General features: G+C 37.5%; 1 protein-coding gene and 2 pseudogenes across 1 annotated transcript; 1 reads left to right on the top strand and 2 right to left on the bottom strand.

Annotated features, from left to right (window-relative positions):
* Positions 1-1,931: 1,931 nt before the first annotated feature.
* Positions 1,932-75,588, bottom strand: LOC101426431 (paraspeckle component 1). The gene is given in 10 exon segments (XM_004446710.4): positions 1,932-4,540; positions 6,577-6,746; positions 10,081-10,138; positions 30,167-30,272; positions 36,874-36,958; positions 49,509-49,705; positions 53,436-53,531; positions 66,050-66,351; positions 75,075-75,305; positions 75,307-75,588. Coding segments are annotated over 10 exon segments (1,572 nt in total). The 5' UTR covers positions 75,448-75,588; the 3' UTR covers positions 1,932-4,354.
* On the top strand, positions 58,339-62,729 carry LOC139436567 (probable ATP-dependent RNA helicase DDX41 pseudogene; annotated as a pseudogene).
* A 37,873-nt stretch (positions 75,589-113,461) lies between the features above and the next one.
* LOC101430683 (CYFIP-related Rac1 interactor B-like) lies at positions 113,462-115,094 on the bottom strand (annotated as a pseudogene).
* Between the last annotated feature and the right edge of the window lie 6,802 nt (positions 115,095-121,896).

The raw sequence follows: 121,896 nt of genomic DNA, 5'->3' as shown, positions 1-121,896 counted from the left end.
ACATGGTCCAGCCTGCATTACAATCAATGCAATGCCAGTTTAAATCATTTCTTATTGCCTCAACTGACATTTTAAAACACCAAGAAAATAAATGAGAAAAAAATCCATGCATTCATGTACTTCTATTTAATTCTCATTTTAAAGTCCTAACATAAAATCTGGGTAATTATATCCTATGAGACAGAACAGAAACTTTATTAATATCCATTAAGTAGAATACCATCCCTTTTAAAATTCATGGCTTTAAACCAGAAAGCCAAATTGAGAAAAAATAATGCTAGTTCTGGATGATTTTTCTAAAGCATGATCAACTAAATATGTTATCTGCTGCACTGGAGGGGAGGTTGGTGGCGATAACGGTGACTTGAAAAACAATTGCGTGTATATACACACACTCATATATACACACACACACACACACACAACTCACATTCTGGCCTCTGTTAATTTAATAAATGTAGTCTCTACCTGAAAACCAATAGTTTTATTGTTGCAAAGAAAAATAAAATATAAAGAACACACTGTTAATTTTACCATGAAAACGAAAATAGAATCATAAAATAATAACCAGAGAGTTATTTATAATAAAAACATGGTTTAGAAAAAAAGCCAAGAGATCAACACTCCCAAGATATCCCCAACATATCCCAGAGTTCTCTGGTAGGGCCTTTACTGGTAGGGTGTATGTTCTTAATCATTAATATTATTATTCAGTTTTTAAACCTGGAAAAACGACAGTAATACAATATACTAAAATTGTTTCTAATATTTAAAAATTCCCTACTGGGTACTGCTGGAAAGCAATTAGTAGTTTTGCCAAAAATGAATCCAGTCTCAATTTATTTTATCATATGATCTGCTTCAGATGAAATAAGCTTATATTTTACTACATATCTTTTATATTTGATATTAGGAAACTGTTAATATTCTTCGGTATGAAACTGACATTAGAACGTTATTTTTAGGAGTTGTATGTTTTAATATAAAGGGATGAAGTAACATTAAACTGGCTATATACTTTGTAATTCTGTGTCCTCCACCCCATAAAAAGAAGTCCGAGTCTATAAACATCTAACTAGAAAGTAAACACAGGAAAACATTAACAACTTAAATCTAGGAGATAGGAATATGGGAGTTCACTTACTCTTTCAGCACTCACAGAAAATTTTGTAAGTAAGCAGTCTACCTTTCTAAATCACTGCTATCCTCTTAGATTTCAGAAGAAAATTTTATTATTAGATATTGTAACAGAAGAAAATAAATGCCACCCTAGTTCCCTGGAAGCTTTATTTTAGCAAAATGATCTGTCTCATTTATTTTTAACTAATCTCACCTGATACTAGATTTCAAACCTTTTGAATGGTTTTACGAACCAATCATTTGATAACACTGTTGCACAAAACTTATTTCCATTCAATCAATGTTTATGCCACTTTTCTTATCTGGAATCTGGGTGATAACCGCCATTTAGTAATTACTATCATTCACATTGATATTTAAGACTTTACATATCATTATTAACTTTACATATAAATACTAAGTTACTGAAATGTTCCACAATTATCTTTCTAAATAAAACATATAGTTTCAGTTACAATGTCTGAGAAACAAGAGCAAATATTGCCGTCACTGTTAATTCCCAGTTCTATATCAATTATATATTTAGCAATTACAGCTAAAATAGTTTTTTCCCTAATATTGGTATTTTAGGGTTAAAACAAATATTTACTCTTTTCCACTAAATAGTAAGTCCTGACTTAGCTAGGAAATATAATAAACTTGAGGAATAACAAAAATATTGAGCTTTATAAAACACAAATGGACCGAAAGTTCTTTAAAAACTGTATCTGTCAAGAAAACCAATGCATTTATTTCCCAAATAAATAAATCAGCAGAAAATTCTGACAAAATACACTGCTAGAATAAAACAATTAAGAAAATGGGTGCTTCTTTATTTATGGAGAATAATTACAAATGATATATGAAAACTACTGCACTTAAATTTGCCATTTCAAATGAACAAAAAGAAACATAATACTGTAGTATTATATTAAAATGTTTTATGTTAGATTTTGAGGGTAAGAATAATGGTAGCATATATGACAACTCAGTTATTTAGAAAATCTAATATTGAATTCCTTCTTTATTTATGCAAATGACATTCAAAAATCTACCTTGGTATACTAATTCACCTCACCCCCCAAAAAGGAATATCAACGGAACCATCCACAGTTTTTTTTTAATACAAAAACAAAAAATTGAATAACTATGAGTTCACAGATCTTCCACTTGACTGTCACCCAGAAGCTGACTGTCCCAGGATAAACTTGGTAAGTACAGGAACAAGGATTTTCTTGATGCAGGGAAAATGCTGTGCAGAACTCTATTTCTTGGAGTCAGAGTTGAGCCCGGACACTTAGGATGTTCAGGAGATTAAGACAACTCTTTGTGCACTGGCTTTGAAATGTTCTTGAATGAATCATATAGAATTTCACAAACGAACCAAAAGTAGCTTGGTATTAACATCAAAAAAATCAAATTTCTGGCAAAATTATTTCAGCTTTGATGTGAAATACTAAAATTTATTATTATATAAAAGAGAAGATAGGAAAGAGATATACATGCAATAGATACCACTTAAAAATAATGTTAAATCCCTCACATCCCAATTATAGTACCATAAATTAAACCCCATATTCAGCCCCTTTATATTCATGGAAAATGTGATGAAAATATCTTTGACAATATTTTACAATCTCCAAAAACGGTTTTCAAATAAATGCTAAGAACAAAAGCCATGAACATTGCAAATTTTAGAAAATAAGTTCATCCACACTAGTGCATAAAAAACAATACATGAAACAGTACACAGAAAACTTAATTGACATAAAAAATTGGATCTCAATTATGTTTAAAAACCAACTCCTTTATGCAAGATTCTAAATAGCTAACCTAATACTATTTCTCCCCAAAATATGCCTTCCAGCAAAATCAGAAACCATGCAAAAATAAGAGGCACTATTTAAAATGCTGATTTCAAAGTAGCATATTATTGAGAAAAACGCCAAAAGCATCATATATTAACACCTGAAATAATATATGAGAAATAAGTATGGTATCAACAGTAACTGGTAAGCTAGATTTGTGGTATGTTATATATATGACTTCTTAAAATTAATTTTAAATAAACATAGCTAACATACAATTTTAAAATGGAGTTTATAACTTTGTTTTTGGAATAAAAATTACAAAATGACAAGAGATTAGTTTCTCTGTAGAACTAATTTGATTGTAGAAATATCTAATGAGATTTCAACAAATCTGGCCATTTTCAAACCACTTCTTTGCTTTTTAAAATCACCACTGTAGCCCCTGGAAATAAACAGCACTAACCTGACCTGTCAGACACGTTTACTTATTTAACTAGAGAGACTTGTTAAAACACTGGAGAAATATTTACTACACTGCAGAGTCAAGCTATCTTTAATAGTTAATACTAAGAAATGCTCAATTTACCATGAATTATATACCAAAGCCTCACTTAACACCCAACCCAGAAGTATTGTCTGATTTTGAAAAAAATTTAAACATATACACTAAATAAGTTTCAAAGGTAAGATCTAGATATGGATACCAAATAAATCATGACAAGTAACAATAACTACACATAACTTTAAAAGCAAGAGATTTACCTTCAAACAGTTTTTTCAAGACTCAAAAGATTTATTTGGGGGAAAAAAATAATCAGCACAGGACAAAGATATCCTTAATATTCCTTCTCAGAGTATGTGAATATTCAGACACTTTATGAAATGTAGACAGGAACTGTGATTTCACAGAACATTAATGGCATATACAAATGTAAACTCCCATTACCGCCCCCCAAATGTACCACTCTATCTACTGCTTATTAACATTATTTATCTAAGTTTCTATTTTCAGTGCTATGTGCACAGAAAGAATATCATTTTCATTTTGAAATGGCTGAGATTAAAGCAACCAAAGTATTACTATTACAGTAAAGTTTAGTAAAACTATAGAGAATACCACTAATAACATTTTTAAATTATTCAAAATGATTCTTTATTGAGATTGACTACATAAATTTCACAGTACTATGGCATACTTGTATTTTTAGCTAACGTCACAAATACATTTTAACATTCACAATGATGAGCATTATCACCATTCTAATCTACAAAGCTTATGAAGAAAAATACAAAAACCAAGTTTTACAAAAGAAAGTTTTAAAGTCTACATACATTAACAATAAAACCATTTCTTCAAGGTAAAAGAAGCAAAAAGGCATACCACTGAATTTTTTTTTTCTAAATAGCCAGGAATGAAAGAATGCTTAATATCTACGACGCTTATTGGGGCCTTCAAAGTTGCTGCCTTGGCTTCCTCTGCCAAAACCACCAGGACCACCACTCACAGGACCCACACCACTCATTGGTGCTTGAGGGGTTTCAGAACCTGTTCTACTACCCATAGGTGATCCCATCTGAGTTGGTGGTCCTTGAGGAAATCTATCATTGTGCTATTATACCAGATAATAAATATGAAGTCCATTTGGAACACACCAAATATAAGTGACAAGAAAAATTGGCAAAATCCCAAGTGGTGGTGTCATGAAGTTCAGCAGAAAGTCCAGCAGAATCAGGATCACACATAGAAGGAAGAAAGGAGCAATTTAATTAGTTACTACACTTAAAAAAAAAAAAAAAAAGAAAAATTACAAAAGCATCTGAAGAATTACAAACGGCTAATGCATTGCCCCAATTTCAGGAAAAAAAGAACTGAATTTAATGACGTAAGCAAATGCCACCTAAATCTAATCAGCATAACACTGTTCTGGCCTCTTAGGGGTAAAATAACTTACTTTGCATAAAATAACTTACTGCAAGAAAAGTAAATTTTTTCAGAGATATAGAACTAGAGTGCTGCATCACATTGTTTCAAAAAGTAAACACTTATTGCTTCAATTAACATTCTAAAAACTCCACAGCAATGCATTTAAGATACAAAGTACTACTATAAACAAATTATTTATAAAGTATAATATAGAAATTTTAGAGGTATTTCCCTTAAAAGAATATTGGGAAAACAATGTTTAAAAAAAAAAAGTAATAATTTATTAACAGGTATTAAACATATTCATAATTAAACATCTGCATTATATATATTTTTAAAACTTCATATTAATAACTATGCTAAAATATTCATCACAAATGTTGAATAAAACTCCCTCATATAGCAGTAAAACATCAGTGGGGAAAAAGATTAAGAGTGATATTTAAATAAAATTTATACTATTGGGGGAGAGGTAGGAAAGTGGGACACTTAGTATTACTTCTAAGTTACTAGTGATGATAATAAGCTACTCAAAAACTTAATGACAGGAATACAAGTTTTTACTAGCTTTAGACATTTTACTATAAAATAAAGCCTCCAGTGAAGGAAACTAATTGATACTTCCACTAGCTGTATTCATTGAAAGCCATCTGTTAAGAGTAGATATAGCACTGCTTTTTTTTTAATCTCCCAGTACAGACTTTAATTTTTATAAATAACTCTTAGCAAGTTCAATTTTTCCAAATTAATAGATGTGAAGTAAACTAAAAACTGACACTATATCCCCCAATTATAAGATGCACCCTGTTTTTTACCTTTAACACCTCTGAGATCAGAATGGATTTACAATTGATGGCAAGTTTAAATTGGCAGTGCTTTTCATTTCTGAGCAGTAAGGGCTCCTTAAAACTTGATATTGTAGTTACAAAACTAAACTGCCTTTACAAAATATACTCCAAAAAAAAGCGATTTCCCTTTGTAAATGTTACTTGGAACTATTAACAAAAACCAAACAAGAAAATGTGAAGCATCTTAATAGTGACATATTTTAAGGGAAATGATAAAAAGTATCAGTCTCACTACTGATATTCAAATATAATAAAAATTACAAATGAATTGTTTTTTGTTGTTGTAGAAATTTAATCCACACAAAGATATCTTCACACTCTCAAAGTAAGACAAAAATTGGCTACTTCAAATTTAGTAACAATTGTTACCAGTAATTCTGTAATAAGAATGCAGCAATGAAAGACTACAATATTAAAAACTTTAATTTTATGGTTCAACTGAATTCTGAAATAAATCATGACCATTTTTTAAAAACTTTACTGAAAACTTGTTTTCATATACTGCTCTTCCCCCACCCCACCAAGGGTAATAAGCAGTTCATACAGCAAAGTATGAAATCATAATATATTTGATCATTATATTTAATGCTGGTAAAAGAATGTTACAAATAACACTAAAATAACTGTACTTCATCAAGTATTTGCTATATAATTCATTACAAAATCTGCCAGACTACAATCCTGAGGTTTGCACAATTTAAAAATAACCTCTCATAAATCAACATATAGCCTCATAAAATTAAATTTATTCTTCACTGGATGCTGATCATTTCTACCAAAACTAATGATGCCAAATTATGTTAAGTGTGAAGTTATCTTTGGGGCAGAGTGTATATTATTGAGTATAATCAAAATAACATTTATGATACATTACCACTGCTCCATTATCTGGCATCATTGGAGTTCCCATATTTGCAGCTCCTTCTGGTCCCATGGCAGGACCAGGACCCATAGGCGGGCCAGGTAAACTTCCTCTGTTGTTCATATTCATACCCATCATTGGAGGAGGACCTTGGTTACCAGCAGGTGCTGGGCTAAACGCATCTACGCAAAACAATCTATACTTAGAGCTGTCCTATCTTAGTTTAGTAAACATAAAAAAAAGACTTAACAATACTTAATAAATCTATACTGAAAGATTATCAAAATCATTTTATTTCTTGAGTATAAAATACTCAATTAAAATCTATGTTTTGTAATAGAGCATTGCCTACACTATAGAATTTTCACCCCAAAACAAATAAACATAAAACAAAGCAACTATTCATCTATTTTAGAAAATTTTTGATACCGTTTGAAACTTTTTTAAAAACAACATTAGTGTTATTGCTATAGTCTGCTTTTCAATCCAAAGCTCCAAAATAATAGTGATTACCAGTTTAAATAATAGCAAATGATTAGCATTTTAAAAAACTACTTTGTTAGTCATGGCTAAAAATATTTATTAGCATGTAATAAGCTGGGAGAGGTGGGAGACCATTTCCTGCAGTATATATAAAAAACTGTAACTGAACTCATTTTTATATAGCTATTGAAAATCCCCCAAATTACCTGAGGTATAGTTTTTATACTTGATATAGAAAGACACACATGAAAAATGAAATGTTATCACAAAACTTTTAAAAGTTACTGCAACCAAAAACAGATAAAATATTAACACAGCAAAAATTTTTTTTGACATGACATTCTGGAAATGGGGACAATCAGATATACTTAAATCTACCAGAAGAGCATATGTATAGCTCAGTGGTTAAGCACCTGCTTTCCATGTATGAGGTCCCAATTTCAATTCCTGGTACCTCCTTTAAAAAACGTTATCTATGTGTGTCATATGAATTGCAATCAAGTTTGAGTTACAATACCATGTAAAATACCCACTTACAGGTATTTTAATTTTATTATTTTTTCTAAGAGCTCATAGTATGTTTATTATTAAAACTTCACAGCAAAGTCTGATTCCAACTTAGGGTTTTCTTCTAATAGTTTATTATGTAAGTCAATTTTCCAAAACTCAGAAACTCAGAACTCAGTTTTTCATAAAACATACCATAAAAGTTTTTCCTCACGCTTACTACTCTACACAATACCCAATGCAATACCTACATGCCAGAATCCAAGGAGCAACTGAGAAATAGTCTCCCTCCCTACCAGTCCCTATACTCTCCTCACTCCAGGAACCTACCAACATCAGGGGAAGAAATTATTTCCTTCATCCCAAATTACTCTTGCTGATAAACCTACACTTTCACACTCCAAGAACAATTCCATTCCGTAAGAGCTATGAGTAGCAATTCTGAAATAAATTTCACAACATCTCCCAGAATGAAAAATGAGAGAATGTGGAAAAGCTTATCTATGAGGAATCTTACCAATCAAATCTCTTTTAAAAAGAAACAAGTTCAAGCATGTTTTTTTCCACTGTGTTTTCAAGGGAAAAAGTTACACTAACTTGTGAGATTGGATGATAACTATACCATTTGAGTATAAATAGTTGACATATTCTTATTTTCAGTATTTAATTTTTCCAACACAGTTACAAATACAATAAAAGCAAAGATCTAAGAAAATGTTAGTATTATCTAGTCCCCTGAAAAGCAGTTTCAGAATCTGTTTCACTTGGTGTATGCAGTGGTAATAATACTGGGAAATTGACTGCATTCTATCAGTAAAATTTCACAGGATCTATCAATTTATCTACTCATCAGCAATGCAACCGGATAATGTCTAATAAACCATTATGACAAACTGAATCACTGAAAAGTACAAAGAGCAAAGAGTAGAAAATTAAACGGGGAGTTACGTAAGAGCTAAAATACAAATATGGCTCTCTGAGGACTAAAAGGTCACAAAAATTTTAAACTCTGGGGAGCAGTTGTAGCTCAAGTGGTTTAGAACCAGCTTCCCACATACAAGGTCCTGGGTTCATTCCCTGGACCTCAATAAACAAATTTTCTTGAATTCCTAAGTAAATGAAGAATCTAAAGGCATACTGTCATATTTCTTCTGATAAAGTAGCATCAAACAATGTTTTCAGGTCTCTGCACCATCAAAAATAATTCAAATTTGGTCTGATGTTAATGACAATCTAATCTAAAATCTGTAACATCCTAAAGCCGTTCTAAACTGCCTATAATCCTTAACAATCTCATTTTAATGGTACCAAAAAAAAAAAAAAAACAAGGGAATTATACTACATACCATCCCACAGAATACTTTGAGACATACATACAGGACTACTCATATATTACTATGTATAACTATGCTACATAATGCAGAACTTATATACTCATTGTTCAGTGATTGTTTCATTTATCCATGTACTAAATCCACAATTATTTCTTTATGGGTGAGGGCTATATTTTATGCAGCTTTTGCATATCAGAAATTCTCAATCATTAATATAAGAAAAGTTGACTGAAAAAAACAACAAATAGCAATTCTAAGATTATCTGATTGGTAATGACAAAGAAAACGGCATCAGATGTAGAAACAAGGGGGAAAAATGCTAATAATGGAAATATTCCCATTTCACATATTACTTGTCATAAGACTTTTCATTCGGTACTCTATATATTCTAAGAACATACTGGATCTTGTACATGGGTGTATTATGTTATGCCTATTGGACTGATATGGCAATCTTTTAAGACACCATGTACATGTGGGTTATATAAAGATTTCAACTTAATGATAGCTTCTGTGGGACAATTTAACAGAAATGAACACTGGGTGTATGTTTTTAAAAAAAAAATTTAGATCAACTGTCAAGTATGAGTCTGAAAATGCAAGAGATCTCATTTCCCTGACAAGGCACAGATATCTCCAAACAAAATATACTTAAGGAAAGAAGCTAAATCTTCAGTAAAAATTAATAAAATTAATTTCAAAGTTATACAAAAGGCTACCTTAAAATAGAAATTCATAGAACATTTTCAAAAAGTTAAAAAAAAAACCCACCAGAATTCATAAATTACCAAATATCAAGGTAAAACAAATACAATTTAAAGGCAAGGAATTTGATTGTAAAAATGTATTAAATGTATTACATCATGCAACAACTGAACTAATTTCAAGATTGTATTAAAATTTCTATCAAAACAGGTTTCTTTCTTTAAAAAAAATCATTTCTCATTAAGCCTATCAAAACACATAACTCATCTTTTCACCTTCCAATAGACAAAATGAAAATTTCCTTCCTGGGCATACGTACTTAATACGGTTGTGTTTTATTTCAATTTAATAAATGCAAGATATTTCACCTTTACAAGAGTTGGCTCCATATTTTAGTTTGTTACTATTATGTAGATACTACCAACAGCATATACAATCCTCCAAAAATTCAAGTAAGTTACAAAAGGCTTTTGCTTCAAATCCCTACCTCCCATGTTTATTGCTCCACGGGGACCCATATCACCCATTCTCATTTCCTGTTCTCTCTGTAAGTAAACATAGTTGTCACAGTCAACCTATCGATCTTATGCCTTTACAATTCCCATCTAAAATCAAAAAGAAAAGAGTAAATTGGGACATCACTTTCCATCAAAATTATTAAAAATTTCCAACATCATTTATAATAAAAAATGCTGAAAAGAAACTTCAGTCTCCCAGGCTTAATATACAAGTGCTTATTGGAACCAGTTTGGATTGTAAGATTTGTTTATCAATTTATCTGATTGCATAAAATCTCAGTATAATTTTAATTCCAATTTTAATTCCAGCAGATCCAAGTGACCTGCCTGTGTTTCAAGCAAAGCAAAATATAGTAATAATAACCACCAGGGTCAATTATTTCCCAGGTAACTGAAGTTTTAAAATACAAACGACTGTTAGCATTTTTCCATTCATATATACCCAAACATACAACACGAACTAGTTTGGGACACTAAGCTAAAAATAAAATTATAGACAATTAGCACTGACTAAAATTATTACATTCATTCTTGCTTTTTTATTCAACTATTCAAACATTATACTTCACTCAGGACCCACAGATATACCATAAAAGTTTTAACTGCACACAACCAACTACCAAAGACTCAATATAACACTGCTTTCCTTTAACTGAGCCCAGGATTCACTTCAAACCCTGAATAAAGTATTACTGTTGGAAAGTTCTCAAACAATATGGCTCTATGACACAAAAGGTGATAGAAATATTTAAAACTTTTAAAATTTCAGTACAGAAACTATTTCCTTAAAACTTTTCATTTAATAACATTAATTATATCCACTTTTCTATGATCACCTTTTCTAATTTTTGACAACTGTGTTAAATGCGACAGTTAAAAACATTCTAAATGAGATGAAAGTAATAATGTTTAAATCTAAAGAGAGCATAGACAATTTACTCTTCAAAAGCAATTATAATCTAAGTGTTCATTAAAATCTCTTTGTAATTAATAGACAATACTGATGAAAAGCACCTAAAAAGCTGAAAATAAAGCAAATTAAATTCTAAGACGGAAACAATGTCATTAAACATCAAATCAACTGGCCACCTACCCTTTTTTCCCCACCACAATATTACAAAATGAACACATGGAATACTGCTTTAAAAAGAGAAATAAACAAATGATATTAACCATCTAACCTGAAAATCTTTATGCCTTAAAAGATTATCTTAAATGAAGCAACCATACAACAAAAACTTCGCTTACATTAACATCATGAAACAAATGGTATGGTTAAGAAAATTTAAATGCCAAAATTTTCCTCAAAGCTATTTTTTAAATGATCTAAAATTTGTCTCTTCTCATAAAATTGTTGATCGTTAGTTGTTAACTATTTGTGACTTGTGAAAATCCTAGACTAAAAGTAATATTGACAATTAAGAATTACATGAATTCAACTGTAACTAAAGTACATTAACGCAAAAAAAGGGAAAACTGTGTGTGTGAGGGAGGTATCTGTACTTTTCTACTTGATTTTAATATAAACCTACAACTATTCTAATAAAGATAAGAATTTTATGAAAAAACTATTTCAAATTCACACTTATTACTATCAGCAACCCAAACCAACCCAAACTAATGTGCAATTTCCTTATCACTACTTGGAACCTATTTATAAAGCAAAGATTGTTTGAACATACCCACCGAAGTCTTCCAGATATTATTTCAGTTCTTGTTACAAAACTCATAGCACTCCAATATTGGATTTCAAGATTGTGACTTTTTGGGAACAAGTTTAATCTGTACTTTTACTTCTGGATTTAACTGCACAGTAAAATGTTAGGAATTATACAATCACTAGTACCTGACTGAAGACTTGAGCTTCCAAAAACTCTTTATATACTCTAAAAAACTAAATGGATGCCCATGATACACTCGGTTAAAGGGGGAAATCTGTTATCTCTTCATTCATATTCATTCAGTTCTACCTATGGTTTTCTGTTATTACAATGTTAAGTCTTATTATTCAAGAACTGAATTATTTTCATTTATTATTCTTAAATCTACTTTCTTGCTTAGCAGAATTTGGTGGAAAATTCAATGGGCCTACTCAAGGAGACTGTGGTTTTAAGGTGAACCAGGCAACAGACGACAATCCAATACCCCATACCTATTACTATTAAAAATTGGTTACAATTCTAATATATCTTTCCACAGATGAGATCATCAGAATGTCTTACACTTCCCTTGAGTAGGCATATTATTTACATTGAAACATTAATTCATGCTGTGCAATATTACAGTACTTTTCACTATATACACATAACTCATTTTATGTTGACATTTTCTTAAAAATATTGAACACTGTTTTTGCAAAGCTTTGTTTATAACTAAAAAGCTGTATAGTATCAGATCATTTTCTAAACTTATTTTAGAAGCAAAAACAGTTTTCAGCATCTTAGTCTTGTTTTTCAGCTGCTGTTACTTTCTCTAAGTCCACTGCTATGTACTTATAGGAAAATGCAAAAAAGGCAGAGAGTATTTTTCATTATAATTTGACATGTAAAATATCAAGAGAAATTATGATGACATTCACCACAACTGTGTGCCCACCCAAAATACAATAAACAGACAAGGTCCCCATCTCCCCTATGAATTACTTTTAATGTATTTTAAATTACTACAGAACATGAGTGACTTCACAATACACATTGTAGTAATGACTTACTCTTTCGTGAGAAATTTAAGAATTGTGGTTTAAACTGAAACAACTTACGTGTAATCAGAATCTCAAGACTGCAATGTAATAGAATGATGAAGCTATAATAAAAGCCATTTTATAATATTAATTCAGTTCATCTTCTAGCAGGGGTAAGTCAATTGCTACCACCATTTTAAAGATGATAAGACTGAGGAACAGAACTGTCAAATAACTTACTGAAAACCATACATATAGTATGTGGCTCATCTAGTCTGTAAAATTCTGCCAAAATAAAGGTCATAAAATTCCACCTTTACAAAATACATTCATAATTCAATAATTCCAACTGTCAATTGCAAAAGATGGACAAGAATTTTAATTTATCCTTACAGTGTTTATACAAACATGTACCTTTTCATCAACAGAATTATGTGCATAAATATTCCTAAAATATTGTCACTTAAGAGTGCTTAAATTAACAGGTGACAAAGAACGTAGGCAAAGCATGACCGATTTCCGGAACCATTTATGTCATTCAACTTTACAATAGCGGTTCTCAAAGTGTGGTCCACAGAACACTAAACATGAAGTCAGAACAATTTCATGTCTTAACACCAAGACATACTTAATTAAATCTAAGACCTTATTTGGCTTTCACTGAATTGATATTCACATGGATGGTACAAAAACAAAGGTGAGCAAAACTACTTGTATGTAAGGACAAATAAAGGCATTTACATCAAACTTTCACTAGAATCTATTCTTCAAACCTATACACTTCTATTTTTATAAGTTTTTTTTTGAATTTTGGGGGTGCATATATGGCTCAAGCAGCTGAGCACCCACCTCCTATATGGGAGGTCCTGGGTTCGGTTCCCAGGGCCTCCTGAAAAAAAAATTTTCTTTTTCAACTATGCATATCACTTGTGAAGAAGTAAAAATTACTAATTTCATTTACTCTGTATCTTTGGGTACGTATCCTTCAATATTTATGTAACAAAACAGGATGAATGTAAACAAAGCACTCCTGCTGCATTTCAATATAGGATGGTTATTTCAAGAACAAGGTTTACTTGAGACGCACTGGATAGGCAATGGCTACTCAGACTTGTGTATTTTATAGACATCTGATAAGATCATCAACTATGATGCTAATAAATGTGATTTCTTTTAATTTTGTATAAAACTCATCAATATTTAGAAGATCTACTTAAGTCAACGGATCAATTATATTCAACTCATAAAGACAAATTAACCTTAATCCAAAAAGTAAACCTTTAAGAAACTACTATTTGTCAAGTATCACTTATCAAAGAATATCCAAAATTATCTGAAAAGATTATGAAAATACTCCTCCCTTTATTAAGTACTTATCTTTGTGAATCTAAAATTCACCTTTAACCAGAGCATTTTGCAATAAACTGAATGCAAAAGCAAATGTGTGAAGCCCATTTCCAGAAAGCAAAGCATTAAGCAAATTACAAAACAGTAAAGCAATGCCATTAATTATATTATATTAAAATCAAATATTAAAGAACTTGCAAAAACAAAATAATGCAATTCTTCCCTTTACATTATTTTTTCTTATTTTCAAATAAGGTAAATACTTACACAAACTAAACAAAAGCTCTTTTTGGGGTTTGCAATCTTTAGTAGTGCAAAGGGATATGGAAACCAAAAATTTTGAGAACTGCTGTCAATCATTAATTCTTCATGAAAATATAAAATAGCATAAAATTTGCATTAAGGTAAATGTACTTGATCAGCTATTTCCCAAAGTATGGTGAACACCCCACTACTTACAATTGATTATGTTATGTAGAATATGTATTTTTTCCCTTAATATATAATACTTACGATATCAATCTGTGATAATGAAGATATTTTGGCTCACTTTTAAGTAACCTATTTTGAAGAAATTACATTATACTCAAAAGAGCAAAGATAAAATGCAATACAAATAATGCCTAAAGCTTGGGAGAATGTAAAACAATATATTCTGCAATCCATGCCAAGATGTGTTCATCCAACACTGTGATCAATTCAAATTCCTGAGTAAACACAGTCTTATTGGCCAAAAACAGTATTTTTCTGAAGCAAGTATACACTCACATACACTCTCAAGAAGATCTAAGAAATGTCTAGGAATTACCACCTGCTATTTAGATTCCATTTTTTAATGTAGAAAATGTTTAAAATAGTAATGTAAGAATACTTACAAATTTAAATCCATTAAAGGAATTGTAATTCGAGAAATATGCAATAGGTTCTGACAATTAACAAAACTTATCCCTTTATTATTAAATTTTTCTTTAAAAGATTTTATTACATTTAAATAAATCACATTTACCACCTGAAAATACTTTAGTTAGCAAACTACATACCTCTATCTTTTGCTTCACTAGAGAAGTTTACATAAAAAAATAAGATGACCATTAAAATAGCTAGTCATACTTTCTTGAGAAAAATTAAGTAGGCAGTGTAAGAGATACCTAAAGACATCAGCAGACAAACAATATAAGGAACAAAACTCAATTAAGTGAACTATTAAAAAAACAGGTATAAAGAAAAAACTCTCCAAAGAGATTGTTTGCCAAAAAATTAATCATTCATTTAAATGTTAAAGATACTGAAGGGTGTGAATTAGCTAAGTGATCTTTATCCAATAGAAGTAAATCATTTGTACATCAATGTTCGTAACAGTATTTTTCACAACAGCCAAAAGATAGAAGCAATTCGATTGCTCATCATCAACAGATGAATGGATAAACAAAATATGGTATATACATATAATGACATATTCAGCTATAAAAGGGAATGAAGTTTTGATACATGTTACAATATGAATGAACCCTAAAGACAACATGTTGAGTGAAAAAAATAAGTCAGACACAAAGGGAGGGATAGTCTATGATTCTATTATATGAAATAGCTATATGCAAAACTCAGTGACAGAAACTCATAGACTCAGGTTACCAGGGACAGAGGAGAGCGAGAAGAAAGCCAACTAAAGAGACAACAGGGGAGCAGATGTGGCTCAGGCCACTGGGCCCTTGCCTCTCGTGTGAGAGGTCCCAGGTTCAGTTCCCGGTGCCTCCTGGAGGTTAGCAAACAATGAGCAGACGGGAGAACCATCAGGGGTGGGGAGAGATAAATAAAGAAAAATAAATAAATAAATAAATCTTTTAAAAAGGGCAGCGGACTTGGCCCAGTGGTTAGGGCATCCGTCTACCACATGGGAGGTCTGCAGTTCAAACCCCGGGCCTCCCTGACCCGTGGGAGCTGACCCATATGCAGTGCTGATGTGCGCAAGGAGTGCCCCCCCCCACGTAGGGGAGCCCCACATGCAAGGAGGGCCACCCAGGGCAAAAGAAAGTGCAGCCTGCCCAGGAATGGTGCCGCACACACGGAGAGCTGACACAAGATGACGCAGCAAAAAGAAATACAAATTCCCGTGCCGCTGACAACAACAGAAGCGGACAAAGAAGATGCAGCAAATAGACACAGAGAACAGACAACTGGGGTGGGGAGGGAAGGGAAAACAAATATATAAATCTTAAAAAAAATAAATAGAGAGACAACAATTAAATGCAATATATAACCCTGAACTGGATCTAATAATTGAACAAAAAAACACAAACATTATTGGAACATATGAAAAAACTGAAATATAAACTATAAGCTTTAATTAATGTTGAATTTCTTGAACTTTTTAATTATACTTAAGGTGATTATATAAGTGAATATATTTGCTGTTAGGAAATATACATGGAAATATCTTCACTGTTAGCAAACAAACATGGAAGTATGGATCATGATGTATGAAAACCCACTCTCAGAAGTTTAGGATATTGGTAAGTAGACATACAGATGGGTTGAGGGATAGAAGGATATGGCAATGTGGCAAAATGTCAAAATTGTTCAATCTGGGAATTGGAGAGAGTAGTATGTTGTGATTTGCTGTACAAGTTTTATATATTTTTGCAACTGTCCTGTAAAAGTCTGAAACTTTCAAAATTTAAAACTAGGGAAAAAATAATTTTAAATTAAAAAGAAAAAAAGGTAAGTTTCCAATGATACAATTCAAATAACAGCAGATAAAAATTTCAAACATAACCAATAAAGAAAAAGCTTGGACCTAACATTTTTAATTTGGGCAATTAAAAACAGTATCCAACATTTTATCACTCCTTACTACATAGAGAGAACACTTGAGACAAACTCTTATATAATCTGGCATTCATTATTCTCAATCTGAATATATACATTCTAAAATATCTGTACTCATAAAATACTAGGAAAATGTTTCCATTTTATACTTGTTGATAAAGAACTTTAAAATGTTTCATTTTGAATAAACAATCACAACTTAATTTACACTATAGTTTGTAGACATGAAATAATAAACATTACTTATTGACAAATCAGAAATAAAATCTTCAATACAAGTATGGGACTTAATATTAGCTGTGTTTATTAACCAAAGAGATGTATTCAACTGGATTCACTAATGATGTATTTTTTCTATATATATATAAAATATAAAATTTTATTATAATTGACAATACAAAGATAATTTATTGTATATTGCAAATAGGCTCAGATTTCTACAAATTACTGACATGTTGTTTATTAAGATTTATAGTTGGTTTTCTGAATAAAAGTCTTTTAAGTCTGTGGCTAAGTTTATTCCTAAATATTTGATTCAGAGTCTAGTGTAAATGGGATTTTTCCCTGACTTCCTCCTCAAAGTGCACATCAGTAGTCTACAGAAATGCTATTGATTTTTGTGTATTAATCTTGTATTCCACCACTCTGCTGAACTCCTCTATTAGTTCTAGTAGCTCTGTAGATTTTCAGGGTTTTCTAGATATAGAATCATGTCATCAGCAAATAGTCAAAAAGTTCTACCTATTCCTTTCCTATTTGGATGCATTTTATTTTTCTTTCTCTCCTTACTGCTCTAGCTAGAACATCTAGCACAATACTGCATTAAGTGGTGATAGTGGGCATCCACATCTTGTTCTCAATCTCAGAAAGCAAGCTTTGTCTTCTTCTTTGTGTACAATGTGAGTTGTGGGTTTTTCATATATGCACTTTAACATGTTGATAAAAGTTTCCTTCTATTCCTATCTTTTGGAGTTTTCATCAAAAAAGGATGTTGGGTTTTGTCAAACGTCTTTTCCACAAACGATAAAGATGACCATGTGATTTTCCTTCATCAAATAGTAATGTCATGTATTACACAGATTGAACCACCCCCTTGCATAACCACAGGAAAAACCCACCTGATCATGATGTATAATTCTTTTAATGTGCTGTTGGATTAGCTTAGCAAGTAATTCATGGATTATAGTTAACAGCAATATCGTAATATTTCTGAAGCAATGGCAAAGCAGATATATCAATTCCAAGGGACAAAAATAGGTGGGTCGGAGATTTTTCCTTTTGGAGCAGTGAAAACGTTATAAAATTGACTGAGGTAATGACAGCACAACTTTGTGATGAACTGAGAACCACTGAGTGTACACTTTGAATAGATTGTACAACACAAGGGAATGTATAACATAATGAATCCAGTAGGGGAAGATGGACTATGGTTAACAGAACAAATACAAAAACTTTCACTAACGAACTGTAACAAAGTATCTAATATTAACACAGGGTTTCATTAATCAGGGGGTTGGGGGAAAAAATACACCAAAGATAAGATATTGGCTATAATTAATATTAATGTTTTGACAATGCAATGCAAGGTATTGGTGGTAGACTAACGTGAGGAAGCCCTGTATGATGATATGCATGTTTGCTTTATAAGAGTCAACTTATACTATACACTTATAGTTTATGGATGTTCATGTATGAATGATAAACTTCAATAAAAAGGTTAAAAAAAAAGATTTGTAACACCACAAAGAGATTCATTTCACAACTTTTAGAATGGCCACTATTAAGGTCAGAAAACCACAGGTGTTGGAGAGTATATGGAGAAACAGGAACTTATTCACGGTTGGTGGTAATGCAAAATGGCTCAGCCACTGCTGAGGACTGTTTGGCAGTTCCTAAAGAAGTTGAATATAGACTTGCCATGTTATATGGCAATAAGACTACTAGGTATCTATCCTGAAGAACTGAGAGAAGTGACATGGACAGACATCCTCACACCGATGTTCATAGTGGCATTATTCACAACTGCCAAAAGAGTAAATGACCCAGGTGTCAATCAACCAATTAATGGATAACAAAATGGTGATATATATACACAACAGAATATTATGCAGATGTAAGAACAAATGAAGTCATGAAGCATATGACAAAATGGATGAGCCTGGAGGACACTGAGTGAAGCAAGCCAGACACAAAAGGACAAATGCTCTTTGAATACAATATTATGAACTAAATACACTGTATCAACCCATGAAGTTAATAATTACAGGTCACCAGAAAATAGAAGCAAAGTACAGAATGGAAAGCTGAGGGTTAATCTGTGCAGAATTGGTAAAAAAGTTGTTTTACATCTTTGAAAATGATTGGAAGTATGAAAGCACATCAGTGTTTGATTTAGCAGTTATTATGTGGGTATGACAGTGAATAAAAGGGAAGTCTAAGAACATGTACATTACCAAAAGGAAAGCTAAAAAATGTTTAACATGGAACTGTATAACATAGTGAAACTTCATGCAAAATACAAATATGGGTGATATTCCATATATAAAACTGTTGTACAAAACAAATACAATCTAGAGTGATGGAAACAATAGAATAGTAGATATGTATGGCAGAAGTATAGGATACTGAGAGTTGATGAGTGTTTTTTGTTTTCTATTATTACTGAAATAATGAAAATACTCTAATAATGACTGAAGTGATGAATGTACGACTATGTGATTATTCCAAATATCAACGATTACACAATTTGGATAGATTTGTGCTTCACTAATATGTATTAATAAAACTGATGGAGTGGATGTGGCTCAAGCAGTTGAGTGCCCACCTCCCGCATGGGAGGTCCTGGGTTCAGTTCCTATTGCCTCCTGAAAAAACAAAAACAAACGATAAAACCAACTCAGGGAAATCAATGTGGCTCAGCGGTTGTGTGCCGACTTCCCACACAAGAGGTCCCGGGCTCAATCACCGGACTCCCCGGACTTCAAAAAAAGGGAAAGAAAAACAAAGAAGAAAAAAATTGTTATTAAAGAAAGTTTTTAAAAAAGCTAATGAGAGTATGCCTCAGTAAAGCTTTATTATTATTTTTTAATAAAAAGATTTGCAGTTGGGAAGCTGGCCGATCTAAGTTTCAACTGTACGTTCTTCTTCTCTTACTGAAATGTAAAACTTTTAACAGGGGCAACATCAACTGCTGTAAAGTAAAATGCTAAAATTGAAGGGCTTTCCCTAACATTCCTTGAGGAAAACACAAAATGTACTTTTAATATCTGATTGAGGTAACAGAGTAATTCACTTGTCAAAATCAACTTAATATGGGACAAAATTAACAGCTGCTTTTTAATGCATAGGGTGGTTTTCTAAAAGTGGAATCACATATGCATGAAGAGACAGAACCAGGGATTTAAAACATACTAACTTGCTAACAAAGTAAGAAAGTAAAAATTGTATTATGAATATTTATACCTGAGGGCATTTTCAAAATCATTCTCAATTGCCATGGCCAATTTTCTCAGTAGTGGTATTTTAAAAAACTAATATTCATTAGGAAGATTTAATTTTTCTATCAATTTAGTTATTTTATCCAGAGTACCTAGTGATACTAGGTATGAGACAAACATCATACCATTAAGAGTATTTTACTAAAGTTCACCTAATACTGATGGCTAGTTTAAAATTCTTTATCCATAACTTCTTATCCAGTACATTTTTTCACCAAAGGCAAAATTACCATCATTGACTGGCCTGGTAAAGAAAGAAAGAGTAAGAGGAAACAAAATAACAAACATGAGAAGCAAGTCCAGTTGGTCCCATCATCAGAAGAAAGCAGTTGAAGAATCTTCACATATGGTCGATTATGTGCAGAATTAAGCATAGATTTTATAGAATAGAACATTCTTTTCTGTTTGTGATATTAGGGATTAAACAAATTATCTTAATAGTTTACCAGAAGCTTCAAATTTTAATGAACTAAACAATTTTCTAAGTAATGAACACAAGTAACATTTAGTATATAGTAACTTTTCAAATAAGCAGTATCTAAAATAAATTCAAAACTTATTTAAAATTTTCAGTGTAAGATAAACTAGTTTTAAAAGTGTATCAACTGTTTAAAAGCAGGATTTAGAAAAGGAGATATAAAATACAAAACAAAGAAGTTACCCTGTGAAAAGCTGGGTCAAATTACAATCAGAAAAGCCAGGATTTGAGACACGGTATACAACATAGTGCAGGTTATTGATAAGACAAAGATACCCACCCATATACTTTCAGTTTTTAAAATATTTTTTAAAGCCTTTGGAAAAACCGCAATTACAACATTTATTAACAGTGTAATTTAAAAAGCATTTCATCAAAAGAGTATGCTTACAAAACAGAGTTCCTCCCTACTACCACTAGTAAATACTAGATATAGATACTGACTCACATTTTTCTAGTTTAATTTGGTAAGAAATTCTGACTTTTCAGGTGATACTATAGAGACCCATGCCCCGATATGAAGTAATGAAGAATCTATACTGACTTTTCAAAAAATTCTTTTTACAATACTACCATGAACAACTATTGTAAGGTGGCTGTAAATACAAAGTGTAAGTTAAAAACTTCTGAGACTTCCTTGGATCATTAGGTTCAAAATATTCAGTGAATTTAACAAAATCCATATTAATCATATTACAAATAATATATATATTTTTTAAACATTTTTACCTTAGTTGACCCACTTCTATCACCAATTTCTCCTTCCCCAAACCCTCAAAATATAAAAACACTTAAAGTCTTACCATTCTGAACCAGAAAATACTGGAAGAACGTAATCACTTTAAACACAAGTACATCAAAAATGATAAACCAATCAGTTAAAAATAAAATATACCCAAAATAACGTTTCCCAATACTGTTGAGACTACTCAATGATGCTCTTGACACTCCCCAGTAGAGAATTATCGTCTAAACATTCACACTTTTTAGCTATAGTCTGTATAGGTAACTGTACCTAAAATACTCTAGTCATTAAAGACAAGACTGTGGGTTTTATTTCACCTCTGTATCATCTGTATGGTCCTCAGTATGTTCTAAACACAGAAAACAGTGAACAAAATTTCCCTAATAATTCCTGTAATTCTAAACACATTGAAGGGATATTGAAGAGGAATCTACATACTGAAAACTCAGTTGTGCTGAAAACCAAGCACAAAAAATTTTTGGTTACCCATTTTTAAAAACTTACTCCTCACTATGTGATTCTATTAACAAGTCTGTGTTCATAAGTTGCACCTCCAAGTCTACCTTTTTCAAAATTATCTTATGTCCAGTATCTGAGATATTACTGTCCAATAAAATCCCAAGGTATGGGTACACATAAGGAACCTTGAAAACCATGATTGGGCTGCACTGGAATATGAAAAATAAATCAAATAATTTACTCTCAGCTTGCACATAAGTACAATATGACAAATATAGTGACTGTCAGTAACTAGCAAGTACTATGGAAGTAAAGATCAATTTTATAAAATTCTTGACCTCAAAAACTTCAGAGGTCAATTATGGGAGAAACGAATAAAAATAATTGGAACGCAGTAGGGTAAGTAATTTAAAAAAATAAAAATTATACTTTAAATGATAGAGGATCATGACTGGAGTGAAGAGTGAGAGGTAGTAATATATGAGCTGAATCTGCATAGATATTCCTCAGGAGGAAAAAAGGAGAGGTGAGAATCGTTTTGGATTATTGATACCTCTGAAACCAATGAAAGGTCAAACTAAACAATACATCAGTTACTTAATATGGTACAGACATAATTAAGTATATTAAGATTTTGTCTGTTAAAAGTGTGTGTGGAGTATAAGACCCAGTAATCACTTCCTAGTGGACGTATTCAGAAAAGACTTTTAAGAAACTGCTACTTAAGAGTCATGATATATAATTAAGAGATCAAATATCCTTGCTTGCAGGAAACAGTCCCAGTTTGTACAATAACATTTAAGATTTCTATACATATGATTAGTTATTATTACAAGTGTTAAACAATCTCTTTGAGAAATGATCAAAGAATTCAATAGCTCGTTAAAACACACACCTTCAACCTTAAATACCTCAAATAGTCAAAATTCCAAAGATTATTTTCAAGAATATGTGTAAATACTACATACTTGTATTTCACTTGAACACAAAAATCTAAAGTCAAGTTCCAATTATGTACCACCTGCAGTATTCAAAAATAGTCCTTGGTTATTGTACACAATCAAATTGTTTTAGGGAATAAAAACATATAAACAACCAAAAATTGGTCATAATTAGAGGAATGTTTGTGACACCACTGCAATATTACCATCATTGTCCATTTTTATTTCCACTATCATGTCCAAACCACTGGAACTGGGGACTAGGCAAAAAAGAGGTCACAACTAAACCTAACACCATATACCACAGCAAATAATACTTCAGTTTTTTCCATGAGATGATTAAGCAGCTATAAAAACTCCCTTTCAAAGTCTGTCCTTTCTTTGGATGCTTCAGGTGTTTATTTAGACTTCCCCAAACAATCTTCTACTGCACCAGAATAAAATCAACTCACTATACCTGAATATTTTGTGAAAAAAGAAGAATGATGGCTATGTGGAAACCACCAAATGGCAACTAACCCTTCAAAAAATAACATGCTATTTCAGAAAATTTTTTTTAACAATTTAAAAATATCGTTGTTTTTGCACAGTTCTGTTAAATGGTGTTTGTTTTTAAAAATTCAGTTCATCCTAAGAAAATATATAAGGCACTGGAATGAAAACGTCACATTATGTTATACTGTTATTACATTATTATAGAGAATAATAGCTTTAGAAATATATTAAAGACGTTGTATTCTCACTTGTGGTTCAAACAAAATTTTGTGGCTCAAAGTAGATTTTAACATTAAAATAAAAATTTCAAAAATTAAAAAAAAAAAGGAATGATGGCCATGTGGAAATCACAAAATGGCAACTAACCCCTCAAAAAAATAACAAGCCATTTCATAAAATAAAATTATACCCACTTTATACAAAGTAAAAACAGATGGGTTCATTCTGCCAGCACTAATTAGGTAAATTTTACTATCGGCTAGAGTTTCTGTTTTGAATTTTGTAAATGGCACACCAGATGAAGCTAGGTTATAATTAAATTGAGTAAATTGAATAAACAATGATTATAAAGCAAGCAGGCAAAGAGACTGACATAAAAAAGAGATTGGTTAAATTCAGCAAATTTGGCAATACTTATCAAGAGGAAGTAATATCTGAAAGAAAAATGCCACTATTGACAAAAATGAAAAAGATACGATATATAAACTCCTGGGTATCCACTGTGGGGCAGTGATGCTTTTATCAGTTCTTCCCATAATATTTGCTCTGATTTATAACCATGACTACCAATGAACGATCTGGACACTAATTTGGATTCCTCAGGAACCTTGGTCCTAGGATATGAAGTGCTCTGCTCAGTGAGCCTTCTAAAAACACTGGAAAAGAACATACAAATTAATAACTTTGCAATATAATTGACAAATTCTTAACTAAATGAATTTAGTTAATATGAGTAAGCCATTTTTAGTAGATTCCTAACTTTCAGATTGGCTCTGGATCAGGGGTCGGCAAACTTCTGTAAAGGGCCAGATAGAAAATATTTTAGGCTTTGCAGGTCATGTGTACTTAATATAAGTCTCATTCAGCTGAGTCACAACTATTCAACTCAACTGCTATAGTACAAAAGCAACCATAAACAATACATTAACAAATTAGTGCCCTATGTTCCAGTAACACTAATACAAAAAAACAGGCAGTGAGTAGATATGGCCTGGCCTGCGACAGTCTGTCCTGTCAACCCCTGGTCCAAATGAAACAATTTTAATTTTGAGACTAAAGTTTTAAGTCATCATTTAAAAAAATTCTCCCTTTTCATTTGTAGTCTGAAAGCCCAGTTCAAGATTGCCACAACATAATTCCATCGAATACTACTCACACAGAATATTAGCTAATATTTACAAAACATCCTATATGAATTTTGACTTCCATTCTGCACAACACTTGGCCCTCTCTCCACTAAAGTCCACAGGCCCCATAAAAAATTTAACTACCATTCTTTTCACATTTCAAGGTATTACAACCAGTGTTTTTCAAGTTTTGCTAAAGAACAGAATTAATAACCTGTGGAGCTTTTAAAAAATGCAGATCCCATGTGCAAGAGCATCGTTCTGTGAGCTAGAGCAGATGTATGTCACTACTGCAAAGTGGTGGGAAATGTGAAGATGCATGGGAAAAATACAACTGGTATGACCTATGGACTGTGGTTAACAGCAATGCTGTAATGTTCTTGCATCAATGCCAAGGATGTACTATGTTGATAATGGGGGGGTATGGAAAAAGTGTGCCAAATGTACACAATGGACCATAGTTGGTGGTAATATAGTCTGATGATATCAAACCATAATCTGTAACAAATGTCCCACCATAGGTTGGTGTTTTGGTAAAGGGGTATTTTATGGAAATTCTACACATGTGCATGACTATTTCCTAAGCTCACAACTTCTGTAATAAAAATATATTTGGAGAAAAAAAAACTGGCAGTAAACAAAAACAAACAAAAAAGCAAACCCCATGGACCCTACTGAATCAAAAACTTTGGTGGATGACATCCCAAGACATTTTTCTTTTATAAGCTCCACAGATAAGCTGTACATTAAAAACTACTGGACCTAACAAAAAAATATGAACAATGGACATTTTGTGACCAAATTTAATAGGATCACAAAACAAATGAATCAATTTGTAAGATTTAAGACATAGGAATCCACATATTTTAAAAGCTCTTGCTGCATTACCTTTAATGCTTTTGGTTCACTATTACACATTCTCTATTAGTTATACAGACAGACAAAGGAATATGATTGCGTCAGACTGCTGACTAAGCAAGTTTATTATGAACCTATGGTCATATACATTAATTGTCAAAATGTACATTAATTTTCAAGTTTATTATGAACCTATGTTCAAATATTGAGAGCTATTCTAACCCATTCAAGTGTGACTAAAAATTCTTCAACAGCAAATCATGTATATATTTAGTTTAATGCAGAATATTTAAAACACAACTAGTTCACAAACTATTTTACACTTACTGTTTATGTATGTTTATGTGTGAGTGACATACTTCAATAAATAAAAAAAACAGAACTAAAGTGCTTTTATTTCTTTACCAAAAAGAAAGTATTAACATTTACTATAACAGAAAAAGAAACGTCTTAGATTGTTTAATTAAGCAGTCTCCAATCAAAAGTGACTCAATTCTCCTGAACAAAATATTTCATAACTACATAGTAAACTATGAAAGCTAAAATAAAAGTTACTTGTGTATTTTTCTGACATTAACTTCTCAGGATAGAAAAGTTTACTCAAAGAAATGGCATCAAAAAATTATCTTGATTAAAATGTTTTACTCAACCCCGAAATGTTTCCGCAAATAAAGACTGGTACACTGCCATATTCAACTGTTTAAACTACTTAATCTACAATAAATGGAGCAACCTAATAAAAAAGTCAAAAGACAATCTCATAAAGTTCCCACTGTTTTTAGAATACGCTCTTATATTGTGTCCAAAAGCAGAAACTTTCGACCTAATAAATATAACCTAGAAAATGGTCAAATAAACTCCACACAATGGTAAAAGCAAACCAAAATACAATTTAGACACAGTATAAAAATGTACACATTGTAAAGCCAGTCAAAAGTATAATATTCTTTAGGAATGAAATATGCTTACTCTGTAATAACAGCAGCCTTTATTAAAGAGAAAACTTCCTCTAAATAGAAATAAAGAATGAAATTTTAAAAATAACAATTAATGAAGTGCTCACTTAATGCCCCTGAAACTCTTAAAAAATGTATTCATTTGTATGTCATAAAATTATGATCACGTTGAAAGTTAACAAGCATGTCTTCTCTCATAATATTAAAAAAGTTTCCTGTACAAGACAAAATATTTAATAAGTATTTTACTCTTCAAAAACCATACTCTTATTTCCATTGGAGTATTTCTATATTACAAATATTTGAAAGAAATGAAAAATAGCATCTTAAAACTACTTTAAGTCTTGAATTATTACTTGGACAAGCTGAACACTTACCGTTTGGTTCCTCCCTTTAAACTGAACAGTGAAAAAAGAGAAAGCGCATAAGAGGGCCTAATTTCAAAGCTTTTAAAGACAAAAACAAACATTGAAATTATTTAACAACTTTTCTCAAATTTAAATTTCAAAGTGAATGAAAAACTGATGTAACAATTGCCTCAATATTTGTTAGAAATCTGCAGAGCTTTCATTAATATTTCACTTAGCACTTGATTAGTTTATATTAAATTTTAAGAAGCCAGGAACAAGATAAAACTGACACTAAAATGATGAAAAACTTGTACCTATTCAAATTTCTAATCTTTAAAAAAATCTAAATATTTAATTCCATTGTTTTGAGCCATCATAGCTCATTTACATTCCATTTAAATATGATGCCATTCAGAAAATTAAAAGTGTAACAAGTTTGTGCCCTATCTAACATAAATACCAGCTTAAAAACAAAATCTTCATTACTTTAGTCCAGGGTTCACCAAACTTTTTCTGTAAAGATCCAGAGAGTAAATTTTTTAGATTTTGTGGGTCATAAATGGTCTCTAATTTTTCCCCCCACCAACCCTTTGAAAATGTGAACGCCATTCTTAGCTGTGGCAAGGCTATACAAACACAGGGCTGTGGAACCTTGAATATAGTTTGCAGAGCCTTGCTCTAGTCAAATTAATCTACTAAAAGAAGGTTCAAAGGCAGCAGGTGTAGCTCAGTGTTTTGAGCACCCGTATCCCATGTATGAGGTCATGGGCTCAATCCCCAGAGCCTCCTTAAAAAGAAAGCTTCAAATATGCAACACATACTTTAAGTAACACCTTGAAAACTAATTATTTGATATTTAAATATATATTCACCTAATCCTTTTTAAGAGCAAAATCTTGGGTAATAATAAATGACCTACTTTTTAAATGACAAACGCAGCACAAATCTTTCTAAATATCTAATTCATCTCTTCTCAGAGTTCATTGGATTTTGGTAAAAATTTTCCACCATTAAAATAAATTTTCAACACAAATGTTTTTAAATTAAGAAGTTGGGGTAATTCAATTTTGCAATTGTAGTAATGTTTCCACAGATGAATTTTTAGAATGGAATAATCTTAAGACTATATAACCCTAATTATACCTATATCGAATGCCACTCAACATATAGAAACAAGAGCATAAGTTCTTAAAATACTGTGACTTTTTCAGAGTTCTGTGGGGACAACGCAATCAAGCTGAACAGGAGAATGTATTTTACTTAATCATTTCCTGATAGTCCCCAAAATGATCATTAATGTACATGACATGTTACAAATATGACAAATTCACACCAAGAATGTAAAGTTTATGCCAGAAAACTATACAAAGAGAGCTAATTCCACTTATTTTAATATAAGGAAATACTTTAGAAGAAGAAATTTTCAGACATACTAAACTAGGTAGAATTTGTTAATCCTCAATGGAAAGAAAATTTCACTAAAAATATATCACATGTGGTTAAAGATATAAACACTATCTTTTTTAAAATACAGAGCTGAATTTTTAATTTCTGCCTTCTTCTGTAACATCAGAAAAGTATCCTCATGTTGATAATTCCAATAGAAATTTATGTTCAAACATAACAACCAAAAATTTAAGAATACAGTTTAAGATGTATCACCAAGCAAATGCTGTGCATCCTAAGAGGAAAAGAGAATAGTAAAATGATGCTGGAAATTACTCAAAAAAAATTTACAATGCTTAAAAATATTTACAAAACCAATGTGGTCACAATTTAAGTCAATTTTTTAAAAAGTCAATTAGGCCTCTAAGTGAATTACTGAATTTAAATGCCATATAATTTTCATACAAAGGATTATTTAATAGAAGCTAAGAGAAAATTTTACTGTTACCATGCAAGCCATGATTTTACTGTGTATGTGTGTATCCTTTTTAATTTAAAAAAAAAAAAAAGTTTTAAAACTTTTTATGGACAGCAGACCTGGTGCACTGAGATGAGAATTAATATTTGTTGCCTCAAGAAAATGGGAGGAAATTACTTAAAAATCTTGGCTTTTAAAACAGCTACAGAAAAAAATACTAGTAAATATTATTTAAAATAATGAATTATTAGGTTGGCATTCTCCCAAGGTGAGAATTGTAGATTTTAACATATTTGAAGTATTCTTATTAGAGCTCCCTGCCAAAACAAAACCCCCAACCCAAATCAGATCAAGTCTTTAAGGCCTAAAAATTCAGGGAAAAGAGAATGTTATATATCACCAGAGAGATGAAATCAGCAAAATCCAAAATGTGAAATACTCTATACAGGGCTCTGTTTCTTTAAAAAAAGAAAGAAAGAGAGGGAGGGAGGGAGGGAAGGAAGGAAGGAAGGAGAAAGGGAAGAAAAGTTATTAGGGAAAAAAAAAGAAGGAAAGAGAACCTAGGCTAAAAGGGTCAGATATATCAGTTAATTTGAAGGAAAACAGTTGTTAAAGTATGAAAATATAAGCAAATTTGGGCTTTGACTAGTTAGTATTAAAGAACTGACAATTTTCGAGCTATGATAAAGGTAATTTAAGAGTCCTCATCATTTAGCAATACGAAAATGAAAGTACATGATTTCAAGGACTCAAAACAATTCAGGAGAGGAAGCAGATATACATAGAGATGAAAAAGATCAGCCATGTGTTGATAATTCTTTTGGTTTGGGTAATGAGCATATACTATCATACTTCTGAAAATGTCTAGGTCCTTCTAAGTAAAAACTTTTTAATACCAGTTAAACAGTTAAAGTCATCAAAGTAAAGATGATGTATTTATCAAGTCTTTTCATCTAATAATGTAGACACACAAATGCAAAAAATAAGGGAAACTATAATATCCATTTCATAAATCATAAATATTATCTCAAGTAACTAATTTTAACCTACTGCCTAGAAAGGTTAACCTACTGGTTTAACATATACAAACATGAGAAATTCAGAAAGATCAAAAAATATACCACTACACAAAACAAGATCTAAAGAATTCTGAGTATAGACCATCCACTGAGAAAGATGAAAGACCATTTTAATTAAGAAGTATTTTACTTACATTTTCCATATAATTTGGCTTAAAGCCCTCTTGCTGTCGCCTAAGTTCTTCCTGTTCTCTGTGTCTTATCATTTCTTCTTCACGACGGCGATGTTCTTCTTCATGTCTGAAAGATTTTTAAATAAAAATGTCTACATTGTAAAACGTGTATCTCAGATATTTTGCTGTATTTCAATTAAAACAAAATAATTTACACAAATCAAATTATGCCAAATCAGTTAATAATGATTGGCCATAGCTAACTAGGTTTTTACCTGCATTCTACTAATTCGGTCCAAGATTTTAATAAATCAAATAAACCAAAGAAATAAAGTAATTTAACTAAGGATGAACTAAAAAAGTTACACAGTTGAGTGTTTATAACCAAGAGACAAAGAGACCAAAATCTCTTAATATTTAACATATACTATAAAGAAATGAAAAGACTGGGATCTTTCACTGGTATAGCATAATTCCTAATGGTACTAAAACCCATCCCAAGGAAGCCATTGCAAAAAACCACACTGCCAACAAAAAACTCCTATTAGACCCGTGTAGAGCTGGCCATGCGCAGTGCTGATGCGCGCAAGGAGTGCCCTGCCACGCAAGGGTGTCCCCCGCGTGGGGGAGCCCCACGTGCAAGGAGTGCGCCCGTAAGGAGAGCCGCCCAGCGCGAAAGAAAGTGCAGCCTGCCCAGGAATGGCGCCGCCCACTCTTCCCTTGCCGCTGACGACAACAGAAGCGGACAAAGAAACAAGACGCAGCAAAAAGACACAGAAAACAGACAACCGGGGTAGGGGAGGGGAATTAAATAAATAAATAAATCTTTAAAAAAAAAAAAAAAAAAAAAAAACTCCTATTAGGTGCAGAAGGCAGCCTTAACATCTTCCTACACCATTTAATTAATGGAGGAAATCCCCTGGAACAGGTGTCAGCCCATAACCTGTTTTTGTAACTTAAATTTTAGACAACAATCACTTGCTTCTTGTCTAGTCTATATTCCTCCCAGAGGAGATGAAACAAAGACCACATGGTCTACAAAGCCTAAAATTTGTATGACCTAGCCCTTTTCCAGAAGTCTGCTGACCCCTGTCCTAGAAGTATATTTGAGTATGGAAAAATCAAAATAAATTGAGTAAAAAAATATTATACCAGATGACTATTAAATGAGTAATAATGTTTTTTATATGACTAATATACCTAAACTATAAAATTATATTGACCTAATGAGATCACATTACAGTGGCATTTAAATCACTACAAGCTCAAATATATATGCCCTCTACCCCCCTCCCAAAAAAGCCAAAGTAATTTAAATAAGTGAAGGCAACAAAAAGCTACATCCTCCAAACATACAAACATGAAGTTAAAACCTGGCTGTTACTATCTTGTTGGACCACATGTAAGTGAATAATGAGACAATGTTCCAAAGAGATTTTCAAGTAAGATCTTAACTATTTTGAGATTCCCCACCCCCAAATCCCCAAAATACATCTATACTGTGTTCTTTAAAAATAAAAACAAAAAAAAATTTCATGTAGGCTGGCTAATACATTTCCCAACAGTAACACATTTATCAATTTTACTGTTCAAAAAACACTTTCACACTCATACATTACTGAAAATGTATATAGATACAGGTGAAAAAATTGCATTTAAAAACTCTAGGGCCTCATGTTTTGAAATTCAGTTTTTTCTATTTAAAGAAGGGTCAATTCTTATATCCCCCAATGGAATCTGAGGCAACAGCCCTTGAAGAGGTTAGTATTTCTGTAGTAAAATAAACATTCATACTAAGTGTAAAAAACATAGGCTTTACATGAGCACAACATGAGTTCTGGTTAAGGCTCTGTCATTAGATAGGCTCAGGTCACATCTTGCCACTAAATGACACATGACTAAATTTGGTTTTAAAAGCATTCTGGTTTACATTTCACAAAGTATTATGGGTATATACAACCATGGTGGGATCTACTTTATAACACAAAATATTTTAAACATGAAAACCCTTCCCAGTAAACTAAACAGAAATACCTGCACAAATGTGAAAAATTTTTATGTACACACACAGAGACACATGGCAGCAACATCTGTAAAAGCAAACACTGAAGACAACTAACCATTTATAAATAGGGGATAATTATGGTTCAAGGGTGCCAAGGAACAAAATATAACTGTTAAAAAAAGACACAGGTTTCATTTATTGATATGAAAGAATACACACCCGTCAGAAAAAAAGGCAAGTCAAAGAATAGTATTCCTATCTGCTTTTAAAAAGCATTTCACAATTTTTAAAAAGCATCTGTATGAGCATAGGACTTTATCATTTCAGGGTTTTTAATAACATGTCCTATTATCACAATGTCTTAAGTAAATAAAAGCCAAATAAAGTATCTTTAAAAATAAACTTTATGATGTGTACCAGCCAGCAGATTTACAAGTCAGAAGAGAAAAAAAGTAGCAAAAAAAAAAAAGGGGGGGGGGGCAATTAAACATTCACTGTCTTTTTCTCTCGTTCCTGTCAACAATCCCAGAATATGCATTTTATTTTGAACTTGTGATTATACAACAATGACAATTCCACAACTTAAATTTACATACAACATACAGGAACATTCCTTCTATTCCACAAGCTGCTTTAATGACCATCACGCTTATATTTATATTTAAAGTCTCTTCAGATCAAGGTTTACTTCCCAGGTTATATTCATAAATGGAACTAATAAAAGTATGACAAATTAATATCCTTTTAATATTTAGTGAAAATTTTAATTTTATAATTCGTTTTAATTAATATAAAGAATTATTTTAAATTTAATTAATATAAAGAATTGTTTTCAGATTTCAAACATTTCTGTAGGAAAGAGTGAATTACAGGCTCTATGCACTGAGTCCATGAGGTCAATGGATAAAAATACTCTGTTGATTCTGTTAAGCACCACCTCCCATACTTATCACAGGGTCCACTGCATAAAGTCTTTATAAAGAATCAGTGGCAGTTACAACTTGAACCAGGTCATCTTTTAGTATTTCTTTCAAACCTCCTTAGAAGACCTAAAGAATTAAATGACCCAGGAAAAACTGTTCAGGTATTTTTATTGTTAATATCTCATTTATCTAAATTTAAATGGAATCTGATGCCCTTACACAGTAAAATTACATAATGAAAAATCATGTAATGAAAAATTACCACGTACAGAGAATACTCATTACATAAGGAAAACAATATTGAAGACATGAAAAGATTAAATAAACCATTAAAAATCCCATAAACAATCCATTCTACTATATCGTTTTAATAATCTGGACATTCTAAACTAATGTGTACCTCCAACCTATATTACTTTAAGTTCCACAATGGGAGAGCCTGTGTTTTTTGTTTCCTCCACTTTATCTCTAACACCTACAGTACGGTTGTGTTGTGCTTTTCTAAACTTCATTTTGAACTCATTTTAGACTTAACAGAAGTTGCAAAATTAGTACAGTTGGTTCCCGAATACCCCTAGTAAAATTATAAAAACCAGGAATTAAAACTAATACAATACTATTAACTAAACTACAGATCTTACTTGAAATTTCACCAGTTTTCTCCACTAATGTCTTTATCCTGTTCCATGATCCTATCCAGAATCCCACATTACATCTTACTGTTATTTCTCCATAGACTCCTCCACTTCAGAACAGTTCAGACATTCCTTTTTGTTATCTTTCATGAGCTTGACACTTTTGAAGAGAACTAATTATTTTTTTACACATTCTTCAATTTATGTTTGATGTTTTCATCCTGACAGGAATGAAGTTACACTTTTACCAGAATACTAAAGAAGTGATGTTATGCCTTTTCAGTGCGTCTTATCAAAGGGTTCCTGATACCAACATCTTACTATGAGTGTATAATATTAATATTAGCCTTAATCACTTAGATAAGGTGGTAGGTATTTCCTAGGTTTCTCCACTTTAAATTCTACAGTGTAAAGTCAAATACTATCATTTATATTTTGTTGCTGAAAATCTTCCATTTCTGGCCACTGGAGCTTCTACTAGGGTGACTATTGATCATGGCTACTGGGGTGCCACTAATATTTCTAGGCCATGTCTCAATGGATAGGACTATGCAAAATATGCTATACTAATCCATAAATATGCACACATGGATATTTCTGCATCTATCTATCTGTGTATATTAAGTACCATTGAACTCACTTGACTTTGATAGCTCTGGTACCAACACAAGGGCACAGGATTCGCTGAAATTTTAGCCTTTTCCCTTTCCATCTTTCTCCAACAAAGAAAGCCTGAATCTCATTACTATAATATATTTTACAGGTCTGTTTGCATAAGGAAGTATATACACAAAGAAGTTTCAGAATTGCTAACCTATACCACTGTGAGAAACAAATTTAATATCAAAATTACAGAATGTACACACAATTCTTGCCTTAGTGTATCCAATTAATATACTGTTACCCAGTTATTTAAATTACTTATTTCTTTCCTCTTCTCCTTTCATTCAGTGCGCTGTTATTCATCTGTAATATACTTAGGGTCATCCCTAAAAGTCTTTGTATCCCATTTTAAGATACAACCTTCCCCTCCACCTACTTGGTTTTAATTATTAATATTCAGGTATTTTTAAAATATGTGAAGTGTAGAATATCATTTTTTAAAGCCTGTCAAGTCTTTAAGAGGATTCAGATAAGGTTTTAGGTTTGGGAGGGAAAGTTTCCTTAACTTTGTAGAAATGGAACACTTGGACATGCTTATATAAGGAAAGAAGTAAAAGTTAAAAAAAAAAAATCCCTGAAGCAAGCAGTTAAGTGGGGAGTTGTGTACACAATGGTTCTTAAACTTTAGGGTAAATAAGAATCACCTGAAGGGCTTATTAAAACACAATCTGGAAAAAAACAAAAACAACAACAAAAACAACAACAACAAAAAATAACAGGCAAAAAGAAACAAAAACAGAAAAACACTATATGGGGAAGTGGATATGGCTCAAGTAGTTGGGCACCTGCATTCCACAACAGAGGTCCCATGTTTGGTTCCTGGTGCCCCCTAAAGAAGATGAGCAAGACAGCGCGCTGACAAAATGAAGAGACACACAAGGAAACACAACTAGCAGGAGCAGAGGTGGCTCAAGTGATTGGGTGGCTCCCTCCTACATGGGAGGTCCTGGGCTTGGTTCCTGGTGCTTCCTAAATAAGATGAGCAGAGAGCAGGTAGCAAGGGCAAACAGTGAGGAGAGGGGGGAAGAAAGAAAGAAAAGAAATCTTAAAAAAAACAAAAACAAACCCAACAATATGGCCTAGTCTCATCACCAGTCAACAGATCAGGGTGGAACCCATTTCCTTGCACATTTAAAAACTAACAACATCCCACATAAGAATGCCAATGTTGCTAGTCCAAGGACCACATGGGATACAAAAACTTAAGAGTAATTTCATAATAAATATGTATAAACATACATATATAACAATATGCAAAGACAAACTCGGAAAAATAGATCAAAATATTGAATACCACCTATCTCCATCCAGACTGCTGGAGACACTTCAAACTCATTCACCGTTTATTTTCTTCTTTATACTTTTACTTTCCCATGAATACCTTACTTTTTACCATGAGCACTTTACTACTTTTACAACACTTTGAAAAACAAAATTTCTAGGCTTATTACTTCATCTATCATAGTTTTATTCATAACATTTTCCTAATTATTATACTTTTTGAAACTTTAAAGAGTAATATTATACCTCACAACTAAGGCATAAGGAAAGCTGTTAATTTTTTGTTTATACAAGGCGGATTATCCACTTTCTCAAAATTTCTTACCCTACTAAATTATTTTCAGTTGACAATCACTATTGTCTACGATGTACCAAGATTTTAAATCCCCACGCCAGTTTTAACATGGATTCCATTCCCAGAAATCTTTTCGAACAAATCACCAGGAACACAAAGTTGCATAAAACATTCATAGTAGGGAAGCGAATTTGGCTCAAATGATAGGGTGTCTGCCTACCACATGGGAGGTCCAGGGTTCAAACCCAAGGCCTCCTGACCCTTATGGTGAGCTGGGCCACGCACAGTGCTGATGAGCGCAAGGAGTTCCATGTCACACAGGGGTGTCCCCCACGTAGGGGAACCCCACACGCAAGGAGTGCGCCCCGCAAGGAGAGCTGCCCTGCATGAAAAAAGTGCAGCCTGCCCAGGAGTGGTGCCACACACAGAGAGCTGATGCAGCAAATGATGCAACAAAAAAAGATTCCTGGTGCTGCTGACAAGAATACAAAGCAGACATAGAACACACAGTGAACGACACAGAGAACAGACAACGGGGGGGGGGGGGGCAGGGAGATTAAAAATTAAACCTTTAAAAAACAAAACAAAGCACATTCATAGTAACATTATAGTCGTGTAAAATAAAATCTAAGGACAATTCAAACACATTGACCTATAAGAAAATGAACTAGAAAACTAGAGCATATTCTTACAATGAATTAAATGAAATAATATCTAAATTCCTTATGTACCTTCAAAATTTACGCAAAGTCCCTTTAACCAGCTAAAAATCCTTAAGAATAATAAAGAATTTTGATCCTGTGTGATAAAAAATAGGCAATTATTTTTATTTTCCAACTTGTTCATAGTGGGCAGCAAGGAGTTTTATTAATTACACACAATAAAAAATACGTATGTACATTAATGTTACAATGATGTTCTTTTACCTCAGTTGTATCTGCTTGCGCTTTTGCAGCTCTTGATTTCTGAGTTCTTCCAGGCGTCTGAGCTCTTCTTGACGCCTCATCAGATCTACAAAATATTGATTGCACATTAATGTTTTCAGTTCCCCTTTCTGTATTTTTGTATCAACAAGCATAGAGATACTCTTGTTGGTAATATTAACCATTTAATAATAAAAGACTGAATTACTATCCTTTTGTTTCTTCACGTATATAAAATGAAAAAATTCATCTATGTTAAGGAGTTAACCGGTAATAATTATTTTAGCATAGGGTCTGACACATATTAAAAACAATGTATAATATATAATATCAAACCATTATCATTTAAATTCTGTTAAACAAACTACAGTATTTTTCTGCAGCATAAATGCAAATTCCAAAAAGATTCTTTGGGAAAGACCAGGAGAGGGTACCTAAGAACCAGACCAGATAATCGTACGAATGATGAAACAGGACACCTACATATAAAGCCAAAGAACATGCCTCCTGCCATAAGAAAGATAGTAAGGAGAGAAGAGAGATGGGAGGAAAGGGTAAATAATGATGTGAGCAAGACCATTTTAAACAAGAAAAGCACTCCCACTACCACAAATTCCTGCCTTATCTAAAAAAGGGGTTCCACAGGAAACCAAAATAATGAAATATACATTTGTTTTTTGCGTATCTGAGAAGTACTATATAAACTTCCCTACTGCTATGTAAATCCTGGTCTGTACTATCTAACAAAAATGAGTGCACACATGTATAGGATAAAAAATACTAAAATATTAAAATACTTTGGATGGCACAGTTATTGGTTGTTTTCATTTTCCTTTTCTCACATTATCATGTTATCTGAAATTTCTAAAATGATTGTGTATTGTCTCAATTTAACCTCGTAGTAATGTCACTTACAGGTGACAAATACTAACAGAAATAATTACCATTCTTTGTGTCAACATTTTGGATACCTCATTACAAATAGCTCTAATAGCTCTCTGAAGCATCATGATCCTATATAGTAAATAGTAACCCTGCCATTATTGTACAAATTGAAACAGAATAATAGTTGAAATGTAAGATTTCAAATTTTACATGTATTTTAACACAATAAAAAATGTTTAAAAGAAAAAAACATTAAATTACATGTAAGAATCAAAGAAAAAACAATTCAGATAAATTATGAATTTGAAACAATCATTAAATGGCTTAAATGTGATACATGGCCAAATCCCTCCTAATTCCAAAGCTCTTCAAACTGCCCATATCCCAAACCTAGTAGAGACTCATTTGGGAAATTTATATTATTAAAAAATACAGATTTTGGGACTCTGACAAGAAAAGTTTGTTTCAGTTATGTGGAACAAAAAGTCTCAGGTTATTTCTGATAATCCACCAGTAAAGAAAATCTTTTAGTATCTTAAAAAAATAAAATGAACATCATGACTAAGGTGATTTTGAATCTTCCTGCTATCACTTCTCAACCTTGACTGCTCATTAGAAGTACTAGAGTACCTTTTAACATCAGACCAATTGAATCACAAGAATTTCTCAGAATGTGGAACAAGTATCAATACTTTTCTGAAGCTCCCTGCAGCCAATGGAGGCAATCAAGCAACTATCATGTAATTATTTTAGACCTATTCAATGAAAACTGACAAACCTTTAAGTACACTGACAAAGAAAAAGAGAATACACAAATTATTAAAATGAGAAAAAGGAGGGACATTACTACCAACATAACAGACTAAAAAGGATAAGAGAATATGAACTGTAAGCCAACAAAATACATAACCTAGATGAGACGGACAAATTCCCAGAAGCACACAAACCACCTAAACTGACTCAAGAATAGACCATCTTAGGAAGCGGATTTGGCTCAATGGATAGAGCATCCACCTACCACATGGGAGGTCCAGGGTTCAAATCCAAGGCCTCCTACCCATGTGATGAGCTGGCCCTGCACAGTGCTGATGCACTCACTCAAGGAGTACCCTGCCACATAGGGGTGTCCCCCACCTAGAGGAGCCCCACACGCAAGGAATGCACCCCATAAGGAGAGTGGCCAGCGTGAAAAAAGTGCAGCCTGCGCAGGAGTGGCACCACATACATGGAGAGCTGATGCAGCAAGATGACACAACAAAAAGAGACACAGATTTCTGGTGCCACTGACAAGAATATAAGTGGACACAGAAGAACACACAGCAAAAGGACGCAGATAGCAGACATCTGGGTGGGGGGAGGGGGAGAGGGAGGAAGGGGAGAGAAATAAATAATCTTAAAAAATAAAAATAAAAAAAGAACAGATCATCTCAACAGACCAATAATAAGAGACAGATGAATAATCAAAATCCTCCAACAATGAAAAACCCCAGACCAGGTGGCTTTACTGATAAAATTCTACTCAATATCCAAAAAAATTAATATCAATCCTGCTCAAACTCTTAAAAAATACTGAAGAGGGAACACTCCCTTACTCATTATTAGGCCAGCAGCTCCATAATACTGAAGCTAAAGACATCACAAAAAAACGATAGACCAATTAATTACCCTCATGAATACAGATGCAAAACTCTTCAACAAAATACTAGCAAACCAATCTGAAAGCACATTAGAAGAATTATGCACTATGATCAAGGGGGATTTACCCCTCTTATGCAAGGTGGATCAACCATATGAAAATCAATTAGTATGTAATGCAACACATACTGTTCAAAGAAGGACAAAAGGCACACAATCATCTTAATTGATGCAGAAATGGCATTTGACCAGATCCACTATGTCTTCCTGATATAAACTCTTAAGAAAATTCAGAACAGAAGCAAACATCCTTAACACAATAAAGAGCATATATGAAAAACCCACAGCTAAGATCACACTCAAGGATGAAGACTGAAAGCTTTCCCCTTAAGATCAAAAACATGACAAAGTGCCCAATGTCACCATGTCACCACTGCTATTCTGCACTATACTGGAAGTTCTTGACAGAATTAGACTAGAAAAATAAAGGGCATCAAAATATGAAAAGAAATAAAACTCTATTTGCAGATGGTATGATCCCATACATAGAAAATTTGAAACTCCATAACAAAGCTACTAGAAATAAACACATACAGCAAAGTCACAGGACACAAGATAACACAAATTTCAACTGTTTTGAGACACTAAGAATGAACAATCAGAAAAGGAAATCAAGGGGGAAAGAGTTCGTTTAATGTATCAACTAAAACAATTAAACACCTAGAAATAAAATTTAACTGAAGATGTAAAGGATTTGTATGTGAAAACCCACAAAATATTGCTGAAAGAAATTAAGGAAGACCTAAAAAGAAAGACATTCCATATTCATGGAGTAGAAGACTCAATTCTTAACATATCAACTCTACACAAAGCAATATATAGAATCAATGCAATTCCAATCAAAATTCCAACAGACTTCTTTGCATAAATGGAAAAGTCAATCATCAAATTCATACCGAAGGGTAAAGGGTAAGCAGTTCCATATAGCCAAAACCACACTGAAGAAGAAACCTAGAGAACTCACTTCCTGATTTTAGAACTTATTACAAGGCTATAGTATTCTGAATAGCATGGTACTGACACAAGGTCAGACAGTTAAACAAATGGAGTATATCTTAAGTTCAGAAATAAACCCTCCAAGCCTGGGCCAACTGGTATTTGATAAGAGCGCCAAGTGCACTCACTGAGGGAAAGAATAATCTCTTCAACAAATGGTGCTGGGGAAACTCAAATAAAAGAGGGACCCTCTGAGTCACACCACATACAGAAACTAAATCCAAATGGATCTACAACCTAAACATAAGAACTAAAACTATAAAACTCCTAGAAGAAAACAGGGTATCATCTTCAGGGCTGTATATAAAGCAAAGGTGTCTTAGACTACACCAAAAGCATGACCAACAAAAGGAAAAATAGATGAGACCTAACCAAAACGTAAAGCTTTGATACATCAAAACACTATCAAGAAAGTGAGGGAGCAGATGTAGTTCAAGTGGTTGAGCACCTGTTTCCCATGTACAAGGTCCCGGGTTGGATCCCCAGTACCTCCTAAAAACAGAACAAAACACCAAAAACAGGAAAACAACACAAAACCCTCTCACTGGGGAGAGGATGTAGCTCAGTGGTTAAGTGCCTATTTCCCATGTTCATTCCTCAGTACCTCCTTAAAAAAAAAAAAAAAAAAAGTAAAAAGACAAGCTGTGGAAGAGGAGAAAATATTTGGAAACCAACATCTGTTAAGGATTTAATATTCAAAATATATAAAGAAATTTTATGATGCAACAATGAAAAGACAAAAAAATCAACTTAAAGATGTGGAAAAGACTCAATATACATTTCTCCAAAGAAGATATACAAATGGTCTGAAAACATATAAAGAGACAGATGCTCAATGTCATTAGGGAAATGCAAATCAAAACCATCTCACACCCACAAGAAAAGCTCCTATTAAAAACACACAAATAATAAGTGTTAGAAAAGATACACAGAAATAGGTACTATCATCCATTGTAGGTGGGATATAAAATGGTGCAGCCAGTGTGGCAATTACTCAAAGTACAGAAATACCATATGGCCCAGCAATCCCATTTTCAGCTATATACCCAAAAGAATTGTAAGCAGGAACTCAAACAAATATCTGCATACTGATATTCAAAAGCAGTATTCGCAACTGTCGTAAGATGGAAGCAACCCAAGTGTTCATCAACAGATGGATGCATAAACAAAATATGGGTACATACATACAATGGAATATTACACAGCCATGAAAAGGAAGTAAATTCTGATACACGCAACAACATGGATGAGCACTGAAGACATTGTACTGAATGTAATAAGCTAGACACAAAAGGATAAAGATAGCATGACCTCAATAACATGAAATAAGCAGAACATGCAGAACCAGCCAGAAACTAGAATACAGGTTACCAGGGCAGCTGGAGGAGAGGAACGGGCAATTAATGTTTAATTGGTTTGGAGTTACTGAGTGATGAAAACTTTTGCCAATGAATGATGAGAACGAAAGCACAGCTTTGTGAATGTAATTAATATGAGTAAGCTATATACATAAAAAGTCAAAAAGGGGCAACTTCAGGTTGTGTAAGTTTTTCCACATGTATCCCCCCGAAAAAAACAAAACAAAAACAAAAAAACCACCACCCACAACTATACAACACAAAGGATAAACCCTAATGTAAGCCGTGGGATAAAGTTAATAGTTAATTAAAATATTATCTTGTCAATTGTTAATAAAAGTACCAACTTACAGAAAATATAAATAATTGGAAAAACTGTGCATGTGATGGGTATACGGGAACTCTACTTTCTACAACATTTTTCTGTAAACTTACAATGGCTTTTTTAAAAAAAGGAAATAAAAACTAACCCTTAATGAGTGTAACAGGAGTTGGATAAGAAAACTTAAAAAACACTGAAAGAAGTATGACTAAAACAATTCTTATAAGGTACTGCTGTGTCCAGTAAGAATAAACATCTATAGAAATTCGCTTAAATGCACAAATATTCATTTCAACACTGACTTTAAAAACAAGGGAAAAAGAAAAACTACGTATCAATCAGAGGATCGGCCAAATAATTTTAGCCATTTTACAGAATAACGAAGCCATTTTTAAAAAATGAAGATCTTTATGTACACATTAGAATGGGGAAAAAAGTACAAAATATACAGCTTTTTTTGTTATAAATATACACCTATATGTACATCTACTGACAAATGCAAGACTTTTTTACATGAAAAGGTACAAAAAGAACCTTTTAAAATACAGAATAGTGATTCCTACAAGACAGTAGAAGGTGGAAATAGAATGACACTTTTCCTGAACAGTTGTTTTTTTAAATCTACCTGACATATCAATTAGAGAACTTCTGTAGTTCTGCAGAACCAGACAACTGAGATTACCAGACTCCCTTCCCAACCTGCATATGCCCTTAGAAATAATGCTACTTAAATAACAAACTGATTAACAAAGTGGAGAAAGTTGTAAATGTAAAACAAAAAATGAAATTATACAAAGTATGAAATGAGTGTACCACCTGCAGACTTTTACTGAAATACACACAAGATACATTTCCCAAGTAAACTTAAGAGTAGAAGGCACTGATCAAATATCATTTCCTATTATAAACCAAAATACTGTACAATGGATTGTAAATGAACACAAAAAATAAGTAGCAAAATAAAAGCTCTTTGGAAATAACTAACTTTGCAAAATAACTGCTTCAAAAGTCATAATGGAGGATTGTGGAAAAACGGTAACAAACTAACAGGCAGAGCTGAATGGTATCCCCAAAACTATGGAAAAAGAGTCAAAAGCGGTCTGAGGAAACTGCTTTGGGGGTCAGCAGGTGAGGACAGTGCTACACAACTCCTAGGAGAGTAAGGGACAGAGACAAAGAAATCGAAAAGACAAACATGAGTTACAAGTCCCTGTGGCAGTCAAGAAGGGCTCCTCCCTGCCATCTCCAAGCTATTAAGCTGTCTCACTGTAATCAACTGAGAGGGGTACAGACATCTTCCTCCCTGTCAGCTGTTTCAAGGGAAAAGGGAGGGGAATAGATTCAACACAGGAACACAACAAGCCCAGACTGAAACACCTCCATGAAAAGACTAGCGCCACATGCTTGCCGGTGTGGAAATTGCATAGACAAAAAGTGCTCACACTCTCTGTATCCAACCCCTGGGAGAAAATATGAATCTCATGAAGAGTTCCTGACCTGATTTTGTAAACCTAAACTGGGCAATTTTAAAGGCTGAGAATAAACTGAATCAAATGTCAAAGAAGAGCTGTGGAGAGGAAAAAAAATAGGTGAGAGAGAGAAATTAGCCATCAGAGTAAATACACCAACATATTTAGATGCCTAGACATCAGCAAAAAATTACAAACCACCCTAGGAAAGAAAAGGATATGGCCCAGATAGAAGAACAAACCTAATATCTTAAAAGAGATACAGGATTTAATACAATTAATCAGTGATAATTACACAACGCTCCTAAATCACTTCAAAGAATTTAAAGAAAATATGACCAAAGAAATGAAAGATACTTAGAAGACAACGGGAAAACATAAAGAACAATGTGAAAGCCTACAAAGAATATTAACAGATCTTAAGAGAATGAAAGACAAGATGGATGAGATTAAAAATACATTAGAGGGAAGCGAATTTGGCTCAACTGACAGGGTGTCTGCCTGCCACATGGGAGGTCCAGGGTTCAAACCCAGGGCCTCCTGACCCTTATGGTGAGCTGGCCCACACGTAGTGTTGATGCGCTTGAAGAGTGTCATACTACACACAGGGGTGTCCCCTGCGTAGGGGAGCCCCACGCGCAAGGAATGCGTCCCGTAACGAGAGCCACCCCTCGCAAAAAAAGTGCAGCTTGCCCGGGAGTGGCGCTGCACACACAGAGAGCTGATATAGCAAGATGACGCAACAAAGAGAAACAGATTTCCTGTGCCGCTGACAAGAATACAAGTGGACACAGAAGAACACACAGTGAATGAACATAGAGAACAGACAACTGGGGGGGGGGGGGGAGAGAAAGAAAGAAAAAAGAAAATCTTAAAAAAACAAAACAAAAAAAAAACGGAAATACATTAGAGGGGGAAGCAGCTGTGGATCAATCAGTTCGGCTCCCGTCGACCATATGGGACATCCTAGGGTTCACGTCCCAGGGCCTCCTTGTGAAGACAAGCTGGCCTGTGCATCGCAGAGAGCTGACACAGCAAGATGACGCAACAAAGGGAAACAAGCAAACATAGAAAGAAAAAAAGAAAAGAAAAGAAAAAAAAACACGCAGCGAATGGACACAGAAAAGCGACAAAGGGGGAATTAAATAAATAAATAGATCTTTAAAAAAATACATTAGAGGGAAGCAGACATGGCTCAGCTGATAGAGCATCCACCTACCACATGGAGGGTCCAGGTTCAATACTCAGGGCCTCCTGACCCATGTGGTAAGCTGGCCCATGCGCAGTGCTGTTGTGTGCAAGGGAGTGCTACACCCCGTGTAGGCGTGCCCTACCTGCAAAGAGTACGGCCTGCAAGGAGAGCCGCCCCTGGTGAAAAAAGCGCAGCCCGCCCAGGAGTGGTGACACACACACCAAGAGCTGACACAGCAAGATGACACAATAAAAAGGAGATACAGTTTCCCGGTGCCACCTGTTAATGCAAGTGGACGTAGAAGAACACTCAGTGAACGGACATGGAGAACAGACAGTTGGGGGGGAAGGGGAGAGAAATGAATAAAATAAATCTTAAAGAAAAAAAATTACATTAGAGGGAAGCGGTTGGTTATGGCTCAAGTGATTAGGTCTCCACCTACCATTCGGGAGGACCCAGGTTCGAATTGAATGACAACGCAAAAATGCACAAACGTTGGCATTGCTGGTGTCCCAGAAGGGAAAGAGAATGGAAAAGGGGCAGAAAGAATATCTGAGGAAATAATGACTGAGAACCTCCCAACCCTTATGAAGGACATAAATATCAGTCCAAGAAGGACAACACATCCCAAACAGAATAAATCTGAATAGACCTACCCCGAGAAAACTACTATTCAGAATGACAAATACCAGAGATAGAGAGAGGATTCTGAAAGCAGCAAGAGAAAAGCAAAGCATCACATTCAAGGGAAGCTTGGTAAGATTAAGTGTGGACCTCTAATCAGAAACCAAGGAGGAGAGAAAAAGTGGTATGATGTATTTAAGGTACTGAAAGAGAAAAACCACCAGTCAAGAATTCTGTATCCGGCAAAGCCGTCCTTCAAATATGAGGCTGAGTTCAAAGTCTTCACAAACAAAAACTGACAGAACATTACCAAAACACCAGCTTTGCAAGAGATACTCAAGGGGGTGCTGCGGCCTGAAAGGAAAAAATAAGGGTGAGAGATTTGGAGAAGAGTTTATCAAAGCCCAATGAAGAAAAATGTATAGCATGAATTATTTGAATCTGTCTTTTTAAATTACCATTTAAATTATATCAGGGACATTTATTCTGGAGCAGGCAAAACTCTTGTTTGCAAGTTAAGTATTTCAGATGAAATATATAAACCTAAATGGTAGCCTTATTGTCTGGTATTTGGACTATGCTTTGATAAGTCATGGTTTATACTTAAAAGATTAGAATTCTGAGCATGTTTTTTTTCAAAAGGAAACTCTATTTTTCCCTCCCCCCTTCATCCCCCCGCCCCCCCCCACTGCTGTTTTTTGCTGTGTGATCTTCTGTATTTCTCTTTTTTTGGTCTTCTCTTCTCGTTTTTCTCCTCCAGGATTCACTGGAATTCGATTCTGAGGACCTCTGATGTGGAGAGAGGCTCCCTGTCACTTGTGCCACCTCAGTTTCTGGTTATGCCTCTCCTTCACTCTCCCCTTCGTCTCTCTTTGGTTGCATCATCATCTTGCTGCGTGACTTCACTTGAGTGGGCACTGGCTTGTCATGCAGGCATGCTTTTTTTGTTTTTTAACAACAGGCCCCAGGGATGGAACCTGGGTCTTAAGCCATATCCACTTCCCCTGAGCAGGTTTTTGATGTATAAATTTAATTTAACCCAAATATATGGATGGATACATTTGAAAAACAACTTGAAAAGCAAATTCTTGGAAGAGAAAATAACTTGGGTGAAGCGGATGAGGCTCAAGTAACTGGGCTCCCGCCTTCTATACAGGAGGCCCCAAGTTCGATTCCTAGGGCCTCCCGGTGAACTCACGGCAAGCTGGCCCGCACCACGGAGAGCTGGTGCAGCAAGATGATGCAACAAAGGGAGACAGAGGAGACGCAAGAGACCAGGGAGCTGAGGTGGCTTAAGCAACTGAGTATCTCTCTCCCATGTCGGAGGTCCCGGGATTGGATCCCAGTGCCTCCTAAAGAGAAGACGAGAAAAGCAAATGGACACAGAGGTCAGACAGCAGGGGGAGGGGAGGAGAATACATTAAAATAAATTAAAGGAATTGTTCAGTATTAACCTGCTGACTCATTAACTTTTGTTTTTTGATAAAGGAAATAAGTGATTGCTTTGTCTCCTAGAAATATACTGCTGCTACTATTCACTCTGTTTTCTTGCTTCAGTAGAGTAAGTTTGTCACAAGGCTTAAATGTTTTTAATATCCATTTTGATTCAAAGTTGTGATTTTGTTATACGTGGACTCTTTGAAACTTCAGCCAAAAATGCATGCAAAAGTGAACATTCTGAAATTTCTCTTAATTCTGACTTATGCTTAAGTTTTTGGCTTTAAACAAGTTATAACAATGGTAGTTGCCTCCTTCAGTATTTGTTAGATGTGTGAGGTACTGACAAAGGTCACAATGATGGTTTTATTTTTCAGATTATAACTGTAGTAGATCAGTCCTTCCCACAGTGAATTATTTTTTTAAATGAGCATTTTTTCCCAATGTGTGGATTTCATAGATACATCACAATAAAGTATACAGCTACATTTTAAAAATAAGGGATAATGGGAAGCAGATGTGGTTCAAGCAACTGGGCTCCCGTCTACCACATAGGAAGTACAGGATTTGACATCGAGGGCCTCCTGATGAAGACAAGGTGGCCCATGTGGCGAGCTGGCCCATGCAGAGTGCTCCCCCACATAGAAGTGCTGCTCCGCACAGGCAGGCTGGCCCACATGGAGAGCTGACCTAGCAAGATGACGCAACAAAAAAATAAACAGAGGAGCGACAATAGGAGACCCAACAGACCAGGGAGCTGAGGTGATACTAAGAAAATGACTGCCTCTTTCCTACTCCAGAATGTCCCAGGATCGGTTTCTGGAGCTGCCTAATGAGAATATAAGCAGACACAGAAAAACACACAGAGAATGGACACAGAGAGCAGACAATGGAGAGAGAGGGAAGCAATAAATAAATAAATCTTAAAAGAAAAAAATAGGGATGATGTGGGAGAGGGAGGAGTACAAGGGAATCCCTCATACTTTCAATACAACTTTCCTGTCATCTAAAATCTCCTTAAAGTTTATTTAAAAAAAAAAAAAAGATTATTTCAGAGGGAGCGGATGTGGCTGAAGCGACTGAGCACTTGTTTCCCACACAGGAGGTCCCAGATTCAATCCCCCAGTGCTTCCTAAACACAAAAAAAGCAAACAACAGGCAAACAAATAAAAATAACCAACTCAAGGGAGGTGATATGGCTCAGTGGTTGAGCGATGGCTTTCCATATACGAGGTCCTGGGTTCAGTGCCCAGTACCTCAAAAAAAAAAAAAAAAAAGGTTATTACAAAAACCCAGATAAGCATGTGGTGCCTTGTCCTCCACTGGCAGCCAAGGGACTGTAGATAAGCATTTGCTACAATGTACAAATTTCTCACACACACACACACACATACACGGAACAAAACAAAAAGCAATCACATGCTTACTTTAGAAATACAACACTAACATGGATAGGTGAGAAGATAAGTGACAGAGAATTTAAGAACAAACAAGGTTGGGGAGAGATTAAAACAAAGACAGGAAAACGGACTTGGCCCAGTGGTTAGGGCGTCCATCTACCACATGGGAGGTCCGCAGTTCAAACCCTGGGCCTCCTTGACCCGTGTGGAGCTGGCCCATGCGCAGTGCTGATGCGTGCAAGGAGTGCAGCGCCACTCAGGGGTGTCCCCCGCGTACGGGAGTCCCATGCGCAAGGAGTGCGCCCCGTAAGGAGAGCCACCCAGCGTGAAAGAAAGTGCAGCCTGCCCAGGAATGGCACCGCCCACACTTCCCGTGCCGCTGACGACAACAGAAGCGGACAAAGAAACAAGACACAGCAAACAGACACAGAGAACAGACAACGGGGGGGGATTAAAATAAATAAATAAATAAATCTTTAAAAAACAAAACAAAACAAAGATAAATGGGCATTCAAAAGAAACCTAGAGCGATGAAAAGAGAAGTGCAGTTCTGAGATTTATGCAGCTCATCTTTGTGCTAAGTATATGATCAGTAGAAATGAGAAAATTATCACCAGCTACGATTTCTCAAAGAAATTCAATTAGCTCTCCTCAAGTGGTTAAAATTTTCTTGCAAATTATTAAGAACTGACTCCTCCTAAAGCCCCACATATTCACTTGTACACGAATGTTTTTCAACTCTGCCAAAGACTGTTCATCTGTAATCTTTCATAAGGAGTAAATAATCCTTATTCTTCTTTCCACCAAACCAAAATCTTGATTTGTGACTTTATGCCATATCTCCCTACCAAGAATTACCCATTGTGCTTTTCTAATTTTATAATGTTGGTAACATATGCAACATAATATTTCCATTTTAACCACTTTCAAGTACGCAATTCAGCGGTGTTCATTACATTTGTGCTTCTCTTTCTGCTAGCAGCATCATGTATTTGCTACTGGCCAAAATTACCAACCTTGAACTGTCTCCAACAATACTAAATATAGATAAAAAAGTTATTTCTAAATGACCAATTTTTGGATTTTATTAAAGGAATCCCACTACAAAAAGGGGTGTTTTTGTTTCTAACATGTTGAATTTCAGGTCTGTATCTGACTCCTAAATGGCAAGTCAAATAGGAATATATACCCATGGCTCACACAAATGAACCTAAGGAAATAAAAAAATCATACCACATAAATATGAAAACCAATTTTTACCTTGCCTCATTAGCATTAATTGGTGTTCATGCCTAGCTGCTTCCATTTCTGCCTCTAGTTTCTCTTTGGCTTCTCTGATGTTTCTATCAACCTGCTCACGCTGCTGCTTTTCCATTTCATCAAGAGCTTTCCATCGAGATGCATACTCAAACTCAAATGTCCCAGGTTGAGCAAAACGTGGAGGCTGTTCTCTTTCCCTAAAGTTACATTTAAAAACATAAAGAAATATATGTTTAAATCATTAAAAAAAAAAACAGTAACAACAAATGACAGACCATTTATTGAGCACTTATAATGTTGAAGGCACAGTATCAGTCAAGGTTTTGTTTTTTTTGTTTTTTTTGTTTTTTTTTTGCAGTACTGGGACAGAGGACTGAACCCCGGACCTCGTATACGGGAAGCTGGTGCTCAACCACTAAGCCACATTGGCTACATTACTAAAGTAATGCTCTAATTATTACTTCCAATAAGGGCTTCCTGATTTTCTGTAAAATGACAACTTTTCATAAGACATGAATCAAATGTGTCTTAAGTCAACTGTCTTGAATAAATTTTCCCCCTAAAGATGGTAATAAAAGCAGCTAGCATTTATTGTCATGTGCAGTTTAATCTGCTAGGCAAAAAAATTAAGGACTAAAAATGGACATGAATTTCAAAAATATTCTTCAGTTAATATTGACAACCATAGCTTTACTTAAAAAGTACTTACAAGGACAAAATCCCCATCACATCAGTAAAAGTATAGATGCTTTGCAGTTTTAACTTTTTATTTTGGACTAGGAAGAGAATGGCTATGGGTGGGATAAATCTGGGAGATCAGGGGACAGGTTGTCACAGGAGAGAGGTAGTAACAATAAATAGCTTCAAAGATCTATGAAGGTTCCCTAGGGGTGTCTGAAAGGCTGGGCTTGAGAGATCAACATGCCTTTGGCTAGAGATTTACTACATCTGTCTGTCCTTGGAAGAGGAAAAGAAAAAAAACATAAAAAGAAAAGGCTAATTCAAAGTCCAAATTCTTATTTTATGGGTGTAAAATGTGCAGGTTGCTACAAGATTACTACAGTTTTCAGCCATACTCAGACAATGGTTCTTTGTGTAGGCTGCTCCACAGTGTTGTACCAGCCTACTGGAGGAAAGGCCAGACTCCCAACTTCCTGAGTTTGTTTTACATGCAGAATGCCTTTATCAATTCAGTTACTCAAGTAAACCTATCAAGTTAATCAAACTATGTTTGGAAACAGCAGTGATCCCCTATTTTGGTGTCAGTTTTTCAAAAAATGTTTGATTATGAGCAAAAAAATCCCCACAACAACAACAAAAGATCTATAGAGGTATATGACAAAAATCAAAGTTAGCCAGGATCTAGGTATTCCATACTTTGGAAACAGTTTTGGATTTTTCTTTTGAAACCACTGTAGCCTGGGGAGAAGAAACAAGCAAGGGAATCTAGCAACCACTAATTTTTCTGGAAAGACTGTTTATTAGTTAACAGTTTATAAATCAAAGATCAGCTATGATAAATATGAAAATTCTCGTTTTCTCCCAAGGGAACCACCCTTGTAACACTATTGGTTTTGGGAGGTGGATCTGAATTTTAATCTCTGCTCTTAGGCTTTGTGAACACCCCCTTGTAGCATAATTCTTTAGTAGTACAATTGGGAATACACCTAGATCTTTTAAAGTTTCCTAGGATAATTAAGTCATATAAAACAAACATTATCTGTAAATTTCACTTCTTGTAATATTACCCTTCTAATTTTAGTTCTCTTATTTGTAAGTCCAAAAAGTTTCTATCAGGCTATGAACAGAAAAGATAAATACATTAAGTCTTTGAAAAATGATACTAAATTAAAATGGTCATAAATTACAACTGATTGTACCACCAATGCTTCTTTCCTGACATACTTTCTTCTCCTTTCCAGGACACATTCTCCTGGTGGTCCCCCCCAAACTCACATATCTCTATATTGCAGTTTTCCAGCGGTCCCATCCTTTGACTATTTACATTTTGATAACTCCAGCCCAGACAGCTCCAATCCAAATCCAACTACCTGACACTTTCACTTGGATATGAAATAGACATCTCAAGCTTAAAAGTCAAAAGTGAGTTCCTAATCTTCCTCCCCCAAATCCATTCCTCCTACGGGATTTTCCAAATCAGTCATTAGCCATTTCCATAATCCTAGTTGCTTAGGGCCAAAAACCTTGTCCTCCTTTTTATTCTCTCAACATCCTCATATTAATCAGCAAACTTCAGACTCTATTTTCAAACCATGCCCAGAATCTGACCACTTCTCTCTGCCTCCACGGTGATTATTCCATGTCCCTTGACAATCTACTCTTGAAACAACAGAATGATCCTGTTAAAATTTAAGAGCAAGTCACTATTTTCCCCATTTACCTGTTCTGCTCCAGCCACACTGTCCTCTTTAGTGTATCTGGAACATGCCAGGTATATTTCTCACACCAAGGCAATAAGTTACTATATACTTCCCGCTGAGAGCACTGTACTCCACTCCACCCCACCCCACCACCAACTTCTGATACCTACCTGACTATAGTTTACTTCTCTCAAAGTTTCAGTACTCAAATTTTTATATTCAAATACCTTACCTTCTTAGGGAGGCCCTTCCTAACCACCTATATAAAGCAGCCATACATCACCTATTCTTCCCCAGTACTCATTTGTCTATGTCTTACTTGTCTCGTATTTGTTTTACTTATTTTATTATTTATTCTCCTCCACCTCCAACCAGCATGAAATTTTGGCTTATTTTTATTCACTGATGTATTTCCAGTGCCAGGCATTTGTAAGCACTCATATCTGTTATGAAAATCAATTTCAAGGAAAAACATTCAACTGCAATCTAAGACTGCGAATTGAAATAATAAGCATAAAATACCATTGTGAACATAGATAAATCCTAAAATCTTAATACCCATTTTTTTCTCTAATGAAGAAAAACAAATACTTTTATACAAGTACCAAGAATAATAAACTGGTACCATCTTTCTTTCTGGAGCAAATATTAACAATCTGCCAACAAATATTAATTTTTTTTAAAGGGGGTACCAGGGATTGAACTCAGGATCTTGTACATGGGAAGCAGGTGCTAAGATACACCCACTCCCCTTATCAACTTTAAATATGCACATCCTTTGATATCATATCCTAGTATAGTTTTACAGTACATCTTACTGCTTAAAGTGGATTTAATTTTTTGATTCCCATGTTTATTGTATGTCTCCACCACCAGAAACGTTAAGTACCATGAGAGCAGAAACATTTCAAAGCTGCACTGCAAGTACCTACCAACAGTGCCTGGCACAAAAGCACTCCAATATTTCTTGAATTCATGATTGAAAACACATGTTACAACACCTTTATTATTTTATTATTATAAACAAGTGATTAAAAGAAAACAACATGCATCCATACAATTTATGTAAGAATATTCCTTTCATATGAAGTGAAAGAAGCAATGGTAAAGATTATACAGCATTTTAAAAACTGGTTATTTTTCTTTTTTATCCTTAAGAGTTCTTACCATGTGCCAGGTTACTGTGGATATTTAACCAGAACTCCCCGCCCTCACCTCCTGTAAGTTTCCTCTTAACTCATAATGTACCTAAAGCATACTAAATTAAAACGTTTCCATTACTCCTAGATTTCACTGCTTTTCTAACAAACATTACTGACAGTCTCCTCTACCCACCCAGACCTGCCCCAGTTATAAAATCAGAGACTATTCTAAATAAAATATTTTACCCATATAAAGACAACTAGCATTCCACAGAATAGGCGACTCTATCCACCACATTCTATGACTAAACAGAACATCCTATAATCCAACAATTCTTGATAACAAATGTGATATAATCCCTTGACAGCACACATATAAAATACCTTTATTAATAAAACCTTACTTGTGATATTGTTGAGTTTTCTGCATTAGTTTCTCTGGCAAGCCATCTTCATCATCAAACTGCTCCATGGGTTCCACAATGACTGGACGAGGGGTCCTGGATGGGTATAAAAGCATTAATAAAAATTAATGAAGTACCTAGAATTAACTCCTTCTGGATTTTTAAAAAATAATTCCAAGATATACCCAGAAAAATATCTGAGTTATCACATATATTCATAAAGTCAGTCAACAAATATTTACGGAACCAGGCACAGGTAGATACAAAGATGAATAACAGAACGCTTGTTTTTAGTGAGAAGTCTCAACATGACAGAAAAGCAAATTGACAATTAGCAACCAGCATTAACATTTACAACATATAATAAAAAAGAATACCTAATTCATGTTGTATAGTGGCCCTCATCATTCCCATGTTCATCTGCCTCAAAAACCCTCATCTCTGCCCATGTGTCTACCTGCCTCACTCAGAAGTCTTTCTACAAAAATGTTACACTCTACAAGACCTAAAAGATGTCAGCTACGCACAAGGGGTAGGGAGCCAGAAGAAAACAGGAGATCCAAGGAGTAAGTTGGAAGGTAGGGAGAGACAAGAAGAATGGCTGAAATACATGGCCAGAAACCCATCTTCTTTACAATTTCCTAAGTGCAATGGGGGTGGGGGAGTGCGGAAGGGAGGTGGGGGATAGAGCAGTGATATACTGATATTAAAGAAGGAATAAAAACTTTTTATATTAACTTCAGAACAGAACTGCTTCAGAGAGGAAAAAAGTCTATCAACTTGAGACAGTAAAACATAGAGAGGTGAAGGGGCTTTTTGGATTCCAAAACTTCCTTTTACACACAAAGATCCTGAGATTAATAGTCTTTAGATATTAAACTATAGGGAAAGCAAAGATATAAAGTTATTTTAAAAATTACTCCTGTTATTGGAAAGAGATTTAGAAAAGAAGAATTAGAAGTAGGTGTGGTGTATCTTGAGCCAAAGGAAAGAGAGACAGAATCATCAGATAAACTGAGTGGGAACCCAACAGAAAGAAAGGGGACTGGGCCTCAATTTCCAGGGCAAGACCTGAAACCTCATAGCTAACAAGTAACAACAGACTGTAATGAAGAAAAAGTAATTGTAACCCACTAATGTATGAGAAAGCATCTGAGATTCCCTTAGCTTGACAACCCAACAGACATAGTATTTCAAATGCAAATTTGTCCACCGCCAAAACAAAGATGATGCAGTGTATGAACCATTCACCCACTGGAAACCAAGACAGGATTACAATCAGAATAATAACAGCACTAGATAAGAAAAACTATAGCTGACCAAAGATCAGCAAAGAGAAAAAAAGCACATCCCTCTCAGTTCCAGAAGCACCTCATCCTCCAGTCCGAGAAAAATCAGAAAAGGAGGCTTTCAAAGAAGGAAAATGTGCTAAGCAGATCATCTGTCACTCAGAACATGATAGAATTACATGGACTCAGTGAGATTAATTTTTTGAAACCAAAGGAAATGGCGAACAAAGTTAGAGAGGGCTAAAATGACATTATATGGGTCACTAGACAGTTTTGTACATTTGTCAAGGAGCAATGCTGGAATGGTACAGCCTTCTGAGAAGAAACTTAACTCATATATACAAATTTATACTATTTGTCACCTTGTTTGTGCAATTCTGATTCAAAAGAGACACTTTAAGCAAAGATAGTCACAACCATGTTTATCACATAATAGAACACAAAAAGACTCAGGTGTGTGGTGCACAAGGGTTATCTTAAGGGACTATGTCTTGTCCTATCTTGTTTACTGGGACATACATTAAAAAGTATTTATGGATTTATAGCTACCACTCTCTGCAGATGCTCCCTTTGTCCATTTTCTCCCTTGTTTATTTCACTTTCATCATTAGGTGCTAACAACAACTTTTAAAACCTATCAAATTCTGTCAGCTCTGTGTAATTAAATTTACTTTTTATAAATGTAGATAAATATTATACAGAGAAAAAGACTGAAAGGAAACAAATCTTAAGTGTTCAACCATAATGTTAAATGAAATAGCAGATCTGTAGGATTTTTGTTGTTTTCCCCCCACTTCCAAATAAGCCATTAGCTCCATTGCAAAAATGGTAAACGTTCCACTGCAGAAAAAAATTAAAATATAGTAAGTTTTACAGAAGAAAGGAAATCCTATTACTTGGAGAGGACCTCTAATTATATTTCCATGAATACCTCTTCTGACTTTCTTTTCTGCCAGGTATGCATAATTTTATATAGGATGAATCATCTACATGAGCTTTCCCATTCTTTCCTCCATCAGTTTATTAACGCGATATTTGTGTTGTAACAGAGCATATCCAGTTTCATATCCTTCTTTTGACTTGCCAAATCAAAATTTTATATAAAGAAGGCCTTAGAGCAGTTATTACACAGTATCTGCCCAGCCATAAACAAAATTGAGTCATATTTTTAGCTTTTTAGTTTGTATTAAGTTACGCACATACTATAAAATACACTTTTAAACAATGCAAACCAGTGATTTTTAGTATATTCACAAAGTTGTGCAACCAGTACAGCTAGCTAACATCACCCGCAAAGAAACCCCATATCCATTAGCAGTCACTACTCCCCAGCCCCTGGCAACCACTAATCTATATATTTCTATGGTATAGCCTTTCTTTAAAAAAATAAAAATTACCATTTGTGCCGCATTTTCCAATATCATGACATTTTTTGGAAAATAATGACTACATACTAACCTATTTTAAGTATACTTAGTTTGATCAATTCTCTAATAAATTTTTTAATTTATTTCTCTCCCCTTCCCCACCTCCCCCCCCCCCCCCCCCCGCATTGTCTGCTCTCTGTGTCCATTTGCTGTGTGTTCTTCTGTGTCTGCTTATATTCTTGTCAGCAGCACCGGGAATCTGTGTCTCTCTTTGTTGTGTCATCTTGCTGCGTCAGTTCTCGGTGTGTGCGGCCCCTCTCCTGGGCAGGCTGCAATTTTTTTCGCACTGGGAGGCTCTCCTTATGGGGCACACTCTTTGCACGTGGGACTCTCCTACACAGGGGACATCCCTGGGTGGTACCGCACTTCTGTGCCCATGAGCACTGTGCGTGGGCCAGCTTCACCACACAGGTCGGGAGGCCCCAGGTTTGAACCCTGGACCTCCCATATGGTAGGCAGGCGCTCATCCATTGAGCCAAATCTGCTTTCCTATTCTCTAATAAATTTAGATTTGTCTAGTATTTTGGTTTTTTTAAAATAAAGTGACAAAAATAAAGTAATACATCAAATCTGAGTTAAATTACTTACCTGTAATCTTTAAATACTACATAATATCACTAAACATTATATTAAGTAATCAAAGGACCTTTAAGTTTTTATACCTAATGCCTAAATAAATGCCTCCTAAAACAGAATGACCAATTTCTACAGCAACTAAGAGTACATAAAAATACTCGTGGCATCACTTTGACTAGGTATTTTTAAATCTTTCAAAAAGTGTCAGTTTATCTTTAGCCATTTAAGCTTTTACCAAGAAAATTCTATAGTAACTTTTCTCCATAAAAATCTATATCTGGGAAACAAAGAGTGAACAAACATTAATGTACTATAGTATTTATAATGTTTATCACATGGTTATCTATTACAGCAAAAAAGGAAAATAATCTAAAAATCTACCAACAGTGGAACAGTTAAATCTAGATAATAATAATAAAGTACTATAGATGTAAAATGCTGCAGTCACTATGGAAAGCAATATGGCAGGCAGTTCCTCAAAAAGTTAAACATAGAACACACAAAAGTTAAACACAGAGCACACAAAAAGTTAAACACAGAGCACACAATCCACCTATTCCTTTCCTAATTATACACCCAAAGAGACTGAAGCCAGGAACACAAAACAGATACTTGGTACACTAACATTCAACATTATCTACAAAAAGGCAAAGGTAGACACAACCCAAGTGTTCATCAACAGATGAATAAACAAAATGTACACACAATGGGAGTATTACTCCACCACAAGAAAGAATGAAATTCTTAGACATGCTACAACACAAGCCTTGAAACCACGGTGAATAAAATAAGCAAGACAAAAAAGGACAAACACTATGAATTTCACTTAAATGAACTATCTAGAAATAGCAAATTCATAATACAGAAAGATCAGAGGATAGAGGGAGAAATGAAGTTGTTGCTGGGTAGGTGTATTTATTTGTAAGAGAAAAAATTGAAATACTGTGCAGAATTTTTAATGATATGAGAAAAAACGCATGACTATGTTTAACAGTGTGTACATAAGAATGTCTTAAACAGAACAAATGTACATTAATGTTACAAGATGTTAATTTAAGGATGATATATGGGCAAAAAGACAACCAAAGCAAACTACAGACAATGGTGTACAGTATTACATTAATATTTCATCAATGGTAAAAAAAAAAAAGGGGGGGGAGTATGCTAAGTGAAAGAAACTAGACAGCAAGTACTACATACTGTTTGACTCCATCCATATAAAAGGTAAATACAAATAAACTATAGAGACAGAAATAGATTAGCAGAGGAAGAACAGAGACTGAGAGGTAACTATTAAGGGATAGGGTTTGTTTTTTATCTTTTGGAGTAATGAAAATTCTCTAATATTGATTGAAGTAATGAATGCACAACTGTGACTATACCAAATGTCAATGATTGTACACTTTAGATGGAAAGTATGATTTATGAATAATTTCAATAAAAATTGATTTAAAGAAGCAAGAAGGAAAACTTTAAAAAAGGAAGCAGGTATGGCTCAAGTAACTGGGCTTCCACCTACCACATGGGAGGTCCTAGGGAGTTCAGTTCCTGGTGCCTCCTGGAGAAGGCGAGCTGTTGTGACGGGCAGGCAGGGTGAGCTGATGCAACAAGATGACGCAAGAAAGAGGAAAGACAATGAGACACAAAACAAATCAGGGAGGTGAGGTGGCTCAGGTGACTGAGTGCCTCTCTTCCACATAGGAGGTCCCAGGTTTGGTTCCAAGTGCCTCCTAAAGAGAAGATGAGCAGACACAGAGAGCACACAGCAAATGGACAGAGAGAGCAGACAGTGACCTCAAACATTGAGGTGGGGGGAGAATAAATAAAATAAGTCTTAAAAAAAAAACTTTATAAAAAGAGAATGTTACTAGGGAAAAATTCTTGGCTTTCTCAAAAATCATTAAATCCCAAATTAGTAAAATAAGTAGTGATGTAAAAAGACAGCTAAAATACGTAATAACAGTAAAACACCTCTAAAGCCTAAGAGGAAAGAAATCCAAATTGAAGGCCACTTTGCAAAACAACATCTTTGAACTATTACAGACTTTAAAAAGGAAATTAAATCACATGAAAACTAAATTCAACACGATTCTTTTTTATTTTCTTTTTGCTGTATTTTTTTCTTTTGTTTTTTTATTTGGTTATTTTTTTAAACACGTGATTCTTGAACACTAAATTAAAGAAGGGAAAAAGCATTAGGCAATGGGAGAAATTTAAATGTGGACTGTATTTAGGTAACAGTATTGAATAAATGTTAAATTTCCTCAGTGTGATGACTATATTATGTTTAGATAAGACAATGTTTTTAGGAAATACATATTAAGTTTCATATTTAGGGATCAAATATGCAGCTGACTCTCAAATGGCTTAACAAAAATATATACATGCATATAGATGAAAAAAACTGGGCAAAAAGCTAACAATTAGAGGACACAGGTAGAAGATATACAGGTGTTCTATGTATTATATTCACAACTTTCCAGTAGGTACGCACTTTTCCCAAAGAGGATATTTTTTCCAAAATGCCCTTCAACAGATGACTGGATAAACAAACTGTGACACATCCATACAATGTAGGAATAGTATTCAACGATAAAAAGAAATGAGCTGCCAATGATACAGGGAAACCTTAAAATGCATATTGTGGGAAGCGGAAGTGGCTCAAGCAATTGGGCTCCCATCTACCATATAGGAGTCCAGGGCTGGACACCCAGGGCCTCGTGGTGAAGGTGAGCTGGCCCACGCAAAGAGATGACGCAGCAAGATGATGCAACAAAAAGAGACACAGAGAAGAGACAATAAGAGATGCAGCAGACCAGGGAGCTGAGGTGGCGCAAGAGAATGACTGCCTCTCTCCCACTCTGGAAAGTTCCAGGATCGGTTCCAGGAACCGCCTAATGAGAATACAAGCAGACAGAGAAGAACACACCGCAAAGAGACACAGCGAACAGACAATGGAGGGAGGGGGGAGAAATAAATAAATAAATCTATTTTTAAAAGCCCTGAAATTAATGAATAAAGAAAATGTGGTATACGCAGGATATAACTGTAAAAAGGAATATATACTATAACATGGGTGAACCTTGAGGACATTATGTTGAGTGAAATAAATGAGGCACAAAAGGACAAATACTGTATGATCTCACTTATATAAAACAATTAGAATGTGCAAATTCATAGTCAGAAACTTTAATACAGATTACAGGTGCCCATTAATCCTTAATTTGGTAGTGTTTCTGCTTGGGGTAATGGAAGTTTTGATAACGGATGGTGTCGATGACAGCACAACACACTGAGTGTAATTAATACCACAGAATGCACACCTGAAAGTGGTTAAAAATGGGAAATTTTAAGTTGCAAATATGTTACCATAATAATTTTTAAAGTCAGAACTGTAAAAATACAGAGTTAGCCTTAATGTAAATCATGGGCTTAGTTAATAGTATAACTGTAATAATACTGGTTCTTTAATTATAAGAAAGGTACTACACTAATGCTAATGTTACTAATAAGGAACACTGTGGGAATGATGGGAACTCGGTATTTTCTCTATTTTTCTATAAAAAAGGAAAATTATAACTTTACAATACAAAGAACAAACCCTGATGTAAACCAAGCACTTTAGTTACTAATAATGTATCAATATTGATTAATCAATTGTAATAAGTATATCACACAAATGCAAAATTTTAACAGGAATTGTGTGGGAGGTAACTCTCCACTCTGCAAATTTTCCAGAAACCTAAAACTGCTCTAAAAAACCATTATTATAGACATTATATTTCAAAATTAACTTCATGTTTACTCTTTTTTTTAAAAAAAAGATTTATATATTTTTCCCCCTTCCCCTCCTCCCACCCTGTTGTTTTTGCTGTCTGTGTTGTCTTCTCATTTTTTCCTCCTCTAAGATTCACTGGGATTTGATCCTGGAGACCTCTGATGGGGAGAGAGGTTCCCCGTCAATTGCCCCACCTTAGTTCCTGGTTTCTGATGCACTCACTTTGCCTCTCTTTTTTTGATGCATCATCATCTTGCTGTGGGACACTGGCTCCCCATTGGGGCACTGGCTCCCCACATGGGCATGATTTCTCGTCTTCCTTTTCACCAGGAGGCCCTAGGGAGCAAACCCAGGTCCTCCCATATGGTAGGTGGAAGCTCTATCACTTGAGTCACATCCACTTCCCTACTCTCTTTAATCAATGACCATTAGGGAAATACATAATCAGTCTAAAATGAGCAATAAAACCAATCTGAAATAAAACCAGCTTGTATAACGGCCAAGAGGCTAACAGTTTTCATGAGTAAAGTCCACTGTAAGCCATATACTCACACTTGATAGAAATATAAAAGCTTCATGATCTGTATTAAAGTACACCATTTACATTAACATCAAGGGCAAATTTTCTTCTGCATGAAATTGAAACAAGACATTTTTCTGCTTCTAGGGAAGCAACTCCACAGGATACCAGCAGAAAAAATGTAAGAATTTAACTGGCATCAAAGAGAAGCAATTAAAGGAAGAAAAGATTCTGGAGAGTATGGCTGAGGGTTGAGCCTTTAATTCCGAGAGAGAAGGCCTAGAGTAAGACACCCCCCCCCCATCCAAACCAGTTGTATTCCCTCTTTGTGCCCTGAATAGGCCTAAGGAGTGGCACAAGCGTGTCAGAAAAAAGTACCATATCCTGGTGGAGAGAGATGGTACCCCACCAACCATCAAATGCTTCAAGGAAATGAAATTCCTGCAGCTCCTGGGCCTGAAGAAGAAAGACATCCATCACCCGAAGCCCACTCAGATCCAAGGCATCCCTACCATTCTTCATGGTAGCATGATAGGCATCGATTACACTGGTTGAGGCAAGACACTGGTGTTCATCTTGCCTGTCATCGTGTTCTGCCTGGAGCAAGGGAACAGGTTACCCTTCCCCAAAGGTGAGGGACTCTATGCACCATCATCTGCCCCTCAAGGGACCTGGCCTGACAAACCCATGACACCCTGGAGTATTACTGCCACCTGCTGCAAAAGGTAGTTTGCTACTGCTGTGCTGTGCAGTCTGCATGGGGACATGTCTATCAAAGAGCATATGGAGACCACCCAATACGGTGTGCACACGATGGTGGCCACCCCTGGGTGCCTCAAAGATTGCTGCAGAATATGGTCAGCCTGGAAGTCTGCTGCTCCCTGGCCCTGGATATGGGCCAACTGCAAGAGTGACATGGGCTTCAAGGGCCAGCAGCAGACTTGGCTCTTCATTGCCATATGCCAAAGAAGATTCAGAACTGTCAGGAGCACCCTGGTAAAGCCCGTTACCATCAATATAGGACACACCAGGGCCACCAGCGTGGACATCATCCAGGACGTGGAATACGTAATTCAAGAGGCCAAGATGGTGTATCTGCTCAAGTACCTACAGAAGACACTCCTGTCCATGCTCATCTTTGCACAGAAGAAGGCAGATGTGGACAGCATCCATGAGTACCTGTTGCTCAAGGAGGTAGAAGCTATGGCCATCCATGGGGGCACAGACCAGGATGAACGGACAAAGGCAACTGAGGCATTCCAAGATGGCAAGAAGGATGTCCTTATGGCCATAGATGTGGACCCCAAGGACATCCAAGGGCCTGGACTCCCCTGCCATTCAGCATGTCATCAATTACAATCTGCATGAGGAGATCAAGAACTACATGCACCATATCAACCTCATGGGGTGCTCAGGGAACACAGGCATAGCCACCACCTTCATCATCAAGGCCTGTGATGAGCTGGTACTGATGGACTTCAAGGCCTGCTGCTGGAGGCCAAGCAGAAGGTGCCACCCATGGTGCAGGTGCTGCACTGAGGGGATGAGTCCATGCTGGACATTGGAGGCAAACATGGCTGTGCCTTCTGTAGGGGGGCTGGGCCATATATCACCAACTGCCCCAAACTAGAGGCTATGCAGACCAAGGAGGTTAGCACCACCGGCCACAAGGACTACCTGACCCACAGTTCCAAGGACTTTTGAGAGGCTCTCCTCCCTGAGCTATCTCAGGTCCTGGGGCTCTGACCACCTTCTCTGTCTCCAGACACACACACCACCTCCCTGGACAAGAAGCCAGCATCTTCGGCTGAGCTGCCCTGGGCTAGGCCAAACTTGGTCTGGCTGCCTGCTCCCTCTGCCCCCAGAATCACAAATTCATTCCCTTTCCTACACCTGCCAGCAAGACACAAGCCTCTGTAGTTCAATAAAGAAATAAAAAAGTAAAAACACTCTAGCACAGGCTGACATTCCCTACAATGAAGGCAGAGGACCTTGATCAGGACTTTACAACTTGCAACTGTGTGTTGTGCTCAGTGGAATTCTAAGCCAGCTGTCTTCACTTCTCCCCAAGAGGCCTCAGTACCTGGGGCTTCAGCCACCTCCTCTCTTGCTCTCCACCACCCACCCAGAGCCCTAGGACAAGAAGCCAGGATCTTTGGTGTACTGTTCTGGTCCGAGCCAGGCTAGGCCTGGCTGCCTGCTCCCTCTGCCAAATAATTACTATTTTTCTTCACCTTCACCCCAGCTGCCAGTAAAGCACAAGCCTATGTATCTCAAAAAATAAATAAATCATAAAAAGTAGAAATAAAAAGAATTTATTGGAATGAGCCCAGCATTATGCACACTCAATTCCTGTGTAGCTCCAGAGTGTGAACATTTCCAAGGCTCTAGGTATGAGTCTAATTCTCCCCGACCCCATTTTTTTTGCCTTTTATTTAAAAATAGTACTCAATTATTACTTATATATGCTTTTATATACTTTGTTAATTTATACATTTACGTACTGTCCAAGGCTGTTTACCTGAAAGCATATATGGTATTTGGAATTTTATAGCAATTTGAAGTTGTGTTGAAGAGAAACTCGATTACACAATCTGCTTTAATTCAGAATCTAAACCCCTAAGATAAAAATACTATTCCTGAAATCACTTGTATTAGTAATGTAGCTATCTTAGTGTCATTCAGTCAACTAATACCTGACTGCCTGGTATGTACAAGGTCTGTATCTGGAACTAGGATACAAGGATCAACAAAACAGATACAGTCCCTCATGTCTTACAAAAATATGTAAACAATCATTTTAAGAGCTAGAAACAAAAATCAGGATGCTGTCATAGAGGAAAACAGAGGAAAGATTGCTTTAGACATGCGAGTCAGGGAAATCTTCTCCATGATCTAACTTTTCAGTTGAGACCAATGATGCAGAACAGAGACAAGAGCATCCTGACTTCAATGAGGTTAACAAGTAACAAGGTTCCTGAGCAAGCATAGTCTACCAACAGAATAAACCATTCCACATGTAGCACAATATAAAAAGGGACTTGACATCAGACTAAGCTCCAATATTTATCAGCTAGGCAACCTGAGGCAAATTACTTAAGATCTCTGGGCCCATTTTTCTCATCTGAGGTAATGACCCAACAAACCATGATTAGAAAATATCTAACAGACAAATGTTCACTATCTTATCCACTCCCTCAAAACTGTTTTTAAATTAGAATATTACAAGAATACTACTATTAGAATATCTATAAGAAATGGTTGCATAGTTACCAAATAGTAACCCAGTTATAATTTTTTTAAAAATACCAAAGTTCAAGGCTTGCAATGGAACATTGTAATAATCACATGCTTTGCCCATTGCTTTTGTTCCTTCAGTCACTAAATAAATTACAGGTTTACTGAATAACCAGGAATTACCAGAATACAAGTAATAACATACTTTTGAACAAGTCACAGTCCCTGTCCTCATGAAGACTGCTGCAAAAAGGAACAAAATGCTAATAAACACAAATGGATGAAATCTCATAAACATTATGCTAGCAAAATAAACCAGATGCAAGAGTACATACTACGTGACTTCATTTTTATGAAATACTAGAAGACAAAACTAATCTACAGTGACAGAAAGCAGATCAAAAGTTGCCTAAGGCAGGGGTAAGGATTAGGAAATAGCTGAAAAAGGGCACAAGGGAACTCATGTGGGATGGAAATGACTGGTGGTGTTTACCTGAGTACATACATCTGTCAAATCTCATGGAGGGGCAGCGGACTTGGCCCAGTGGTTAGGGCGTCCGCTTACCACATGGGAGGTCAGCGGTTCATACCCCGGGACTCCTTGACCCGTGTGGAGCTGGCCCACGCGCAGTGCTGATGCGCACAAGGAGTGTCGTGCCACGCAGGGGTGTCCCCCGCTTAGGGGAGCCCCAGTGCACCCCGTAAGGAAAGCTGCCCAGCACGAAAGAAAGTGCAGCCTGCCCAGGAATGGTGCCACACACACAGAGAGCTGACACAACAAGATGACGCAACAAAAAGAAATGCAGATTCCAGTGCCGCTGACAACAACAGAAGCGAACAAACACGACAACGTAGCAAATAGAGAACAGACAACCAGGTGGGGGGAGGGAAGCAGAGAGAAATAAATAAATCTTTGAAAAAAAACATGGAGCACTAACTTTCAAATGGGATGCATTGTAACATGTAAATTACCTCAATAAGGTAGATTAAAATTTCTTAAAGGACTACTAAATGTAAAATTTTGTTTTGCTTGGAGCAGGTGTTCAGAATGTCAAATGAAAACCATAATATATTAAAACATTCTTGAGATTCAACTATAAACCAAATAAACTGAAATTCTACCAAATATGACTCCTGACTCCTAGCAGTATACAAAATTCCCTTATTTATGGGAAACAGAAGTGGCTCAACCAGCTGGGCTCCCATCTACCATATAGGAGGTCCAGGGTTCGATGCCCAGGGCCTCCTGGCGAAGGGAAGCTGGCCCACACAGAGTGCCGGCCCATGTTGGAATGCTGCCCCATGGAGGAGTGCCCCCTCCCAAATGTGGGAATGTCACCCAGCACAGGAAAGCTGCCCTGCTCAGGAGTGCCAGCCAATGCTGAGAGCTGGCGCAGCAAGGTAACGCAACAAGAGACAGAGGAGAGAATGTAAGAAGATGCATTAGAAGGTGGAGTCGGGGTGGTGCGAGAGAGTAATCGCCTCTCTCCCACTCTGGAAGGTCCCAGGATTGATTCCCAGAGCCGCCTAATGAGAATACGAGGAGACACAGAAGGACACAAAGCGAATGGACAGAGTGCAAGCAACTGGGGGAACGGGGACCGGGCAAGGAGGGAGAAATAAATCAATCTTTAAAGAACAAAAAATCCCTTACTTATATTTACTGCCTTATCAAACAACTACTTACCATAGGCCAAGAACCAGAGGAGTTGCAAGGAAAGAATTCCAGAACAGAGAAAAGCCCATATCCAACTTGATACAGAAGAATGACAAGAAGAATGACTTACGTTGTTAGCAAGAACGCCCCATCACCACATCTTTCCAGGGCCTTTCGTGCAGGAGGTTTTGCTGCAAATTCTACAAAACCTTTTCCTGTAGCTCTACCACGATCGTCCACAACCACAACGGCTTTCTCTACTGGACCAAACTGGGAAAAAGCTTGCTCTAGAAGCTCATTGGAAACAACTGGAGAAAGGTTCTTGACAGTTAAAGCTGCTCCATGTGTAGCAAAGCGAATCCGGAGAGGTCTACTCTTCAAAATGGTGCCATCAAGTTCTGCTTTTGCAATTTCAGCCAATGTTCTGGATTCCTTTTTAGGAGGGAAAAAAAAATCATTTTTTAAAGTTGATAGTAACACAAGAAATTTATAATACTAGCTTGTATCTAGGAAGAACTAGGTAGCTTTACAAAATGACTAGTAAGATCACTTAGAGTCTTCTAAATTTAGGTATCACATAAATTGTTATTAAAAGAAAAATTAATTTCAAACATTTTAAAAAAGAAGTCCCAAGTCCAATGCCCTGTTAAAAGTTATCACTTAAGATTTACTACTTAGTAAAAAATTGCCAGGTATTAAATACTCAGAGCATTAGCTTCATTAAATTATGTACAGAAAATTTTTTTAATTTTTTTTTAAAAGATTTATCTTTTATTTATTCCCACCCCACCCCGTTGTCTCCTCTCTGTGTCTATTTGCAGTGTGTTCTTCTGTGACTGCTTCTATCCTTATCAGCGGCACTAGGAATCTGTGTTTCTTTTTGTTGCATCATCTTGTTGTGTCAGCTCTCCATGTGTGAGGAGCCATTCTTGGGCAGGCTACACTTTCTTTTGCATTGGGCACTTCTCCTTATGGGGCACACTCCTTGCACATGGGGCTTCCCTACATGGGACACCCCTGTGTGGCAGGGCACTCACTGCACACATCAGCACTGCACAAGGCCCAGATCCACACGGGTCAAGGAGGCCCAGGATTTGAACCGCGGACCTCCCATGTGGTAGGCGGATGCCCCACCCACTGGGCCAAGTCTGCTTCCCCAGAAAATTTTTAAATCTCTTTTATTAAGAGATAATTAGTTTTAGTGCCAGTTACTAGAAATTATTGAAAACTATTTTTTATATCCTTCATCATTTTCATATTTATATCTCAACAAAACCTTCACACTCCAATTGACAGATAAATCCCTGCTCCTTTTTTATTTACAAAATTTCCTTTTCTCTTTTATTTCACCTGTAAAAACTGATGTTAAGTCATGTTAACCACTTCTCCTTAAGTAGTCAAAGTTGGTGTGGACTATAGAGATCTAAAACAATAGATAACCAACCAGTAATCTTAACAGCGGTATATCCTTTATCCTTGTTTTGCAGGAACTCTCCAGGAAAAATTGAAAGTGGCTTTATATGTGGATGTAAGAAAAGTACAAAAATACTGTCTTATGAGAAAATGTCTTAAGGTCAAAACAGCTTTTTATTCAATCATTAAAATGCTGATGGTGGCCTAAAGTTACTGTACTTATACATTAGCCTAACTTCAGAACTATTTTTCTAAATAAGAAGGAAGCTAACCTTTTTTGGGACATTCAAAATGACCACCTCATTTATTATCCTTAATCCAATTAGTAGTAGTAGTTAATAGCAGACATTTATGAATATCTAACAAAAGATAGGCACTTTATAACTAATACCTCATTTAACCCAACAACTCTTGAGAAGCAGATTTTAGGAATGGAGACTTAAATGAAAATACTGTCAAGCAGAATTGGAAAAGAGAAACGACAAAAACCTCACAGGGTTATCAAAGTATTCTATATCTTGATAGAGGTTTCAGCTAAACAGACATATGCATTTATAAAAACACTCCACATGATACATTTAAATCTGTGCACATGGGTCTTCTGTCCCTTCTATTTGGGCCTATAGTTGGTGCTGGATTTGGTAGGGAGACGTTCAAGAGACTTGACTCTTTGGGCTGTCCATGTGCCAAGTGGGCCCTGAGTCTCAGCAGAGTTGCAACACCTACTCTCCAGATCATTGGACTTACGGAGGACAACTAGCATGGAGATGAGAGAGGAACTGAGAGAGTCTACAAATACAAGCAAGAGAGTCCCAATCCATCGGCTGTATGGGACTGAAGCCCCCTCTCCATTAGAGGTGGAGTGGGATCACCATCCCAAAATCCTCAGGATTCGGGAATAAAATACAGACTAGAGTGGTATTCTACTATAGACTTATTGTGATTCTAACAATGGAAGAACTTCTATCATTGATGTGGAGGCAGTGGCCACCAGAAATTCTGTGGGCAGGGAGAGGGGAAACAGGTGTAATAACGAGGGGCATTTTCTAGACTTGGGAATTGTCCTGAATGATACTGCAATGACAGATACAGGCCATTATATATCTTGCCATAAACTACAGAACTGTGTGGGAGAGAGTATAAACTACAATGTAAACTATTATCCATTTATTGGCAATGCTCCAAAACGTGTTCATCAATTTCAAGAATGTACCACAGTAATGAAAGATAGTGTTAATGTGAGTAAAGGTGGGCGGTGTGGGGAGAGGGGCATATGGGAATCCCTTATACTTTTTATGTAACATTTATGTAATCTAAGTATTTTTTTAAAAAATTTTAAAAATTTGTGCATTTCACTGAATATAAATTTCAGATGTCCTAAAAAAAATAAAAATACTGGGTTTAAATGATAGACATGTTTGACTGTTCCAGAGTCAGGGACAGTTGGATGGAAAGACAGATAAAAAGGTATGTGAAAAAGTAAATACAACATTTAACTTTAGTATATAAGTGGTTGGTACTAAGAAATTTGAAATTTTTCATCATAAAATTTGGAAGGGGTAGAAGGAGCCTAGTGAGAACTCTAAGAAAACAAGGTGTGTTTCAAGGTTCTCAAGGGCACTTGCTGTACATATTTGGATATATTTACAATGTCACATTCCTTTTTTTTCCCCGAAGGAAGAAATCCCAATTTTTATGTTAAATCATCTCATTTCTTATTGTTGACTATCAATTCATTTTTGAATGCTGTTTGGGCTCAATAAAATGTTTATGGTAGGAAAAGAAGAAGCTGTCAGGAATTTTCAATACAATGCTTCTATTTTCAAAATGTTTCTAAATCAGGATTTCTCAAGTTTTGTCTCTACTGACATTATGGGCCAGAAAACTGTTTGGAGGGACTGTACTGTGCATTTTAAAATGTTTAGCATTATCCCTGGTCACTATCCACTAAATGACAGCAAAACCATTCCCCAATTTTGACAACCAAAAATGTCTCCTAACACTACCGAATGTCCCCAGAAGGACAAAAGAATATGTTTCAAAGCACATGAACTTTTCCCTTACTGTTTGCTAGTAAGTAGTTTAAAAATCCTGACTTCAAGGATACTAAATAAAAAAGTTCAAGAAAACTCACTGATGTAAACTGGAAATAGTTTTCAAATCTATCAAAGTTAAATAGCGTGCATTACGTCCATACTGTGAAATACACCATGGTCATTGAAAAAGTATCTAATTAAAAAACTCTATGTAAAAAAGTATCTAATGACAGGAAAAGATGTTAAAAGACATATGAAAAATCAAATAACCCTACAATGTGTACAGTAGGGTTTGATATTTGTGAAAAAATTACACAAACTTTAAGAGTGATCATGTTTAGGCTCATGAAAAATACTGGGAGGGAAGCAGATTTGGCTCAAAGGATAGAGCATCCGCCTACCACATGGGGGTCCAGGGTTGACCCTTGTGGTGAGCTGACCCATGAACAGTGCTGATGCGTGCGCAAGGAATGCCCTGCCATGCAGGGGTGGGTCCCCGCATAGGGGAGCCCCATGCACAAGGAGTGCACCCCGTAAAGAGAGCTGCCCAGCGCGAAAGAAAGTGCAGCCTGCCCAGGAATGGTGCCACACACACGGGAGAGCTGAGACAACAAGATGACGCAAGCAAAAGAAGCACAGATTCCCGTGCCACTGACAACAACAGAAGTGGACAAAAGAAGACCCAGCAAATAGACACAGAGAACAGACAACGGGGGGGGGGGGGGGGGGGGGTAAATAAATAAATAAATCTTTTTTTTTTTTTTTAAAAGAACACTTTCTGGGAAGCAGACTTGGCCCTGTGGTTAGGGCATTCGTCTACCACATGGGAGGTCCATAGTTCAAACCCGGGGCCTCCTTGACCCGTGTGGAGCTGGCCCACGTGCAGCACTGATATGCACAAGATGTGCCATGCCACGCAGGGGTGCCCCCCCACAGAGGGGAGCCCCACGTGCAAGGAGTGCGCCCCATAAGGAGAGCTGCCCAGTGCGAAAGAAAGTGCAGCCTGCCCAGGAATGTCACTGCACACACGGAGAGTTGACGCAGCAAGATGCCGCAACAAAAAGAAACACAAATTCCCATGCCGCTGACAACAACAGAAGTGGACAAAAACCAAGAACATGCAGCAAATGGACAGAGAGAACAGACAACTGGGAAGGAGCGGGGGAGGTAGAAGGGGAGAGAAATAATAAAAAATTAAAAAAAAAAAAAAACACTTTCTTGGGAAGCAGATATGGCTCAAGTGACTGAGCTCCCGCCTACCACAAGGGAGGTCCCAGGTTCGGTTCCCAGTGTCTCCTAAAGACAAACAAGACAATAAGCTGACACGAGATGACGCAACTAGAGACACAAGGAGGAAAACATAAGACTCAACAAAGCAGAGTGCAGAGGGAGCTCAAGTAATCAAACATCTCCCTCCCACATGGGAGGTCCTAGGTTCAGTTCCTGGTGCCTCCTAAAAAAAGGAAGATGAGCACACAACAACAACAAAAAACAGCACACGGAAAACAATGAGAGGGTGGGGAGAAATAGATCTTTAAAAAAAAAAAAGAAAACACTTTCTTGAAATAAAAGTTGATTTCAAATAATATACTGGCCTTTCCACTAAGGACATTCTGCAATATCTTCTATATTATTTCAACTTTTTATAAGAAGAATGTATCATTTCATAATTAAAAAGTGTGTGTGGGGAGAAACAGCTGTGGCTCAATCAGTTCATCTCCCATCTACCATATGGAGGCCCTGGGTTTGTGTCCTTGTGAAGGCAGGCTCACCTGCATGCTGCAGCTGGCCCACAGGTACCACGGACAGCCAACTCAGCAAGGTGACACAACCAAAAAGGGAGACAAGCAAAAAAAAAAAAGCACAGAAGAGCGTGCAGCGAATGGACAGAGAGAGCAGACAGCAAGCAAGCTGCAAAGGGGAGAAAGGAAATAAATACAGACACAGAAGTATGCACAGCAAATAGACACAGAGAACAGACAGCATCCAAAAAGTCACGAGGGGGAAACGGACTTGGCCCAGTGGTTAGGGCGTCCGTCTACCACATGGGAGGTCCGCGGTTCAAACCCCGGGCCTCCTTGACCCGTGTGGAGCTGGCCCATGCGCAGTGCTGATGCGCGCAAGGAGTGCCCTGCCACGCAGGGGTGCCCCCCGCGTAGGGGAGCCCCACGCGCAAGGAGTGCACCCCGCAAGGAGAGCCGTCCAGCGCGAAAGAAAGTGCAGCCTGCCCAGGAATGGCGCCGCCCACACTTCCCCGTGCCGCTGACGACAACAGAAGCGGACAAAGAAACAAGACGCAGCAAATAGACACAGAGAACAGACAAAGGGGGGGGGGGATTTAATAAATAAATAAATCTTTAAAAAAAAAAAAAAAGTAGAGATTTGCGTCCCCAAAGACTAAATACAAGTAAATTCTTAAACTGATTTCTCAAGAACAGTGTTTCTCAAACTTTGGCAAGCATCAGAACATTATGATGGTTAATGCCAAAGACTGCTGGGCCCCACCTCCAGAATTTCTGATTCAGTAGATCTCGGTAGGGACCCTATAACTTGCATTTCTAACAAATTTCCAGTTAACTGATGAGATAAGACAATTATTGATATGATACAGTGTCAGCATTGCTATCATGTATGATACAGAAAAGAATTTAAGTGGTCATCTGGTTTAGAGAAGTTGCTGGATGGAGACCACACATTATTAATCCACAAAATATTTCCAAAATACAGTCTGTTTAATCCCTAATGTACCAAGGTTTGGCCTTATTGACTAGGACCTTGGTGGAACACCACCTAATTATTTCCCAACCCAAATACATACTAGCAATGCTGACCCTCTACCATTTTAATAATGTCTCACCTCATCAAGAAACTGGCAAACCAGAGCTATTAGTCTAAGAAAATTTACTTGCACTATTTTGATTACTGAACAAGTAATCTGCATTACTTTGATTACTGAACAAGAAAAAGTATTTCTAGAATACAAACCAAATGAAATTACACCACTTTCTATTCTAAAACCACTACACTATCATTTCACACCAGTCAGTACACCAATACTTAATTCATATTGAGTATAAATACATGTTTTTTAAATTTAAAAAAATACATATTAGCTCAGAAATATTTCAAGCCTTCAAGTCTACCTGTTTCTCACAGAATTCACATTAAATTGTTAAACTTAATCCATACTTAAATTCTGTAAATTAAATCCTAATTTTAACAAACTTCCAACATTCCCATGCAAAAATTAAAGGTGACAGGTTTGGAGCAGCACTCCTCACCTCTCAGTTCATAATCTTATTTTTTTTTTAAAGGGGGGGGTAGGAAAAGCAATAATCAAAACAAGTTCCCTTATATGTAGTTGTTCATATAGTGGTGTGCTGTCCAATACAGTAGCCACTAGCTACTATTTAAATTAAATGAGGGAAATGGATATGGCTCAACAACCTGGGTTCCGGACTACCATACCAGGAGATCCAGGGTTTGATGCCCAGAGCCTCCTGGTGAGGGCAAGCTGGCCCACGAGGGAAAGGGCCGCCCTGCGCTGGAGTGCTAGCCAGCTGGGCGCAGCAAGATGACCCAACAAGAGACACAAGAGAGAAAGTAAGACGTAGCAGAACAGGGAGTTGAGGTGGCGCAAGAGAGTAATCGCCTTTTTCCCACTCCAGAAGGCCCCAGGATCAGTTCCCGAGTCACCCTAATGAGAATAATGGGAATACAGACACAAAAGAACACACAGCAAATGGACACAGAGAGCAGACAACGTGGGGAAGCAGGAGGAAAAAATAATAAATCTTTTTAAAAATAAATTAATTAAATGAAATTTAAAATTCAGTTCCTCAGCCACACTAGCCACATTTCAAGGACTCAACAGTCACATATGGCTAGTAGCACAGATATATAACATTTCCTCATTGCAGAAAGCTCTAATGGTCAGAGCTGATACACTAAAGGAAGAAGAGAAGAACTGTTAGTACAACAGTTCTTGAAGACAAGAAGGAAAAGATTTTGCCATATCAAAAGGTTTGTTGTGTTTATTTCAAAATGTAAGGCTTCTAAACAAATAAGGAAATGCTGCTCCATCATTCTTCCACCTCTAGAATGCCAACTTCAAAAAAGGTCAAAATGATGTAAGAGGCTAAGAGAGATGAAAATGTTACATAACACCCTTTTGGAAATTTCTAACAAAAGTATTCTACAGTAATACTTTACTGTAGAAACCTACCTTTCCTTTATAACTTTTCCATGTATTCTGAAAATGACTAAAAGATAAGTAAATGTATTGATAATTTTATTTTCAAAGTGCACCAATTACTTAACTTGAACTTAAAGGAAATTCCATGGTCTCATAACAACAATTGAAAGCGAGATGTTCAAAGGTTCTCCCTAAAAATTACCATGTTATTCAACGACAGTCAACTTCCTCTAAACATTAAAATTCTACATTGTCCACTCAAGGATGCTCGAAAATCCCATTTAAAGTCCAAGTTCCAATAAGAAGTTTCCACAAACTACAATAAAAATCAGATTTGAATGCAACAATGGGGGAAAAAATAACACGTACTAATGTCCCCCTTTAATAAAAGATATTTTGTTGGGGGAAAAAATTTCATCTATATGAATTACAATAATGCTATTTATCTGACACTACAAAGCACACAAGAAAACTTAAGTAACTATTTTGTCCAAGTAAGCGTAAACCCTCATTGTTGAAAAAAAAAATAAGTAAAATGAGGTACGAGTTTTGAACAAAACGTTTCAAGTTTTAAATTAAGAGAGAGAAAAAAAAAAAGGGAGAGAAAATATAGTACGCTAATACCAGAATGTTTGTGTCCCAGTAAGCGTAAACCCTCATTGTTGAAATAAAAAAATAAAGTAAAATGAGGTACGAGCTTTGATAACAAAACGTTTCAAGTTTTAAATTAAAGAGAGAGAAAAAAAAAAAAAAGGGGAGAGAAAATACAGTACGCTAATACCAGAATGTTCAAGTATAATATATAGTAGTATATATTCCATCCTCCCCGACCCCAATGTGGAAGCCTCCAACGCCGGGCGTTGGACAGACATTTAGATAAATAATTCAACACCATTCCATATCGCAAACTGAACAGTGCTGAACAGGGTTACTGTAATAAAGTTTAGGCAATTAGGTAGATTAAGGTAAACAGCGGACGCTTTGAGATGAGAAAGAGTGATTTACCATTAAAAATGCAGACAGGCCTGGAAGGAAACCAAAATGACTTGGATCATTTAAATGCCAGCTGGTCCTCATGCCCAGTGAAATTTCTGGTAAGACAAACTTCCTTTCCCCAAGCCATATACAACTTTCTTCCCTCGAAGAATTCTCGCCGCCAACCACTGCCCTCTCCCCATCCCTCGACCCCCTTGGAGACCCCGGAGCAACGGAAAACGTCAGGACCTAAGACCATTTGGGTAGGGTTAAACATCTGGCGCGTGAAGCAGGCCGCAGACTACAAAGCAAAACCCCGGAAAATGCAAACGTTGGCGACAACCGGGGAGCGTGGTGTGCAGGGCAGTAAGACAAAAAAAGAGTCCCGCGGTTCCAAACAGGCCACGGAACGGAGGAGTTCGCAGGGGTGGCAAAGCCGGGAGGCAGCGCGGGCTGTTGCCTGGAGGCCTCCCTCCCGGCCCGTCGGCGTGACCTTTTGTTTCCTCCCGGGCCGGCTCTCGGCGGCCCAGACTCACCAGGCGGATGAAGCCGAAGCCGCGGTCGCGGTTAATGAAGACCTCGCTGGGCTCACCGTAGCGCTCGAAAAGCCGCTTGAAGTCCTCCTCGGTTATGTCCGTGGGCAAGTTACCCACGAAGAGGCGGCAGCGCTGCGTGTACGTCTTCTCGCCCGGCTTGAGGAAGCTCTTGATGTCGATGGTGAAGCCCGCGTCCTCCTCCGGGTGATCCTCCGCTGGCGCAGCGGGGGGGCGGCGCCTGCTCCCCGGCCATGGCCAGAGCCAAGGCCGCCGCGGCCGCCGGGTCGCTCTCGCCGGCTGCCGACTCGAGCGCGCGCAGGCGGGCGGGGTTTTTCTCGATGCGCACTTGCTTCAAGTTTCCTCTTAACATCATCGTAAGGCGCCCGCTTCAATGCGGATGGTCTATATCTATATAGGATAGCTATATATCTGTTGGAAATGCAATAAGGAACGAGAAAGTCAGGAAGGCGAGGAGGCCTCACGACGCTCTTCTTCCTCAGGTTCCAACCGCGGCAGCCGCACACCCAAAATGGCGCTGCCGGAGCTGCAGTTAGTTGAAAATACGCCGAGCTCAAGCCCCGCCCCTGCGCAGACGCTGACGCTAGGACGAAGGCGCCTGCGCATTTTGGGAGCCAATGGCCCATTGGTTAGTACGGGCGTGCGCGTAATATGGCAAGCGTTACTTTCATCTGTAGGCTTACTGGTGGGTTAAGAGAAATCCAGTTCCCCATTCTCCTAAAATATTAGGGAATTGTTGGTTGAGCAAAAATTATGATGGGTGCAGCAGTGTGTGAAAATATCGGGCTAACTCTTTTAAATATCTAACAATTTTCAATGACTACGGAAAAATGACAATTTGCGGACTTTATACAAAGCATTGGATAACAAAGTATTTTTTATTATATTTCCTAATTAGAGACAATCCAATTTTATAGAATAATTGCGCTGTCGATTACTCACAAAAGTCAACAATCTTCGTAAAGGGTCAGGTACCAAATATTTTAGACTTTGTGGGCTATCAGGCGTCTATCACAAGACTCAAGTTTCCCCAATACCGCTCCTGGCAGTTGGTAAAATACTGTAAAAGTTAAAAAGAAGTGAACTGAAAGTGACTCAAACAGTTTCATTTAAGGTTAAACTTAGACACCTACTCCGAGACATCTGTCCCAATGAAATGAAAACAAGTTCATATTAAAACCTGTGTGCAACTGTTAGGGACTTAAAGAACCGGAAACAAGCCAAATGTCCTTCATCTAAACGGATAAACTGATAAATTCATACAATAGAATACAACTCAGCAATAAAAAGGAATAAATTAATACAAGCAACATGACTGAAAAGGCTACATACTGTATGTATGACATGCTGGAAAGGCAAAATCGTAGAGACAGCACAGATCAGTGGTTGCCAGGAGCTGGGAGAATAGGTACACTGGGAAGTTTTTTGGAGTGATGGAGGTACGTATTGATTGTGATGGTGACTACAGGACTGTATACCTTTGTCAAAACTCACAAAACTGTACACCGAAAGATAAATTTTACTATATCTAAATTATACATTAGACAAAAAACTTTAAAGTATCCAAAAAGAAAGAAGAAAAACACCATCAGGGCTAATGATCCCTGTTTACCTCAGTCATTACCCAAAACTTTAAAAGTCTCCAGTCATCCGTTCTCACCAAGATTCTAAGAATATAATCCCCATATAATTCTGTACATTCCTCAATCTGACCTAATTCACTTCCCACCCTACCAGTTTCTCCAAATCCTTGTTATATCCCTATAAACAAAAGTGTCATCAGCAAAATCCCCTATCCTTATTTTATACACATAATCTCCTTTCACCTTCCTGCTTTAACGGAAACATGGTTATCCTCTGAGGATAACCCTACAGCCCACTGGAAAGGTAACATTTTCTCCTACAGTCCCAGTATAACAGGGTTTAAGGATGGCTATGTAAGAAGCCAAGATTAGTTTAGTTTTCACATAAAAGAAGAAAATATTAATTAATGTAATCTGGTAGCCTACGGCCTCAGTCTCCTACTCCCAGGTTAAGCAGGAACAAAGAAAACCAGCTTAAGCCAGTCATATAGGCAGTAAAAAAGATGCCAAAGAAAGAGCTAAGTCAATACCAATTCAGCACTAAATTCCATTCATTATTTGACAAAGGGGAGCAGGTAAAAAGCTAAAATGGTTGGAATGTGATGGGGAAAGCAGTTCATCACAAACTTTTGCCCGGGAAAGTTAGATCTTCTCTGATAGGCTGTAACTTCTGAAGTATCCAATCTATGGAGAAACAGAGGAAGGGCTTGCGTCCTAGGCTTAGGGGTATAAAATGTGTCATTTTCTTTGTTCGGGGTGCCAGCCACGTTTTCTGGTTGTACGCCCCTTCTTGCAAGACTGAGAATAAATTTTTTTCTTCTCCACAATTGGGTAAGCCTTATTTTCTTCCAGAAGAAGATTTCTTTCTTATATGCTACATGAAACTCTCCTTGATATCTTGCAAAAAGGAGACCATTTCTCCTCTCTACACCTAAAAACCCCAATTCCAAAAAAGCTCATACTAACACAATCGCCATCTCCCTTTCTCTCTCTCTCTCTCTCCTCTCTTCACTCTCCTCTTTCTCCCTTTCTCTTTCTAGCACTCTCTCACTGTAACAATCACTTTCTGACCTTTGAAATCGTTGGCCACAAATATCAGGTGGAACCTCATTGCCTATTTTCCTTTCCCAACTTCCTAAACAACTAATTCATTCTCTTTTCACTATCTTCAGAACAACACTCCTTCCCTGCCTCACCCATAACTGATATCATTTTTACTTATTTCACTGAAAAACAGACATAATCAGAATAAAATTGCCTGATTTGATCAACAGCAAACCTAGCAACTTAATTCCATCTGTAAACATATATACTGCCTTCTCTCCTGTTACAGTGAATAAATTCCTATGCTCTATTCAAAGGTCAATGCCAGCACATATACATGGGATAATATTCCCCTTGCCAAGTACTTTCCTTCTGCAGTTATGTAATCTTCGTGAATGGTCACTTTCTTGATAAGTACTAGATTATTCTCACCAACAAAACATACTCTCCATGCATAATTCATCTGAAAAATAGAAAATGAGAGGGAGGGAGGCAAGAAAAGGGAAGAGGCTGGGTGCCTAAGAGTTACCCCTGAGAGCCTCTATGTTGCTCAAATATGGCTAGTCTTAAAGCCAAACTCAGCATGTAAATGCATTGCCTTCCCCCCAGCATGGGACATGACTCCTGGGGATGAGCCTCCCTGGCACCAAGGGATTACTACCAAGTACCAGCTGATGATGTAACTAGAAAATGACCTTGAATAAAAGGGTCAACTCAGACCAGCAGAATATCTCAGCCTACATGTAATATCAGGAGTTAAAAATGCTTTTTGACCTTGAATAAAAGGGGGAAATGGAAAGGACAAATGAGTTTATATGGCTATGAGTCTCCAAAAAAGAGCTGGGAGGTCATCAGAGGGGTCACCCTTACACACACCTCAGCAGAGTCCCAGAGACAGCTAAAGTAGATACAACCCCATGTATTGGTTCTTCTGAGGGCTACAGAGACCCACAGGTTCTATGGTCATGGCAGATGGAGTTCACTGCCATGTCAGTTGGCCCTACTGTGGAGTTTGTGTTTCTGTGTGATGAAGCTGGACTCAGATGTGATTTTTGTTCACAAGCCTCTCCAAAATGTATTTGGTCCTGGGGTTTAATGTATACTCGGGGCACCTGAATCTCTGGACTGTCCGTATGCTAGGCAGGCTCTGAGCCTCAACAGACTTGCAACTCCTACCCTCTGGTTTATTGGACTTACCCCAGCCAGCTAACATGGAGGTGAAGAAGGTCAACCACCGCACCAGGGAGCCAAGAGTGCCTACAACTGAAAGCAGGAGAATTGCATCCATCATCCATGTGGAATCTAACCCCCTCTCGATATAGAGGTGGAGTGGACATAACCATTCCAGGGTCCACAGGATGGAGGAATAGAGTATGGATTAGAGTGGACTTACAGCTATTCTATTCATGAACTATTGTGATTAGTAATCAAAGAAAATGTAGCATTGACGTGGTGAAAGCGGCCATGGTAGCTGTTGGGGGTAGGGAGTGGGAAGAAGAGATGTGATGTGGGGGCATTTTCAGGACTTGAAGTTGTCCTGGGTGGTACTGCAGGGACAGTTACTGGACATTGTATGTCCTCCCATGGCCCACTGGGTGGACTAGGGGAGAGTGTAAACTATAACGTGGACCATTGACCATGAGGTGCAGCAGTGCTCAGAGATGTATTCACCAAGTGCAATCAATGTCCCATGATGATGGAGGAGGTTGTTGTTAGGGGAGGAGTGGGGTGAGAGCTTCCACACCAGTTTCGCTCAGATGGGTCAGAGAAAGCTTACTAATCTTGGCACTATCGACATTTTAAACAGAATACCTATTTGTGGTGAAGTAACATTCAGCAGCATCTCTAGCCATTAACCACTTGATGACAATAGTTCACCCCCACACACTTGAGTTGTGACAAACCAAAATGTGCCAGGCATTATTCTAAGTGATATATGCTTAACTCATTAATCTTTATAATAACATATTTTTTGTTTGTTTAGAGCAGTGGTACATTTGCAGAAATATGAAGAAAGTACAGAGTTCCTATATTGAACCAGGACCTCCCATGTGGGAAGCAGGTTCTCAACCACGTGAGGCACATTGAGCCATTGGCAGTTGTGAATAATGCTGCTGTAAACATTGATGTGCAGATTGCTGCCTAAGTTCCTGCATTCAATTCTTTTGCGTATATATCTAGAAGTAGGATTGCCAAGTCATAGCATAATTCTATACTTAACTTTCTGAGAAACCACCAAACCGTTTTCCACAGACTTTTGCTTCCCACAGAATCTTGACAAGAAATTTTGAAAAAACCCTCCGGCAACCAACTACCAAGAAATGCTGACTAAATTACAAGAAAACATCATTTAAATGCAGAGCAAAACTCTCAAAAAACACTGTAAATGTAAAGAAAACATGATAAACTACCTTTCTTGTGCATTTTTGTAATTATACTATGTTTTGTAACTATGGCACTGTTAAAGGGGTTTGAAGTTCTAATTCACCGTTCTTTGCAGATCCAGGAAATCCTAAGCCCCAAAATTTAATTGCAGTGCTTCTGGCACCTGGCAACATAAAGTAAAATACTATCTGAAGGAATGAGCCAAATTCTTCCAAAGTTTAAAATCTGGATTCCCATAATGAATTAAAGAGCAATCAATAAAAAATTACACAATATATACAAACAATCAACCATGAGTAAAAGAAGAAGAAAAAATTGGACTTCAGGCACTGGAATGAACAGATACAGCATATATAAAATAAGTCGTTTTTTTAAATTTTTAATTTACAAAAATGAAAGGGAAATAAAAATAAAAACAAAAAATAAAATATCAAAATGACTGGCCACTCAACCAAGAAAATGGATAAACAACCCACAAAATGGAAGAAAATATTTGTAAATAATATATCTGATAAAGGTTAAAAAACAAGAATATATAAAGAACACTTGAAACTCAACCACAAAAAAGGCAAAAAAGAAAAGTTAAAAATAGACACTGGATTTGAATAGACATTTCTCCAAAGAAGATATGCAAATAGACAATAAGCACATGAAAAGATGTTTAACATCATTAATCATTAGGAAAATAGAAATCAAAACCACATTGAGGGACACTTGGCCCAGTGGTTAGGGCGTCTGTCTATCACATGGGAGGTCCGCGGTTCAAACCCCGGGCCTCCTTGACCCGTGTGGAGCTGGCCCACGCACAGGGCTGATGAGCGCAAGTGCCCTGCCATGCAGCGGTGTCCCCGCGTAGGGGAGCCCCACATGCCAGGAGTGTGTCCTGGAAGGAGAGCCACCCAGTGCGAAAGAAAGCGCAGCCTGCCCAGCAGTGGTGCTGCACACACAGACACCTGACACAACAAGATGAGGTAACAAAAACACAGATTCCTGTGCCGCTGACAACAGAAGCAGACAAAGAAGAACACGCAGCAAATAGAGAACAGACAACTGGGGGGACGGTGGGGAAGGAGAGAGAAAAAAAAACAACACAATGAGACACCTCTTTACAACTACTTGATTGACTATAATTTTTAAAATAAAACAGAAAATAAAAAGTGTTTACAAAAATTTGGAGTACCTGAAACACATATACTGGGACAGAGAAAATATGAAAGCTTGGAACAATTATAGTGACAAAAAAAATTTTTTCTAAAGGGATGGGAACATGTCAAAAGGACATAGCAACAAATTTAAAGGCCTAATGGCCAAACCTGGGACAATTCCAGCAATAAAATAAATAATTTTAACAATGTATTGGAATCAATAAAGTTGAATAAGAATCTGTGAGTCCATACATATATAAACAAATATATGAATAAATAAATTAATGGAGAAGGGAACCTCTTTTTTATAGTAAAATTCCAACTAACAAATGTAGAAGGAATGATGGACTAGGATATGACCATTTGGCAAACATCAAAGATAATAATTGTTGCTGACAAGAATCATCAATGACTGCTAAAATAAATGGATGAAAGCATAGAACAAAACATGACATTTTCTGTCACAAAGTAACTCCCCATAGATACACAATAATTAGAAAGGGAAATTTTGAAGGTGGGAGACATCAACACCTTAATCAAATCATTGTAATTAACATGACCAGTAATGGCACAAACTGACATCACGTGCATCCTCATAGGATGCACCAAGAAGAACATCACATCTTTTTTAGTGGTAGTCTGTCTGAAGATGCATAACCTGAATTTAATCACAAAGGGACAACAGACAAACATACCAGTACAATTCTAAAATGTCAGGATTATAAAAACAAAGACAGACTGAGGAAGTATTCCAGATTAAAGGAGATAAAGAGACATGGTAACTGCAAAGTGTAATCCTACCGAGAAGGTCATTAATGCAACAACTAGTGAAATAAGACCTGCACAAGAGTTTATAGAAGTGTATCACTGTTAGTTTCCTGATTTTGATCATTGAACTGCGGTTTTATAATACGTAAATTATTAACATTTGGGGAATCTAGATGAAGGATAAATGGGAATACTTTGTACTCTTTTTGTATAATAATTTTATGATGAAAATTATTTAATATTCAAAGTTTTTAAATTAAAACTGAGACATTAGCATAGAACATGAGAAAGTCTAACACATATCTAATTGAAGTTCCAGAAGGAAAGATAAAGAGAAGGGAGAAACAATATTCAAATAATAATAGTTGAAAAATTTCCAGAAATGATAGAAACATGAATACTTAGGTTCAGAGGATCTTCTGAAGACCTACCTCACTGTGCAACTGCAAAACCCCAAAGACAAAGAGAAGAAATTATAATCAAGCAAATGGAAAACTTGTACAGTTGAATATATAAATACCCTATGACTTAGAGATTCTCACCTAGGCATATGAATACAATAGAAATAAGCTGATAATGTGCACCAAAAGACTTGTAAAATAATGCTAATAGAATTAGTCATTATATCTGAAAATTAGAAATTACCCAAATACCCAATAAATAAGTTGTGATACATTCATTCATTAAAATACTTCATTACAGAAGCGGACTTGGCCCAATGGATAGGGCGTCTGCCTACCACATGGGAGGTCCGCGGTTCAAACCCGGGGCCTCCTTGACCCGTGTGGAGCTGGCCCATGCGCAGTGCTGATGCGCGCAAGGAGTGCCATGCCATGCAGGGGTGTCCCCCACGTAGGGGAGCGCCATGCGCAAGGAGTGTGCCCCATAAGGAGAGCCGCCCAGTGTGAAAGAAAAGTGCAGCCTGCCCAAGAATGGCTCCGCACACACGGAGAATTGACGCAGCAAGATGACAAAACAAAAAGAAACACAGATTCCTGGTGCTGTTATAAGGATAGAAGCGGTCACAGAAGAACACACAGCGAATGGACTTAGAGAGTAGACAATTGGGGCGGGGGAAGGGGAGAGAAATAAATAAATAAATATATTTTTTAAAAAACTTCATTAAAATACTACCATGGAACACAGTTAAGCATGCAGTTATAAAAACATGCTTTAATCCATTATAAAAAATGTACTACACCAATGAAAGCTGTTAATAATAGGGTGGTATATGGGAATCCTGTACTGTATGCATGATTGTTCTGTAATCCCACAACTTCTCTAACTAAAAAAAAGAATTTACATACCGATGAAAATTGAACCCACTTCTGATGCATACAACATGGAGAATCGAACATCATAAAATTTAGCATAAAGGCATGAAAAAAATGTACATTCTTAAATTTATTGTAGGTAAAGATTAAGAATGAGTAGTTTTTTTTACTTCTGGGAAGATGGCAGACTAGAATGACAAGGGACTCTTTTTTCCTCCAAAAAAATAGGTAGAGGACAGGCTGAAACAGCCTGGGAAAAGACCTATTAGGGTTTGGGACACCAGGCGAAGGCTGGACACCACCTAGAGGAGAGAGGGAGAGGAGGGAAATCGCCACTACAGAGCTGTGAGTTGAAACCAGCAGCTCCTGCGCCCGGCACCATCGCCCACACTAAAGACACTTTAGAAACCTTGGGCCTCTGGGCCTGAGACTACAGATAAAGTGGGCTCCAGGGATCCACTACCCCAGGAAAGGAGAGTGAGAGGGACACAGCCTAAGGCTCACTCAGCTTCTGACCTATAGATTTGGTCTGCTGTGTCCCACGAGCCCTTCCAGGCCAGGTGGGGCCACACACTTGTTTGCCCTGGGAGCCAGGGAAGGACTGAGAAATCCAGCCCTCACAACCTCCCTCTCTTCTAGCTGGGACTCATTGTTGAGGGTGCCCCAGGAAATGGGAGAGAGAGGGATACAGCCTAAGGCTCACTCAGCTTTTGACTCACAAATTTGCTCTGCTGTGTCCCAGCAGCCTTTCCAGGCCAGGTGGGGCTGCGCCATTGTTTGCTTTGGAGCCTGCAAGGTGCTAAGAATATGCAAGCCTCCCAATCTCCTCTAACAGGGACTGATTGTTGAGGACTCAGAGGGGTGTGGAAATATTTCTGACCAAGGAAAACAAAGGAGGGTGCCAGAGAAGGTGGAGAACTATCTCAGAGAAAGTTTGAATTACAGAGTTCATAGATTCCAGGCAGCAAACTCTATTACATTGATGCAGTCTGTGTTGCGACAAATATATTCTGACTAGGCATTGAACTGAGAGCTGCCAAAGAGCACCATCAGCTGGCAGACCAAGGAAATGCATACAAAAAAATTAAAAAGTAGGAAAGGCTTTTTCCGACCTCTGTAGCCTCCCTCCCTAAGGACCTAGGAAATGACTCTACAACCAATTACTGGGTCCAGTGTCCAGTTTTGAGCAAACAGCAGGACAATCCAAACAATCCAGGTCAAGCCATGAATCAAAGAGCAGTGGTAACACACAGCCTCTGGCCACTAAATCCCTACAAAAGAGAAAGAAATTAAGGATCTGAATAAACCACACCCTAATCAGATGCGTAGAAATCAGGAAAAATCATGAGACATGCTAAGAAAATAGATGACATGGCCCAAGAAAGGAATATATCAAAACCCCAGAAGAGATGCAGAGTTTGAGAGAACTAAACAGTGAAATGAGCACAAATTTTCAAAGTCAAATTAATGAGTTGAAAGACAATATGGTAAAACAGATAAATGCTATCAAGAAGACATTGAGTGAGTGCAAAGAATTTGAAATCCTGAACAGAAAAATAACAGAGCTTATGGGAATGAAAGACATAATAGATGAGACAAAAAACATATGGAAGGCATACAACAGCAGACTCGAAATGATAGAAGAAAGAATAAATGATACTTAAGACAGAAGAGCTAAAATTGAAGAGAGAAAGGGATGGAAAAAAATGAGCTGGAGCTCAGAGAATTGAATGACAACACAAAATGCAACAACATACAAGTCATGGGAATTCCAGAAGGAAAAGAGAAGGGGAAAGGGTCAGAAAGAGCATTTGAGGAAATCATAGCTGAAAATTTCCCATGCTCATGAAAGATACCAATTTAAATATCCAAGAAGCACACCATACCCCAATGAGAATAAATCTAAATAGACCTACTCCAGGCACATACTACGCAATGTCTAATGTCAAAGAGAAAATTATCAGAGCAGCAAGGGAGAGGCTAACCTTCACATACAAGGGATGCCCAGTAAGAGTTAGTACAGATTTCTCTTCAGAAACCATGGGGATGAGAAGACAGTGGTATGATACAGTTAGAATACTGAAAGAGAAAAACTGCCAGCCAAGAATTCTTTATCCAGCAAAATTGTCCTTCAAATATGAAGGTGCTTATAAAATATTCCCAAACAAACAAACTAAGAGAGTTTGCAAAAAGGAATCCAACATTGCAGGAAGTATTAAAGGAAGACTTAGAACCTGAAAGAAAAAGACAGGCGAGTCAGGCTTGGAGAACAGTATAGAAGAAAGAATAAGAGAAAGGATAACCAAAAGAGTAAAAAGACAGACAAAAATATGATATGACATATGAAAACCAAAGAATAAAATGGAGGACTTAAGTAGTGCATATACAGTAATATCATTGAACATGAATAGATTAAACTCACCATTCAAAAGATACAGGCTGACAGAATGGATTAAAATACATGAACCAGCCATATGCTGCTTACAAGAAACTCACCTTAGACCCAGGGATACAAATCAGCTGAAAGTGAAAGGTTGGAAAAAGATACTCCACGTGAATAATAACCAGAAAAGAGCAGGGGTAACTATACTAATATCACACAAAACAGATTTTAAAGGCAAAAAAGTTATGAGATACAGAAGGCCATTACATATTAATAAACCACCAGGAAGATATAACAGTCATAAATATCTATTCACCTAACCAAGGTGCCCCAAAATACATAAAACAAACTCTGGGAAAACTGAAAGGAGAAATAGACATTTCTACAATAATTTGTTGGAGATTTCAACACCCCACTCATACCATTAGATAGAACTAGACAGAAGATCAACAAGGAAACAGAGAACTTAAACAATATGATAAATGAGTTAGACCTAACAGACATATACACTCTGCATCCAAACTCAGTGGGTTATACATTCTTCTCAAGTTCCCATAGATCTTTCTCCAGGATAGACCACATGTTAGGGCACAATGCAGCTCTCAATAAATATGAAAATATTGAAATTTTACAAAGCACCTTCTCAGATCATAATGGAATGAAACTGGAAATCAATAGTAGTCAGGAAAAAAAGTAAATTCACAAAAGTGTGGAGGCTGAACACACACTCCTAAATAATTGCAAGTGAAATCAGTAAATATATTGAGACAAATAAAAATGAGAACACAAAGTATCAAAACTTAGGGGATGCAGAAAGGCAGTCTTCAGAGGGAAATTTATAGCCCCAAAGGCATATATTAAAAAAGAAGAAAGAACTAAACTCAAAGACTTAACTGAACAATTAGAGAAACTAGAAAAAGAACAGCAAACCAATCCCAAAGTAAGCAGAAAGAAAGAAATATTAAAGATTAGAGCAGAAAAAAAAAAAAATGAAATTGAGAACAAAAAAAATAAAAGAAAGAAAATCAACAAAACCAAAAGCTGGTGGTTCTTTGAGAAGATCGATAAAAGTGACAAACCCCTAGCTAGACTAACTAAGAAAAAAAAGAAAGAAAATGCAAATAAATATAATCAGAAATGAAAGGGGGAAGTTACAACTGACCTCACAGAAATAAGAAGAATCATAGGAGGATATTATGAGAAACTGTATGCCAACAAATTAGACAACCTAGATGAAATTAATAAATTCCAATGCATAACCAACCTACACTAATGCTACAAAAAATACAAGAACTTAACAAATCAATCACATTTAAGGAGATTGAATCCATTATCAACAATCTCCCAGCAAAGAAAACTCCAGGAGCAGGTGGCTTCACAGGTGAATTCTACCAAGCATTTCAAAAAGAATTAACACCAATCCTGTTTAAACTCTTCTAAAAAATTGAACAGGAGGGAAAATTGCCCAACATATTTTACGAAGCCAACATCATCCTAATACCAAAACCAGATATAGATACTACAAGAAAAGAAAATTACAGACCGATCTCTCTTATGAACATAGATGCAAAAATTCCCCACAGAATACTTCCAAATTGAATCCAACAGCATGTCAAAAGACTTATACATCACAACCAAGAGGGATTTACTCCTTGTGTGCAAGGCTGGTTCAACATAAGAAAATCAAACAATGTAATACACCACATTAACATATTGAAGGGAAAAAAAACCACATGATAATCTCAATCAACACAAAAAAGGCATTCAACAAAATACAGCATCCTTTTTAGATAGAAATAGAAGGAAAATTCCTCAATATGATAAAAGTCATATATGAAAAACCCACAGCCAATGGGGAAAGTTTGAAAGCTTTTGCTCTAAGATCGGGAACAAGACAAGGTTGCCCACTGCCACCATAGTTATTCAATATTGTACTAGAAGTTCTAGCTAGGGTGTTTAGACAAGAAAAAAAAATTAAAGGTATTCAAAGAGGAAAAGAGGAAGTAAAAAAGGAAAACTCTCACCGTTTGCGGATGACATGACCTTGTACTTAAAAATCCTGAAGTATCCACAACAAAGCTACTTGAGCTAATGAGTTCAGCAAAGTGGCAGGATACAAGATCAACACCCAAAAAGTCGGTAATGTTTTTGTACACTAGTACTGAACAATCTGAGGAGGAAATCTGGGGGGGAATTCCATTTTCAATAACAAAGGAAGACTTAAATACCTAGGAATTAATTTAACCAAAGAAGTACAGGACCTACATGCAGAAAACTACAAAATAATGTTAAAGGAAAATTAAGGAAATGCAAATCAAAACTACATTGATTTTGTGTGATCTATTAACTTTAAAAAAAGATAATTAAAAAATTAAATTAAATTTTTAAAAAAATGATAAATATCATTTCACACCTATCAGTATGGCCACAATTAAAAAGACAGAGGACTACAAGTGTTGGAGAAGATGTGGAGCGATAGGAACATATATTCTCTGTTGGTGGGAATGCAGAATGGTATAGCCACTTGGAGGACTGTTTGGCAGTTCCTAAAGAAGCTGAATATAGACTTGCCACTGACCCTACAATACCACTACTCGGTATATATCCAGAAGAATTGAGAGCAGTGACACGAACAGACATCTGCACACTGATATTTCTAGGGGCATTATTCATGATTGCCAGAAGTTGGAAACAACCCAGGTGTCCAACAACCAGTGAATGGATAAACAAACTGTGGTGTATTCACATGATGAAATATTATGCAGCTGTAAGAAGAAATGACATATGACATATGACAACGTGGACGAACCTGGAGAACATTATGTTGAGCGAAGCAAGCCAGACACAAAAGGACAAATACTGTATGATTGCATTACTATGAACCAAATATATTGTGTAACATAGTGTATGATTCACAAAAAAATGTATAGGTATGCAGTATATTTAATTGAGAAATTCATGTTTTTATTCGACTGTGTTTTCTTTTCAGTTTTTAATTGTTTATATTAATGTACAAATAAAGTTAAAAAAAAAAAAGAAAGCATGGGCTTAGGAGTCACAGCAACCTAAAAAAAAAAAAGAATGAGTAGAAACCAATATGGTGTTGATTTTCAGTATAGCAGTTATGATTATTGAAATGAGAGGAAGTACAGCAGGGCAGAAGGCAGGATGGAGTCTGTTAGGAGGCTGGTAGTGTTCCATTTTTATTACTTTGGTGGTAGCTACATGGACATGGTTGTTTAATGTAATTTCACCAAACCAGTAAATACATCATTTGTGTATTTTTCTGTGTATATATTGCATGTAATTTTTAAAAATTGCTTTAAGGACAGTGAACCCTTGGAGGAAAACAGGCGTAAAATGGCAGAGTAGGAAGTTTCCCTTCACTAGAAAGAAACTGGAATTAATAGGTGGCAACTATTGAACCAGAATTGACATTTTGAACAACTACAGGAGTGCCAGCAGCTGCCAAAAGTCCAACTTGGTTTCAGCTTTCTCTGCAGCAGTGGCTTCTGGCCTCACACCAGCATCAGCTAGGACTTAAAGACCCAGTGCACTCTCTATTTGGTTGTGTTTCTTCTTTCTCTTCCTCGTGTTGTTTGGTTTGACGTCTCCCTGAGGGCTCAACAGAGATCCTTGCCTTGGTTGCTCTCAGAAGTAGCATCTGCTGGCCTCACACCAACATCTACAGAGACATAAAGAGTCAGGGCACCTCTTTCCTTTTTTTTATATTCTTTTTTTCTTTGTTTTATTTTGGGGGAGGGGTAGGAAGTTTTGTTTTGTTTTTTTTCTTTCTCTATTTTATATTTTGATGTCTGATGGGTTCCCAAATAATGAGTAGGGATACTGGCCTAAGTTTCAGCCTCAACAGAAACAGTTTCTGGCTTCCTACCAGTACCTAACATAAGATTTGGAGAAGCAGTACACATCATTATTTTTTCCTTGATTTATTTTTTATTTTGTTGTTTGTGGGTATTTTGTCAATTAGTATTTCCTTCTCTTCTTTTTTTCCCCACTCTCTCTTTCTATCCTTCCTTTTTTTTTCTTCTTCGTGTTCAGTCTGGTAGACTGAAGAGTGGGAGAAAAAGATTTACAGAATAACCATAACATAATTCTCAGAATGTCAAGTCCTCAACAAAAAAATTATAGAATATACAGGGAGAAAGGAAAATGTGGCTCAGTCACAGGAAAGAAAATAAAGGAAAACATTCTAGAGGAAGCACCATCTCTAGAATTACTTATCAAGATCTTAGAACAACTCAAATAAATGGGATAAATGATCTAAAATAAAAAACAGACAAACAAAGGAAATCAGGAAAACAATATATAAACAAAATGAAAATTTGAATAATGACATGGAAATTATAAATAATGGCAGAAAGCTTCTCAAATGGGATGAACGATATGAATATACAAATCCAAGGTGATCAGGATGAAATCATACACATCTACTACAAAACATATTATGATCAAACTGTCCAATGCCAAGGACAAAGACAGATTCTTAAAAAACAGCAAGAGAGAAGCAGAGTGTTATATAAAATGGATTTTTTATAAGATTAAAATCCAATTTCTCCACAGAAACCATGGAGGCCAGAATGCAGTTGGAGGACATATATTAAGTAATAAAAAGAAAAAACTGTTACTTGAGAATAACTTACTTGGAAAATAGTCCTTCAAAAATGAGAGATAAGATAGCTGGACAAACAAAAACTGAGGGAGTTCATTACCACAAGATCTCCCACACAGGATGTGCTAAAAGGAGTACTTCATGCTGAAAGGAAAGGACACTGTAATGTAACTAAATGCTGGATAAAGAAATAAAGATCCCTGGTATGAGTAACAATATGGTAAATATATATGCCAGTATTATTTTATTTTTCATTTGTAATGCTGCCCTTTACTTCTTATAAGGCTGACAATTTTAATGCCTTAAAAAACTAGAGTGAATCTTTTTTACTGGGCACACAATGCAAAAACATGTAACTTGTGATATGAATGACATGAAACAAGGGATAGAGAGATATAGGTACTCTGTATATGCAGACTATTGAGGTCAAGTTGGCATCAACAGAAACTAAACTGCAATCAATTAAGTATGCTAAATGTAATCCCCATGGTAATCGTAAAGAAAATATCTAAATAATGTGCACAAAAGTAAAAGAAAGTGCTTTCAAATAGCTCATTATATAAAAGATCATCTAAACAAAAATGAAAGCAGTAATGAAGGAAAGGAGGAAGAAAAAAGTATAAGCCTTAAAAAACAATTAGGGTGGTGGACTTGGCCCAGTGGTTAGGGCATCCATCTACCACATGGGAGGTCCATGGTTCAAACCCCGGGCCTCCTTGATGGGGTGCAGCTGGCCCATGTGCAGTGCTGATGTGCAAAAGGAGTGCCCTACCACACAGGGGTGTCCCCTGCATAGGGGAGCCCCACGCGCAAGGAGTGCGCCCCGTAAGGAGAGCCACCCAGCACAAAAGAAAGTGCAGCCTGCCCAGGAAGGGCACTGCACACACGGAGAGCTGACACAACAAGATGACACAACAAAAAAAAGAAACACAGATTCCCGTGCTGCTGACAACAACAGAAGTGGACAAAGAAATGCAGCAAATAGATACAGAGAACAGACAACTGGGGTGGGGAGAGGAAGGGGAGAGAAATACATAAATAAGTAAATAAATCTAAAAAAAAAAACAATTAGTAAAATTGCAGAAGTAAATCTTGCCTATTAAGTGATTTCCCTAAGTATAAATGGATGTCAACTCCATTCAATGGGGAAAGAATAGTCTCTGTAATAATGGTGTTGGGAAAACTGGATAACCATATACAAAAGAATGAAGGTGGACTCCCACCTCATGCCATATACAAAAATTCATTCATAATGGATCAAAGACCTAAATGTAAGAATGAACATGATAAAATTCCTAGAAGAAAACAAAGGGAAACATCGTCAGGATATAGCATTAGGCAGTGGTTTCTTAGACTTTTCACCGAAAGCATGAGCAACAACAATAAAAAATAGATCAATGGGATTTAATCACATTTAAAACTCCTGTGCAACAAAAGTCTTTATCAAGAAATTGAAAAGATACCTACACAATGGGAGAAAATATTTGGTAAACATATATCTCATCAGGGTTTAATATCCAGAATATATACAGAACTCCTACAACAACAAAAAGAAAAACAACTCAATTTAAAAATGGGATAAAAATATGACTAGACATTTCTCCAAATAAGATATTCAAACAGCCAATAAATACATGGAAAGATGCTGAATGTCTTTAGCCACTGTGGAAATCAAATCAAAACATCAATGAACTACTACCTCACAGTCACTAGAATGGCTATTATTTTTAAAAAGGAAAATATCAAGTGTTGGGGAGTGGGATGGTTTGAAGCTGTATGACCCCCAGAAAAATATATTCTCAAAACTAATCCATTCCTATGGGTGTAGACTTATTTTAAGTAGGACCTTTTGTATTAGGTTACTTCAGTTAAGGCATGGCCCAAGGTAAGCCTTAATCCTCTATTGGAGTCCTTGATAAGAGAATGAAATTTAAATGATAGAGAGAAAGCCATGGAAGGCAAAATGTAAAAGCAATGAAACCCAGAAAAGGTGGGAGAGACCAGCAAACTCCACAATGTGTCTTCAGGTGAGAGGAGTCCAGGATCACGGGCAGCTAGTCTTTGGGCAGAAACCATTGCCTGATGACACCTTGATCTGGACATTTTCAGGGCCTCAGAACTGTAATATTGTAGGCTAATAAATCCCAATTTGCTAAAAGTAAACCCATTTCTGGTATATTGTTTTTGGCAGTTTTAGCAGACTTTAAAATAGAGAAGCTGTAGAGAAATGGAAACAGAAGTACATTGCTGATGAGAATGTAAAATTGTGCAGCCACTGTGGAAAAGAGTTTAAACATAAAATTACCATTTGACCTGGCAATCTCACTTCTTGGTATAATACTCAAAGAGAAGGAAAACAGGGTTGCAAACAGATAATTGTACATCAATTTTTATAGCAGTATTATTCACAGTAGTCAAAAGCTGGAAACAACTTAACTGTCCATTAAAACATGGATGGTTAAATCGTATGTGGTACATACACACAATGGAATATTATTCCACCAGAAGAAAAAATGAAATTCTGATGCATGCTGCAACATGGAAGAACTTTGAAAACATTATGGTTGGTGAAACAAGGAAGAACGTAAGGACAAAATTTTAGATATCATTTATAAGAGATGATTAGAAATAGCAAATTTGTAGAGATAGAAAGCAGATTAGCTGTTATGGGGGAAGAGAAAAGAGGGGAACGGGGGAGGAGTGTTTGTTTGTATAAACTGAAAAATTAAAAAATGTAGTTGACAGGCCTCAGTAAGATGAGCTCCAAGCAAGAGCAGCTGAAAGAAATCCACACCAAGAGAAAGCATTGCTAAATTGTAAAAAATAGATAGACTCGACTTCATGAACACTAAAACCCTTTGTGCCTGAAAGGACATTATCAGGGAAGTGGATGTGGCATAAGTGATTGGGCTCCTGTCTACCATATGTGAGGTCTTAAGTTTGGTTCCTGGGGCCTCCTGGTGAAGGCGAGCTGGCCAGTGCAGAGAGCTGGCCCACGTGGCAAGCTGATGCAACAAGATGACACACAAAAAAGAGACAGAGGAAAAAGAAAATGAGAGACACAACAAACAAGGGAGCTAAGGTGGCTCAAGTGATTGAGCTTCTCTCCCACATCGGAAAGTCCCAGAATCAGTTCTTGGTACCTCCTGAAGAGAAGACAAGAAGAGAAGACAAGCAAACACTGAGAGCACACAGTGAATGGACACAGAGCGGAGATATCGAGTGCAAGTGGAAAGGGAGGGGGGAATAAACAAAATTTAAAAATAATAATAAAGGACATTATCACAAAAATGAAAAGACAATGTATAGAATGGGAGAAAATAGTTGCAGATATCATATCTGATAAGGGTTTAATATCAAGAATATATATTTTTAAAAACCTAGCTCCTACAAGTCAACAATGAGACAAGCCAATTTTTAAAAACTGGGCAAAGGATAGCGACTGAGCCAGGACAGCATCACTGACACCATTAAAAATTGCTTCAGGATAAGCTTTGTGATGCTGGTGCTCTGAAGGCAATTGAAGAATCTTCTCTTAAGAGTTCCATGGAGTGGGACACACAGGGGGTGACGATGTCCTTGTGGCCTGTGGGGCTGGGGGTGAAAGATGCGTTGTATTCCAGTGCATGAAACACCAAGCCTTGCTTATTGACTTGGTGCATCTTGCCCGGGACCTGTGGTGGTCTCAGGTCCCATGTCCCAAGGCCGTGGCCTCTGCAGAGTTACAAATAACATTGTTTGGAAGTGCCCTTTATAGGTGGCATTGAAAGTTCACTCTAAAGCAGTTTCTTGGGATTCCCACTGGTTTCCATTTATATTCTACTCATACACCCCTAGCTGTTTTGAGAGATCACTTTTGTCTTTCCAGTTACAAAATGGTTTGTTATCTCTTAAAAACAAAAGCCATAATAAATGCATCTAAAATGAATATTCATAATATAAAACTACCAGAAAAAAATTGCAGAACTGGAAGAGAAGATAAATTTAACACTGGCTTAAATTCACTAATTAGCTTCTGAAGGAAGTGACCACTGACCAGTACAAATGAGAAAACTGATCCAGAACCAAGGCTTTAGTATCAGGTTCAGAATTTATTGTGATCTTCAGCAGCAGGTGTTGCTTGACCCCTTCTCAAGAATGGTTGATTCAAGAATGGGGAAGGAGGGAAGCAGACTTGGCTCAAAGGATAGAGCATCTGCCTACCATATGGAAAGTCCATGGTTCAATCCCAGGGCCTCCTTGACCCGTATGGAGCTGGCCCATGGGCAGTGCTGATGTGCACAAGGAGTGCTGTGCCACGCAGGGGTGTTCCCCGCATAGGGGAGCCCCACGCACAAGGAGTGGGCCCCATAAGGAGACCCACCCAGTTCTAAAGAAAGTTCAGCTTGCCCAGGAGTGGTGGCCACACACACGGAGAGCTGATGCAGCAAGATGACGCAACACAAAGAAACACAGATTCCCGGTGCCACTGACAAGACTAGAAGCAGACTCAGAAGAACACACAGCGAATTGACACAGAGAGCAGATAACTGGGGCGGGGGTTGGGGAAGGGGGAGAGAAATAAATAAAAATAAATCTTTAAAACAAAAAAAAAGAATGGGGAAGGAAGGTGATGCAGTATATTATGTTTACCTCTAGGCTGATTTTCCAAATAATTTGTGAAGCTGCTACTAGATGATGAGAAACTAAGAACTAGTCTTAAAAACATATGTTACCTTCTTATCAATATCAATTTCATAAAATTTATTATGAATATTATATGCAATGTACCTTATGTGCTCTAATCTATAGGTGCCTGGTTGATCTTAAAATAGAGTTGGATTTAACCTTGAGTACTATTATTCATACATGGAACAATGTTTTATGAATACTGATAAGTCATTTTTTCTTGTGCAAAATACATATTCTATAGGTAAATAGTCGATAAATTGACTTGATAATATATAATTTATCGCTCTCAAAAAAAATGGTCAAAAGATCGAATAGATATTTCTTCAAAGAAGATATACAAAGGGTCGTAAGCATATGAAAAGATGCCCAATATCATTAGTCATCAGGGAAATGAAAAAAAAAAAACCCACAATGAGTCCAGGTATAATACCAAAAGAATTGAAAGCAGAGACTTAGATAGATATTTGTGCACCCATATTCACAGCAGGAATATTCACAATAGTCAAACGGTAGAAGCAACGTAAGTGTTTATCAGCAGATGAATGGATAATGTGGTATATACATGTGTGACAGTTTGAGATTATTTTTGTGAATCCCAAAGAGAAAAAGATTAATCTGTTCCTCTGGGTGTGATACCCTTTGATTGTATTAAATTCAGTGAGGGGCCTCTGATTAAGTTTACTTGATAAAATCAACTTAGGACTTCTGATTGGGCTACGTCACTAGGGCATAACTCAGGTTGAGCCCCTACCCCCTTGGTGGGCTGATATAAATGGACATTCACTCAAGAAGACACGCCAGAGGAGAGAACTTTGTCATTTTGATCCTGCCATGTGACAGAAAGGAAGAGGTGCAAAGAGCTAAAGCCCCCGGGAGAGATGAACCATTTGCCTGATAGTTTGCAGTTGACCTTGGGAAGCAAGCCAAGCCTTATGCCAGGAGAGAGAGGAAGCCGTGAGAGACAAGCCCTATGCCAGCCTGCTAAGAGAAAGGAAGCCCGGAGAGGAAGGCTGAACCCTCACAGAGATCAGCAACCATCCTGCATCAACATGTGGCAACTGACTTCGTTGAGAAAGCAACTTTGAGTTGGACTCTTTAGGACGTTGTAACTGTAAATGTTTACCCCACATAAATACACTTTATAAAAGCTAACTGATGTCTGGTACTTTGCATCAGCACCCTTTTGGCAGCCTAATACAACATGCAATAGAATATTACTCAGTCTTGGAAAGGAATCAAGTTCTGATACATGCCACTACTTGGATGAACCTTGAAGATATCACATTGAGTGAAACAAGTCAGGCACGAAGGGACAGGTATTGAATGATTCTACCAATATGAAATAGTGAGAATATATAAACTCATAGAGTCAGAAAGTAGAATATAATTACCAAGGATGGGTGGGGGAGGGGAATGTGGAGCTGAAGCATAGTGGGTGTAGGATTTCTGTTTGTCATGGTGGGGAAAGTCGTGGAATGGATGGTGGCAAAGGTAGCATAGCATTGTGAAAGTGATTAATCTCACTGAATGGTATGCTTGAGGGTGGTTGATAGAGAAGAGTTTAGGTTGCATATATGTTTCCTCAATTTAAAATAAAAGAGTAACTAAAGAGGCAATGACACTTAAATGCAATACATGATCCTGGACAGGATATAATATTGGAGAAGAAAGGATCAAAAGGACACTATTGGGAAATATGAAAAAATTGGAATACTGACATAAGATTTATAGCAATGTTAAATTTCTTGAACTTGATAACTATCTTTAAGGTGAGTACATTAGTGAATATCCTTGTCCTTAAGAAAAGTATGTGGAAGTATTATGTGCTCAAGGCGCATGAATACAACAATTCTCAAATTTTTAGAAAAGAGATAAACAGATGGCAGATTGTTTGATACTGTGGCAGTTTGAAATTATTTTATGAATCCCAAAAAGAGTAAGATCATGTTTTTAAACTATCATATTCCTGTGTGTATGCTACCCTTTGATTGTGTTAAATTCAACTGAGGGTCATTTGATTAGATTACTAAATTAGATCAATTTAGGGCTTTCGATTAGACTACATAAGTGAGCTGTGAGCCAGCTTGGGTCTCTGCCCTCTGGCTGGGTCTGATATAAATGGAGGTACAGAAAGACAGACCCAGACACAGGTAAAGGGAGCCGCCATATTTGATCCTGCCATGTGAAAGAAAGGACTCCAGTTTCACTCACAGCTGAGCTTTGAAGGGCAGAAGCCCCTTACGGGCCCAAAGAGCTGAGCGCCAGAGAAAAATGAGCCAAATGCTGATAGCTTACAACTGAACTTGGGAAGAAAGTAAGAACAGCCAAGACTGAGAGAGGAAACCCAGGAAGAGCCAAACCCTATGCCAGGTTTGCCTACACCTGCAGAAACACAGAGAACACGGCAGAGATCGGTAATCATCTTGCTTCACCATGTGGCAGATGACTTTGGTGAGAAAACACCTCTTCTGGTGCCTTGAGTTGGACTTTTCATGGCCTTGGAACTGTAAGCTTTTATCCAAAATAAATCCCCTTTGTGGTGCTTTGCATTGGCAGCTCTTTGGCAAACTGAAACAGAAATATACACACAAACATACATATATAGATGACAGAATGATATGGCAAATGTGGTAAAATGGTAAAATTGGTGGACCTGGGGTATCTGGGGAGGAGGTATGTAGGCATTTTCAGTAGAGTTTTGTATTAGTTTTGCAAATGTCCTGTTAGTTTAAAATTGTTTCCAGACAAAATGTTTAAGGGATAAAATCAATAAAAAATAAAAATTTAAAAAGTTTAAGGAAAAATACGCCCAAACAGAAAACACTTCACATCCACTAGGATGGCTATTATTAGAAGAAAAAAAAATTACAAGTGTTAACAAGGATGTGGAGAAATTGAAACCCTTATTCATTGTTGGTAGGAATTCATTTTGACTGTTCCTCAAAATTTTAAACATAGAATTACCAGATTACCCAGCAATTCCATTCTTAAGTATAAATCCCCAAAAACTGAAAACTAGAACTCGAACAGATACTTGTTCACCCATGTTCATATTAATATTATTCACAATAGCTAAAAGATAGAAACAATACAAGTATCTATCAACAGATGAATGGGTAAACAAAATGTGGTATATAAATAAAATGGAATATTATTCAGACATAAAAAGGAATGGAGTTCTGAGACATGCTAAACATGGATGAACCTTAAAAACACTCTGAGTGAAATAAGCCAGACTCAAAAAGGAGGAATATTGCATGATTCCACTTAAATGAACTACCTAGAACAAGCAAATTCATAAAGACAGAAAGCAGATCAAAGGTTACCAGGGCCACAGGGAGGAGGGAATGGGAAGTTAATGCTTAGTGGGTACACTAGTTCCATTTTTGTGTGATGAAAAGTTTTTGGTAATAGATGGTGATGATGGTAGCCCAACACTGTAAATGTAATTAATACCACTGAATCTTACAATTAAAATGATTAAAATGGCAAATTTTATATTATAGAGTTAGAGAAAGATGGTGCTCACTGTGACATGGAGACTGATGATTGCAAGCAGAAAGTTTAATGGGAAGCTCTTCCAATAGAGGGGGTCTGAAGAATAGACTTCAGAGATGCAGATTTGGCCCAATGGATAGGGTGTCCACCTACCGCATGGGAGGTCCAAGGTTCAAGCCCAGGGCCTCCTCACCCGTGTGATGAGCTGGCCCACGCGCAGTGCTGATGCGTGCAAGGAGTGCCCTGCCATGCAGGGGTGACCCCCACATAGGGAAGCCCCATGCGCAAGGAGTGTGCCCCGTAAAGAGAGCCGCCCCACATGAAAAAAGTGCAGCCTGCCCAGGAATGGCACCGCACACATGGAGAGCTGACGCAGCAAGATGATGCAACAAAAGGAGACACAGATTCCGGGTGCCACTGACAAGAATACAAGCAGATATAGAAGAATACACAGCAAATGGACACAGAGAGCAGACAACTGGGGGAAGTGGGGCATGGGAAAGGAGAGAGAAATAAAAAATAAAGCTTAAAAAAAAAAGAATAGACTTCATCCCATCCCTGGCAGAGGTGGTCATGAGTTTTTCACAGTACATCTATAGGTGGGAAAATGCTTAGTCAGTGGGAGTGGGTTGGGGTTTGGATGAGACCTGAGGGCCAATAGGGAACTGTAGAGGTGAAATTGTTCCCTTGTATGGCTGGGGGGGGGGGGGGGAGGGGGCTAGCGGTGGTGAATTCTAGGGATGTGGGAGGGGTTGGTGGTGCCATGTGGCTCCTTTGTCTATTCTTGTGAGGAAACGAGCTGTATCTGAACACGAAGGCGATGGATGGAGAGGCTGTTCTATGTCACAGGAATACAAGTCACTGTTAACTATTGTAAACCTTGTGATCAGTTAATCATTATAAACCTTGTAAGGGAGAAACCTCTAACAGGTAGAATCCCCAACAAAAATGGATTTAAAAAATCAACCAAAATAAATCATTTCTAATGTTTTACACCAGCAACAAATGATCAAAAATGACAAAGCTAAAATTTGACAAAATATACTACATTAAAATTTTCAAGATCTTTTCACCAAAGAAACCACAAACATAATGAAAAGACAAGCCACTAATCTGGAGAATTTGTATGCAACAACTATAAGTAAAAAAATAGTTAATATCCCCCAAATATCATTAACTTCTATAGACCAATACACATGATAAAGATGCTTAACTTTAATACTAACAAGGAAAATATAAAAATATAATCATAATGTGATATGCTTTCAGACTATGATTGGTGAAAATGGTGTCTGAGAATACAATGTATTACACAATATGCAGAATTCCTATAACTTCTGTAGAACTGTAAATTCGTATAACCAACTTCAAAATCAATTTCAAAATATCTAGGAAGTTGAAAAACTTTATATCCAACAATTTAGCAATCCTACTCCTAGGATCTACCCTAGTAAAACTCACAAAAAAAATCTCTACTACGTAGAATAGAACAAGAATATCCATTACAGCATTGTTTATAATAGAAAAAAATGAAAACAATCTGTATAATCATCAAGATAAAAAGGGGGAAGCAGATGTGTCTCAAGCGATTGAGCTTCTGTCTGCTACTTGGGAGGTCCCAGGTTCAGTTCCTGGTGTCTGCAAAAGAAAAATGAGCAAGACAGCAACCTGAAATGATGGGCAGGTGTGGCGAGATGACTCAACAAGATGATGCAACAAGAGACATGAGGAATGTTCACATAGAAGAGGTGGCATTGGATTGGGAAAAGTGGACATGGTGGCTGATGGGTATGGGGAAAGGCAGGAAGAGATGAGAGGTGGAGGCGTCTTTGGGACATGGAGCTGCCCTGGATGGTGCTTCAGAGGTAATCACCGGACATTGTAAATCCTCACAGGGCCCACTGGATGGAATGGAGGAGAGTATGGGCCATGATGTGAACCATTGTCTATGAGGTGCAGAGGTGCCCAAAGATGTACTTACCAAATCCAATGGATGTGTCATGATGATGGGAACGAGTGTTGTTGGGGGGGGGGAGAGGGGGGGTGGGGGGGTGGGGTTGAATGGGAACTCACATATATATTTTTAATGTAATATTATTACAAAGTCAATAAAAAAAATAAAAATGAAAAAAAAAAAAAAAAAAAGAGACATGAGGAAAAACATAATGAGAGACAACAAAGCAGGGAGCGGAGGTGGCTCAAGGGGTTAGGTGCTTCCCTCCACACCAGAGGTGAAGAGAAGGGAAATGGGGCAGAAAGAGTATCTGAGGAAATAACAGCTGAAAATTTCCCAATTCTCACTAAAGAAATGAACATGTACAAGAAGCCCATTGTACACCAATCAGAATAAATCTGAATAGACCTACTCCAAGACACATACCACACAGAATGTCAAATGTCAAAGACAAAGATGTCTTATAATCCTGGTTCTTTTATTTAGGTCTTTGATCCATTGAGTTAATTTTTATAAATGGGGTGAAATAGACGTCCTCTTTCATTCTTTTCATATGGATATCCACTTCTCCCAGCACCATTTGTTGAAGAGATTATTCTTTCCCTGTTGAGTGGACTTAGTAGTCTTGTAAAAAATCAATTGACCATAGATGTGAGGGTCTATTTCCAAACTCTCAATTTGATTCCATTGATCAATATAACTATCTTTATGTCAGTACTATGTAGTTTGAACACTGTAGCTTAATAATGTGATTTAAAGTCAGGAAGTGAGAATCCTCCAACTCCACTCCTCTTTTTAAAGATGCTTTGACTATTTGGGGCCACTTACACTTCCAAATAAGTTTGATAATTGGCTTTTACATTACTGCAAAATCAGCTGTTGGAATTTTTAAAAATATATTTTTGTAACAGAAGTTGTGACCTCACAAAACAATCATGCTCATGTATAGAATTTCAATACAGGCTGATGGAATTTTGTTTGGGATTGTGTTGAATCTGTAAATCCTTTTGGGCAGAATTGACATCTTAATAATATTTAGTCTTCCAATCTATAAATATGGAATGTCCTTCCATTTATTTAGATCTTCTTTGATTTCTTTTACCACTGTTGCACTATTCTCTTTTTTCCCCATTCCCTCTCCCCCCTGCTGCTTGTTTTTTGTTTTTTGTTTTTTGTTTTGCTGTCTGTGTCCATTCGCTGTGTGATCTTCTGTATCTATTTCTCTTTTTATCTTCTCTTCTCGTTTTCCTCCTCTAGGATTCACCAGGATTCGATCCTGGGGATTCTGATGTGGAGAAAGGATCCCTGTAGCTTGTACCACCTCATTTCCTGGTTTCTGTTGTGCCTTGCCTTGACTCTCCCCTTTGTCTCTTTTGTTGCATCATTATCTTGCTGCGTGACTCACTTGTGTGGGCACCAGCTCACCACACGGGCACTAGGGTTACCATGCAGGCACTCAGCGTTGCTGTGTGGGCACTCACAGGGGCACTCAGCATGTCACGTGGGTACTGGCTCAATGCATGGCATGCTTTTTTTTTTTTTTTTTACCAAGAGGACCCAGGGATTAAGCTTGGATCCTTGCATATGGTAGGTGGAAGCCCAATTCCTTGAGCCACATGTGTTCCCCTGTTGTACTATTCTTATACTACTCTGTGTACAATTCCTTTACATCCCTGGTTAAATTTATTCCTAAATATTTTATTCTTTTAATTGCTATTGTGAATGGAATTTTTTTCTTGATTGCCTCCTCAGATTGCTCATTACTAGTTGTGAGTAGCCCAGGCTGAAAAAAATGAACTATAGGTCTGATAACTCACAGGTGATCTCGAGGAGAAAGCAGACCAGCCAAGACTGAGAGAGGATGTCAGGGAAGAGACAAGAACTATGTCTGGTTGCCCAAAACTGATTCTAAGAGATGCTAGATTCTGGAGGGGAAAGTACTAATAGGACCTCAGCAGGGATCAGTGGCCATTTTCACCACATGGCAGGACCCCAGATTCAAAAGTAGCTTACTTTGGTAAGAAAGCATCCCTGATGATACCTTGATTTGGACATTTCGCGGCCTTGGAACTGTGTACTTTTACCCCAAATAAATCCCTTTTATAAAAAGCCAACACATTTCTGGTAGTTTGCATTGGCAGCCCTTTGGCAAACTAAGAGAGAAATTGGTACCAGGAGAGTGGGGTGCTACTGCTTGCAATTACCAACAATGTTGGAGCAGTTTTATAAATAGGTGAGGGGTATCTTTTGGAGGAATTGTGAGATGCTTGATAGAAAATAGTTGGTAGGAATATGGACCCTAAAGTTATTTCCAATGAAGCCTTAGAAGGGAATGATGAAACTATTATTGGAAACTGGAGGAAAGGCAAGCTTCATCCAGTTTCCAATAATAGTTTCATCATTTTAAAGTTGTAGAGAACTTGGCAAAATTGAGTGTTGATATTAGATGTTAGATGGAAGTCAGAATTTGAAAATGACAAACTTGGATATTTAGCTGAGGAGATTTCCAAATTGAATGTGGAAAATGTGGCCTGGATTCTCTTTGCAATGTATAGCAAAATGTGAGAGGAAATAGATAAGCTGAAAACCTGTACTCCTGGGCAAAAAGAAACCAGAGACTGATTTCAGAAATTCCAAGCTACCAGGAAAAAAGTCCCAAGAGAATAGTGCCCCATTTGAGGACTTAACTGAACTTGGAAACAGGAAGCCATTTCACTGTGAGTCAAGATTGGAAATGCAGTTATCCAGGAAATACTTGCAGTACTGCCTGATGGCTTGGACCCCTTTGAACTTCATGCAAAACCAACTAGCTACTTGAAAGATCTGCATGAATGAAACCACTGTCAGCCTTGACTAAAAGAGACAGGCAGGGGAGAGATTGAAGGAAAAACAGTTTCAAGAGGAAAACCATGGAAGCTGAGGTCTGAACTTAAGATTCCTTTTCGGGTCAAGAGAGGGACCCCATCCATGTGTGCAAAAAGGGTGACTTTGCCTTGGGATATGAAGAGGGTAGATCTTGCCGACTGTTGTTCAGGGAGAGTTTGGCTATCCCAGGCTACACGCAGAGAAGGTGGAGCACATTCTCTGTTTGGGTAGATTTAGGTGGCCACCCCACTGACTGAGGGGGTTGAGAATGTCCCCCAGAGGGGTAGAGGAAGGATGTAACCTGACACCTACATGGATGAAATCTATGATAAGCTGGAGGTAAGTATTTGTACAAGGAAGGGATAAAATGGGGGAATAGGGTTACCTTCAGGTGGGGCTTTGTGGGCTTGAGGGGGCTAGGGATGGAAGGATGGGTAATATTGCCCAAGAATTTGGGGGGAGGGTGGGGCAACATACGAACATAAGAGATTGTCAGGTATTTGGTTGAGAGTATAATGCTGAGAAAACTTTTTAAAAAATATAATAAGGAAGGTTACCTATTTAAGATGCTTAAAGGGGATAATCCGACGCAGGACAGGCTCCTAGGGAGTATGTGAATGCTCATTTTGCCATAGTGGGTTATATCATTGGATAGAAACCCATATAATGAGAGTGAAGGTATAACCACATCCTGGGGAGGACTAATGTTCTCAAATAGAGGGAATTGTATCTCTCGAGAAAAATGGTGGCTCCCAGTGCATTAGGGCAGTTGAGCATGTCAAGCCCTCAACACTGTTGTAAGTATCTCTGAACATGACCCTTCGAGCAATGAAGATTGACTGTCACTGTGGGCCCTAAGGGGAGGGGGAAAGAGGTATTGAATAGATGGAACCAATGTAACTTCTGTGGCAACAGACGTGTTCCACAAGAGTACGCAAGGATGGATATAAGACATGTTAAATTACACCAAAAATATATAGAGGCTGATAGGCTAAAATGTAAATCACAATGTAAAACATAAGATAACTAAAAATTTAGAAAATTGTATAGTCTAAAATATAAACCATAATGTAAACCCAAATGTTACCTTAAAGCTATTGTCTCAATATCTGTACATCAGTTTCAGTAAATACAATATGAATATGTAAAAAGATTATCACTGTGGAAAGGAAAAGGGTTTTATGTTGGATATGTGTGAGTACTGTATATTGTATATATGAATTACTGTAATCTAAAACTTTCATGGAGATAAGCTTAATAATTAGGGGTAATAAAAGAAAAAGGTAGGACATAGACACTGAGAAAAAGATGGAAGTAGTTGCCTTGGCAATTTGCATACAGGGTAACACTTATTGCAGTGATGGAAGGGAAAATATCAAAAAAAAGCTTTTGCATTTTTAAATTATTTGATACCCCAATTTATTTTTACCTTTATTTTTCTAAATTAATATGTGTTCTATATCTTACCTTTAAACTCATCACTATATTCCATTTTACTATTAATGGAACCTGGCAACATATTGGGCTTCACTTTTGAAGAAGTTTGGATCACAGAGAGGTTCAACAATGGCAGGGGAGGAATACTGGTGTGGGATGTTATTGACAGGGGACACATGGTTGGCAGGGAGTCCTACAGGGCATATATCCAGGGTACATAAAAACGTTTGGATATTTTCATAGTGGTTACAATTGAAAACAACAACTAAGGGAGTGCTGAGTTCCTAGCCAGGGGAGCTCTATCACAGTACCTAAAGGAACAGCAACAATCCCCCAAGTGCAATGGCAAAGACCAAAAAAGAAGGAAGGTCCAACAATGAACCCTTGATACTAATGACTTTGCATGTGAGGCTGTGCACCTGAAATAAGAACAAGGCCTAGATCTGCAGGGTGCCTAAGAGTTACCTCCTGAGAGCCTCCATGTTGCTCAAATGTGGCCAGTCTCAAAGCCAAACTCAGCATGTAAATGTGTTGCCTTCCCCCCAACGTGGGACATGACTCCCAGCGATGAGCCTCCCTGGTGCCAAAGGATTACTACCAAGTACCGGCTGATGATGTAACTAGAAAATGACCTTGAATAAATGGGTCAACTCGGACCTGCAGAATATCTCAGTCTACGTATAATACCAGGAGTTAAAAACGCTTTTTGACCTAAAGAAAAGGGGGAAATGGAAAGGACAAATGAGTTTATATGGCTATGAGTCTCCAAAAAGAGCCGGGAGGTTATCAGAGGGGTTGCCCTTATGCACACCTGAGCAGAGTCCCAGAGATAGATAAAGTAGATACAACCCCAGGTATTGGTTCTGCTGAGGGCTACAGAGACCCACAGGTTCTATGGTCATGGCAGATGGAGTTCAGTGCCATCTCAATTGGCCCTACTTTGGAGTTTGTGTTTCTGTGCGATGGAGCTGAACTTAGATGTGATCTTTGTCCACAAGTCTCTCCTTTTACTTTTACCGGAACTGTAGTTGGTGCTGGGGTTTAATGTACACCCAGGGGACCTGAATCTCTGGACTGACCATGTGATAGCCAGGCCCTGAGCCTCAACAGACTTGCAACTCCTACACTCTGGTTTATTGGACTTACCCCACTCAGCTAACATGGAGGTGAAGAAGGTCAACCACCACACCAGGGAGCCAAGAGTGCCTACCACTGAAAGCAGGAGAATTGCATCCAGCATCCATCTGGAATCTAAGCCCCCTCTTGATATAGATGTGGAGTGGACATGACCATTCTAAGGTCCACAGGATGGAGGAATAGAGTATGGATTAGAGTGTACTTACTGATATTTTCTATACATGAACTATTGTGATTAGTAATGGAAGAAAATGTGGCATTGGTGTGGAGAAAGTGGCCACAGTGGCTGCTGGGGGTAGGGAGTGGGAGGAAGAGATGAGATGTGGGGACGTTTTCGGGACTTGGAGTTGTCCTGGGTGGTGCTGCAGGGACAGTTACTGGACATTGTATGTCCTCCCATGGCCCACTGGGTGGACTGTGGGAGAGTGTGGGCTATGGTGTGGACCATTGATGAGGTGCAGCGGTGCTCAGAGATGTATTCACCAAATGCAGTGAATATCTCATGATGATGGAGGAGATTGTTGTTATGGGGGGAGGAGTGGGGTGACGGGGGTGGGGGGGTAAATGGGGACCTCATATTTTTTAATGTAATATTAAAAAAATAAATAAAGACAAAAAAAAAAGAGAATGTCCCCCAGAAATTGGTGAAAGTATGGCCATCACTCCAAAGTTCTTGGAGGATGAGGTCTAGAGTTCAACAACCACCCAGATGAGGGTAGAACCAAGAAAATGGCCACTAGGCAAGCCCATGGAAGGGGTGGGATACCATGAGTCCCCAAAGAGAAGAATCCATCATTCTGTAGATGACTCTCAGACAGTGAAATATAATGGAGTATGCCATGCAGGTTTTCAGAACTGTTTGGGACCTGTGATACCTGTTTTCTTTCCAATTTCTCCATATGGCAAAGTAAATGTTTATCTTGTGACTGTCCCTCCTTTGTATAGTGGAAACAGATAACTTGTTTTTTAAGTTTCACAGGTCCACAGCTGGATAGGAATGTTGCCCTAAGACAAACTGTATGCCTGATTTTTATGAGATTTTGTACTTAGCATTGCTACTGAGGTAATTTAAAGCTTTTAAAATACTGTGATGCAATGAATCTATTTTCCATATGGAAAGACCATGTCTTTTTGGGATTCAGAGGGTGAAGTATGTATTGACAGTTTGAAGTTCTTTTATGAATCCTAAAAAGAGGATTGTTTTCGAACTAATCTAAAACTGTGAGTGTGAGATACTTTTGATTGGACTACATCAATGAGCATGATGAAGGTTGAGTCTCTGCCCTCTTGCTGGTTCTGATATAAACAGAGACTCACAGAGAAAGAAAGTCATCATATTGATCTTGCCATGTTAAAGAGAGATTGCAGGAAAACAGAAGTCCCAAGGGCTGAGAGAGGTCCCAGAGTCTGGAACCAGCAGAGCACAGAGTCACAGAAAGAGGCCCTTGGAAGGTCGAGTCAACAGTATAGCCCAGGCTGAAGAGACGAGCCATATGCCTGAGAGCTCAAAGCCGAACTCGGTAAGAAAGCGGAGCATCTGAGACTGAGAGAGAAGGCCCAATAAAAGATAAGCCTGGTTGCCCACAGCCGAGCTCCAGAAGATGGTAGCTTCTGGAGGGGAAGGCAGATTCAGTAGATCGGCAGCCATCTTCACCACATGGCGGGACCCCAGAATCAACAGTAACTGACTTTGGTGAGAAAGCATATCTGATGATGCCTTGATTTGGACATTTCACGGCCTTGGAACTGTGAGTTTTTACCTCAGTTAAATCCCCTTTATAAAAGTCAATCCATTTCTGCTAATTTGCATTGGCAGCCTTGTGGCAAACTAAGAACTAATGTGGGAAGCAGATTTGGCTCAAATGATAGCGTGTCTGTCTACCACATGGGAGGTACAGCTTTGAAATCCAGGGCCTCCTGATCCGTGTGGTGAGCTGCCCTATGTACAGTGCTGATACACTCAAGGAGTCCCGTGCCACACAGGGGTGTCCCCTGCATAGGGGAGCCCCATGTGCAAGGAGTGCGCCCCATAAGGAGAGCCGCCCAGTATGGAAAAAGTGCAGCCTGCCCAGGAGTGGCGCCGCACACACAGAGCGCTGATGCAGCAAGATGATGCAACAAAAAAAGACACAGATTCCCAGTGCCACTGACAAGAATGCAAGCGGACACAGAAGAACACACAGTAAATGGATACAGAAAGTAGACAACGGAGCAGGGGGGAAGGGGAGAGAAATAATAATAAAAAACAACAATTAGTGTACAGAAACACTACTGATTTTTGTGTGTTGATCTTTTTTTTTTTAAAGATTTATTTATTTCTCTCCCCTTTCCCCTCCCCACCCTGTTGTCTGTTCTCTGTGTCTATTTGCTGCTTCTTGTTTCTTTGTCTGCTTCTGTTGTTGTCAGCGGTGGCACGGGAATCTGTGTTTCTTTTTGTTGCATCGTCTTGTTGTGTCAGCTCTCCATGTGTGCGGTGCCATTCCTGGGCCTTCTCACTGGGCGGCTCTCCCTGTGAGGTGCACTCCCCGTGTGGGGGGCTCCCCTACGCAGGGGATACCCCTGAGTGGCAGGGCACTCCTTATGCGCATCAGCACTGCACATGGGCCAGCTCCATCCAGGCCAAGGAGGCCCGGGGCTTAGAACCGTGGACCTCCCATGTGGTAGACGGACGCCCTAACCACTGGGCCAAGTCCGCCACCCTGTGTGTTGATCTTGTATCCTGCCACTTTGCTGAATTTATTTGCTCTAGTAACTTGGTTGTAGATTTTTCAGGTCTTTCTATATATATATGTATCATGTCATCTGCAAATAATGAAAGTTTTACTTCTTCCTTTCCAATTTAAATGCCTTTTATTTCTTTTTCTTGCCCTACTGTTCTGATTAGAACATCTAGTCCTATATGTTCACAATGATGAATGTGGCATTTTGGGATTATTTTATGAATCCCCAAAGGAGAAAGATTATGTTTGTAAACTAATTTATTCTCCTAGATGTGATAGCCTTTGGCTGCTTTAAATTCAGCTGAGATTTGTACTACATAGCTGTGGGCTGGTTGGTTCTGGGCGCGTTTGCTCTCAGCAGGTTGTTTTGTTTTTTTCTAAGATTTAGTTTATCTTTCCCCACCCCCTCGTTGTTTTCATTTGCTGTGCCTGTTCCTCTTCTTTGTCACCAGGAACCTAAACCAGACCTCTGATTTGGGAGGGCGGTGCTTAATTGCTTGAGCCACCTTCATTCCCTCCTGGGCTGGTTTTATTGTTAATTTTAAGACAGCCTATTTAATGAAAAGAATGAAAATATTTGCTTGTAAACTTGCCAGGTTGTTGTGCTCTCTCAGGAGAGCAGCTGTCAGATATAGTTAGTTCACAACTATACATCACTGTCCACTTGCAAACCTTTTCAAGTGCACAGGAGAGCTGAGCAGTCCACTTCAGAGATCATGTGGACTTAGCTCCTTCTAGGTTCACTATGTTCTGGCACAAAAATATATAAGATGCTGTATCCTGGCTTTCTCTGTCCTCACTTAACTAAGAATGCTGTGGTCCTTCCTTAAACATCTCCCTCATATGGTTTTCCCAGTATTAGTGAGATTTCAGTTCCTTAAGGTATGCTCAGTTTGTAAATATTTTTCCAGCTTCTTATTTTTTAGACCCAATTTTAATGCTACATTACTTTCAAAAGGAACTGGTAGAGTTCAGAAGGTAATTCTTATGTTTTTCTAAACCTCCTCCCAGAAAAGGGAAATTAACATTTGCATTTTTTGCCACCTTTTTTCTTGTTAGAAGGAAAGTAAAGAGCTTTACTTTGATTTTTTTTTTATAAATATATTTCACCCAATAGTGGTCTCAGACAAATACAGCCTAATAAAACCTAAGCTACTCTAACAATATTTAATTTAGATGAGTTCACATTTGTGAGAAAATCTTGAATGTAGGAGTCCTCCTTTTAAAAAAAAAAATCCCCAAATAAGTTGATAAACTGACATAAGGCTGCTTTGCTTCAATAATGTGAGGTTTTTGACAGTTTGTACTCCCATTTCTAAATAGAAAACTGGCTGGAACACACTTGAACAATTTTGAGGAATGGACAATTAGGTCTTACAACAAGGGTTCTTAACCTTTTTTGTTCTACGGACCCCTTTGCTAGCCAGGTGAAAACCACAGACCCCTTACTAAGTCCACACCATACTATGTATTATTTAATAAACATATCACACCCGCACCGACACGTCCCTACAAGAGTAATGGTTTTTTGAATGTCTATTCAAGCTCACCAACCCCTTGTTAAGAACCCCTGCCTTAAAAGGTATCAAGAAGTCAGTGTGGTAGCTAATTGAAACACAACATTTTGACCTTAAAGGGAATTGGTTCATTTGCACTAAAAGCCTTGCTTGCTGAATTTGGAGTCTCCCATAACTGCAGGTTTCTACCTAAACTTTATTTCTTTTGCTAGAGCGAGGAAAGAGAAAGACCATTTTAATGGTAGGCTTTATAGAGAGGTAGGTGAAGGCCTGGAAGAAGACTAGAAAGGAAAAGAAATTTTTATTGACAGCTGTGTTTCCTCTCTGCACCATTTTCTGCCACAAAAGGATAAAGCTTAGCACAGTATGTTATTTAAGGATCTATGTGGGTTCTGTCCCAGCTATTACCTGACAGTTACCGGCATCGTTAGTAAAGTTGAAGACACCCAGCACAGGAGGTGAATGGACTTGGCCCACACGCCCTGACTCCTGCCACTCCCAAAGCCAGCCAGTGGGGCACCTGGGGCTTCACTCCCCTTGATCGCTCTTTTTTAGCTATGCATATGTTTCTGCTTATAAAAGACATGCTGGGCCCTGAGTTTCTTGCGCTCAGGGCAAGTCTTTCACTGAAATACTTGCATTGGACCACAGCAAGAGATGCCTCAGGATTTGTTTAAACAAACAAACAAACAACAACAACAAAATCACTTTGCCTTCCCTTTAATGATGTCACAGATTTTTCAGAGGAGAGGCGAACCAGCTGTGCTCTTAATCTAATGTGATGTTTTCATTTAGGAAGGAAGGTAAATTGTTTGCGAAGTGATTATTTTGTATTATTTTTGCTGATACCCAACTGAAGCTAAAAAGCCAACTATATGAATCCTATGAATTAATTTATGAGTAGAGACATTAAACAGGTTTGGAAATATGTGCTTCCAAATCAAAGCCTTACTTAGCAAGCAGTTTACTACCATTATTAGATAAAGTGTTGTTATACAGCAGGAATTTAACAGAGTTACGATATTTTATTTCAACTGTGAATTGAAATAAATTTTTTTACAAAACTTACATTTTTTTTCCAAACCGAGTTCAATTTCTATGATAACTCTGAATTGTATAGTGATTTCATTCAGTGACCTGTGGAGAAGAAAAATGTTGATATTTTTGTCCCAATAAATTGAGATTGCTTGTACACTGTTGGCAAAATATGTGAATCTGTAAAGATTTTGTGTATACTTGTTAAGAAAATTCAGTTGAGAAGCCTTTGAATAGATTACCTGTTAAGACTGCTGTGGGACTTTTTATTGACTACATCAGTGAGATGTGACTCAGGTTACGTTCCTGCCCCCTTGCTGGGTCTGATATAAATGACACTCACTCAGACAGGGAAGGAGAGCGCTCTGTCATTTTTGATCCTGCCGTGTGACAGAGAGGTGAAGGCTCAAACAGCTGAGGTCCCAGGGAAAGATGGGGCATTTGCATGATAGCTTACAGCTGAACTTGGCAAGCCCGTGGAACAGCCGAGACTGATACAGGAAGCCCTAAGAGACAAGCCCTATGCCAGCTTGCCGCTGAAATTGGGAAGAAAGCCGGGCAGCTGCACGTGAGAGAGGAAGCCTGGAAGGGAAGGAGAAACCTGGGCAGAGAGCCAGAGACCAGCAGCCATTTTGCTTCACCACCAGGCAACATGACAGCATCAAGAGTAGTTACTTTGGAAAGTGGATGTGGCTCAAGCATTGGGCTCCCTTCTACCACATGGGAGGCCCAGGGTTTGGATTCCGGGCCTCTTGGTAAAGGCAAACTGGCCCATGTGGTGAACTGGCCCAAGCAGAGTGCTGGCCCATGTGGAGAGCTGGCACAGCAAGATGACACAACAAAAAGAGACACAGAGGAGAGACAATAAGGGATATAGCAGATCAGGGAGCTGAGGTGGCACAAGAGATTGAGCACCTCTCTACCATTCTGGAAGGCTCCAGGATCGGTTCCCAGTGCCACCTAAAGAGAAGACAAGCAGACACAGAAGAACACACAGCAAATGGACACGGAGCAGACAGCAAGGGTTGCCGGGGGGGGTGGGGGTGGGGGGGAGAGGGGAGCACGGAATAAAATAAAGAAATTTTTAAAAAAATAGCTGACTTTGGTGAGAAAACATCTCTGAAGATACCTTGGTTTGGACGTTTCATGGGCTTGGTAAGCTTTTACATCAAATAAGTCCACTTTATAAAAGCCAACAAATTTTTGGTACTTTGCATTGGTAGCCCTTTGGCAAACTAAAACAGTTGAATAATGGTGGGGATAGTGATCATCCTTGTCTTTTTCCAGATCTTAGAGGGAAAGCTTTCAATCCTTCACCATTAAGTACAATGTTAGCTTTGGGTTTTTCATGTGTGCCTCTTATTATGTTGAGGAAGTCTCTTTCTATTCCTATATTTTTAAGTGTTTTTGTCAAGAAAGAATGTTGGAATTTGTTAAATGCCTTTTCTGAACCAATCAATAGTATTAATGTGGATTTTCCCCTTCATATTGTTAATGTGGTGTATTACATTAATTGATTTTCTTGTGTTGAACCACCCTTGCATACCTGGGATAAAACTCACTTGGTAATGGTGTATAATTCTGTTAATGTGTTGTTGGATTCAATTTGCAAGTATTTTGTTAAGGATTTTTGTACCTTTAGTCATAAGAGAAATTGTCTGTAATTTCTGTTTTTTTATTAGAAAAATGAAAGCTGATTTTTATCAACAGTCATTGCTTAAACATGAATGTGCATATGTAATATTCCATGTGCACATCATAGTTTTTAATGTTAGTTAATAATGTTATAAACACAACATACATCCTTACAAAATAAATCAAAATTGAAACTTTAAACTTTAAACAAAAGTTTTACTAATTTTAAAAATTTGTGTTTGGGTATCATTTTGTACAACACAGTTATTTTAAACATTTTCATTTTGGCTGCACATGAAGAAAGCGGTAGTAGAATATAAAGTCAGTGAGGGTTTTTAAAAAGAATACGCAATTTTGCCATGCCATGCTGGATTTTTTTAAATTCCATATTTAAAAATATTTATTTCAAGTCACAGAATTTTTCTCAGTAAACACCCCAATGCAATGCATAATTAGCCACCTTAGATGGCCTGTTTGAAAGCACAATATCCATTCATAGTATTTTATGATTCAGCACAGAAAAGAAGTCCTAAGAACAAGAAGAACATGATTAAAAAGAGGAGAGAGGAACAGAGGAAAGAAATAAAAAGCAAGAATAAATGAGATAATTGCAATCACTAAAAATCTACATTCTTAGTCATTGCAGAATACGGTCTCCTTTCTACAGGATGTGTTTATTCCAGAACTGTTATTGCAGCATGGATTTAACTTGCTTGAAGTTAGTCTCATTCATTTAAATGTTTTGTTGTGTACCTGAGAGCATTTAGAAGACCTTCTACACTACTAGGAGATCGGTCCCTAAGAACTTTGATATACTGTTTCATGTCAATTTTTCAGGTTTTGTCAAATGCTCCCACTGGATGTACATGGTCATAGAGGATGATGATACCCACCATGATCTACAAGCAGAGGACACCAGATCCTCATTGTAAATCTGCTTCTGTTTGATGGGGTCTCATGCATGACTCTGCACCAGCTAGCCATGGTGCTTAAACAATCTGTGATATTTTCTATTGGTAAATTATTCTCTGATACAAATTTTGTTGTGTCATCACTTCAGGCTTTCAACATTGGGGCTGCTTCAGCACAAAACAAAGACATTCAGTTTGTCAATCCATTATTTTCTTAATTTTCCCCTTCTGTTGAAACATTTTTAATCCTCATGCAACTCAATGTTCTATACTAGGGAAGCAGACTTGGCCCAATGGATAGTGTTTGCCTACCACATGGGAGGTCCATGGTTCAAACCCCGGGCCTCCTTGACCCATATGGAGCTGGCCCATGCTCAGTGCTGATGCGCGCAAGGAGTGCCCTGCCACGCAGGGGTGTCCCCCGCGTAGGGGAGCCCCACGCTCAAGGAATGCGCCCCGTAAGGAGAGCCGCCCAGCGCAAAAGAAAGTGCAGCCTGCCCAGGAATTGTGCCGCACACACAGAGAGCTGACACAACAAGATGATGCAACAAAAAGAAACACAGATTTCCGGTACCGCTGATAAGGATGGAAGTGGTCACAGAAGAACACACAGCAAATGGACATAGAGAACTGACAACTGGGAGCGGGGGGAGGGGAGAGAAATAAAATTTTTTAAAAAGTTCTATAATAGGTGAAATCATTCTGAATGGCAGGATTTGTCATCTTGAATTCGTCAACCCAGGGTGTGATGTGAAGAATTTCTTTTTTTTTTCTTTTTTGACATGAAGAGTTTCTTAAAATGTTTAGCAAAGGCCTATTCTCACTCTAGATGCTGGGTGGGAGAATATGGGGTACTGGTCAAAGCTCCCAGAGGACCTCTTAATGTTGCTTCTAACCTCTGAGAAAATTCATCTTTCTTTAATTTGCCTTCTACTAGAACTGCACCCCATGCCTTGTCTTGCAGCTTCTCATTTGCTGGATGCTGGATTGTCTCTCCTCGTATTTCATGACCAGTTCCTTTACATGATTGCGAGTCCTCCAAGATACCTTCTGCATTTTTTTTTTTAATTTATCTATTTTCCCCCCTTCCCCTCCTCCCGCTGTGCTGTTTTTGCTGTCTGTGTTGTCTTCTCCTTTTCTCTCCTCTAGGATTCACCGGGGCACTGGCTCACCCCGTAGGCACTCACGTGGGCACTCGTGTGGGCACTGCCTCACCGCGGGCACTGCCTTGCCGTGCGGGCACGCCTTCTCTTCTTCTTTTTCACCAGGAGGCCCCAGGGATTGAACCCAGGTCCTCCCATATGGGAGGCAGAAGCTCTATCATTTGAGCCACACCCGCTTCCCACCTTCTGCAACTTTTAATACTACTTTCATCTGATTATAAATTTTCTTCTCAGATTCTGTAGGCATCGTCAGCCAGTGCGCATGATTCTGTCTTTGTCCCTCTAACCTGCACTTGAGCCTCAGGGCTCTTAACCCTGCCCCTCAGCTCTCCTCTAGACACGAGGGTGGCTCCTCAGCGGCGCTAGGATAGCTCCGAACCAGAGCGGGGGAGTGGGGCAGCAGCAGTGGCCTGTCGGTAGTGTTTTAAAAATGCTGGTTCAATCTCTTTCCTTGTAATTCATCTGTTGAGATCTATTTCTTCTAGAGTCAGTGCGGATTATTCTTGTGTTGCTAGGAATTTGTCCATTTCATCTAAGTTGTCTAATTTGTTGGTATATAGTTGTTTATAGTATCCTTTTATCCTTTTTATTTCTGTGGGTCAATAGAAATGTCCCCCTCTCATTTCTGATTTTTACTTATTTGCATCTTCTCTCTTTTTGCTTTGTCTGTAGAGCTAACAATTTGTCAATATTTTTGATCCTCCAAAAGAACCAATTTTTGGTATTTTTAATTCTCTTAATTGTTTTTTTCATTCTCAATTTCATTTATTTCTGCTCTAATATTTGTTTCTTTCCTTTTGCTTGCTTTGGGATTAGTTTGCTGTTATTTTTATAGTTCCTTCAGGTGTGCAGTTAGATCTCTGATTTTTGGCTCTTCTTTTTTAATGTAATTGCTTGGGGCTATAAATTTCCCTATCAGCACTGTCTTCATTGCAGCCCATAATTTTTTTTTTTAAGATTTATTTTTATTTATTCCTCTCCCCTTCCCACCCTGTTGTCTGCTGTGTCCATTCGCTGTGTGTTCTTCTGTGTCCACTTACATTATCCTGTGGCACTGGGAAACTGCGTCTCTTTTTTGTTGCATCATCTTGCTGCATCAGCTCTCCGTGTGTGCAGCACCACTCCTGGGCGGGCTGTGCTTTTTTCACACAGGGTGGCTGTCCTTCTGGGGCACAATCCTTGCAAATGGGGCACTTCTACGCAGGGATGTCCCTATGTGGCACGATACTCCTTGCTCACAGCAGCACTGCGCGTAGGTCAGCTTACCACACGGGTCAGGAGGCCCTGGGGATCGAACCCAGGACCCTCCATATGGTAGGTGGACGCTCTATCAGTTGAAACACGTCCACTTCTGAAGCCCATGTGTTTTGATATGTTCTCATGTTCATTTCTCTCAAGATTTTTACTGATTTCTCTTGTAATTTCTTCTTTGACCCACTGCGTGTGTATGAATGTAGTGTTCAACTTCCTTATAATTGTGAATTTTCCAGTTCATTGATCATATTATTCAAGTTCTCTGTTTCCTTATTGTCCCTCTGTCTAGATGTTATATCTATTGGTGAGTGGTATATTGAAGTCTGCAACTATTATTGCCAGGACATCTATTTCTCTTTTAAGCGTTGCCAGTGTTTCCCTCATATGTTTTAGGGCACCATGGTCAGGTGCATGAATACTTATAATTGTTATTTCTTCTTGTTGAATTGCTTCTTTGTCTCTTATAACAGATTTGACTTAAAGTCTAATTTGTCTGATATTAGTATAGCTACCCCAGCTCTTTTTTGATTACAAATTGCAAGGAATATCTTTTTCCTACCTATTACCTTCAACCCATTTAGGTTTTTGGGTCTGTTTTAGTTTGCCAAAGGGCTGCCAATGTAAAGTACTAACAATTACTTGGCTTTTATGAAGGGGATTTATTTAGGGTAAAAGCTTACAGTTCTGAGGCCATGAAATGTCCAAATCAAGCCACCAATAGTTGCTTTCTCACCAAAGTCAGCTACTGTTGATCCTATTGTCTGGCTATGTTGTGAAGCAAAATGGCCATCAATCTCTGCTGAGGTATCTGCCTTCCCCTCTAGAATCTACCATCTCCTAGAGCCCAGCCTTGGGCAACCAGGCACGGGGCTTGTATCTTTCCGGGCCTCCTCTCTCAGTTGTGGCTGCTCTTCTTTCTTCTTGAGATCAGCTGTAAGCCATCAGGAACATGGCTCATCTTTCCCTGGACCTCAGCTCCTTGAGCCTCCCAGGGCTTCTATTTTCCTGCATTCCTCTCTCTCGCATGGTAGGATCAATTATAATATAGTGGTGCACTTTTACTTTGTGTCTCCATTTGTATCAGACCTAGCAAGAAGGCAGAGGCTCAACCTGAGTCACTGAGGTAGTCTAATCAAAAAGGGTCTCACAACAACAGGAATAGATTAGTTTAAGAACATAATCTTTGTGGGATTCATAAAAGATGAGTCTCTTGTAAACAGCATGTAGTTGGATCATACATTTTCATCCTTTCTGCCTGTCTGTTGTCTTTTGATTGGAGAGTTCAACCATTAACATTCAATGTTGCTATTGTAAAGGCACCATGCACTTCAACCATTTTATACTTTAGTTTTGTTTTTTTAAAGATTTATTTATTTATTTAATGCCTCCCCCCCCCCCCCCCCCCCCGCTTTCCCTCCTCCTGCTCTACTGCTTTTGCTGTCTGTGTTGTCTTCTCTTCTCATTTTCTCTCCTCTAGGATTCACTGCATTCCATCTTGAAGACCTCTGATGTGGAGAGAGGTTCCCTGTCAATTGTGCCACCTCAGTTCCTGGTCTCTGCTGCACTCCACCTTGACTCTCCCCTTGTCTCTCTTTTGATACATCATCGTCTTGCTGCGTGACTCACTTGCGCAGGGTACTGGCTCAGCACACAGGCACTCATGCAGGCACTGGTTTGACATGTGGGCACTCTCCTGGGCACTGGCTCACTGTGCAGGCATGCTTTCTCTTCTTTTTCACCAGGAGGCCCCAGGGATCAAACCTGGGTTCTCCCAGGTATGGGAGGTGGAATCTCTATCACTTGAACCACATCCACTTCCCTATACTTTAGTTTTTATATATCATAATGTTTTTTTCCTCATTTTTATCAGAGTTGTGCTGTCATCACCTCAATTTTAGAATGCTCTCTTTACTCCAGAAGGAAAAATCCCATACATCCTTATATCCCCCTATTGTCCCTTGGTAGTGAAGAAATATCTTCTTGCCTTTGCTGCAAAATATTATAATATTACTGTTAACTATCATCCATAAGTTACATAAATTGTAATTTTCCGGTGTATCATGATATTCTTAGCACTTTGCAAAATAAGATTATTAAGCGTCTTCATCTACCACCAAAATCATGATTCTAATTCCCTAGATTATTCTCTAGTTTCCTTTCAGTTGACATTTACTTCCACAGACTGCCCCTTTCAGCCACAATCTCATTTATAAATCAGCAATGTTAGTTATGCTCATTATAATACATTACTCTCAACTCTCTTCATTTCCACACTTTTACAATTAACCTTATTAATAATGCTGTATACATTAAGCATCATTTTCCATTCTCAACCCACCTTCTATTTCCTAGTAACCTATATTCTAGAGTTTACCTCTGTGAGTTACGCAATGTATTTGGTTTATATTAGTGAGACTATACAATATTTGTCCTTCTGTGTTGATCATATTTCACTCAACATATTATCCTCTAGATTCATCCATGTTATCATACGCATACCAATTTCATTTCTTCTTACAGCTAAATAGTATTCCATTGTGTGTATGTACCACATTTTGTTTATCCATTCATCAGATGATAGACACTAGATGAACATCGGTGTGCATGTAGTGTATTTTAAATCTTTACTATTGTGCCTTTCAATCCATAATTTGTTATGTTTCTTTTTATACTTCCAAAATCTTCTTTATGTTTATGCACTGTGTTCTGTCTTCTTAATATTCTGTATCTCTTAATGCATATTTTCCTACATCTCCTTGAATTGATTTAGGTTTGTTTGAATTTCTTTTATTAGTACTTCCACATTCTGTATCTCCTCTGAAGTTTTCATTTGTTCCTTTGAGCTATATCTTCCTGCTTCTTAGTAGGGCTTGTAATTTTTTGCTCATTTCTAGACATCTAATGAACTTGATGTGTTAACTCTGAAGATCAGTTTCATTTTCCTTTTTTCAATCAGTTTCTATTGTCTATGGATTTAGTTTTAATTGGCTTTGTGTTAAGGCTCTTCTTTGACACTTGGTCCAAAGGATCTTATTCTTGACCTTTAGAATAGGCTATGTTTAACTGATCAGATTTTCTTAGCTCTTCTTCATTGAATTCTTGCCCTGGATATGTGGTACAATTTTTTTTTTTTGGGTACAATTTTTAAGATTGCACTTTTGGGTACCCTCAGGAGTAAACATCCCTTCCTCTCTCTGTTTCTTCTCTGGAAACCTTGATCTGTTATGTTTGTTTTTGTGTGTAATTTTATCCACAGTCCTTTAATTTGTTTAAATTTTGTCATTCAGTGTCCAGTTTTCCTTATTCTTTTCAGTTCTGGGACCCTCCTGTCATACAGCAGTTCAGTTTAAACCCCCTCCCCATTTTTTCTCTGTTAGGCTTTCCTGCCTCTGGTTTCTTACCCATTAGGGTACCTTGCCCCAAGGAGTCAGATGGGGTCAATCCAGATAGGTAGGTTGTTCCAAAAAAGTCCACTTTGTGCTTAGATGGTCCAGTCAACAGAAAATGGATTGAGTGAACACAGCACCTGCCAGCCACCTTGGTTCTTCTTTTTTCTCCCCTCGGGGTCTTTTTATATGCAGTACTCCTCAGCATCTTGTGTTCCACCCTAGGTCCCTGTGAACTTGGGACTGTGCTAGGAGAGACAGGGTTCTATCATTGCTGGGAGCGGCTCTGTAGTCCCTGGTATGAGGTGGAAGGGATCAGGACAACTGCCTCTGAGCAACTCCCAAGCTATGTAGCACTGAGTGAGGGGAAGGGGAATGGCCCAGTGGTCCAGGACAGAAGTTTCCTATCTGATCATTTTCTTTTTCTTTCATTCAGCATTTGTGGAGTCCTTTTTCAGTCTCTACTGTCCTCCAGAATTCTAAGCAAGTGGGATTTGTCCTTTTATTTGCTGAATCTTAGGGAGGTTTTTTAAGGGGATGTCTCATGTCGCCATCTTGATGACATCACTCACAATAGCCAAGACATTCTTGAAAAAAAATTAATTTGGAGGGCCTCCCCTACCTTATCAAGACATATAAAGCAACACTGGTTAAGACATTTCTCCAAAGGAAATATACAAGTGGCCAATAAGCACATGAAAAGATATTCACATCATTGGTCATCAGGGAAATGAAAATGAAAATGAAAATGAGATCCCACTTCACACCCACTAGGGTGGCTATTACTAAAACAACAGAAAATACATGTTGGTGAGGATTTGGAGAAATTGGGACCCCTATACATTGTTGATGGGAATATAAAATGGTAGAACCACAGTGGAAATTAGTTTGGCAGTTCCTCAGAATGTTTAACATAAAATGTTGAACATAAAATTACCATATGACTCAGCAATCCCACTTCTAAAAATATACCCAAAAGTCTTTTTTTTTTTTTTTTTTTTGAGGCACTGGGGTCCAGAGATTGAACTTGGAACCTTGTATGTGGGAACCCAGTGCTGCCATATTGGCTCCCCTGAGTTGGTTTTTTGTTTTGTTTACTGTTTGTTCTTTTTTTTGTTGTTTTTCTATGAGGCACCAGGAACTGAACCCAGGATCTCCCATCTGTGAAGAAGGAGCTCAACCACTTGAGCCACATCCACTCCCCACCCAACAGTTTTAAAAGCAGGGACTCAAATATTTATACACCAATGTACATAGAAGCATATGCACAAATAGCCAAAAGATGGATGCAACCCATCTGTCCACAACTAATGAACAAATAAAATGTGCTATATATGTATACACTGTGGAATATTTTTCAACCATAAGAAGAAATGAAGTGCTGATAAATGCTGTAACATGGATGAACCTTGAAGACATCTTGTTAAGTGAAATAAGCCATACAAAAAGACAAATATTGTATGATCTTGCTTACATAAAATACTTTGAATAAACAAATTCCAGGAAGTGGATATGGCTCAATGGAGAGAGCTTCCACCTACCATATAGGAGGTCCAGGGTTCGATACCCAGGGTCTCCTGGCCCATGTGGTGAGCTGGCCCATGTGGAGTGCTGCCACATGCAAGGAGTGTTGCCCCGCACAGGGTTGCCCTTGTGCAAGGAGTGGCCTCCCCATGCAAGGAGTGCAGCTCCGTGCAGGAGGGCAGACTGCCCAGGAGTGGTGCTGCCCACATGGAGAATTGATGCAGCGAGACGATGCAACAGAGAAGAGACACAGAGAAGAGATAATATGAGACACAGCGAACTAGAGAGCTGAGGTGGAGCAAGAGAATGATCACCTCTCTCCTACTCAGGAAGGCCCAGGATGGGTTCCCAGAGCCATCTAATAAGAATACAACAGACACAGAAGAACACACAGCGAATGGACACAGAGAGAAGACAATGGGGGAAAGGGGGGAAATAAAAAATATAAATAGGGGGTCGTCGGATGTGCTGACCTGATGCTCCAGCAGGGCCGAGGCCCCGCGCAGGGCTCCCCGTGTGCGAGGCTCCCCGTGTGTGGGGCGGGGCCTGTCTGGCCCGCGGGCAGGCGAGCAGCACTGGCCTTGAACCCTCAGGCGGAGCGCACAGCCCCTCCTCAGACGCCCGCCTGCGCCGGGCTCTGAGCCCGTTTTGGTGGCCATTAACTTGCTGTGGGAATCATGGTACAGCAATTTGTCTTGTATAGATATCTCGGAGAGGCACTAGCAACAATGATGAGGCACCAGGAACCAAACCTTGGACATCCTATGTGGGCAGCAGGTTGAACTTCATGCACTCGCAGCATCTTTCTTACCTGCTCTGTTATCCTACCGCTGACCCCTCTTCTTCAAGTTGTATTTGCTGATTCTTTATCTCTTGCTCACCGGG

Source organism: Dasypus novemcinctus, chromosome 15 (assembly GCF_030445035.2).
Source record: "Dasypus novemcinctus isolate mDasNov1 chromosome 15, mDasNov1.1.hap2, whole genome shotgun sequence".
NCBI classification, from domain to species: Eukaryota; Metazoa; Chordata; class Mammalia; order Cingulata; family Dasypodidae; genus Dasypus; species Dasypus novemcinctus.
The sequence above is the reverse complement of the archived record's forward strand: the minus strand, read 5'-3'. Positions and strand labels throughout refer to the sequence as shown.